The 123,661-nt window shown below is 46.2% G+C and overlaps 1 protein-coding gene across 1 annotated transcript; it reads right to left on the bottom strand.

Annotated features, from left to right (window-relative positions):
• Nucleotides 1–5,117: 5,117 nt before the first annotated feature.
• On the bottom strand, nt 5,118–114,994 carry stab2 (stabilin 2). Its single transcript, XM_033038046.1, has 68 exons — nt 114,625–114,994; nt 111,350–111,483; nt 110,586–110,701; nt 102,771–102,856; nt 100,302–100,371; nt 98,894–98,989; nt 98,026–98,151; nt 96,488–96,684; nt 93,731–93,864; nt 92,977–93,110; nt 91,679–91,761; nt 89,772–89,921; nt 87,811–87,954; nt 87,102–87,164; nt 85,900–86,016; nt 84,039–84,092; nt 80,609–80,689; nt 79,345–79,503; nt 76,679–76,741; nt 75,167–75,262; nt 71,241–71,327; nt 70,032–70,143; nt 69,765–69,945; nt 67,595–67,688; nt 66,031–66,189; nt 65,025–65,120; nt 63,865–63,960; nt 61,299–61,346; nt 60,011–60,147; nt 58,308–58,419; nt 56,477–56,554; nt 55,563–55,661; nt 55,342–55,449; nt 53,349–53,480; nt 51,782–51,910; nt 47,625–47,681; nt 47,434–47,529; nt 46,000–46,195; nt 44,924–45,019; nt 44,385–44,430; nt 44,214–44,287; nt 43,217–43,342; nt 42,074–42,147; nt 38,947–39,018; nt 38,723–38,842; nt 38,553–38,600; nt 37,571–37,654; nt 36,753–36,899; nt 33,614–33,742; nt 31,916–31,975; nt 29,429–29,605; nt 28,372–28,461; nt 27,150–27,296; nt 25,452–25,508; nt 25,192–25,318; nt 21,630–21,779; nt 19,956–20,060; nt 18,897–19,004; nt 18,113–18,306; nt 16,171–16,312; nt 14,671–14,804; nt 13,161–13,326; nt 10,996–11,102; nt 9,828–9,947; nt 8,425–8,691; nt 7,812–7,949; nt 7,021–7,131; nt 5,118–5,545 (listed from the first exon to the last, which is right to left on the bottom strand). The coding sequence occupies exons 1-68, from the start codon at nt 114,694–114,696 to the stop codon at nt 5,504–5,506; spliced, it is 7,650 nt and encodes a 2,549-aa protein (XP_032893937.1). The 5' UTR covers nt 114,697–114,994; the 3' UTR covers nt 5,118–5,503.
• Between the last annotated feature and the right edge of the window lie 8,667 nt (nt 114,995–123,661).

Below are 123,661 nucleotides of genomic sequence, written 5' to 3'. Positions count from 1 at the left end.
CTACCAGCCTTGTCTCTGGAGTTTGCACTTTCTCTCTGTAGTTAATAGTCCCTGGTGTGTAGGATAGTGCTAGTGTACGGGGATCGCTGGTCGGCGTGGGTCGATGGGCCCGTTACTATGCTCTATCTCTAAACAAAACTAAACTAGAGCATGGACCTTGTGGGCCAAAGGAACTGTTGTCACATTATGTCTAATAACCATTTGACTTAACATGCAATTCTGTGGAATTAATTGCCACAGACGGCTGTGGAGGGAATGGACAGGTGTCGTTTCAGGTCAGAGCACTTCTTCAGACTAACCAGAAATTGTCCCAACATCTGTCCCTTGCCTCCGCAGATGCTGCCTGACCCACTGAATTAGAACAGCACAAGAACAGGCCCATCGGCCCACAATGTCTGTGCCCAACATGATAACAAGATCCATTCTTACCTGCCTGCACATAATCCATATCCCTCCATTCCCTGCATATCCATGTGCCTATCCCAAAGTCTCTTAAATGCCACTGTTGTATCTGCCTCCACCACCACCCCCAGCAGCGCATTCCATGCACTCACCACCCTCTGTGTTTTAAAAAAAAGTTGCCCTGCACATCTCATTTAAGCTTTGCCCCTCTAACATTAAAACCGTGCCCCCTAGTATTTCATTAGACACAAAGTGTTAGAGTAACTCAACGGGTCAGGCGGCATCCCTGGAGAAAAAGGATGGGTGATGTTTCTGGGCCCTTCTTAATTTTTCCATCCTGAGAAAAAGGTTCTGAACTCCTGCCCTATCTCTGCCTCTCATAACTTTATACACTTCTATCGGGTCTCCCCTCAACCTCCGACATTGTAGAGAAAACAATCCAAGTCTGTCCAACCTCTGCCTGTTGCTAATACCCCCTAATCCAGGCATCATTCTGGTAAACTCCTTTGCACATCTTTCCTGTGATTGAGCGACCTGAACTGCACGCAATACTCCAAATGCGGCTGAACTAAAATTCTATAGAGCTGCATCATGACACTTCCTGATTCTCAATGTCCTGACCTATGAAAACAAGCATAACATACGCTGCCTTTAACACTCTATCTACTTATGGTGCCACTCTTAGTGAGTTCCTCCATTAGTTTGTCTTTTGCACAAGTTTGCAACACCCAGCGGTAGAGTTGCTGCCTTACATCGCCAGAGACCTGACCACGGGTGCTGTCTGTACGGACTTTGTACTTTCTTCCTGTAACCGCGTGGGTTTTCTCCGGGTGCTCTGGTTTTCTCCCACACTCCCAAGACGTGCAGGTTTGTAGGTTAATTATCTGGTAAAATTGTAAATTGTCCCTAGTGTGTAGGATAGTGCTACAGGGATGTACAGGGATTGCTGGTCAGCACCGACTCGTTGGGCCGAAGGGCCTGTTTCCACGCTGCAGCTCTAGAACCTAAAGTCTAAATCTGTAGATTCTTGAGCCAAGCATTTATTAGTGGTGGTTACTGAAGTGTCATTTCCAGAAGCTGTCATGTTTGGAAAGCCTGATTGGAAACACGCTCTTCACTGAAGATAGATTGAATAAAGAAGAGCCTAAATATTCCTGTCTGTAACCTTCTCGTGTATTAACTGGCATTTGTTTTCTGTCCATCATTTTCGCCACAGCTGTTCATGTGTTTAATATAGAAAGAGAATGACAACTATTCTTCCTGCACTTGCTGTGTGTACTTGGTTTTGTCCAACACACTGATAGCTAATACCGGTCGGTCCGCCACTGATTTAACGGCAACGTGGACCGGCACTTCCTTTAATCCAAGCAAATTTACCAGAGTGCACCTGAAATCCCCCCCGGAAGTCCCCCCCCCCCGAAAGTGACGCTGAAAATGTGGTGCCTATGCCGGGCGAGGACTGGTGCCTGGGCCGGCCGACCTCTGTGGGTCCTGGATAATCCAGCAAGGCTCTGGAACCAAGGGTGTTGGGGGGGGGGGGTGGAGAGGAAAGGATGGTGGACCTGTATTTTAGAGACTTAAAAGACTGTTGTATGAGCAGCACAGTGACGCAGATGGTAAGGCTGCTGTTTCAGAGCCAGAGACCAGGGTTCGATCCTGACCTCAGGTGCTGTCTATGTGTAGAGTTTGCACATCCTCCCTGTGACTGCATGGGTTTCATTCTGGTTTCCTTTCACATCCCAAAGAAGTTCAGGTTTGTTGGTTAATTGGCCTCTGTAAAAATTAGCCCAAGCATTGTGTGTGTGTGAGGGGGGGGGGGGGGGGGGGGGGGGGAGGGTGGGGGGGGGGAGGGTGGGTGGGTGGGTGGGAGTGGATCAGAAAATGACATATCATAGAACTAGTATGAATAGGTGCTCAATGGTCGGCGTGGATGCGGTGGGCTGAAGGGCCTGTTTCCATGCTGTATCTGTAAACTCTATTTCAGCATAAATTAAAAAGGCTAGACGAAGCGGCTAACTATTTCAGAGCAAAGGTTGGGACAGACAGTTTACCTCCTGAATTAGACGGGGATGGATGCGCAATCAGTTTGTCAACTCCAAACTGTTTTTCCCAGGGTGGAGATGTCAAAGGTTAGAGGGGATAGTTTTACAGTGAAAGTTTCAGTTTATTATTGCCACCCACATCCAAGGTACAGTGAAAAGCGTTTTGTTGCGTGTGTTACCCAGTCAGCAGAAAGACTATACATGATTACAATCTAGAGTAGAGATAAATGGTATAACATTTAGTTCGAGATATAGTCCAGTAATGTCCGATTAAAGATAGCCGGAGGGTCTCCAATTAGGTAGATTGTAGGTCAGCTGGTGATAGGATGGTTCAGTTGCCCATTAACAGCTGGGAAGAAACTGGGCAAAATTGTAAAGGTGATGTGTGGGGCAGGTTTTTACACAGAGTGGTGGGTGTGTGGAACTCGCTGCTAGGGGTGGTAGTGGTGGGGGCAGAAATGATAGTGGTATTTAAGAGGCTTTTTAGATAGATGTAGGGACTGCATCCCTACAAAAACCTTCCGAGTGTTTCCCAATCAGAAACCTTGGATGAACGTTGAGTCCAGACACAGGGCATTCACTTCCAACGATACAGTGGCCTACATGAAGATCAGATACGACCTTGGTAAGGCCATCAAAAAGGCCAAAAGGGACTTCTGCTCCAAACTGGAGGACGAGACAGATGTTCGGCAGCTGTGGCAGGGTCTGAATGCAATCACCTCCTACAAGGCAAAACCAGGAGGCAGCTCGAATGCCGGTGTAACATCACTCCCTGACGAGCTCAATGCGTTTTACGCACGCTTTGACAGGGAGAATACTGATGTGCCTTCCCGATCCCCCATTCGCTGTGATGGCATTTCAATCTCAGTCACAGAGGCCGATGTTAGGAAATCCTTCAGAGGGGTGAACCCCCGAAAAGCACCTGGACCTGATGGTATACCCGGCCGTGTTCTTAAAAACCTGTGCGGACCAACTGGCGGGAGTTTTTACGGACATTTCCAACCTCTCACTTCTGAGGTCTGAGGTCCCCACCTGCTTTAAAAGGGCATCAATTATACCGGTGCCCAAGAAGAGTAAGGTGACGTGCCTCAATGACTATCAACCAGTAGCACTAACGCCGGTGGTGATGAAGTGCTTTGAGAGGTTGATCATGGAGCAAATCAACTCCTACATCGACAAAAACCTGGACCCACTGCAGTTCGCGTACCGCCACAACAGATCAACGGTGGATGCGATCTCGCTGGCCCTCCACTCCGCACTGGACCACTTGGACAACAAAAACTCATATGTCAGGCTGTTATTCATTGATTACAGCTCGGCATTTAACACAATCATCCCCTCCAAACTGGTTACCAAACTCGCAGAACTGGGTCTCTGCGCATCCCTCTGCAACTGGATCCTCGACTTCCTCGTCCACAGACCACAGTCTGTTCGTATTGGTGGAAATGTGTCAGCCTCAATAACAATCAGCACGGGAGCACCTCAAGGCTGCGTGCTCAGCCCCCTGCTGTACTCACTCTATACCCATGACTGCGTAGCGAACCACAGTGCGAACTCCATCATCAAGTTCGCTGACGACACCACTATTGTGGGACGTATCACTGATGGGGATGAGTCAGAGTACAGAAGAGAGATCGAGCAACTGTCCATATGATGCCAGCGCAATAACCTGGCCCTCAACACCAGCAAAACCAAGGAACTGATTGTGGACTTTGGAAGGAGTAGGAGGGGGACCCACAGCCCCATTTATATCAACGGGTCGATGGTTGAAAGGGTCAAGAACTTCAAATTCCTGGGGGTGCACATCTCTGAAGATCTTTCCTGGTCCGAGAACACTAACGCAATTATCAAAAAAGCTCATCAGCGCCTCTACTTCCTGAGAAGATTACGGAGAGTCGGATTGTCAAGGAAGACTCTCTCTAACTTCTACAGGTGCACAGTCGAGAGCATGCTGACCGGTTGCATCGTGGCTTGGTTCGGAAATTTGAGCGCCCTGGAGAGGAAAAGACTACAAAAAGTAGTAAACACTGCCCAGTCCATCATCGGCTCCGACCTTCCTTCCATCGAGGGGATTTATCGCAGTCGCTGCCTCAAAAAGGCTGGCAGTATCATCAAAGACCCACACCATCCTGGCCACACACTCATCTCCCTGCTACCTTCAGGTAGAAGGTACAGGAGCCTGAAGACTGCAACAACCAGGTTCAGGAATAGCTACTTCCCCTCAGCCATCAGGCTATTAAACCTGGCTCGGACAAAACTCTGATTATTAGCAACCACTTTCTGTTATTTGCACTACCAGTTTATTTATTCATGTGTGTATATATTTATATCATGGTATATGGACACATTTATCTGTTTTGTAGTAAATGCCTACTATTTTCTGTGTGCTTAAGCAAAGCAAGAATTTCATTGTCCTATACAGGGACACATGACAATAAACTCACTTGAACTTGAACTTGAGATACATAGATATGGATCACATGCAGGCAGAGGAAATAAGTTGATGCAGGCATCATGTTTAGCACATACATTGGGTATTTTTAAGGCGGAGATTGACAGATTCCTGATTAGTAAGGATTTCAGGGGTTATGGGGAGAAGGCAGGAGAATGGGGTTGATTGAATGGTGAGATAGACTTGATGGGCCTAATGGCCTAATTCTGCTCCTTTCAAGGTGTAACCAAGGCTTTTTATTCCAAATCAAAAAGTAGCCCAATGCTGACAACATTTTTCTTTCACAGGCATCAGCTTTTAAACATCTTTTTAATATTTCACTTTGATCAGTTCTCTCAGCAAAATATTTATAATCTTACAACAATTGCTCAAAGCTACTTTGCTGATTTTATTTGAATCGGAACTTAAAGATACTTGAAACGTAGAATTAATTTTTGTCACTTCATTTTCCGCGATCAAAGATGTTCTCCAGCTCCTAATCCACGCTGGTCCAAAGTTTGCTGACGTGAGGCCATAATTGTTGTTATGGTAAGTTTCAGTGAAAATCAAATGATTTTCCTTCAGAGATTTTTGGTCGCGAGGTCCACGCCTAACAATGTTGATCTTGCTATTGTTCATGACCAATGTCTGTTGACAGTCTATGCTCATCCTGTGGAAAAATAAGAGACAATTCTTAGATGTCACAGCGTGGAAACAGGCCCTTCAGCACAACATGCCCACACCGACCAACAAGTCGAATGTACACTATCTGTACCTGCCAGCATTTGGCCCATAATCTCTCTAAACCTGTCCTATCCATGTACCTGTCTAATTGTTTTATAAATGTTGCGAAAGTACCTGCCTCAATTACCTCCCCTGGCAGCTCGTTCCATACACCCACCAGCGTTTGTTGGAAAAAGTTACCCCTCAAATTTCCATTAAATCTTTCCCCCCCTCACCTTAAACCGGGTTGTTGCTTTCCCTACTCTGTGCGTCTACCCAAATTATTCCGCTCATGGTTTTGTACACCTCTATAAGATCACCCCTCATTCTCCTGAGCTCCAAGGAATAAAGTCCTAGCCTGCTCAACCTCTCCCTATAGCTCAGGCCATGGCATCCTCATCATTCTTCACTGCACCCATTCCAGCTTGACAACATCTTTCCTATACCATGGTGCCCAAAACTGAACATAATACTCTAAATGCGGCCTCACTAACATCTCGTACAACTACAACGTGACCTCCCAACGTCAATTATCTGACTGATGAAGGCCAATGTGTCAAAAGCATTTTTGACCCCATCTACCTGTGATGCCACGTTTAACAAACTATGTACCTGTACTCCGAGATCCCTCAGCTCTACAACACTTCCCAGAACCCTACCATTCACTTGTGATCGGACAACTGTGCCTGGAGTTTGGCCTTTGAAGCTGGCCTTTCCCAATAACCTAGCCTGTGCTGTAACAGGTACCATATTGGTTCTGGATTAGATGGAGAGCTGAGGAAGTACTTCACACTTTCTTAAGACAGGCGCAGAATTAGGCTATTCGGCCCATCAAGTCTGCTCTGCCATTTGATCATGGCCGATCTATTTTTCTCTCAACCCCATTCGCCTGCCTTCCACCCATAACCTTTGGCGCCCTTACTAATCAGGAACCTGCCAATCTCCACCGTAAAAATGTCCAAGGACTTGTCCTCCACAGCCATCTGTGGTAATGAATTCCACAGATTCACCACCTCCGGGATAAATACATTTCTCCTCATCTCCATTCTAAAGGTAGGTCCTTTTAATCTGAGACTGTGCCCTCTGGACCTAGATGCTCCCACTAGTGGAAACATTCTCTCCACATCCACTCTATCCAGGCGATTTCTTATTCAGTAGGTTTCAATTAGATCCCTCCCTCATTCTTCTAAACTAGAGCGAGTACAGGCCAAGAGCCATTAAACACTCCTCATACGTTAACCCGATAATCCTAGGGATCATTCTCGTAAACCTCTGGACCCTCTCCAACACCAGCAAGTACTTCCTCAGGTGTATTGGGCCCAATAATCTGTTGAAAGTGTAGATGCATTAGAACTTATTTTAAGTGGCAACGGGAAAGATATACTTTCAGCTCCACACCGATCGCCTCCTGGTGTGACTTACAGGGAAGGGATCGTCACCATCAGCTGTAGATGTAAACTTGTTGTACATCGGGTTATTAAATCTGGTTGGAGCTTGATCGTCGAACGATGACACACCTTCTTCGTCTTCAGACTGTGGAAGTAAATTGACAATGGGTCACGAGGAGGTACCATGAAAAATGACAAAAGGCTTGGTCAAAGAGACAGACGCAAAGAGCTGGAGTGACTGAGCGGGTCAGGCAGCATCTCTGGAGAAAAAGGATGGGTGACATTCCGGGTTGAAACCCTTCTTCAGACTGAAATTAGGGGGGTGCGGGGAAGTGGAGGTAAGTAAAGGCCAGAACAAATCAGGGCTGGTGACATGGCCAGCGAAGGGTGCAGCCCATAACGGCCCATTGTTGGCTGGGGAAGTGATGATAATGAGAGGGATACAGTCCTTGTTCAGATCGTTGTGTTGTACGCGAAATATGAGGCAGCTTATTAGAAGTGCCTTAAAGGAGGAAGGGTTGGAGAGTTTAGCTTCGAGATACAACATGGAAACAGGCCCTTTGGCCCACCGGGTCCATGCCGACTAACGATCACCTGTACGCTAGTTCCATACTACACACTAGGGACAATTTACAGAAGTAGCCAGGATCGGGTCTCCTGACCTCTGGGTCTGTGGTGCTGTGAGGCAGCAACTCTACCGCTGCGCCACCCACGGGGCATTTGGCAGTTTGGGAGACAATGTAAATGGCTGGAACCAAGAGAAACTGCAGTTTGTGGTGTCTTGAAGGCATCTCCCACGTTGCCTTTGCACAGTCCACAAGTTACCTTGAAGTACTGGAAGCTGAAGGGTCCTCTTTTGTGACTGTAGTAGTAATAGGTAGCGACTGCCAAGCCTGTTATTGCCAGCACAAAGGCAAGGAACGCTCCGAGGCCGACTCCCGTGTGAACCACGGGGGTTTTAACCTGTTAACAGACAATAAGTGACTACACTTTCATCGAAAGCGAAGAGATTAGTTTAGAATCCTACTAAGAAGGCTGTTGTCTGCATTTCCATTTACTGAACAGACAAAGTAACAGGTGTCCTGAATAATATCACTTGCGAATCATTTACGTTTATTTTTTATACTCCTGGAGATACAATGTGGAAACAGACCCTTCGGCCCACCGAGTCCGCGCTGACCAACAATCAACCCTACACTAGCACTATCCTATGCATTAGGAACAGTTAGCAGAAGACAATTAACGTACAAACCTGCACGCCTTTGGAGTGTGGGAGAAAACCAAGGCCCCCAGGGAAAACCCACATGGTCACAAACTCCCTACAGACAGCACCCATAGTAAGGATCGAACCCAGGTATCTGGCGCTGTAAGGCAGTAGCTCTACCGCTGCGCCACTGTGCCGCCCGCTTAGTGTTGCCCATATTGTGCAGTTGCTTACCGGTTCAGGAGGGGCCTGTAAAGGCCTGTTGATGGCATGAATGATCCCATTTGAAGCTACCATGTCCCAGGCAACAATGGGTCGCTGGTTGACAAGCTTTCCAACCTGCTGACTGAACTCCGGGCTTGGCGGGGAAGTGTTTTTGGTTTCTGTTACCAATAGAGACTGCCCAATCTTGCTCTGGATAATGGTACCGTTTTGCAGTTTGTGGTATACATAGGTGTCGTGAATGGAGAAGTGGTGCTCAATATCTCGTCCAGATAGGGTCTGTGAATGAAAGCAGTCACTGTTAGAATCATACAGTGTGGAAACCGTCCCTTCAGCCCAACTTGCCCATGCCGACCAACACGAGCATTTGGCCCATATCCCTCTAAACCTGCATTTGGCCCATATTCCTCTAAACCTATCCTATCCATGTACCTGTCTAAATGTTTCTTAAATTTTGTATTAGTACCTGCTCAACTACCTCCTCTGGCAGCTCGTTCCAATAACCTAACACCCTTTGTATAAAAGGTTGCCCCTCAGCTTCCTATCAAATCATTCCCCTCTCGCCTTAAACACATGTCCTCTGTTTCTTGATTCCCCTACATTGGGTAAAAGACTGTGCATTAGCCCTATCTATTCCTCTCACAATCTTATACACCTCTATAAGATAACCTCTCATCCCCCTGCACTCCAAGGAATAAAGTACCAGCCTGCTCAACCTCTCCCTAGAGCTCAGGTCCTCGAGTCCTGGCAACACCCCCGTAAATCTTTTCGGCATCCTTTCCAGTTTAACAATATCTTTCTTATAACAGGGTGACCAAAACACTCTAAATGTGGCCTCACCAATGTCTTGTACAACTGTAACATCACCTAACTTCTAGACTTGGTTTCCTATCTGTCTCCCTGTGGTATGTTTTGATAGAGGCTACACCAGCTACACCAGTTATTTGAATGAATATCCATTTTGGGAGGATATAGTCAGGAGGTCCTAAGTGGTTGGGACAATAGTTCTACCCGAGTAATTATTGGAATATAGATTACTGGGTAGATGTGGAGAGTTTTAGTTTTAGAGATACAGCGTGGAAACAGGTCCTTCGGCCCACCGAGCCCTCGCCGACCACCAATCACCCCTCACCCTAGTTCAATCCTACACACTGGGGACAACTTACAGAAGCCAATTGCCCTACAAACCTGCGCGTCTTTGGAGTGTGGGAAGAAACCGGAGCACCCGGAGAAAACCCACTCGGTCACAGGGACAACGTTAAAACTCCATACAGACAAGCACCCGTAGTCAGGATTGAACCCGGTTCGCTGGGGCTGCACCACTGTGCCACTGTGCCATGGTATCGGTACTTTATCCTCTAATAGGCCTCATTTACGTCATTTTAGTTTGTTGTGAAAACACTTTGAATCCTTACTGTATTTTCATAGAATCCGGAGTTGACTGGAACAAACAGGGTGCCTTTGACAGTTAGATCAGTGAGAATGTTCACAAACCGTCTACCATTCGATGTGGTGTTTGCATAGTTGAGGATTTGCTGGAAATAATAACATACATATATATTTCAGCCACACTTGCAAACACCATCAAATCAGCTATCAACCGTCCCAATCCTCAAGAAACCATAACCAAATATTCACAAATAGCGCGCAATTCTAGCAGTTGTTATAGGTTCATTGGTCATAGAGGCAGAATTAGGCCATTCAGCCCATCAAGTCTACTCTACCATTCAATCATGACTGATCTATCGTTCCCTATCAACTCCCTTCTCCTGCCTTCTGGTTTTTCAGGAACTCTGTTTCACTTTCACTGCTTATAGTTAAGGCAATTGGTCATTGCCATAACTGGCCCCAAAGTTAATTAAATATTTGGATAATTTGCAATATTTTTTAATGACAGATTAAAGTTTGAGCTTACACATCGTAAAGAAGTTTATCATTTTACATTTAATATTAATGGGAATTAATATTCCATCAAGTCACATTTAGTTTGGTAAGCGCCATTAAATCATTCATCACATAAGGTACCCTAATATCATCATTTGTAGGAAACTTGGCCCATTCTGGACTTTATCTAGCACCAAACATTATATCCTTAATCCTGTGTATGTTCCTTTAGAAAGGAGATGAGGAGGGATTTCTTTAGTCCGAGGGTGGTGAATCCGTGGAATTCTTTGCCACAGACGGCTGTGGAGGCCAAGTCATTGGGTAAATTTAAAGCGGAGAATGACAGGTTCTTGATTAGTAAGGGCGTCAAAGGTTTTGGGGAGAAGGAAGGAGAATGCCCTCTGGTCCTGGACTCTCCCACTGGTGGAAACATCCTCTCCACATCCACTCTGTCCAGGCCTTTCATCTATACTGTAAATTTCATTGAGGTCTCCCCTCATCCTTCTGAATGAAAGGCAGATCAGCCATGATTGAATGGCGGAGTAGACTCAATGGCCCGTATGGCCTAATTCTGCTCCTATGACCTATGAACATTTAAATGTTTATGTGACATTTAGGGAGCAGGCTATGGAAATTCTGCACCTGACCCCAACGGCCTATTCCCGCACTCTATGTGGTAAATGCAACATGATTACTCACCGTCAGGAAGAAGGAGAATTTGTCGATGGTGGTTAGGACTTGCAACAGGTTCCCATTACACGAATATCCGTCTCCCACATAACCTTTCTGACACGCACACTCCACATCTGTGAGCAGAAGACGAGCAATCATTGAGTGAGTAACAGATTATTGTTGGCACGAGGTGGAGAGAGTCCAGGTTGCGTCAAGTGTCAGGTAATTGTTATAGGTTCATAAGTTCATAAATTATAGGAGCAGAATTAGGCCATTCAGCCCATCAAGTCTACTCTGCCACTCAATCATGGCTGATCTATCTTTCCCTCTCAATCCCATTCTCCTGCCTTCTCCCCATATCCCCTGACACAAGTACTAATATTCCGTTGTTATATATACCAACAACGGAACAATGAAATTCTTCCTTGCTGCAGCATAACATGCCTATAAATACAATTCATGTAGATAATGTACACTAAACCAAAATTCAAGAAATTAATAACCCCAATACCAGTGTAAAAAAGCCCGGTTCTTAGTTCCACCAAAGACAGTCCATAGTTCATAAGACATAGGAGCAGAATTAGAGGCATAGAGCGTGGAAACGGGCCGTTCAGAACGACTTGCCCATGCCGACCTACATGCCCCATCTACACTAGTCCCACCTTCCTGCGTTTGGTCCATATCCCTCTAAACCTGTCCTATCCATGTATAAATGGTTCTTAAACATTACCTACCTCAACTACCTCCTCCATAAACCCACCACCCTTTGTGTAAAAAAGTTGCCTCAGTTTCCTATTAAATCTTTCCCTCCTCACCTTAAACCTATATCCTCTAGTTCTTGATTTCCCTATTCTGGGTAAAAAACTCTGTGCATTTACCTGATCTATTCCTCTCATGATTTTGAACATCTCTATACTGTAACATCAACCCTCATCCTCCTGGGTTACAAGGAATAGTGTCCTAGCCTGCACAATCTCTCCCTATGGCTCAGGCCCTCGAGTTCCTGCAACATCCTCATAAATCTTCTCTGCACCCTTTCTTGCTCAACAACATGTTTCCTATGACAGGGTGACAACATCTGAACGCAATACTCACCAATGCACAAGTGTAACAAGACCTCCCAACCTCTGTACTCAATACTCTTGACTGATGAAGGCAATTAGGTCATTTGTCCCATCAAGTCTACTCTGCCATTCAATCATGGCTGATCTATTTTTACCTCTCAACCCCATTCTCCTGCTTTCAACATGTAACCTTTGACACCATTACTAATCAAATACATATCAATCTCTTAATACCTTCCACCGCAGACTGTGGCAATGAATTCCACAGATTCACCACCCTCTGGCTAAATAAATTCTTCTTCACCTCCGTTCTGAAGGTAGGTTCTTTTATTCTGAAGCTATGCCTTCTGGTCCTAGACTCCTACTATTGGAAACATCCTCTCCACATCCACTCCACCTATTGTAGTTTAGTTTAGTGTAGTGTAGGTTAGTTTAGTTGAATTTAAAGATATGGCATGGAAACATATCCTTTGTCCTACTGAGTCCATGCCAACCAGCGAACCTCATGCACTAACTATCTTACACATTAGGGACAATTTTTACCAAAGCCAATCAACCTACAAACCTGTACATCTTTGGTTTGTAGATGTTTGTAGAGGAAACCGGAGCATCTGGGGAAAAACCATGCGGTCAAGGGAAGAGCATACAAACTCTGTACAGACCACACCCATAGTCATACTCGAACCTGGGTCTCTGGTACTGTTATGCCCCTGTCCCACTTAGGAAACCTGAACGGAAACCTCTGGAGACTTTGTGCCCCTCCCAAGTTTTCCGTGCGGTTCCCGGAGGTTTTTGTTTCCTGCTGCTTCCACCACCTGCAACCTCCGGCAACCACCTGCAACCTCCGGGAACCGCACGGAAACCTTGGGTGGGGCCCAAAGTCTCCAGAGGTTTCCGTTCAGGTTTCCTAAGTGGGACAGGGGCATAGGCAGCAGCTCTACTGCTGTGCCTCCATGCCACCCCTGTAGTGTTCTGGAACCTGATAGTTGTTGGGAAGAAGCTATTCTTGATCCTGGTGGTCATGGTTGTCAGACTCCGAAACCTTCTCCTCGAATGGCAGGAGTGAAACGAGAGCGTGGCCCGGGTGGAGTGGGTTGTCTGCTGATGCTGGCTGCAGATCATCCTCACCTTTCATTCGGTAGCAGAATGCATCCCATGTCTCACTGGCATTGATTCGGGGGCCGTAGTCCACAATGCCCACGTGACCCTCACCGCATCTGGGATTGGAGTAACTGGTCGGGTAAGACGCCCTCTGTCCATTCAGCCATCCAGCTGCGCACATGTGGTAGCCCACCTGAAGTCAGAAAACCAGAGAGACCTTTCAACACAATTGCCATAACTTGATTTGGTTTAGTTGAGAGATACAACATGGAAACAGGCCCTTCGGCCCCACATGTCCGTGCCAAGAACAAAGGGGGAACCCGTTTGGGTGGGGCGGGGGGACACCTGCTGGCACATGCAGAGGCCGGGCTGGTTGCAGTCCCATTCCTTCTCTCCAGAGATGCTGCCTGTCCCACTGAGTTACTCCAGTATTTTATGTCTACCTGCAGATATGACGGTTCTGTTAACTTTTGTAACATTGTTGGCGCCAGAAACATAGCCACACTTGTCGACTACATAGGTGAGGTCTGCTGTATGATTTTACCGGTTTGTGTGCAAAACAAAGCATTTCACTGTTTCACATGTAACAATAAAGTATAATTGAATCATTGATCATTGATCACCCGTTCACACTAGTTCTATGTTATCCCACTTTCGCATCCACTCCCTACACACTAGGGGCAATTTACAGAGGGCCAATTAACCTACAAACCCGCACGTCTTTGGGTTGTGGGAGAAAACCCACGCGGTCACAGGGAGAACGTACACACTCTGCACAAGCAGCTAATGGAAGGGTCTCGGATCAGAGGGCACAGTCGCAGAATAAAAGGGCACAAGGAGATGAGGAGGAATTTCTTTAGTCAGACGATGGTGAATCTGTGGAATTCATTGCCACAGATGGGTGTGGAGGCCAAGTCATTGGGTATTTTTAAGACGGAGATTAACTGATTCTTGATTAGTAAGCGTGTGAGTGGTTGTGGGGAGAAGGCAGGAGAATGGAGAGGGAAAGATAAATCAGCTATGAATGAATGGCGGAGTAGACGATGGGTTGAATGGCCTAATTCTGCTCCTATCACATGAACTTGGTCATTGGAACTTCGACATGAGAGGAATAGATCGGGTAAATGCACAAAGTCGCTTGCCCAAAGTAGGGGAATCGAGAACCGAGGACATACTGTAGGTTTAAGCTGAAGGGGAAAAGATTTAATAGGAATCTGAGGGGTAATTTTTTCACCCAAAGGGTGGTGGGCGTATGGAACGAGCTGCCAGAGGCCGGGACTATTGCAACCTTTAAGAAGCAATTAGACAGGTACATGGATAGGACAGGTTTGGAAGAACATGGGCCAAATGCAGGCAGGTGGGATTAATGTAGATGGGACACGTTGGTCGGTGTGGGCAAGTTGGACCAAAGGGCCTGTTTCCACACTGTATGACTCTATAATAAGTCACAGTGAGAATCAAACCCGGGTCTCTGGCGCTGTAAGGCAGCAACACTACCGCTGAGCACTGTGCCGCCCCATGGGAAGAGGAAACAGACCTGTTGGGCGTAGGATAGCTGGTTGTACGTGGCCAATACTGCTTCCTCAGCTCTGCATAGTTCCTGCGCTTCGGTGTAGTTGAGCTTGTACTGCCCCTTGGTAGATCGTAGGTGGAACACTCCCAGTTTTTTATCTAGAGAAGAGGAAAATGTAGTTCACACAAAAACTGGGATACATTAAAACTCTCAAGGTCTGTTATTGTGACTCAAGGATTAACCTGCTATCTTACAAAATCAGAATAAATCATCTGATTGGTGCTTATCATTAATCATTGAACAGACCCCTATCTCCTGCATATCCATGTACCTATCTAAAAGCCTCTTAAATACCACAATTCTATCTGCCACCACCACCACCACCGGCAGCGAATTCCAGCCACCCACCACATAGAAAAAACTTGTCCCACACATCTCCTTTAAATGTTGCCTCTCTCGTCTTAAGCTCTGCCCTCTAATAATTTTCTTCCTTGGAGAAAGGTTCTGACTGTCTACCCTATCCACACCTCACATCATTTTATACACTTCTCTCAGGTCTCCCCTCAACTTCCAGCATTCCAGAGAAAACAATCCAAGTCTGTCCAACCACTCCTTGGGGCTAACAGCAGCTAATCCAGGCAGCATTCTGAGAAAGGTTTTCTGCACCCTCTCCAAACCTTCCATTCTGTCATGGGGCGATCAATACTGCACACAATACTCCAAATGCCTTCTAACCAAAGAAATAGAGTCACACAACGTGGACGCAGGCCCAACCCATTTGGTATATTTTGGAAACCAAGAACTTGCCTACGCAATGCCTTTTTCAACTGTAACATGACCTCCAAACATCTGTACTCAATACTTTGCATGTTGTTAAGTTGGAATGGGTGCAGTAATGGTGTTGCTGGGATTTGAGGGTCTGAGCTATAGGGAGAGGTTGAGCAGGCTGGGACTCTATTCCCTAGAGCGCAGGAGGATAAGGAGTGATCTTCTAGAGGTGTATAAAATCATGAGAGAAATAGATTGGGTGGATGCACACAGTCTTTTGCCTAGAGTGGGGGAATCGAGAACCAGAGGACATAGGATTAAGGTGAAGGGGGTAAGGTTTTATAGGAATGTGAAGAGTAACTTATTCACGCAAAGGGTGTGGGTGTATGGAATGAGCTGTGGGAGGAGATAGTTGAGAAAGGGACTACCGCAACGTTTAAGAAGCAATTAGACAAGTACATGGATAGGACAGGTATAGAGGGATATGGGCCAAACGCAGGCAAGTGGCAATAGTGTAGATTGGACATGTTGGGCGGTGTGGGCAAGTTGGGCCGAAGGGCCTGTTTCCACAATGTGTGACTCTATGAGTCTACTTTGATTGATGAAGGCCAATATGCCCAATGCCTTATGGAGCTGATTTCCTGAATCTTATACTCGATGCCCCGGCCAGTGAAGCCAAGTATACCATATGCCATCTTTACCACTCTATCTCCTTGTATTGCCACTTTCAAACTTTAAAACATAGATAACACTTACCTTCAAAATGTAGGTCAGTGCATTCAGCATTTGCATGACACTTTCCATCGTCTTGGACGCATCGATTAACAAGAACCTCTTTGATTGTGCAATTAGTTCCATCCCCAACGTAATTATTTTTGCATGCACACTTGCGTCTGTTCTGTTGCAAAAGGGATTCAAGTTAGCCAACAATTAATAATGATGCATTATTGGGGATTTTCTGGTCATTTTGATCAGAAACACTCACCCTACAAAGATTAAAACAGAGTAGCGATTAAAAAGGTGAGAGTGAATAGATCAGGCTTTTTGTTTGATTTGCTTTGGTTGGCACAGTGGCGTAGTGGTAGAGCTGCTGCCTCACAGTGGCAGGGTCCCCGGTTCAATCCTGATTATGGGTGCTGTCTGTATAGAGTTTGCATGTTCTCCCAGTGTGAGTTTCCTCTGAGTGCTCTGGTTTCCTCTTTCATTCCAAAGACGTACAGGTTTGTAGGTTAATTGGCTTCTGTAAATTGTCCATCATGTGTAGGATAGAACTAGTGTAATGGGTGATCGCTGGTCGGTGTGGCGTTGGTGGGCTGTCTCCACATTGTATCTCTAAACTAAACTAAACTAAAAGGGGCTAAGGGATAAAGGGGCTAAGGGGTTCAAAGAGAATTTCATAAAGGTTTTGGAGTGTTTTAAATAAGTAGAGAGGTTTCTACTTGTTGGGAAGAACATTAGTTTAAATATGTTAGTCTCTAATAGGGATGATTTTCTCTTATTAATTTGGTGGTGAATTGTAAGAGTATCTTTGAGGGAAATCCAATTAGGTAGGGAATGAGAAAGGGAAGCAAGTGCAGAGGTGGTTATACAGGTCCACCACTGATATTCCAGCATCCTTGATTCCAGAGTCCTTCTGGATTATCCGTTTTGACAGATCAACAGAGACCTGAAATGTCACCTGTCCATTTTCTCCAGATATGCTGCCGGACCCAGTGAGGCCCTTCAGCATTATGTGTCTATCTTTGGTGTAAACATGCATCTGCTGTTCCCTTTTTATTAATTTATACTATACACAAGTACAATCAATCCAAACACAAGTAGTGCAAAGATAACAATTATAAAGTGCAGAATGTAGTGTTATAATAAAGAAAGTATAAGTTACAGAGAAAGCGCAGATAAAAAATGCAAATTCCACAGTGAGGTTGGTCAGAAGATCGGGGTTACACTATTAGCTCATGAGAGGACAATTCTGTAGTCTAATAACAGCCGAAAAGAAGCTGTTCCTGAATCTGGTGGTATGTGCATTCAGGTTTCTGTATCTTCTGCGTGACAGGAGAGGGGGGGGGGGGGGAGAGGGAATGACATGGGTATGAATAATAAATTTTATATTTAATGGGCGCCTTTCATACAAAATCTCAAGGACACCTTACATAGTAAACATATAATCGGAATATAACAATAAGGACATCACAGAGACACAAATTAAAAACAGGATTCAATCCAAAAACAGAAAATCAAAAACACAGTGTGAAGAGGGAGCAGCGGCAACCAATTCGTGCCAGCGTCCACTCTCTCTTCACGGCAGCCATCTTGGACACAGACCTACAAGACTGAATGAGTTAAACTTGTCACAAGCTAACACCAAGGGTTTGTTTACTCTGTTTTGGGGCGGTACAGTGGTAGAGTTGCTACTTTGCAGCGCCAGAGACCCGGGTTCGAACCTGACTATGGGTGCAGTCTGTACAGAGTTTGTACGTTCTTCCTGTGACTGTGTGGGTTTTCTCCGGGAGCTCCGATTTCCTCCCATAGTCTAAAGATGTACAGGTTTGTAGCTTAATTGGTTTTGGTAAGCCTGTAAAATAGTCCCTAGTGTGTAAGATAGTGTTAGTATATGGGGAGATCGCTGATTGGCGCGGACTCGGTGGGCCGAAGGGCCTGTTCCCACACTACATCTCTCTAACGTCTAAAGTCTACTCACAGGCCCGACCACCATGCAGGTTGCGTGTTCGTGGCAGCCTCCGTTGTCGCCGTCCGCACAGACGTCTATCGGGTCGCACATATAGCCGTCCCCGGTAAAGTCCCTTTGGCATTTGCAGCTGACGTTTACTCCACTCTGAGAGCACTTGGCAAATTCCGAGCAGCCGCCGTTATCCTGTGCACACTGGTCAGCAACTGTGTGAGGGGAAGAAAATTAAACCAGGGGAAGAAAAATAAAGCAAGTCAAAAGTCGGAAGTTGAGCGGAAAGCCTGACAGAAATATATCGAGTTTAGGGCAGCACAGTGGTGCAGCGGTAGAGGTGCTGGCTTACAGCGCCAGAGACCTGGGTTCCATCATGATAATGTGCTGACGGTGTGGACTCTGTGGGCTGAAGGGCCTGTTCCCGTGCTGTACTGTTCTATGTTCTATGTAATGATTTTACCAAGCTAAACTAAACTAAGCTAAACTAAAAAGCAGGATGAATGGAGATATTTCAGTGTGAAGTGACGGTCTCCTTATTGCTTCAAAGATGTCTCTACCACAGCACGTTGTGCAAAAAAACATGTCCCGCACACCTCCTTTGAATTTGCCCCTCTTACTTTAAAGTTATGCTCTCTTATCTTTGACAATTTCCAATAAAAAGGTTCTGAGTGTCTACACTATTTATGCCTCTCATAATTGTATACATTTCATCAGGCCTTCATCCAATGCCCATGAGGAGCGTTTGCACCCCCACACTTTACAGAGGCTCATCAAGGCAGGTAGCACACCATGGATACCTCACCTGTACACGTCCATCCGTCACCTTCGTAGTAGAGTTTACATTCACAGGTGCTGTTCTCCTTGCAGACCGCATCAGCAGAGCAAGCGGGCGAACACTCTGGCTTCACATCTGTTGGCCAAAGGCACAGACGTTACGATACAACAGTTTAGGAAGGAACTGCAGATGCTGGTTTAAACCGAAGAAGGGTCTCGACCTGAAACGTCACCCATTACTTCTCTCCAGAGATGCTGCCTGTGCCGTTGAGTTACTCCAGCTTTTTGTGTCTATTTACGATACAACAGTTTGCAGCACAATAGCAACGCATGTCTTGGAATGGATGCTGAGAATGCGCCTTGGAAGCTCAGAAATCCACAGGACTTCCTTCCATTAATTTATTGAAGCAGACAGAAGATTGGGGAGCTGATAGAATCGTTGAGTGATTCGGCCCAACTTGCCCACACTGACCAACATGTCCCAACTACATTTGTCCCACCTGCCCACGTTTGGTCCATATCCCTCTAAACCTGTCCTGCCCATGTACCTGTCTAAATGTTTCTTAAACATTGCGATAGTACCTGCCTCAACCACCACCTCCTGCAGCTCATTCCTCCACACTTTGTGTGAAATACAATGTTGTAGCTGACAATCAGGACACGTTGGTCGGTGCGGGCAAGTTGGGCCGAATGGCCTGTTTCCATGTTTGTATGACTCTAAGTAGTAGAGACAAATACCTGCATTTGGTGGTGAATGCACAAAAGGACACAAAGTGCTGGAATAACTCGGCAGGTCAGGCAGCATCTCTGGAGAACATGGATAGGTGACGTTTTGGGTTGAGACAAAACTGAACACAATATTCTCCAAATGTGGAACAGTGAAATGCATTTCTTTATGCATGCAGTTGAGTGAAAATCTTACTGAACTGCATGACAAAAAAACAAACAATTTCACTGTGCCTACCTAGGTTCATGCACTTCGGTGGCAATCAGTCGGTCAATAAATGCCAGCATTAGCGGACGAATAAATCTTGAACGATCCTGCGAATTTACAGCAGGAATTGCAATTCACTTGCACCTTTCGTACCGAATTGTGTTTCGCAACGAGCACCTGTCCATCCTTCATTACAGAAGCAAGTTCCCTCGGCCCGAATACCTTCATCGCATCGTCCATTTTCTTTGCACTCGCATTCTGAAAGCAGAGCAAGATTCACGGCTTATTGTGCTCTGATCCGTGACACATCACAGTTAACATGCTGAAGCATTCAATGTTTCATCCGTGCGGGGGGCAGTGGCATATGATGAAAGAATGGTTCGATTGGGCTTATATTCGCTGGAATTTAGAAGGACGAGAGGGGATCTTATGGAAACATAGAACATTTTTAGGGGATTGGACAGGCTAGATGCAGGAAAAATGTGCCCGATGTTGGGGGAAGTCCAGAACCAGGGGTCACAGTGGAAGAATAAGGGGTAGGCCATTTAGGACTGAGATGAGGAAAAACATTTTCACCCAGAGAGTTGTGAATCTGTGGAATTATAAATAAAAATTAAATAAATTTATTTATTTATATAGCACATTTTTAGTCAACTTGTATTGACCCAAAAGTGCTTCACATAATTACATTCACACACACACAGGCAAAGGTGGGTGAAGTGTCTTGCCCAAGGACACACACAGGCAAAGGTGGGTGAAGTGTCTTGCCCAAGGACACAACGACAGTATGCACTCCAAGCGGGATTCGAACCAGCTACCTTCCGGTTGCCAGCCGAACACTTAGCCCATTGTGCCATCTGTCGTCCACAATTATCTGCCGCAGAAGGCTGTCGAGGCCAATTCACTGGATGTTTTCAAGAGATAATTAGATATCGCTCTTAGGGCTAACGGAATCAAGGGATATGGAGAAAAAGCAAGAACAGGATACTGATTCTGGATGATCAGCCATGACCATAGTGAATATAACCATAATGGCTCGAAGGGCCGAATGGCCTATTGCTGCACCTACTTTCTATGTTTCTGGCCGGGCGAGCCGTGGCCTGTAGGGGGAACCCCCGAGCCGGCCCCTGCTCGTCCCCCGAAGGCCAGAGAGACAGGAGAGGAGGGAGCCGGCAATGATGGACCCCGAGGAGCAAGGCTGGCAGGAGTGTGCATCGCGCTCTTCAAAGTCGGCTGCGGAAGGTGCCCCCTGGCAGGATGGGCGAATTTTAGACTTTAGTGTTACAGTGCGGAAACAGGCCCTTCGGCCCACCGAGTCCACGCCGACCAGCGATCATCCCGCACACTTGCACTAGGCTGCACATTAAGCCCAATTTGTTTTTTTACACACAATTTTACCAAAGTCAATTAACCTACAAATCTTTGGAGTGTGGGTGGGGGGGGGGGGGGGGGGGGGGAACCAGGGGAGGAGGTACAAACTCTGTACAGACAGCACCTGTACTCAGGATCAACCCTGGGTTTCTGGGGCTGTAAGGCAGCAACTCTACCGCTGCGCCACCATGTGTTCTTGGATGAACGTGACGGCTGGAGGCCCCTGCAGTAGCCTGGGGCTCGCCTGGATCAGGTCCCGAACACACCAGACCTAGAGCGCAGACCGGACTTTGGAAATGGCGCCAAAATCCGGCGCCTCTTGCACGCGGTCTCAGTGGACTATTTCTGTACACTTTGCTAATCAGGGATTGTGCTTGGCTACGGCAATATTGCACAGTTAAAAAAAAGATTTTCACAGTGCTTTTGCACAAAAAAGCACCACGTTGATGATCTTACTTGTACAATCCGCCCCCCAGTGCCCTGGCTGGCAGAGTTCACAGGCTGTGCCTTTGAACCCAGGGTTGCAGGTGCATTTTCCTGATCCTGCGTACTGATCGTCGCACATGCCGTGGTCATAACACGGGCTCTCTGGACCTCCTGGGCAAGCTGCAACACAACAACAAGACTTTAGTAGCAGCACCTCATGTTTCACTTGGGCAGCTTGCAACCCAGCGGTTATTGATTTCCCTTGCATTCCCTCTCTCTCCATCCCTCCCCCACCCTAGATATCCTGCAAGTCTCCCATTGTTTGTATCCCATTGTTATCAACTCTACCACAGCCAACAATAGAACATTGTGGGCTCCACCTTTCCTTGCTCATCAGTGCCGGCTCTGATTTGCTCAGTACCTTTGCATGCCTCTAGTTTCCCTCACCCTTGACTCTCAATCTGAAGAAGGGACTCGACCCGAAACGTCACCTATTCCTTGTTCTCCAGAGATGCTGCCCCACCCGCTGAGTTACTCCAGCATTTTGTGTCTATCTTCGGTGTAAACTGGCATCTGCAGTTCCTTCCTACACATTAAGTCTAGAAGCCTGCGTGGATGTGGGAAGAAACTAGAGCACCCGGGGGAAAAAAAGTGCGGTCACAGGGAGAACGTGCAAACTCCGTACCAACAGCACCCATAGTCAGCATCAAACCCACCCATGCATGTGGGGGTGATGGATAGAGAGTAAATCGGGACATGTGAGAGGGAACTAGATTGCCCTGTGAGGGAAGGGAACTCACTGAGCTACATGGATAAGGCAGAGGACTGGGAAAGAATAGACCATAGTCATAGAGTCATAGAGTAATGCAGTGTGGAAACAGGCCCTTCGGCCCCACTCGCCCACACTGGCCAACAATGTCCCATCTACCCTAGACCCACCTGCCTGTGCTTGGTCCATAACCCTCCAAACCTGTCCTATCCATGTACCTGTCCAACTGTTTCTTAAACGATGGGATAGTCCCAGCCTCAACTACCTCCTCTGGCAGCTTGTTCCATGCACCCACCACCCTCTGTGAAAAAGGTACCCCCTTGGATTTCTAACACTACGCCAGATGAACAGGCCCTGCCAGCTCCCATCAGTCACATCCCCCTTATTTATCTACTTCCCTGCAACTTTACTTTAGACTTTAGAGAAACAGCACGTAAACAGGCCCTTCGTCCCACCGTGTCCGTGCCGACCAGTGATCACCCCGTGCATTAGCTCTACCCCACACGTTAGACTCTAGAGATACAGCGCAGAAACAGACCCTTCCGAGTCCAACCCACCAAGTCCGTGCCCACCAGCGATCGTCCTGTACACTAACCTAAACATACTAGGGACAATTTTATACTGAAGCCAATGAACCTACAAACCTGCACGGCTTTGGGATTTGGGAGGAAACCGGTGCACCCGGAGAAAACCCATAATGTCACAGGGCGAACGTGCAAACTACTGTACATACAGATAGCACCTGTAGTTGGGATCAAACCTGAGTCTCGGGTGCTGCAAGGCAGCAACTCTACTGCTGCCACCATCTCATTCCCTGTCACAAGTACCCTTCAATCCTCCTTTGCTAATTCTGAAACTAAGGGGTAATTCATGGAACATATGAACATAGTACAGCACGGGAACGGGCCCTTCGGCCCCACAAAGGCCGTGCCAAACATAATGCCAAATTAAACTAATCTCTTCTGCCTGCATGTGATCCATAACCCACCATTCCCTGCATATCCACATTCCTATCTAAATGCCCCTTAAGTGCCACTATCGTTATCTGCCTCCACCATTACCCCTGGCAGTGCGTTCCAGGCCCTCACCACTCTGTGTGTGAAAACCTGCCCCGCACATCTCCTTTAAACTTTGCCTATCTCACCGTAAAGCTATGTCTTCTATTTCTTTGACATAACCTCCCTGAAAAAAAACAATCTACCCTATCTATGCCCCTCATTATTTTACATACTTCTTTCAAAGTCTCCCCTCAGCGTCCGACGTGCCAGAGAAAACAATCCAAGTTCATCCAACATCTCCTTGTAGCTAATAGCCTCTAACCGGCAGCATCCCGGTAAACCTTCTCTGCTCCCTCTCCAAAGCCTCCATGTCCTGAAGAGATTGCTCCTCAGACAGCTGGCACGGACTTAATGGGCTGAACGGCATGCTGTGGCTTAACTATTCTCTTATTTTACAAATTCTACAGAAAGGATCCACTTGGATCATTTGTAACTTGCATTTCCGAATAACTGATGTGTCGATTATGAAAGGACTTCTGCACTTTTCAGTTCTCCATCATTCTTCAGGTTAGTGCGGCACGGTGGCACAGCGCCAGAGACCCGGGTTAGATCCTGACGTTGGGTGCTGTCTATATGGAGTTTGACCTGCGTGGGTTTTCTCCTGGTGCTCCGTTTCCTTCCACACTCCAAAGCCGTGCAGGTTTGTTGGCTAATTAGCTTTGGTAAAAATGGTAAAATTGTGTGTGTAGGATAGTGTCAGTGTGCAGGGATGGCTGGTCTGCGCAGACTCGGTGGGCCGAAGGGCCTGTTTCTACACTAAACTAAACTAAACTAAATTATAACTCACTTTCACGTCACATTCCCTTGATTTAGATGTTAAAAGGATTTGATATGGAGTGTAAGTATTTCCTCTTGTGTGGGAGTTGGAGAATGAAGGGAGCATTGTCGTAAGATCGTAGCAGGAGGTTAAATAGGAAGCAACTTTTTTTCCCTCGCTAAGAAACATTGCCCAGGAAGCTGGGGGTGTAGACAAACAAGGGGAACGTTCAAGACCGCTGTGTTAGGGAATGACATCGAGGGAGAATGCGGGTGACTTCAGTGGAGGCGGAAGTCAAACGGACTGACAAAGCACATTTATAGTACTGAATGATCTTCTGTCTCTCTATACAATGATGTAGTTACAAACTCAACCCAGTTTGTGGCAGTGTGAGCTGAGATTCAACCGTCCTCATGAGGAATCATCGTGAACGTTTACTTTAGAGATACAGCGTGGAAACAGGCCCATCGGCCCACCGAGTCCGCGTCGACCAATGATCGCACCGTTCACGCTAGTTCTATCCAGGGTCAAACCTGCACGTCTTTGGAATGTGTTGGGAAACCAGAGCACCCGGAGAAAACCCACGTGGTCAGAGAGTCAACATACAAACTCTGCGCAGACAGCACCCATAGTCAGGATTGAACCCGGGTCTCTGGCGCTGTAAGGCAGCAGCTGTACAGCTGCACCAGTGTGCTGCCCTAAACTCGATATACTTCTATCAGGTATTCCCTCAGCTACCTCTTCCTCTAACAGTTGCTGATCAGTGTGCACAAGCTAATGGCGGCTGCCCAGAATCTGCTCTCTAAATGGAGTAAACGTCGGCTGCGAACGTCAGGATGGAACCCATGCCCCTGGCTCCGTGAGGCAACGGCGCCACCGCTGCACCCTCAGAGATGGCGAGGGATTTGAATGCAGGGGATATTTAATTAATAGCACTCTCTCACATCAATGGACGATCAGCACACTGACCAGACACAGCGCAAGGCAGGACACACGGCAGCAACCCACCTTTACAGTTCTTCCCGTAGTAATTACTGCAGCAAGTGGGCTTCAAGATCACCAAGGTGCATGGTTGCTGACAGCCATCAACGTCCTCGTGGAAAACGTTACGGAAAGAGCACTTCACCGTCTCTCCCTGGAGATGGCAAAACATGACAAGAGTCAAGAGGCAAGAGTCATCCTCCCGAAACGGACGCATTTAATTCAGTACAACGTCAGACGTTTGTTAGCCATTGGAGATGGCATCTGAACAGAAAGTGCCACCTTACCTTTGGTTTTGTGGTGGAAGGGCACGAGGGGGGTTTTATGCAGCTACCACAGGCCCCCTGTGTAAAACATAAAGCAATGTTCAGTACCGTTCTCATCTGGCAATGATAAAGATCTCAACATCTCTTGTTGGCACCTTCCAACATCATGCAGGTCACAAGATTTCAATGACACTTTCAATGATTCAGTTCAGTTCAATTCAATGATAGTCTGAGTATCACAGTAAGGTACAGTTAGAGGTTTAGGTTTATTATTGTCACATGTACTAAGACACAGTGAAAAACTTCAGTTTTGTTTAGAAATACAGTGTGGAAACAGACCCTTCGGCCCACCGAGTCTGCACCGACCAGTACACTCGTTCTATCTTATACACTCAGGGAAGTTTACAGAAGCCAATTAACCTACACATCTGTGGGATGTGGGAGGATAGAGGAGAAAACCCACACGCTCACGGGGAAAACGCGCAAACTCCGCACAAACAGTATCCGTAGTCTGGATCTAACCGCAGATCAGAGTCCCTGGCGCTGCAAGGCAGCACCTCTGCCCAGGCACGGAAATCGCTATCAAAATATGGATGGGACCGGGGGACACAATTTCTTGGAGGCCGTGCTCGCATGCGCACACTCACACACACACGCGCGAGGCTTCGGAGGCTCAATCCAGCGCTAAATGCAGCTCAACTCTGCCTGTCTCGCCGGGTTAACCTACAGCCCTGCCTGGACTGACGGGACACCAGCGCTGCTTCTCTGCGCTGGCCATATTTCCCGCAAGTCCAGGAAGGGCTGTAGGTTCACCTGGCGGGACAGGCAGAGTGAGCTGGGTTTTGCGCTGCTTCTCTGCGCTGACTGTGGGCCTGGGGGTACAGCTCCCGTCTGACTCCCGACATCTCTGGCCACCCGTGGGGGGGGGGGCACTCAGGGGAGAGCCGGGATCGATCCTGGCTGCGGATGAGGCGCAGGTCTGTGCCACGTCTCCCTCCTCCAATCACCGCGCTCTATCCTCAGTCCAATCCCCCCCCTCCCCCCCACTCCTCCAATGATAGCACTGAATCATAATGTCCCGCCCCATTTCCTGCTGACTGACGTCTCTCTCGTCCAATCGGCGCCCTCGATCATCAGTCCCACCCCCACTGTCTCGCGGATTGCGGAAATTTCACCGGGTTTTAAAATCTGGATTACAAAAAGTTGTGGGGGGGGGGGGGGGGGATGTCCCCCACCTCTCAAAACAGAGGGGGGACGTGTCCCCCTGGGCCCCCCTGGGTTTTCCGCCCCTGACTCTACCACTGCCCCAGTGTACCACTCTCCTTCATTGGGTGCGGCCAAAAACACATACATTGCCTGCTGCTATTCAGCAAAAGCCTGAACATTAGTTGATATCTGCTACATATAGACCTGCTGTCACACAACAATGCACTGAATAAAGGTAGACACAAAATGCTGGTGTAACTCAGCAGGACAGGCAACATCTCTGGAGAGAAGGAATGGGTGACATTTTGGTCTCAGTCGGAAGAAGGGTCTTGACCCGAAACATCACCCATTCCTTCTCTCCAGAGATGCTGCCCATCCCGCTGAGTTACTGCAGCATTTTGTGTCTACCTTCGATTTAAACCAGCATCTGCAGTTCTTTCCTACACAATGCACTGAATAAATGTCAGCTCTCTTTAAAAGGGGACATTTCAGAATAAGTTGGCTGATACGAACCATAATATCAACAAAGGAAAATTCGTCGCAGCGACCACCGATGTTGGGAGGAGTTAGCAAGCAGTTTATGCCGTAAGCAATACCGTCCGTGAATTCCATTTGTCTCTGTGAAATCTTACAGCGTCTCCTGTTCAGGTACAGTTCACCCTGGGAAGAGGAGACAGATCAATACCCCACAGATCATGTCAAACAAACAGCTTGATTTACCCCATCTCTAAAGAAATCTGAAGACGGGTCCCAAACCGAAATATTGCCTATCCATGTCCTTTAGAGAGACTATCTGACCCGCTGAGTTAATCTAGCACTTTGCATCGTCCCTTTTTGTAAACCAGTTTACTTTAGTTTGGTTTATCGTCACGTGTAGCGAGGTACAGTGAAAAGCTTTTGTTGCGTGTCAGTAAAGAACCATTGACCATTGATGGTATTGTTAAGCTGTATATAACGCCACACGATGTGCTGACATGGTTCTTGACTGAAAACGAAGCTTGATTAAATCACCCCAATACTCTGACTTGGGAGTTTAAGTTTGTAAGTCCAAGGAGCAGAATTAGGCCATTTGGCCCATCAAGTGAACTCCGCCATTCAATCATGGCTGATCAATCTTTCCCTCTCAATCCCATTCTCCTGCCTTCTCCCCATAACCCCAGACACCTGTAATTATCAAGAATATGACAATCTGTGCCTTAAAATTACCCAATGACTTGGCCTCCGCAGCCGACTGTGGATTCTACAGATTTACCACCCTCTGACTAATGAAATTCCTCCTCATTTTCCTAAAGGAACGTCCTTTTATTCTGAAGCTGTGCCCTCTGGTCCTAGACTCTCCCACTAATGGGAATATACCCTCCACATTCACTCTATCCAGACCTTTCACTGTTCGGTAAGTTTCAATGAGGTTCCCACTCATCCTTCTAAACTCCAGCGAGCACAGGCCCAGTGCCATCAAACGCGCATCATATGTTAACCTACTCATTCCTGGGATCATTCTTGTAAACCTCCTGTGGGCCCTCTCTAGAGTCAGCACATCTTTCATCAGATATGGAACCCAAAACTGCTCACAATATTCCAAATGCGGTCTAACCAGCACCTTATATAGCCTCAGCATTACATCCCTGTTTTTATATTTTAGTGCTCTCAAAATAAATGCTAGTTAATTGCATTCAGCTCTGAAAGAGTCTCCGCTCATTCTTAACAGATTGAGAAAGGGTTCCTTCAAACTTACCTTAGACTTTCGCTGCCCGCAGGTCACTTGGATGTCAGATCCCTGCAGTGTTTTCAGTGCGTTACTTTGAGGCAGGTAGGCTGCCAAAATCTGCAGATGCAACAGAGAACAATACATAAAAACTGGCCGCTGAAAAACTTGTTCAAGAGCTGCTCGTGAAGTTAATCTTTCAACAGCAGCACACCTTTAGGGCACCACGGTGGCGCACTGGTAGGGTTACTGCCACACAGCGCCAGAGACCTGGGTTCGATCCTGACTACGGGTGCTGTCTGTACGGAATGTTTCCGTTCTCCCTGTGACCACGTGGGTTGTTTCCAGGTGCTCTGGTTTCCACCCACATCACAAAGACGCGCGGGGTGGTAGGTTAATTGGCTTCTGTAAATTCTCCCTAGTGCATAGGATAGAACTAGTTGATGGCTTATGTGTAATCATGTATAGTCCATATGTATACAATTACAATCAACCTGTACACAGTGTATAGATACAGGATGAAGGGTACAATGTTTAGTTCAAATAAACTCCAGTATAGTCCAATTATGCAGGGAATGGAGTGATCTGGGTCTTGTTCAGATGGACAAGTGATGGTCTGGGCATCATGGCCAGCACAGATGTTGTGTGCTGAAGGGCCAGTTCTTGTTCTGCGTTCCATTGAATGTTATTTATAACCAGTGTCACGCTCTTCAGTTACGACTACCACATGAATCGTAAAAATAGGTTAAATTCACGAGTGAATCCCGAACTAAAGTAAATCAACGTTTAAACTGGGTTTTTTTTAATATACACACTTCACGTTTTTCTATTCTCTACCATCTATTTTTCCTCTTTTTCCCCTTTCTATTGTTTTCTTTTTCTTGTCTTACTTCCCTTCTCAAAACATAAAAGTAGAGGTTGTACATAGAATGGGTTACGGTATGACATAGTTGGCACCTAAAATTTGGTTCCACTGTACTGTTTTGTACTGTATTAACTTCTAATAAAATAAACAAAACATTAAAAAAAAAAAATTTAAATAAATAAAAAAAAAACAAAAAACTCTGTCCTGAGTTACAGAAGTTACCTTGGCATCCCTAATAATGTGAAATTTAAGGTATTCGATCAAGGCATTTCTGTTCTCCACATTGTACAGGAAATCCCGTCGACTTTTAGATAAGGACTTCATGACGCTGTCTCTCGGTAAGAACACAGTGACAGGTTTATGGGCTGGGTCGCTGATCATGTTCAGTAGGTTTGTCTCCTGGAAAGAAAAGAAGAAACAGGTTAAAACTCTACAGCAAAGCACAAAGTGCTGGAGTAACTCAGCGGGCCAGGCTGCATCCTTGGAGTGAGTGGATAGTTCATGTTATAGGAACAGAATTAGGCCATTCGGCCCATCAAGTCTACTCTGCCATTCAATCATGGCTGATCTATCTTTCCCTCTCAACCCCATTCTTCTGCCTTCTCCCCCATAACCCCTGACACTCGTACTAACCAAGAATCTGTCAATCTGCACCTTAAAAATACATGTGCAGGAATTTTTAAGTGGGGAGAAAGCTGGGGGGGAGTGGAAAGACAAAGCCCGGCAAGTACTCACTAGAATTTAGAAGATTGAGGGGGGATCTTATAGAAACTTACAAAATTCTAAAGGGGTTGGACAGGCTAGATGCAGGAAGATTGTTCCCGATGTTGGGGAAGTCCAGAACAAGGGGTCACAGTTTAAGGATAAGGGGGAAATCTTTTAGGACCGAGATGAGAAAAAAAAAATTCACACAGAGAGTGGTGAATCTCTGGAATTCTCTGCCACAGAAGGTAGTTGAGGCCAGTTCATTGGCTATATTTAAGAGGGAGTTAGATGTGGCCCTTGTGGCTAAAGGGATCAGGGGGTATGGAGAGAAGGCAGTATGGGATACCGAGTTGGATGATCAGCCATGATCATATTGAATGGCGGTGCAGGCTTGAAGGGCCGAATGGCCTACTCCTGCACCTATTTTCTAAGTGATCGGTGGATACAGATGAGAGGGAATTTAACTGGCAGATGGGTGGACAGAGGATAGAGATGAAAACTCTTCTAGCTTTGCAACACAGTACAGAATAATAATGAAGATAGACACAAAGTGCTGGAGTAACTCAGCAGGTCAGGCAGCATCTCTGGAGAAAAAGAATAGGTGATGTTTTGGGACAGAACTCTTCTTCAGACTGAAAATAGAGTTGGAGGGGTGGTGGGGGTGGGGGAGATAATAAACTGGAGGCGAGAAATGAGCAGAACAAATCAGGGCCGGCAACATATGACCAAGGAAGGGTGGAGCCCATGATGGTCCATTGTTGTCTGGGGAAGGTGTGGGTCACACGAGGGATACAAGGATGCGAACAGTGGAGCTGGTAGGTAGACGAGGGGTTATTTTCCTTCCCCCACTGCCCACTTCTACTCTCCGTGTAAGGAAGGGTTCCAACTCAAAATGTCACCCATCCATTTTCTTCAGAGATGCTGCCTGTGTTACTCCAGCGCTTTGTGTCTAACTTCAATGCCAGAGACCCGGGTTCAATCTTGTCTAAAGGGTGCTGTGTCTGTACGGAGTCTATACGTTGTCCCTCTGACCGCGTGGGTTTCTACAGGTGCTCCAGTTTCCTCTCACATTCCTAAGACATACATGTTGTAGGTTAATGAGGCTCCAATTGTAAATTTTAAATTGTCCCTCGGGTATAGGATAGTGCTAATGTACGGGGTGATTGGAGGTTGGTGCGGACTCGGTGGGCCATAGGGCCTGTTTCTACACTGTATCTCTAAAGTCTAAAGTGAAGACCACCATTCGCCCATACACTAGTTCTATCCTGCACGCTAGGGACAATTTACAGAAGCCAATTAACCCCAAAACTTGTACGTCTTTGGAATGTGAGAGGAAACTGGAGCACTCAGAGAAAACCCACGCAGGTCACAGGGAGAACGTGCAAACTCCATACAGACAGCCCCCTTAAGCCCCTGTCCCACTTAGGAAACCTGAACGGAAACCTCTGGAGACTTTGCACCCCACCCAAGGTTTACGTGCGGTTACCGGAGGTTGCAGGTGGTTGCCGGAGGTTGCAGGTAGTGGAAGCAGGTAGGGAGACTGACAGAAACCTCCAGGAACCTCCGGAAACTGCACAGAAACCTTGGGTGGGGCGCAAAGTCTCCAGAGGTTTCCGTTCAGGTTTCCTAAGTGGGACAGGGGCATTAGTCTGGATCTAACCGGGGTCTCTGAAGCTCTAAGGCAGCAAATCTACTGCTGCGCCACCATGCCGCCATAGAGCTTGCAGGAACAAAACTAAACTTATCGCTGTTAAAAGACTTTTGCTTTGTAAAATCCTGTTGGAAAAATAACTTACTGATTGCGAGTCTGGAATTCTCTGGATCCTAACCCTCTCTTCCTTATTGACACAATTGGTTTTGCAAAGAGATTTTCTATAATGCTAAGTGCTTGAAAACACAACGATTGTGTAATAACTCCTTGTCAAGGAGGTTATAGTGCAATCTTCCCAAATGGCTCTTCAGGGAATGTATTTTTTCTCATCTATAAGAATAACGCTGGCTTACCTGTAGAAGATTAACAAAGACAGAGTATCCATTCTCTGCTGCCAGCGTTGTCAAGTTTACCTGGAGGGAGGAAATAGATTGAAAATCTGTTAGGAAGAAGAAATCTTCCACTCGGTGTAAAACCTGCCTGGTTTCCAACATTGTGATTGTGGCATTAAAGGCTGTTATTATATTTGCTTTAGATAGATTTGCATTTAGATAGGTCTCTAAAGAAGGGTTCCGACCCAAAACATCACCCATCCTTTTCCTCCAGAGATGCTGCCCGACCCACAGTGCTTTGTGTTTATCTTTGGTATATAGCAGCATCTGCAGTTCCTTTCTACACATTACATTTGCTTTGTCATATTCCTGCCCTGTACAATTAGAGTCATAGAGAGTCTTAGAGTCATACAGCGTGGAAACAGGCACTTTGGCCCAACATGCCCATACCGACCAACATGTCCCAGCTACACTAGTCCTACCTGACTGTGCTTGGCCCGTATTCATCTAAATCTGTCCTATTCATGTAAAACCCGTCTTATCCCTGTTATTACTATTTGGTCAGCAAAAGGAAAGTTATATCATGGAAATTTAAACCACTACAACTGCATGCCAATTTAGAAATTGCTTGAGTATATGATCATAAACCATTATTTTCATTTTGTATTGGTCATTATTATAACAAGAATTTATAGAGAACATAGAACAGCACAGTGTAGGAATGAACTGCAGGTGCTGATTTAAATCGAAGATAGACACAAAAAGCTGGAGTGACTCAGCGGGACAGGCAGCATCTCTGGAGAGAAGGAAGAGCTGATGTTTCGGGTCGAGACCATTCACAGCACAGGAATAGGCCCTTCAGCCCATAATGTCTGTGCTGACCCTGATGCCAAACTAAACTAATCCCAACTGCTTGCAAGTGATCCATGTCCCTTCATTCCCAGTATGTCTTTGGACCCATCTAAATATCTCTTAAATGCCACTATTGTATCTGATTTCTGTTCTATTTCCAGAAATAAACTTTATTCAAAATTGAAACTACATACAAAACAAGAACTGTGCCAAAATGTATTCCGACATTCTCCACAGTGATTCTACACACATTCATTAGCGTTGTATTTGGTAGTGTTTATGGAAATATCATTATACCCAGCATCTTTAACACTGATGTGGCTCCCCGGGTGATATCCCTTCCCTTGTTTGAGGTGCCCCCCAATGTCCAGCAGCGGAAGGACACTAGGCTGTGATCCTCCCCCACCGAGCCTTGGCGTTGGCTGCACCGAGCTTCAGTGCGTCCCTCAGCACGTACTCCTGCAGTCTGGAACGGGCCAGTCGGCAACATTCCCTGACGGACATCTCACTCAGCTTTGGGCTGACCGAAGAGCTTCTTTCACAAAGTTGATGTCCGTCCAACAGCTATCGTGCCTGCTTTCACATTTTCCTTCAGGCCCCCACCACATTCTGTGTAAAAAATCCTGCCCTGCACATCTCCTTTAAACATTCTCCCTCACGACTTAAAGTTATGCACTTTAATATTTGATATTTCCACCCTAGGAAAATGTTTTTGACTGTCTACCCTATTTATACCTCTCATATTTCGATAAACTTCTAACAGGTGTCCCCTCATGCTCCAATGCTCCAGAGAAAACAATCCATATTTGTGAAACATAGTGAAAGTTTACGAGAATTGGTAATAATTGTGAGCATTTCCAGCCTTACCTGACTATTCTTGGGAGCATCAAACAGATTTTGTGGTATGAGTAACTTGTCTATATAGTGGACCACGCCGTTACCATTGATGACATCACTCGTAATGATCTTTGCTTCATTGTTTAGCATCAAGACGTTCTGACAGTTAAAAGAGAATAAATAACAATTAACATCATAGTAAACAAAGTTATCCTTATCTGTCATTAATACACACGAGGGAAACATCTCCACTTCTGCTTCATTTATGCTGACATAGACAAGAAGGATCCCGACATTGACAGAGTGACCACAGTGCTTGGTGGACAAAAATGCTGGAGAAACTCAGCGGGTGAGGCAGCATCTGTGGAGCGAAGGAAATAGGCAACGTTTCGGGTCGAGCCCCTTCTTCAGACTGATGTGAGGGTGGGGAGGGGCAGGAAGAAGAAAGGAAGAGGCGGAGACAGTGGGCTGAGGGAGCGCTGAGAAGGAGAGGAGAAAGCAGGGACTACCTGAAATTAGAGAAGTCAATGTTCATACCACTGGGGTGAAAAAGCGATATATGAGGTGCTGCTGCTCCAATTTACGGTGGTCCTCACTCTGGTCATGGAGGAGGCCCAGGGCAGAAAGGTCGGATTCGGAATGGGGGGGGGGGGGGGGGGGGGGGGGGGGGGGGGGGAGCTGAAGTACTGAGCCACCGGGAGATCAGGTAGGTTAACGCGAACCGAGCGGAGGTGTTGGGCGAAGCGATCGCCAAGCCTACGTAGAGCAGCTGACAACCAGAGCAGCGAATGCAATAGATGAGGTTGGAGGAGGTGCAGGTGAACCTCTGCCGCACCTGGAAAGACTGCTTGGGTCCTTGAATGGAGTCAAGGGGGGAGGTAAAGCGACAAGTGTAGCATTTCCTGCGGTTGCAAGGGAAAGTGCCAGGAGAGGGGGTGGTTTGGGTGGGAAGGGATGAGTTGACCAGGGAGTTACGGAGGGAGCGGTCCCTGTAGAAAGCAGACAGGGAAGGAGATGGGAAGATGTGGCCGGTGGTGGGATCCCTTTGGAGGTGGTGAAAATGTCGGAGGATTATTTGTTGTATGTGATGGCTGGTAGGGTGGAAGGTGGGATTCTGCCCTTGTTACGAGTGTGGGGATGAGGAGTGAGAGCAGAGTTACGGGGTGTAGAAGAGACCCTGGTGAGAGCCTCATCTATAGTAGAAGAGGGGAACCCCCGTTCCCTGAAGAATGAGGACATCTCCGATGCCCTGGTGTGGAACAACACATCCTGGGAGCAGATGCGGCGTAGACGGAGGAATTGGGAGTAGGGGATAGTCCTTACAGGAAGCAGGGTGGGAAGAAGTGTAGTCCAGACAGTGCTTGGTGTGTATCTTTTGTATAAATCAGCATCTGCAGTTCTTTGTTTCCATATAAATGCATGTTCAAGAATTATAGGAGCAGAACCAGGTGCAGCGGTAGAGTTGCTGCCTTACTGCACTTGCAGCGCTGGAGACCCGGGTTCGATCCCGACTACGGGTGCTGTCTGTATGGAGTTTGTACATTCTCCCCGTGACTGTGTGGGTTTTCTCCCAGATCTTCGGTTTCCCCCCCACACTTCAAAGACGTACAGGTTTGTAGTTTAATTGGCTTGGTAAATGTAAAAATTGTCCCTAGTGGGTATAGGATAGTGTTAATATGCGGGGATCGCTGGTTGGCGCGGACCCGGTGGGCCGAAGGGCTTGTTTCCGCGCTGTATCTCTAAAACGAAACCTAAAATCTGTGGCAATGAATTCCACAGATTCACCACCCTCTGACTGAAGAAATTCCTCCTCATCGCCTTTCTAAAGATATGTCCTTTTATTCTGAGGCTGTGGCCTTTGGTCCTAGACTCTCCCACTAGTGACAACATGGATTGAAAGCCCGTTATTTAATCACAGGTAGGTTACCATTTGAAATCAATGATACATAAAGAAGTTACAGAAGAACAAAACCCATACAAGGGAGCTGTAAAATCCAGTCATATAGCACTTCTGCCCAATTCAGCCAATCCCACTTCTGCCGTCCCATGTAAACGCTAGTTCCATTTGCCTGCATTTGGCCCTAATCCCTCTAAACCTTGCATATCCATGTACCTGTCCAAATGTGTTTTAAATGTTGTTATAGTACCTGCCTCAACTACCTTCTCTGGCATCTAGTTCCATATACCCACAGCCCTGTGTGTGAAAAGTTGCCCTTCAGGTTCCTATTAAATCTTTCTCCTCTCACTTTAAATTTATGCCCTCTAATTCTTGATTCCACTACCAAGGGTAAACCCCTATATGCATTCACCATATCTACTCCCCTCATGATTTCATACACCTCTATAAAATCACCCCTCGGCCTCCTGCGCTCTTAGGGCAACACAGTGGCACAGCGGTAGAGTTGCTGCCTCACAGCACCAGTGACCCCATATCGATCCTCACTACGGGTGTTGTCTGCACGGAGTTTGTATGATCTCCCTGTGACTGTGTGGGTTTTCTCCGGGTGCTCCAGTTTCCTCCCACACTCCAAAGACGTACAGGCTTTTAGGTGAATAAAAGGGCCTGTCCCACTTTCAAGACCTAATTCACGACCTTTTTTACTCGTGGACATTTTTCATCATGTTGAAAAAACGCCCCGACCCACTTGATGCCACGAGTACCTACGACTAGCATCACGACCTACCTACGACCTCCTACGACCTCGTGATGACCATGCTGTGAGTACGAGTCAAGGGCAAACTCGGCAGAGGTCGTGAATTAGGTCGTGAAAGTGGGGCAGATCCTTTTGACTTTAGAGAGTCAGCACAGGAGCAGGCCCTTCGTCCCACCGAATCTGCACCAACCATAGATCACCCCGTGCACCTGCACAATACTGCACACTAGAGACAATTTACAATTTTACCAAAAGCCAATTAACCTACAAGCCTTGGCTTCGGCAAAAATGTAAAGTGAGTAGGATAGTGCTAGTGTACAGGGCGATCACTGGTCGGGGTGGGTGGAAGGGACTGTTCCTGCACTATATTTCTAAAGTAAAGTCTAAAGTTAAAGGTGGTTTGATCCCGCCACCAGTTGGAGAGAGCATTGTCCACTGAGCAGCAGTTTCCCCCCCACAACATCGATGTCAAGCAACACACAGTTCACATGTAGTTTCACATCTTTGCTTCTCACGTTGACATTGGACAGCCGGATGGTTTCTCCTTGAAGGGACGTGAGAACCTTCATCTTGATGAGGCGATTGAGCAGCAGTTGGTTACACGCCACGATGTGGTGACGAACTATCTGGGACATTTGTCCCTTTGCTTTCCATTCGGATATCTAATGATTGAAGATAACAGTGAATTATACAGTCTTACAGTGTGGAAACAGGCCCTTCGGCCCAACTTGCCCACACCGACCAACATGTCCCGTCTACATTATTCGCACCTGCCTGTCTTTGGTCCATATCTCTGTAAACTTGTCCTATCCATGTACATGTCTGAATGTTTCTTAAACTTTGCGATAGTACCTGCCTCAACTACCTCATCTGGCAACTCGATCCATACACCCACCACCCTTTGTGTGAAAAAGTTACCCCTCAAATTCCTATTTGCTCCCCTCACCTTAAACCTATGTCCTTGGGTTTTCAATTTCCCTACTCTGGGCAAGAGACTCCCCAATCTATTCCTCTCATGATTTTGTACACTTCGATAAGATCACCCCTCATCCTACACCGCTCCAAAGAATAGAGTCCTAGCTTGCTCAACCTCCCCCTATTAGCTCAGGCCCTCGAGTTCTGGCAACATCTTCATAAATCTTCTCTGCACTCTTTCTGGCTTGAAGTCATCCTTTCTATCACATGGTGCTCAGAACTGAACACAATACTCTAAATGCAGCCTCACCAACATCTCATATAACTGCAGCATGACCTCCCAACTTCTATGGCTCGGTTGGGTTGAACGCTCATAGAAAGCGTCAAAGAGCTTATTTTGGGAAATGTTCAGACTTACCCGGGAATCGTTTTCAAAAGCTTCGTTTCTAGGAACGAACACAGTGAAGGGACCTGGGCTGCCGAGTTCAGTCACGCCGTTAGCCTGTGAGGACAGGAAAGTAAAGCGGAATTGCTTCATCTCAGTAGGCGTCATGGTTAAACTGAATATCAATGATGAACCTCCAAGGGCGGCACAGTGGTGCCTCGCAGCGCCAGAGACCCGGGTTCGATCCTGACCTCGGCTGCTGCTTGTGCGGAGTTTGCACATGGTCCCCCTGAGTTACCTCCAGGTGCACCTGTATCCACCCTCATCCCTAAGACATGCAAGTTTGCAGGTTAAGTGGCCCTAATGTACAGTAATTGGATGATAATGTGGTAGAAGTGTGAACGGGCGTTTAGCTCGGTTCAGTTTTGTTCAGAAACAGGCCTTTCAGCCCACCGGGTCTGTGCCGACCACTGGTCCCCGTAAACTAGCCCTATCCTACACACTAGGGACAATTTACAATGTTTGCCAAAGCCAAATTGACCGACAAATCTGCATGTCTTTGGATTGCAGGAGGAAACCGGAGCACCCAGAAAAAACCCACGCAGGTCACGGAGAGAACGTGCAAATTCCGTACAGACAGCATCTGTAGTCAGAATCGAACCCAGGTCTCTGGCGCTGTAACACAGCAACTCTACCGCTGCGCCACTGGGCTTTTATTTGAGTAAACTACAAATTGCTGGAGGAATTGAGCGGGTCGGGCAGCATCTGTGGAGGGAATGGACAGATGACTTTTGGGGTCGAGACCCTTCTTCTACGTTCCTCCAGCAGTTTATTTTTTAGCTCCAGGATAGAGCCAACATTGATACATCTTTGTCTCATCTCAGTAATTCTCGTTCCTCCAAAGCTTTCACATTCTGAACTGATTCTGTCTGCCAGTGAGCTTGTATTTACATCTAATGCCTCCGTATACATCACCATTAATTCCTCCTCTCTTCGGGGAAACGATTTATTTTACCTGGAGGAAGTAGAAAAAGCGGTACGAAGCGGCATTCCAAAACATCTCCTGAAAGACAAGGGCGAGAGGTCACCTTTGAGAGGCTGGATGGTGGGGGGAAGTGAAAGTGAAGACGTTGATGGAATAACTTTCCAAATGGAAGAAGCTGATGCCCAGGTCACGGGACGCACCTTGTATATGGTTCCTTTGCAGGTAATTCCATCGCCCACGTACGTTGGGTAGCAACTGCACGAACGTTCGTTGGGACCAGTGTGATTACATTTGGCAGATGCACTACAGCCACCATTGTCCTGAAATAAACGGGACCAAAGTGCTCACTCCTGGTTTCTACGTTTCTGGACAATTAATAAGCGGTTGACAATGAGACACAATAAAGACCAACACAGATACTCACCACTTTACACGGATTAATTGGTTTACAGGTCTTCCCATCACCTTCATAGTTAAGTAAGCAATTGCACACGGCCTGAAAACATCAAGTGGAATTCATCGTAAGCAAAAATCAGTCATGCAAGAGAACGGGATGGAGGTAATATGGGCCAAATGGGACTGATGTAGTCATGGTCGGCATGGATGGGTTGGGATGTTTCGGACTCTATGACTCCAGGTAAGTGATTACGGGGCATACATTAGGTTGACAAAAGCAGGAAAACTCTGTTAATAGGCCACCCTTGAGACTTTAGTGATGACAGTCCAGGGGGTTTTACTATTACTCCAGAAGATGTTTAACTCATTCAGGTGTCACACAATAGAAAAATAAAATTTCCCATGAACACAGTGAGTTTAAAGGAGGCATATGTAGCTAGACCTAAGTAAGTTTCAAGGAAGAGCGCAAAATGGGGACGTCTCAGTAGCACAACAGTAGAGTTGCTGCCTCACAGCGGCAGAGATCCAGATTCGATCCTGACTACGGGTGCTGTCTGTACGGAGTTTGTACGTTCTCCCTGTGACTGCATGGGTTTTCTCCGGGTGCTCCAGTTTCCTCCCACACTCCAAAGACGTACAGGTTTAAAGGTTAATTGGCTTCAGTAAAACAGTAAATTGTCCCCAGTGTGTAGGATGGTGCTGGTGTACCGGGTTAATCACCAGTCGGTGCGGACTCGGTGGGCCGAAGGGCCTGTTTCCGCGCTGTATCTCCAAACGCTAAAGTCTAAAACAGAACCAGGTGAGTTTGAAAGGAGCGTGGGAACTGGGGTCCCGGTGAATGTGATGGGATGTGGGAACCAGTGGCCCGGTGTGTCAGACAGAGGGTGGAAACTTCAACACCCTGGGATCAATTACACTCGGCACGATGAACATAAATTGGGTGTGAACATGTGTGGAATAATGAAGCTCAAACCGAGCTGCCAGGAAGAACTCGAAACACAAGGAACTGGTTTACAGTGAAAGACACAAAGTGCCGGAGTTACTCAGCGCATCAAGCAGCACCTCTGGAGAACATTGTTGGGCGAATTTTCACATCGGGTCCCTTCTTCAGTGGAAGTGGACTATGCAGCGCAGGGAGCAGGGAGGTACATGATGTTCTTAAAGTACATGAAGCAACACCACTATAATCTAAATGGTGGCCGACTAGGAAAAGGGGAGATGCAGCGAGACCTGGGTGTCATGGTACACCAGTCATTGAAAGTGGGCATGCAGGTGCAGCAGGCAGTGAAGAAAGCGAATGGTATGTTAGCTTTCATAGCAAAAGGATTTGAGTATAGGAGCAGGGAGGTTCTACTGCAGTTGTACAGGGTCTTGGTGAGACCACACCTGGAGTATTGCGTACAGTTTTGGTCTCCAAATCTGAGGAAGGACATTATTGCCATAGAGGGAGTGCAGAGAAGGTTTACCAGACTGATTCCTGGGATGTCAGGACTGTCTTATGAAGAAAGACTGGATAGACTTGGTTTATACTCTCTAGAATTTAGGAGATTGAGAGGGGATCTTATAGAAACTTATAAAATTCTTAAGGGTTTGGACAGGCTAGATGCAGGAAGATTGCTCCCGATGTTGGGGAAGTCCAGGACAAGGGGTCACAGCTTAAGGATAAGGGGGAAATCCTTTAAAACCGAGATGAGAAGAACTTTTTTCACACAGAGAGTGGTGAATCTCTGGAACTCCCTGCCACAGAGGGTAGTCGAGGCCAGTTCATTGGCTATATTTAAGAGGGAGTTAGATGTGGCCCTTGTGGCTAAGGGGATCAGAGGGTATGGAGAGAAGGCAGGTACGGGATACTGAGTTGGATGATCAGCCATGATCATATTGAATGGCGGTGCAGGCTCGAAGGGCTGAATGGCCTACTCCTGCACCTAATTTCTATGTTTCTATGTTTCTAAGTGGCAAAATCTGAAATTTAGTTTCGTTTAGAGACACAATGTGTGGAGACGGGCCCTTCAGACCATCGGACCACCGAATCCGTGCTGACCACGATCATCGTACACTAGATCTATCCTACACACTAAGGACAATTCACAGAAGCCAATGAACCTACAAACCTGCACGTCTTTGGAGTGTGGGAGGGAACCAGAGCACCCGGAGAAAACCCACGCAGTCACTGGGAGAACGTGCAAACTCCATACAGACAGCACCCCCCATAGTCAGAATCGAACCTGGGTCTCTGGCGCTGTAAGGAAGTGACTGTATCGCTGTGCCGCCCAAGAAGCAGGGTCTCAACCCTAAATGTCATCTACCCACGTTCTTCAGAAATGCTGCCTGGTGTGCTGAGTTACTCTAGCGCTTTGCATCTTTTTTGTTTGGTCAGGCAGCATCTGTGGAGGCAAAGGTGTGGGGGATGGGGGGGGGGGGTGGGGAGATAGCTAGTTTAAAGAGGTGAGGAAGGAATGAGGTAGGAGGTGGCAGGTGTTAGTTGGATCTAGACAAGGAAGGGTTGATGGGCAGGTGGAGGCAGGTGGGGGATGGATGGGTGGAGATAGCAACAGAGACTGGGAGGTGCTAGATAGATTAGTTTAGTTTAGTTTATTGTCCCGTGTGCTGAGGTACCGTGAAAAGCTTTCTGTTGTGTGCTATCCAGTCAGCGGAAAGACTATACATGATTACAATCGAGCTGCCCACAGTGTACAGATCCAGGATAAAGGGATAATGTTTAGTGCAGGATAAAGACCACTAAAGTCTGATTAAAGATAGTCCAAGGGTCTCCAATGAGGTAGACGGGAGATCAGGACGGCTGATAGGTTGGTTCAGTTGCCTGATAACAGCTGGGATGAAACAGTCCCTTAATCTGGAGTTACACATTTTCAAACTTCTGTGCCCCTTGTCTGATGGGGGAGGGGTGAAGAGGGAGCGACCGGGGATGAGACTGGTCCTAGATTATGCTGGTAGCCTTGCCGAGGCAGTGTGAAGTGTAGATGGAGTCAATGGAAGGGAGATTGGTTTGCTTGAAGGGCTGGACTGCCACAACATAAAGGCTGCAAGTTATGGAATTTGATGAGAAGGAAGGGCGAAGAGTTGAGTCAGGTAAGGGAGGAATGGTGGGCAGTTGGAAGCAGAATGGGGGACACACTGGACTTGTTGTAACTGACCTGGTTTGGCCCAGTTTGAGTGCACTCAGCATTGACGTGGCAGCCTCCATTGTTCTCCAAGCAGGGGTTAATTCCTTAAAGAACAGAAAGAATGAAACAAAACCTTCTATAACTTTGTAATCTCGAGTTAATTAGAGTCAGTCGCATTATGATTATGTTACTAAAATAGCAATCCTGGGATCTCAGGTTCATGGTCCAGAAACGCGTTAAAATCCTTCCATAACAGTAGGGGAATTTAAATGAAATAAATAAAAAGCTTAAACTAGTAACAGTGCCCACAAAGTACCAGCATGTCATCGAAACATAACCCATTTGGGTTCCATAAGACCACAAGACAAAGGGGCAGAATTAGGCCATTTGGCCCATCGACTATGCTCCGACATTAATAAAAATCTATCATTACACAAATGGGTCACTATAGAAATAATATAAAAGATTTCTTAAATAACATTGCACATTCAAAATAGTAACTGTCAAAATTACAATTGTTGATACTATTGTAAAATTAAACACAAGAGTGGGCCGGTGTTGTTGAAACTATTCAATGAATTGAAGGATTTTTGGATAATTGTGAGTATTGTGAGCAGTTTTGATGCCCCATATCTGAGGAAGGATGTGCTGGCGATGGAGAGGGTCCAGATGATGTTTATGAGAATGATCCAGGCATGATTGGGTTAACGTATGATGAACATTTGACGATACTGGGCCTGAGCTCGCTGGAGTTTAGCAGAATGATGGGGAGCCTCATTGAAACTTACGAATTATGGAAAGCCTTGGATAACGTTGATATGGAGAACATGTTTCCATTAGTGGGAGAGTCTAGGACCAGAGGGCACAGCCTCAGAATAAAAGGACGTACCTTTAGAAAGGAGACGAGGAGGAATTTGTTTAGCCAGAGGGTGGTGAACCTGTGGAATTGATTGCCACATACGGCTGTGGAGACCAAGTCAATGGATATTTTTAAAGTGGAGATTGACAAATTCTTGATTAGTACGGGTGTCAAGGGTGATGGGGATAAGGCAGGAGAATGGGGTTGGGAGGGAAAGATAGATCAGCCATGGTTGAATGGTGGAGTAGATTTGATGGGCCGAATGGCCTAATTCTGCTTCTATGACTTATGAATATATAATGTACTATTCTCACCGACACATACGAGTCCATCGCCCGTGTACCCGGGCTGGCAGAGACACTGTCTTTGACCTGGGAGAGTCTTTTTGCAGTTCGCGTTGGCTGAACACCCTCCATTGTTTGTTTTGCAGGCATCCACAGCTGTGATAATAAACAGGCACCCAAATAAGTCAGCGATATCATTGCATCCCACGGGTAACGTTATTTAAACTTTAGTCCAGATACGGCGTAGAAACAGCCCCTTCTGCCCATCGAGACTGCGCCGACCACCTGTACACTAGTTCTATCCTACAGCACTAGGGATAATTTACAGAAGCTAATTAACCTACAACCCTGTACGTCTTTGGAAAGTGGGAGAGAACTGGAGCACCTGTGGGAAACTTACGCGATCACAGGGAGAACGTGCAAACTCCATACAGACAGCACCTGAGGTTTGGATCAAACCAGGTCTTTGACGCTATAAGGAAGCAACTCTATTGCTGCGCCACTGTGTCACCCTTGTATGTTAGAGCTTTTACCCTTATAAGGAGATAAACCATAGCCAGCCTTGGTCAAGCAAAGTTTGATTGGTATGTGGTACTTTACTGATTGGAAAACTATTTAGTTTAGAGATACAGCATGGAAACAGGCTCTTCAGTCCACTGAGACCATGCTGAGCATCGATCACCCATTCACACCAGTTCTTTGTTATCCCACTTTCTCATCCACTCTCTACGCAGTGGGAACTATTTTACTGATGGCAAATTAACCTACAAACCTCCACGTCTTTGGGATGTGGGAGAAAACCCACACACGCGGTCACAGGGAGAACGTGCAAAGCTGCACACAGACAGCACCTGAGGTCAGGATTGAACCCGTGTCTCTGGCACCGTGAGGCAGCGGCTCTATCGGTGCCATTGCCCCAATGCATCTCTGCTATTAATTCAGGAATCAAATTCAACATTACACTTCATGGGTTAGTGGCAATGTCCAAAGTTGTCTGAACAGCGAAGAGCTCAACATTCAAGCTTACCTTCGCAGAAGGTGCCGTTGCCTTTGAAGCCAGCCGCACATTTACAGTAGGCGTAGCCCACTGTCTCGATGCAACTAGACAAGAAGATGAAAGTTCAGAGTGTGAGTAACAGATAACTACTGAAACAGAAATATCACTCGTTCAAAGCTTCTGAGCTACCGGAGTACGTACTTAGCACTTGAATGGCAAACCTCACCACACAGACTGTCAGTGGTTTCTGTAAACAAACAGAGCACATGTTACAAATGGTAGTCCCGACCCGAAACATCACCTATCCATGTTCTCCCAAGATGCTGCCTGACCCGCTGAGTTACCATTTTCAGAAGTTAACAGGGATGTAATGATGAGGCTTTATAAGGCACTGGTCAGACCGCATTTGAAGTATTGTGAGCAATTTTGGACTCTATATCTGAGGAAGAATGTGCAGGAACAGTTGTACTGGAGAGGATCCAGGGGAGGTTTACGTCAATGATTAGGTTAACATATGATGAGCGTTGGACGGCGCTGGGCCTGTGCTTGCTGGAGTTTAGATGGATGAGGGTGGACCTCATTGAAACTTACTGAATAGTGAAAGGCCCGGATGGAGTGGATGTGGAGAGGATGTTTCCACTAGTGGGAGAGTCTAGGACCAGAGGGCACAGCCCTCAGAACAAAAAGACGTACCATTAGACGATACGAGGAGGAAGTTGACATTCACAAGAAAAACGTACCTGCGTCACACGCGACGCCCCTCCATCCAGGTTCACATTCACAAGTGCCGTCCCCATTAAGTCCTTCACTGCATTTACCATGACCACATTTGCATTCTAGAAAGACATTCATGGCATAAGTTATTTTTGAAGCGTAAAAACAAGAAAACAATCAGAAAACATTCAATGGCGGTAAGCATCATTTCAATGAAGCTTCCTCCCCTGCTTATGGAGGTGTGCAAAATCGTGAAAGGCACAGATAAGGTGAATGGTCGACTAACATGCCCCATCTACACTAGTCCCACTTATGTACGTTTGGCCCATATCCCTCTAAATCTGTCCTAAACATGTACCTGTCCAAATTATTTTTTTTAATGTTGTGACAGTACGTGTTTTAACTACTTCCTCTGGCAGCCCGTTCCATATACCTACCACTCTTTGTGTAAAAAAGTTGCCCCTCCTATTAAATCTTTCCCCCCTCACCGTAAACCATTGTTTCTTGATTCCCCTACTCCTATGCAGCATGGTGGCGCAGCGGTAGAGTTGCTTCCTTACAGCGCCAGTGACCTGAGTTCGATCCTGATTACGGGTGCTGTATGTATGGAGTTTGTATGTTCTCCCAGTGACCTGAGTGGGGTTTTCCTGCGTGCTCCAGTTCCCTCCCACACTCCAAACGTACAGATTTGTAGCCTAATTGACTTGGTAAAATTGTAAATTATCCCTAGTGTGTGTAGGACAGTGTTAGTGCACAGGGATCGCTGGTCGGCGTGGACTTGGTGGGCCGAAGAGCCTTTTTTCATACCGTATCTCTAAACTAAACCGTATCTATTCCTCAGATGATTTTGTACACCTCTATATGATCTGTCTCAACCTCCTCCGCTCAAGGAATAAAGTCCTAGCCTGCTCAACCTCTCCATATGGCACAGGTCCTCGTGTCCCGACACCATCCTCGGAAATCTTCTCTGCACCCTTTGGATTACGGAGAATCCAGGCTGCTATGTTTGGATGGAATTACAGTCACATTGGCCCTGAGGAGTCATTGGGAGATACAATCCTAGCGTTGGGTTTGCTAAAGGAAGGCCAGTAAAGATGCAAACCTTGATCACAATGTGGTCCATACATGCCATCAACACAGGTCTCACAGGCTGTGCCTGTAAAACCTTCCTTGCATGCGCAGATACCAGTGCCGTTGATTCCATCCTGGCAAATCCCATTCCCGAAGCAGGAGTTTCCACTCTTTCCTGGGCATGCTTGGCATTGTTTCCCATAGAAGCCCGAACAGCAACTTCGAGTCTAGAAACAGTCAGAAAACAGCGGTATTTCATAAGTTCATAAGTTGTAGGAGCAGCATTAGGCCATTTGGCCCATCAAGTGTACTCCACCATAGCTGATATATCTTTCCCTCTCAACCCCATTCTCCTGCCTTCTCCCCATAACCACTGACACCCGTACTGATAAAGTATCTATCAATCTCCACCTTGGGTCTGAAGAAAGGTTTCGGCCCGAAACGTTGCCTATTTCCTTCGCTCCATAGATGCTGCTGCACCCGCTGAGTTTCTCCAGCACTTTTGTCCACCTTAAAAATATCCACTGACCTGGCCTGCACAGCAGCCTGTGGCAATTAATTCCACAGATTCACCATCCTTTGACTAAAGAAATTCCTCCTCATCTCCTTTCTAAATTCTGAGGCTCCGAGCCTCTGGTCCGAGACTCTCCCACTAGTGGAAACATCCTCACCACATCCACTCTATCCAGGCCTTTCATAATTCGTTAATGACAACAAAAATGCCAGGATCGGGCAGCTCAGTGGCGGAACGGTAGAGATGCTGCCTTACAATGCCAGAGACCCGGGTCGATCTTGACCAGGGATGCTATCTGTGTGTGGAGTTTGCACCGAAGATAGACACAAATAGGAACTCAGCGAGTCAGGCAGCATCTCTGGAGGAAAGGAATAGGTGACATTTTGGGTCAGAACCCTTCTTCAGACTTTAAGCTTGTACATTCTTCCTGTGACCGCGTGGGTTTTCTCCGGGTGCTCTGGTTTCCTACCCCACTCCAAACACATGTAAGGTTGTAGGTTAATTAGCTGCTGAAAATTGTTGCTAGTGTGTAGGAGAGAACTAGTGTACGGGGTGATCGCTAGTTGGTGCGGACTCAGTGGGCCGAAGGGCCTATTTCTCCACTGTATCTTAAAGTCAAAAGGAAGTAGTTGGGGAAGGTACTTTCACAACGTTAAAAAAACATTTAGACAGGTACATGGATAGGATAGGGATTATGGGGATTTATAGGGATATGGGCCAAGTGCAGGCGTGGGATTCGTGTAGAGGGGGCATGTTGGTCGGTGTGGGCAAGTTTGGCTGAAGGACCTGTTTCCACGCTGTATGACTATGACTCCAAAGAGAACAAACAACTTTGTGGATCAAAATTGTTGTTGTTAGCCTTGAATGTTGATGAAGGTGTACATTTACATGAAGGTGTACATGTACCATGACATATATTCTGCTTTTGTCTTTTATTTGAACTTTACTTACAATCACAGGTTGCACGCAGTTTGATATGCAGCCGAGGTACGCTATCCTTTGTCCATTCACATATATTGTAATGATGCAGTTCTTTCTTTTCCCCACCTGCAAAATGCATAAAAACAAAAATAAAACTGGACTCTGCAGCAAAGTTGTGGAATATTTTCCAACTTACTGCAGCAAGGGAAATCAAATCTCACCGCTGGACTTGATCCAGATGGACACTTCACTTTCTGCTGGCAGCTCAAACAATTGCCCTTTAAAAGAAAGGAGAAAGTTAGGTTTATGTTTATTATTGTCTTGTGTAGTGAGGTACAGTGGTAATCTTTGTTTTGCATGCTATTCTATCAAAACAGGTAATACGATAGCTGGATACAATGCGCTGGAGTAACTCAGCGGGTCAGGCAGCATCTCTGGAGGAAAAGAGTAGGTGACGTTTCAGGTTGGGACCCCTCTATTCCTCTTCAGACTGAAGGAAGGTAGGAGGTGAGGAAGGAGGGAGGGGGAGTTGCGAAAAGACCAGGGTCCGCAACGAATGAGCTCAGGGAGGCCTATTGTTGGCTAGGGAAGTTGTGATCCCAAGAACTGTGGAACTGGTTAAACGACAAGGGTGGGGGAAGGGGTTAAGGGGGAGGGGAGGGGAGTGTAAGTAGAAGTTACTTAACATTAGAGAAATTAAAGTTCATATCACTGGGTTGTAATACGCCTGAGCTGAATATGAAGTTCCTCCAATTAGTGTGTGGCTTCACTCTGGAAATGGAGGAGGCCCAGGACAGAAATGTCAGTAAGGGTATGGGTAAGGGGAGTTGAAATGGTTAGCAACCAGGAGATCCAATAGGCCTTGGCAGACCGAGCGAGATAAGTTTAGTACAGAGGTCAAAGGGGAAGAGGCAGAATGTAGTAACCTGACCTGCCGAGTTACTCCAGCACTTTGCATCTTTTTTCTGTAAACCAGCATCTGCGGTTCCTTGTTTCTACTCGTACAAATCATTCACTGAAGTTGCCCCAACCTTCAGATTTGTAAGTGAGGAGAGGGGGCTGATGGCAGTCAGGGTGGTGAGGCGGGGTAATTAAATAACGAGGGTATGCATGTTATAACACGTCTGAGGATCAAGGACACATTTCTCCCAATTCTGTGTTCCCTGCTCCCTCCTGCATTAACATAGAAACATAGAAACATAGAAATTAGGTGCAGGAGTAGGCCATTCGGCCCTTCGAGCCTGCACCGCCATTCAATATGATCATGGCTGATCATCCAACTCAGTATCCCGTACCTGCCTTCTCTCCATACCCTCTGATCCCCTTAGCCACAAGGGCCACATCTAACTCCCTCTTAAATATAGCCAATGAACTGGCCTCGACTACCCTCTGTGGCAGGGAGTTCCAGAGATTCACCACTCTCTGTGTGAAAAAAGTTCTTCTCATTTCGGTTTTAAAGGATTTCCCCCTTATCCTTAAGCTGTGACCCCTTGTCCTGGACTTCCCCAACATCGGGAGCAATCTTCCTGCATCTAGCCTGTCCAACCCCTTAAGAATTTTGTAAGTTTCTATAAGATCCCCTCTATCACCTAAATTCTAGAGAGTATAAACCAAGTCTATCCAGTCTTTCTTCATAAGACAGTCCTGACATCCCAGGAATCAGTCTGGTGAACCTTCTCTGCACTCCCTCTATGGCAATAATGTCCTTCCTCAGATTTGGAGACCAAAACTGTACGCAATACTCCAGGTGTGGTCTCACCAAGACCCTGTACAACTGCAGTAGAACCTCCCTGCTCCTATACTCAAATCCTTTTGCTATGAAAGCTAACATACCATTCGCTTTCTTCACTGCCTGCTGCACCTGCATGCCCACTTTCAATGACTGGTGTACCATGACACCCAGGTCTCGCTGCATCTCCCCTTTTCCTAGTCGGCCACCATTTAGATAATAGTCTGCTTTCATGTTTTTGCCACCAAAATGGATAACCTCACATTTATCCACATTATACTGCATCTGCCAAACATTTGCCCACTCACCCAGCCTATCCAAGTCACCTTGCAGTCTCCTAGCATCCTCCTCACAGCTAACACTGCCCCCCAGCTTAGTGTCATCCGCAAACTTGGAGATATTGCCTTCAATTCCCTCATCCAGATCATTAATATATATTGTAAATAGCTGGGGTCCCAGCACTGAGCCTTGCGGTACCCCACTAGTCACTGCCTGCCATTGTGAAAAGGACCCGTTTACTCCTACTCTTTGCTTCCTGTTTGCCAGCCAGTTCTCTATCCACATCAATACTGAACCCCCAATGCCGTGTGCTTTAAGTTTGTAAACTAATCTCTTATGTGGGACCTTGTCGAAAGCCTTCTGGAAGTCCAGATACACCATATCCACTGGTTCTCCCCTATCCACGCTACTAGTTACATCCTCGAAAAATTCTATAAGATTCGTCAGACATGATTTACCTTTTGTAAATCCATGCTGACTTTGTCCAATGATTTCACCACTTTCCAAATGTGCTGCTATCCCATCTTTAATAACTGACTCTAGCAGTTTCCCCACTACCGATGTTAGACTAACTGGTCTGTAATTCCCCGTTTTCTCTCTCCCTCCCTTCTTAAAAAGTGGGGTTACGTTTGCTACCCGCCAATCCTCAGGAACTACTCCAGAATCTAAAGAGTTTTGAAAGATTATTACTAATGCATCCACTATTTCTGGAGCTACTTCCTTAAGTACTCTGGGATGCAGCCTATCTGGCCCTGGGGATTTATCGGCCTTTAATCCATTTAATTTACCCAACACCACTTCCCGGCTAACCTGGATTTCACTCAATTCCTCCAACTCTTTTGACCCGCGGTCCCCTGCTATTTCCGGCAGATTATTTATGTCTTCCTTAGTGTAGACGGAACCAAAGTAGTTATTCAATTGGTCCGCCATATCCTTGTTCCCCATGATCAACTCACCCGTTTCTGACTGCAAGGGACCTACATTTGTTTTAACTAATCTCTTTCTTTTCACATATCTATAAAACTTTTGCAGTCAGTTTTTATGTTCCCTGCCAGTTTTCTTTCATAATCTATTTTTCCTTTCCTAATTAAGCCCTTTGTCCTCCTCTGCTGGTCTCTGAATTTCTCCCAGTCCTCCGGTATGCTGCTTTTTCTGGCTAATTTGTACGCATCATCCTTCGCTTTGATACTATCCCTGATTTCCCTTGTTATCCACGGATGCACTACCTTCCCTGATTTATTCTTTTGCCAAACTGGGATGAACAATTTTTGTAGTTCATCCATGCAGTCTTTAAATGTCTTCCATTGCATATCCACCGTCAACCCTTTTAGAATTAATTGCCAGTCAATCTTGGCCAATTCACGTCTCATACCCTCAAAGTTACCTTTCTTTAAGTTCAGAACCATTGTTTCTGAATTAACAATGTCACTCTCCATCCTAATGAAGAACTCAACCATATTATGGTCACTCTTGCCCAAGGGGGCACGTACAACAAGACTGCTAACTAACCCTTCCTCATTACTCAATACCCAGTCTAAAATAGCCTGCTCTCTCGTTGGTTCCTCTACATGTTGATTTAGATAACTATCCCGCATACATTCCAAAAAATCCTCTTCCTCAGCACCCCTGCCAATTTGATTCACCCAATCTATATGTAGATTGAAGTCACCCATTATAACGGTTTTGCCTTTGTCGCACGCATTTCTAATTTCCTGTTTGATACCATCTCCAACTTCACTACTACTGTTAGGTGGCCTGTACACAACACCCACCAGCGTTTTCTGCCCCTTAGTGTTTCGCAGCTCTACCCATACCGATTCCACATCCTGCAAACTAATGTCCTTCCTTTCCATTGCGTTAATCTCCTCTCTAATCAGCAACGCTACCCCACCTCCTTTTCCTTTCTCTCTATCCCTCCTGAATATTTAACATGAGAGGCGGGGTAGTTTATAGACCTTACCCTGCATAAGATCGTTGGGGCCAGCACAGTGGCGCTGCAGAGAGTTGCTGCCTTACAGCGCCAGAGACCCAGGTTTGATCCTGACCTCGAGATCTGTCTGTCCAGTGTTTGTACATTCTCCCTGTGACCAAGTGGGTTTCCACCAAGTGCTCCAGTTTCCTCCCACACTTCAAAGACGCACGGGTTTGGCGGTTAATTGGCTTCGGTAATAATTGTAAATTGTCCCTAGAGTGTAGGATAGTACTAGTGTACGGGGAGATCACTGGTCGGCATGAACTCGGAGGGCCGAAGGGCCTGTTTCTGTGATGTATCTCTGAAACCTTAAGTCTAAAGTCAATGTACTTTTGGGGCCCAAGTTCAACGACTTTGAGAATTACAAGTAGTTCCTTCAGTTCATTTTAAACTCTTACCACTAACAAAGAAGATTCGTTGGTGTCACATCGATTCTTCTGGATTTCCAGAACCTTGGTTAGACCATGGATCATTCCTTTGTCTGTTTCCACATCGGTTAGGTTAACTGGTGCATCATTCACATAAAGCTACAATGAGTGAGTCAGAGCGAGAGATTCAGCACAGAAACATGTCCTCTGTCAAGCAAGCAAGCACTGAGCATCCATTGTACACTAAACCTACATTTGTTCGGCACGGTGGCGCAGTGGTGGAGTTGCTGCCTTACAGCGCCAGAGACCCGGGGTCAGTCCCGACTATGGGTGCTGTCTGTACAGAGTTTGTATGTCCTCCCGTGACCTGCGTGGTTTTTCTCCGGGAGCCCTGGTTTCCTCCCACATTTCAGAGACGTGCTGGTTTGTAGGCTAATCGGCTTGATAAAATTATAAATTGTCCCCAGTGTGTGTAGGATAGTGTTAGTGTGCCTAGATCGCTGGTCGGCGCGGACTCGGTGGGCCGAAGGCCCTGTTTCTTGTATCACTAGACTGGAATAAGGACAGGTCTTTTGGCCAACGATGCCTGTGCCGAACATGATGCCAAGACCCACTCTTATCATCCTATATGTAATCAATATCCCTCCATTCCCTGCATATCCACATACATATCCAAAATGACACTATCGTATCTGCCTCATCCACCACCTCCGGCAATGTGTTATAGGCACTCACCACCCTCAGTTTAAAAAACTTGTCCCGTATATCTCCTTTTAACCTTTTCCTTCTTACCTTAAAGGTCTGCCCTCTCATATGTGATTTTTATCGAGCCCTTTGGGCCCTGCTCAGTCAGAGTAGAGTGAGTGCTACATTGTCAAAGGGACAACATGGAAGATAGCTACGATAGACCAGCTGATGGACACTTCCTCATGTTTAAGATTGCAAATCACCCACCTCCTCTCCTCTCCTCTCTTCTATTTGTCCAAAGCCTAATTTATGCTTTTATTATAAGTTCATAAGTCGTTGGAGCAGAATTAGGCCATTTGGTCCATTGAGTCCTACTCCGACATTCAATCATGGTTGATCCATCTTTCTCTCTCAACCCCAGACTCCTGCCTCCTCCCCGTAACCTTTAACATCTGTACTGATCTGTCATTCCCCGCTTTAAATCTATCCAATGTCTTGGGCTTCCACAGCCGTCTGTGGCAATGAATTCCACAGATTCACCACCCTCTGGCCAAAGAAATTCCTTCCTTTCCATAGATTCACCACCCTCTGACTAAAGAAATTCCTTCCTTTCTAAAGGTCCTTTTATTTTGAGGCTACGGCCTCTGGTCCTAAATTCTCCCACTAATGGAAACATGGATTGAAACATTCTCCCCTCATCCACTCTATCCAGGCCTTTATCTATTTGGTAAGTTTCAGTGAGGTGGCCCCTCATCCTTCTAAACTCTAGTGAGTACAGGCTCATCATACGTAGACATCAACTCAATCATCCCGGAGTTCATTCTCGCATCACCTCTATTCTTGACCTCTCCCCTCTGTTTAATGATCGCTGTAGAAGGATGGATTGTTGAACATACATGCATTTATTTACCTGGCCACGCCTTTGAAAGAAACCAACTTGAAACGAAAATCCGAGCATTGTCTCGCGATGCATCCCATTGTGCATATCACTCTCCATCAGCTTCTGACCCAGAATGACGTGGTTTTTAAGTACATCTTCATCCTGTGGGAAAGAGCATGACACATATTCTTTATATCCCTTACAAAATCGTGGGGTGGCAACACTGACATATGAACAGTGAGTTGGCGCTTTAGGCTTGTGTTTCAAACAAAAGTTCAATATATGAATGTGTGTGTGTGTGTGTCTAGAGATGATGCCTGCTGCACACACACACACGTGTATATATATATGTCTATACACACACAAACACATAAAAACAATCAAACAATGATAGTGAAAAAAGACTGAGAGAATGAGAGGCGATCTCTGAGAAGCCTACACAATTCTACCAGGGTTGGACAGATTCCATGCAGCTGAGATGCTACTGATGGCTGGAGAAACTAGAACCAAGATTGCTTCCCAACGGTTAAAGGATAACTGAGAGAGGGAATGGTTTCTTCCCACAGAAAGTGGAGAACGTGGAATTCTCTACAGTAGAAAGCAGTTTAATGCCAAATCATGAAATATATTGAAGAAACAGACTTAGATATTTTTCTTAGAGGTTGAGGGATAGTCATAGTCACATGCACAGTACAGGCCCTCTGGCCAAACTCGCCCATCCATGCCTCTTCTAAGATAGTCTCACTTGCACACATTTGGCCCAATTCCTTCTTAACCTCTCTTTACCATGTACTTGTTCAAGTGTTTGTTAAAAGTACCTGCCTCAACGACGTACTTTAGACTTTAAATACAGTGTGGAAACAGGCCTTTCAGCCCACTGAGTCCCTGCTGACCAACGATCACCCTATACACTTGCACTATCTTACACATTAGGCAGAATTTACACTTTTTTACAGAAGCCAATTAAACTACAAATCTATACACCTTTGGAGTGCAGGAGGAAAGTGGAGCACCCGGAGATAACTCACGCAGTCACAGGGAGAACGGCAACATGTTCCATCTACCCACCACCCTCTGTGTGAAAAAGTTGCTCGTCAGGTTTCGATTACATCTTGCCCCTCTCACTTAAAACCTGTGCCCTCTATTTCCTGATTCCACTACTTTGGGGAAAAGATTACGTGCATTCACCATATCTATTCCTCTCATAATTTTATACACCTCTGTAAGATCACCCCTCATCATCCTGTAGTTGAAGGAATAAAGTTCGAGCCTGCTCACCCGTTGCCTGTAGCTCAAGTCCTGGCAACATCCTCGATCAAGGGGAGCAAGCTGGATCAGGGTATTGAATTCAGATGATCGACCATAACCATGTTGAATATTGGAGTGGGTTCAAAGAATTAAATGATCCACTTCTGCTCCGATATCATGTAATTATTTTACAAATGAGACAAACTTCTTGGGGGGTTTTTTCACAATCTTTTCCTTTTCACTGTCTTGTAGAATTTATGTTCTTGTGTGTGTTCTGAGTCTATGTGTCTGTGATGCTACTGTAAACAAGATGTTTCGTTTGGATTAGTTTAGTTTAGAGATACAGCACGGAAACAGGCCCTTTGGGCCACTGAGTCCACACCAACCATCGACCAACCGTACACTAGTTCCCTGACATCCCACTTTCGCACCCTATATTTGAGGGGCAATATACGGAAGCCAATTAACTTACAAATCCGTATGCCTTTGGAATGTGGGAGGAAACCGGAGCACCCGGAGAAAACCCGGCGGTCACAGGGAGAATGTGCAAACCTCGTACGGACAGCACCCATGATTAGGATCAACCCCGGGTCTCTGGCACTGCAAGGCAGCAACTCTACCGCTGCACCACTGTGCCGTCCTAATGTCTGAATCTGTGTGCCTGTGATGCTTGTGTAAGCAACATTTTCATTGTACCTGCACTTCACCGCACTTGTGCAAATGATAACAAACTCGACTTGATTTGACATGGTGAGATTTGAACTCGCCAACGTACCAGAGCGTTAAAGGCTTTCTCCCGGAGGTACTTCTCAATGGCCTCATTGTTTGGGGCGTAGACAGTATAGGTGTTCGCACTCTCAATTTGTGCAGCCAGGCCCTGTTGCTGAAACACACAATGGGCATGCTTAAACAATTGAATATTTTGAACTTGTTGACTTCCAGACTTCATGGTGCAACACTTCACAACCAATTGCACTCTATGCCAGCAGAACTTACCACGATAAACTCTCTGAAGCGAGAATACCCAGGCATCTGATTTAGTTTTGCCAGCAGACCATATGATGCATCGCTGATCGTCTGGTCAGGTATTAGAACCTACAACACAAGAGCTGGTGTTACAATTGATCATCCCGCACTGGTCCAAAATTATCCAAAACTCTGCTTGTTGTAATATCTTCAATTTATTGGCTTTCCATTTTATGGATATGAGAACATCACAGAATGAGACAAAGGTGCCTAGGCATTGAGAGGTGGAGAAATGCTTAATGTAGTATAGTTCCGTTTAGAGATACAGATTGGAAACAGGCCCTTCGGCCCACCGAGTCTGCGCTAACCAGCGATCCCCGTACACTAGCACTATCCTACGCGCTAGGGACAATTTACAATTTTTTAACCTATGTTACCAATATTTTAATGTCACCTATCCATTTTTCCAGAGATGCTGCCTGACTGGCTGAGTTACTCCAGCATTTTGTGTCTATCTTACAAATAGCGAAGGTGAAACAAACATCACCATGTGAATATGTAGAACATCGAACACAGAACAGTACAGCACAGGAACAAGCCCTTCAGCCCACAATGTCCGTGCCGAGCATGATGCTGTTAAACTAATCACCTCTGCCTGCGTGTGATGCATATCCCTCCTTTCCCTGCATATCCACATGCCTATCCACAAGCCTCATTAACACCACTGTATGTTCTGCCGTTGTTAAAACCAACTACAGATTGTATTATGAAACGATGTGTACAGCTTGCAAATGTTTTAATCAAGAAATCACAGTTAATTCTTAAAACTTGCAAATTCCACGTTTTTCTGCTTTAAATGATTTCATTCACAAAGCATATATATTGGTATGAGCAAAATCTCATCTCAGAGAGGAAATATGATATGCTGATAATATTGATCATACCTTATCAATAATGTGCATTATCCCATTCGTTAAAGCTATGTTGGGATTGAGTAGATTTGCTCCTCCTATTATGGCGTTCTGGAAAAACAAGACAATTAATGGTATAACTAGAACATAATCTGTCATCGTGATTTCACAGTGCAGGTAAGTTAAGTGGTTTAAGTTAGGTTTAGGTTTATTATTGTCACGTGTACTGGGGTAGTTCCCTGAAATGGAATGTAGGAAGTGGTTGCCACGGTCTCCTGTTTAAGGCCAACCTCCCGTCCAATGACTTCATCCACACTTCGCGCTGCCTCGGCAAGGCCACCAGCATAATCAAGGACCAGTCTCACCCCGGTCACTCCCTCTTCTCCCCTCTCCCGTCAGGTAAGAGGTACAGAAGTGTGAAAACGCACACCTCCAGATTCAGGGACAGTTTCTTCCCAGCTGTTATCAGACAACTGAACCATCCTATCACTAACCAGAGACTGGTCCTGGCCTTCCAGCTACCTAATTGGAGACCCTCGGACTACCTCTAAATGGACTTGACTGGGCTTTATCTTGCACTATATGTTATTTTCTTTATCCAGTATATGTACACTGTGGACAGCTCGATTGTAAACATCTATGGACTTTCTGCTGACTGTATAGCACGCAACAAAAAACTTTTTATTGTACCTCGGTACACGTAACAATAAACTAAACTAAGCTAAACTAAGCTAAAGAGTGGCATACGAAGGAATGTTCGGAATGAAGTGGAACTTGGGGTTGAAGTCCGTAGTTCCATGAGAGTGGCAGCATGGCCAGATAGGGTAGTGAAGAAGGCATTTGACATGGGCAGTGCCAACTAAGGTAAAAGTCCCGACAGAGTTAGTGTTTAAGTTTAGGTTTATTATTGTCACGTGTATCGAGGTACAGTGGAAAGCTTTTCTTTGCATGCTATCCAATAAAATCCAGTTAATACATAAATACAATCGTCAAACTCAAGTATAATAGAGAGAGCAAAGGGGAAGATACAGAGTGCAGAATACAGTTCTCAGCATTGTAGTGCATCAGTTCCATAGACAAAGTGTCACATTGCGGTAAAGGTGAATCGGACGGTACCCTAGCTTATGGAAGGACTGTTCAGAAGCCTGATAACAGAGGGGAAGAAGTTGAGGTTTTTGAATGAGAAAGATGTTTTATATAAAAAAATTGAAAATAGTATGAATAAACACACCCAGCATAGCAGTGAGAAATGACATTTCAGTGGAACAAAGGATACAGGAAGCACCTTCCCCCATATTATGGCCATTCAGGTAATGGAAATTCACCATTACCAATTTGATAATAAAATTGAGATATAGGGTGGCACATTGGCACAGCAGTAGAGTTGCTGCCTCACAATGCCAGAGACCCGGGTTCAATACTGCCTATGGGTGCTGTCTATGTGGAGTTTGTACATTCTCCCTGTAACTGCATGGGTTTCCCTCCCACACTTCAAAGGCATACGAGTTTGTAGGTTAATTGGCTTCTGTAAACTGTCCTTAATATGTAGGGATTGCTGTTCAGCATGGAGTCAGTGGGCCGAAGGGCCTGTTTCCCTCGCCGTAGCCCTAAAATTCTAAAAGCTCTAAAAAATAAGAAATAAAATTTGCTCTCACTGAGTTTACGTGAAAAAGTAAATCCATGAACATAATATTTTTTCCAGCTTGCATTTCTTGACGCATATTCAAATGACGTGGCTTCATGTTACAGCAAATTACGATATGGACTAGTTTCCAGGAATGCAGTTCAACCACCCCCACCCCCACTCCCCTCTCCGTAACACCAAAGTCATCTGTAAACAACGCCATAGTTTCTCCACACTGACCTCACTGTTCTTGGCAAGGGATAAGAAGACGCTGGGCATGATCGTTGGCAGTGAATCGGATGAAAGGTTCAGAAGATCGGCAAGGCTGTAGACTCCCTTTACCACGTGATACCTACGGTGAAAGACGGTGAAATGCGAGTGAGCGCCATGCAACTCCACACAGGTCAATTAAACTTACACTCACTCCATCGCAGCACAACTTGAGAAGGAACAAAAACAGGAAAGAAATATAATAACAAGGAACTGCAGATGCTGGTTTATACCAAGAGCTGGACACAAAATGCTGGCGTAACTCAGCTGGCCAGGCAATTAGTTAGTTCATTTAGTTTATTATCATTTGTGGTCATGATAGGTATGGTGAATTTTTGTTGTTGTTGCGGGCTATCGAGTCAGTGGAAAAACTCGACATGATCACAATCTAGCTGTCCACCGTGTACAGGTGTACAGGATATTAGGGAATGACGTTTAGTGCAAGATAAAGTCAGATTAAAGATGGTCGTAGGGTCTTTAATCTCCACCCAACTATAGTTACCCAACCAGATGCAACTAAATTTAAAGTAGCTCTTTCTTCCCAATAACCATTTCTGGATTAAGCCCTCCCTTCACCACCTCCAGTTTAAAATTCCATTTGGAATATTTTGGAGGACCAAGAAACCAAGAACCAAGGGTCTCCAATGAGGTAGATGGGAAGGGAGGACCTACAGGATATCTGGAGAAAATGGATAGCTGACATTTCGGGTCGGGGCCCTTCTTCAGACTAATTGCAAGTGAGAGCAGGGAGAAAAAACAAAAAACCATTTCGTTTTTCCTGCTCCCCTCAGCAATCAGCCTGAAGAAGGATCCCGGCCCAAAACATCACCTATCTATTTTCTCCAGAGATGCTGCCTAACCCGCTGAGTTACTCCAGCATTTTGAGTCTATCTTTGGTATAAACCATCACCTGTGATTCCATTTTATTACTTTTTCACTCAAAGGTCGGTCCATATCTGGAAAGAGCTGCCAAATGAAGATATAGAAGTAAGAAGTATGACTTTCAGAAGACCATTGGATAGATGCCTGGACAGGAAAGGTTTCGAGGGATGTGGGCCAGATGCAGGCAAATGAGACAAACCAAAATGGCAAACTTGTTCATTTTATATATTTATAAGACATATAAATAATTTATAAGACATACGACCTATCGAGTCTACTCCGTCATTCAGTCATGGCTGATCTATCTTTCCCTCTTAATCTCATTCTTCTGCCTTCTCCCCGTAATATTTGACTCCTTTCCTAATCAAGAATCTCAATCTCTGCCTTAAAATGACTTGCCCCCCACAGCCAACTGTGACAATTAATTCAACAGATTCACCACTCTCTCTCTCTCAAAAGAAATTCTTCCTCATCTCCTTTCTAAAAGTATGTCCTTTTATTCTGAGGCTATCCCCTCTTGTCCTAGACTCTCCCACAAGTGGCAACATCCTCTCCATATTCAGGCCTTTCACTATTCGATACATTTCAACGAGGTTCCCCGCTCGTCTCCCTGTGGCAATACATTCCACAGGTTCTCCACCCACACATTACAAGGATTCAGCAAGGACATGCTGGGCCGAAGGGCCTGTTTCCATGACTTTATGGAGCAGACCACCATAACAGCTTCATCCCATGTCTTATGACTAAAAGACCTACTCTCACATTTCAAGCTAAAGTGAAAGCAAACTCACTTCACCAGGTGTGGAAGCCTTTCTGCTTGGAGCCAGAAAATGCGGTTCTCATTGCTCATGTCAGTGACAGCCTTCTGCGAGGGCACAAGTAAGGTGAAATTTGCTGTGTCTGAAAGAAGGCGTCTTTGAGAAGCATTCTGAGCAAAAGGAAAAAAGGACAAAGTTAATAGAGGAAGCGACAGATGTGGATACAGTTATGAATTTCAAAAGACAGCGGTGGAGTTGCTGCCTTACGGTGCCAGGGACCAGGGTTCGATCCAGGCTACCGGTCGGTGCTGTCTGCATGGAGTTTGCACCTTCTCCCTGTGACCATGTGGGTTTTCTCTATGTGCTCCGGTTTCCTTCAACAAGTACAGGTAAGACTGTACAGGTAAGACTGTAAATTGTCCCCAGTGTGTACGAGAGTGCTAGTGTACGGGAGCACTGGGCAGTGTGGACTCAATGAGCCGAAGGGCCTGTTTCCTCATTGTATCTCTAAAGTATAAAGTCTAAAGGTGCATGGAAAAGTTTAAAATATCCTTCCTTTTCCTTCTCCTGATCTGTGAGCATGCCCTTACTTGTTTTTTTTACGCAAAGGGTGGTGGGTGTGTGGAACGAGCTGCAGGAGGAGGTAGTTGAAGCAGGTACTATCGCAATGTTTAAGAATCATTTAAACAGGTAAATGGATAGAACAGGTTTAGAGGGATATGGGCCAAACGCAGTGAGGTGAGACTAGTGGAGATGGGGCATGTTGGTCGATTTGGGTAAGTTGGGCCGAAGAGCCCGTTTCCAAGCTGTATGACTATGACTCTAGCAGGTCTGCAAATTCAATCTCACCACAGCCCTATATAACGCAGTCAGATCCCTCCTAAGGCCACATCAGCCACAGTGCATGGATAAATTATACTTTAAAATATTTAAACATGTGAATCGTGAGTTAGAGATGTAACAGAGCAGCACTGAAAGACACATCTTTAGACTGACGGAGGAGGCCAGGTTATTGGGTATTTTTAAAGCATCTTGATTAGTTCTTGATTAGTAAGGGTGTCAAAGGTTAAGGGGGAGAGGGGGGGAAAATCGGCCGTGATCGAATAGTGGAGCAGACTTGATGGGAGGAAACCGGAGCACCCAGAGCAAACCCACGTGGGCACAGGGAGAACGTGTAAACTCCTCCAAGACAGCACCCATAGTCAGGATTGAACCTGGGTCTCTGGCGCTGTGAGGCAGAACCTCCACCAGATGCGCCACTGTGCAGCCGTTTTGTTTAGCAGTGAAGAGAAGCAGCTTTTGTTTAAATTGCTGGACTTACATTGACCCACTTGAGAAATTCTGCAGCTTCTGGGATGTAGTTTAGAGCCTGAAAGATGAAGAGAAGATCGTCTTACACTTGTGGTAATCACTCCTATTACTTAACGTCAAAGACACACAATTTGAAGTTTAGTATCTCACATGCTTCTGTGTTGTGTTCACCCCAATGCATAGTACACTCCTGCAGCTGAACTTTGTCCTTATCCATACTGACGGAGTAGGCATCCTGGGCTAGTCCCATTTGTCTCCATTTGACCCAGAGCCCTCTCAACCTTCCCTATCCAAAGGGGCAACTTTTTCACTCAGAACCTAGAGGGTTTATGGAATGAGCTGCCAGAAGAGGTAGTTGGGGCAGGTACAGTAACAGCATTTGGGTGTGTTGGTTCTTTATTGTCATGTGTACCTAGTTGCAGTGAAATTCCCTCTTTGCATGTAGTTCAGTAAAAAAAATCTTACTATACAGAGGCACAATCCTACTTGTGCACAAGAGTGCAATAGTAGATTACACTGAGACAGCACACAGGAATCACCACCTTTCCAGCGCCGTTTTGTGTGATTCATGTCCAATGTTATTAACAATATAGAGTCTTAACTTTGCCGTAAAGGCCCGTTGTCCTGGCGACGACCCTGGGTCGGAGTTACATCGAAACATAGAAAATAGGTGCAGAAGGAGGCCATTCGGCCCTTCGAGCCAGCACCACCAATACAATACAATACCGTTTATTTGTCATTTGAATCTCACGAGGTTCAAACGAAATTTGGTTTCTGCAGCCATACAAGAAAAGAACCAAGACACACACCAACACAATTTACACAAACATCCATCACAGTGAATCTCCTCCTCACTGTGATGGGAGGCAAAGTCTTGTCTCTCCCCTGCTCTCCATTCTTCTCCCGAAGTCAAAGTCAAAGCCCCCGGTGGGCGCTAGCAAGTCCGCGGCCATTTAAAGCCACGCCGGGCGATGTAAGGCCCCGCTCCAGGACACACTCAACCCCGCAATTCGAGCGGGAGAAGTCGCCGTTGACGGTGCCCCGCAAAGCAGTCTCCCAGCAGGGACCCGCGGGCTCCCGGTGTCACCATCCACCAGAATCGGGTCGCAGCCGCGCGCCACCGCAGCTCTCCACGCTCCGAACCGGCCAGCTCCACGATGGTAAGTCCACAGCTCTGCCGGCTCCGTGACTTGAGCCTCCAGGTCGTTCCGGTTGAGGCCGCTCCACGGTGCTAGGCCCCAACGACAACGGAGACCCGACAGAGAAAAGGTCGGGTCTCCGTGCAGGGAAGAGATTTAAAAGTTTCCCCCACCCCCCACACATTTAAAAGCCCACTACAAACTATATCCTCAACGGGACAAAAAAAAACAAAAAAACACAGACAGACTGCAGAGGCCGCTGCGACATCGGTCGCGCCGCCCACAAATCGGCCGCGCCGCCCATTCATATCCCTTGACTCCACTAGAGCTCTATCTAACTCTCTCTTAAATCCATCCAGTGACTTGGCCTCCACTGCCCTCTGTGGCAGGGAATTCCATAAATTCACAACTCACTGGGTGAAAAAGTTTTTTCTCACCTCAGTCTTAAATGACCCCTTTATTCTAAGGATAAAGTTCTCCCCATAACTAGAGTCCTCCAATCCAGGCCCAGTAACATCATGCGGTGACCAGAACTGCTCACAATACTCCAGGTGCAGTCTAACTAGTGTTTTGTAAAGTTACAACATAAAGTCCCAACTCGGACATGCTGTGCACTACATAGACTTTGGGGTGGGAGTTGCACAATGTAGATAAGGTGAAGCTAATAAGATTGGTAAGAGAGGGGATGCAAAACACTAGAGTCACCTAGCTTGCACTAAAGTGATACACAACGTACGTTGCCACTCCCAATGGCCGAGTCATAATTGAACACTCTGGCAGCTCATTCCAGATATGGAACTGCCCATGAGGTCCCTCTTAAATCTCTCCCCTCTCATTTTAATCCCCTGCCCTCTAGTATTAGAATCCTTTATCCTGGGGAAAAGCCTGTGAGCATTCACTTTATCCGTGCTCCTCATGATCTTGCACACCTCAATAAGGTCACCCCTTAGCCTCCTACACTCCAAACAAAAACCATCATCATCATCATCATCATCACTGTTGAAAACATCAAGGGGCACGGTGCCTTACAATGCTATGTACGACAGTTCTACTGAAGTGTGGATGGCCGTTGTTGGCTCGCTAGAAGCTCATCCGCCCTTTGACAGGTCATGTTTTTGGTCCTGCTGGGGGTCCACAGCCCCTTCCTCATCTTGCAAACCAGGTGGGGGAGACGGTTTAGTTGCCGACTATCCGACCATGGAGCAGGTAGCATGGGATTACATGGAACCCGTGGAGGGGAGAACTCCCCCCGACCTGAAGATATGTGCCAGCTTAAGCGACCTCTCCCCATATCTCGAGTATGCAAGTCCAGATAACATCCTGGTGAAACCAGGAGACAGCAGTGCACACTGATGTACGGCTAAACTCGCTAAATGTAATACCAGAATGAGACTTCAGTAAATAGTTTTGAACCAAAAGACTTTATAGATCGCTTACCACAATTGCATTTCCAAAGCATATCAGACCATCTCCTTCATAACCTTGCTGGCAGCTGCAGTCTCTGATTCCTGGAGACACGTACGAACAAGTTGCCTGACAAAATATTTGAAGCAGGTCATTGAATTAGCGGTAAAATTCTCTACAATTAAATGAAACGCAGGTACATTGGGTAGAGTGAAGAGAGACAAGCGGAGAGCAGAATACAGTTCTCAGCATTGTAGCGCAACAGTTTCAGAGACAAAATCCAACGTCCTTAATGAGGTAGAGGAGAATAGAGACCATACCCTAGATTACGGAAGGACAGCTCAGACGTCTGGTAACAGAGGGGCAGAAGCTGCTCCTGAGTCTGGTGGGGTTTGCTTCCAAGTATTTGTATCCTCTGCCCAATGGGAGTGGGGAGAAAAAGGAATGTCCGGGGTGAGGGATGGTTTAGTTTAGTTTAGATTGTCACGTGTACCGAGGTGCAGTGAAAAGCTTTTTGTTGCGCGCTATCCAGTCAGCGGTTGGACTATACACGATTACAATCGAAGCGTCCATAGTGTATGGATACTGGATAAAGGGTCTTATGTTTAATGCACGATAAAGTCCTGTAAAGTTAATGATTACATCCGTTGGCCAATAGACCAATTAGTATATTGAGTAATTCAATAGGAACCTGAGAGCCAACTTTTACACACAAAGGGTGGTGGGTGTGTGGAACGAGCTGCTGGAGGATGCAGTTGAGGCAGGTACTATTGCAATGTTTAAGAAACATTTAGACAGGTACATGGCGAGGACAGGTTTAGAGGGATAAATGCAGCCAGGTGGGACGAGTGTAGATGGGGCATGTTGGTTGGTGTGGGCAAGTTGGGCCGAAGGGCATGTTTCCATGCTGTATGACTGTATAACCATGAGCAATGTGTTCTGGTAATCACTTGTGTTGTATCAACGATCTTGGGATTACTAGTTACTGATTGATGTGCTACTTTATGAACCAGACTTCACATGGTTCAGGCTCAGATCTTCTTCTTGCGTATGGCATGCACAGCCTAAAGTTGCAGGTCAACTTGTCCTATTTGATCTATTTGTTTGTGCACGTCGGGTTGATTGCATTATTCGAAACAGGGTGGACCACGTGAAGGTTGCAATCTCCCACCCCCAGGTTCAGATGAACTCACCAGATAATGGCACCCTCCGTTCTCCTCCAGACACGGATTTACAGACTCGCACTCTAAGCCATTACCACGATGTCCCTTTTTACACTCGCAGTCGTTCTGTTGATAGAGAAATGCTTACTATAATTGTGCAACCCTGTTCACTAACGGCAGGTTCTGTTGTTAACAAAAAAAGGCTCAAAGTGGTGAAGTAACTCAACGGGTCATGCAGCATCTCTGGAGAACATGGATAGGTGATGTTTTGGCCGAGACCCTTCTTCAGATTGATTATGATTGGGGAGGGGGGGGGGAACGGAAAAAAGAAAGCTGAAGAGAGGAGGGGCAGGACAAAAAGAGACACAAAATGCTGGAGTAACTCAGCAGTCAGGCAGCATCTGTGGAGAGAGAATCAGTTAACATCAGAACTGTGGAAAAAACGAAACAATGAAGTTAGATAAAGATGTATCTTTTCCTTGTTCCGATGATAGAGTTAATGAAACATTAATTCTGTTTTTCACTCTCCACAGATGCTGCCTGACCTAATGAGTGTTTCCAGCACTTTCTGTTTTTATTTCAGATTTCCATCAGCTGCATTGTTTTGGTTTTACTGATTTAGGAGGACTGGTATTGAGGGATCGCTGTAAATTTACAAGGGCTGTTACTTTAACGTGGGGACACTTGATACCGAGGTACCGCTCACTCCCCTGACATCACAATGTGCTGGAGTAACTCAGCTGGTCAGGCAGCATCTCTGGAGTACATGGATAGGTGACATTTTGGGTGGGGAACCTTCTTCACGCGGGTCTCGACCCGCAATGTCAGCTGCCCACATTCTCCACAGATGCTGCCTGACCAGCTGCGTTATTCCAGCACTTTGTGTCCTTTTGTGTCTTAACTTCCTTGTCTCACTGACTCAGTGTCTTACTGACTCAGAGCAAATGTCCTGACAATAGAGAAACGACCGATAACAGAGGAACAAAACACAAACATGACGGTAAACTGAAGCTGGAAACTACCCCTTAGTGTTTACCTGGCCTGGTCCCAAGTAGATGCAGTTGGCGTTAGTGTGGCACCCTCCTTGGTCCACCAGTAGACAGTTATTGACTTCAGTGCAGTCCTCCCCATCTCCACTCCAACCAGGCAAGCATTCACACTTGAACCGTCCCTCTTCCAGCTTTATACATTCCGCCTGTGAGTGAATCATACAGGGGAAATTAACACTTTGATGACCATGCATTTCAAATAAGAGTGAAGCAGGGAAATAAAGCAAGTGGGGCATAAATACCAGGGTAACCAGCTGTTAGATAGACACAAAGTGCTGGGATAACTCAGTGGGTCAGGCAGCATCTCTGGAGAACATGGATCAATGACGTTTTGGGTCAGGACCCTTCTTCAGACTGATTGTAGTCGGGCAACTTCACCCATCCATTTTCTCCAGAGATGCCGCCTGACTCGTTGAGTTACTCCATTTTGTGTTGACCTATGGTGCAAACCAGCTTCTGCAGTTCCTTTTTATTACGTTATAACTAGTTGGTAGAATGGCTTGTAATTTTGTTAGAAATATCATGTCTTTCATCCAAGCATCGTCAAGGGTGATTTGATTGATTGGAAGACAGCATGGAAACAGGCCCTTCAGCCCACCATGTTAATCATTGATCAGCCTTTCACATTGGTTCCTTGTTATCCAACTTTCTCATCCACTTCCTGCATGCCAGGGAGAACTAAGTTTACAGAAAGCTAATTAACCTACAAACCTGCACGTCTTTAGGATATGGGGGGATCCCATGTGGTCACAGGGGGAGCGTGCAAACTCTGTGCAGACAGCACCCGAGGTCAGGATCGAACCCATATCTCTGGCGCAGTGAGGCAGCAACTCTACCAGCTGTGCCACAGTTTGCACCACTGCATCAGCCTTGGTGTGGCACATTTTGTGAAGCCAAATAAGGAGTAAGGCTTATACAGTACAGGCCTTCTGACTTGTCGCTTGTGGATGTAGATAAAACCTTGGGTTGTTCAAAGGCGATTCACTTGTCACAAGGTACTCCTCCTCTGACCTGCTTTTGAAGCCATGAAACTCATGTGGCTGTGTCCATATTTATAAGAGTAAACATAGAAACATAGAAAATAGGTGCAGGAGTAGGCCATTCGGCCCTTCGAGCCTGCACTGCCATTCAATATGATCATGGCTGATCATCCAACTCAGTATCCTGTACCTGCCTTCTCTCCATAACCCCCTGATCCCTTTAGCCACAAGGACCACATCTAACTCCCTCTTAAATATAGCCAATGAACTGGCCTCAACTACCTTCTGTGGCAGAGAATTCCACAGATTTACCACTCTCTGTGTAAAAAATGATTTTCTCATCTCGGTCCTAAAAGACTTCCCTCTTATCCTTAAACTGTGACCCATTGTTCTGGACTTCCCCAACATCGGGAATAATCTTCCTGCATCTAGCCTGTCCAACCCCTTAAGAATTTTGTAAGTTTCTATAAGATCCCCCTCAATCTTCTAAATTCTAACGAGTACAAGCCGAGTCTATCCACAAACTCCGAGTAATCTCACAAACTCAAGAGGTCAGTGATACGATACTCACATTGAGACTGCAGCCACCTCGGTCTGGATGAGCGCAGGCATTCATCTCTTCACAGTATGACCCGTCACCCTCGTAATTTGGCTTGCAAACACAACTGGAAGGGCAAAAACATCAATCACTTAAAGCAACGTTCCATCCAGGAGATCATATCCGAATAGAACACAAGGAGCAGTTACAAACTTGCAGTACACGTCCACCACCGATTTTCCAGCAACTAGTCGTCCAACACCTCCTTTAATCCGGACAAAATGGCAAGACTTTTAGAGTTTAGAGTTTTAAGTTGACAGATACAGCATGGAAACATGCCCTTTGGCCCACTGAGTCCATGCTGATCAGCAATCACCCCATACACTAACCTCCACACACTAGGGACAATTTACAATTTTACCAAAGCTAATTAACCTGCAAACCTGTACATCTTTGAAGTGTGGGAGGAAACCCGGAGAAAACCCATGCGCTCCCAGGGAGAACGTACAAACTATTCAAGAATAAGGAGTAAGCCATTTAGAACGGAGACGAGGAAACACTTTTTCTCACAGAGAGTGGTGAGTCTGTGGAATTCTCTGCCTCAGAGGGCGGTGGCGGCAGGTTCTCTGGATGCTTTCAAGAGAGAGCTAGGTAGGGCTCTTAAAAATAGCGGAGTCAGGGGATATGGGGAGAAGGCAGGAACGGGGTACTGATTGGGGATGATCAGCCATGATCACATTGGATGGCGGTGCTGGCTCGAAGGGCCAAATGGACTACTGCACCTATTGTCTATTGTCTAACTCCGTACAGACAGCACCCATAGTCAGGATCAAACCCAGGTCTCTGGCGCTGCCAGGCAGCAATTCCACCGCTGCACCACTGTGCTGCCCCAGAGAACAGTTGAAATCCCCCCCCACCCCACCCATCGCAGCTGAAGTCCCGCTGAAAATGTGGTGCCTAGGCCATATGAGGTGGCCGATCTCGACTTCATTGGGATCTCCACGGCTGATCGGCGGGTCAAATTTGCCCCCTGTGGCCGGCACTGGAAATCCGGCCCAGCCAGTGCCCATGGATCTGTTCCCATAGCCCTGTCCCGATGCCGACTTTGTGGGCCGGTGTCTTGGCCCCTCGGTGGCCTGTTCCTCTCGGAAGCCGTGACCTTTGTTGGTCCGGCAATATGGATAATCCAGAAAGGTTCTAGAACCAAGGGTGCCGGAAAAAATGGTAGTGGACTTGCAATAACAATTGTAATACAATTATTTTTTCTGCATTTACATTTCTCGGCACCAGTTATTGAGTCACAGAGCTATTATAGAGGCGTATAAAATCATGAGGGGAATAGATAGGGTGAACTCACAGATCCTTTCCCCACTTCCCAGGTTAGGGGAGTCAAGAATTAGATGGATTGGGTATAAGGTGAATAGAAAAAGATTTAGCAGAAATCAATAGGCAACTTTTTCCACAGAAGGTGGTGGATATATGGAACGATCTGCCCCAGGAACTAATTGAGGCAGGTACTTTAATAGAGTTTAAAAGATAATTGGACAGGCACATGGATAGGGAATGTTTGGAGGGATATGGCCCAAACGTGGGCAAGTGGGACTAAATGTAGAAGGGCATCTTGGTGGGTTTTAGACTAAAGACTTCAGAGATACAGCATGGAAACAGGGCCTTTGGGCCACCGAGTCCACCCCGACCAGCAATCACCCCGTACACTAACACTATCCTACACACCAGGAACAATTTACAATTTTACAAAAGCCAATTAACCTACAAACCTGTATGTCCTTGGAGTGTGGGAGGAAACCGGAGCACCCGGATAGAGCCCATGTGGTCACAGGGGGAACATGTAAACTCCACACAGACAGCACCTGTAGGCAGGATCGAGTCCGGGTCTCAGGCGCTGTAAGGCTAATTGGCTTGGGTAAACTTGTAAATTGTTCATTCTGCGTGTAGGATAATGGTAGTGTGCGGGGATGGCTGGTCGGCGCGGACTCGGTGGGACTAAGGGTCTATTTCTATGCTGTGTCTCTTAACTAAACTAAAAATAGTTAAGCAATGTTGGAGGCTAGAAAGAATACGGGCAAATGGAACTAATCTAGATGGGCACGGATGAGTCGGGCCGAAGGGCCTGTCTCAGAGCTGTATGACTGTGACACAGTTCTCGACGTCTGGTATTTTGCAGGTATCTTATCTACGGTACCTTAGATCACGGTTCCTGTACTCGCAGTTGGCATGGGCGTGACAGAACTGAATGTTGGAGCCACACGGTGTGGTCTGCCTTTCGCAGAACTTCCCAGCGTATCCCGCCTTGCAGGAGTTCAGCTTGCAGGCGCCGACACCGGTCATCTTGTTGTCGCACTGGCCATGAACGCAGGGACAGGCTGCAAAGCACCAACAGAGGGAAGGGCGTAAACGTGTGGCACGGGGCATCCGCGCGACGCAGCGCCATGTGCTGGAGACCACTTACTCTGGTCGCAGTCAGGTCCGTACTTGCGCGGGCCCGAGCAGAGGTGGCATCTTGAGCCGCAGAACTTGCTGCCGCAAACGCACGTGCCGTTCCCCTCCAATCCATCCACGCACTGCAAGCAAAACACCGCACACGGTCACATCACGGAGCGCACTGCAGCGTGGAGTGGTGGGTGCATTTATGGGGAGGCAGGAATGGTGTTCATGGGCCGGTAAAGCAGCAGCAAGTAAGAAGCTCCTTGCTCTGTTTCCAGTGCGTAGGTGGGCGGCACGGTGGCGCAGCAGTAGAGTCGCTGCCTCACAGCGCCAGGGACCCCGGTTCGATCCTGACTATGGGTCCTGTCTGTACGGAGTTTGTACGTTCTCCCCGTAACCACATGGGTTTTCACTGGATGCTCCAGTTTCTCCCACACTCCAAAGATGTGCAGGTTTGTAGGTTAATTGGCTTCTATAAAAATACTGTATAGAACCAGTATACGGGTGATCATTGGTCGGCGTGGACTTGGTGGGCTGAAGGGCCTGTTTCCACGCTGCATCTAAAACTAAATTGACAAATAAACTCTCTTGACTCTTGACAAAAGAGGAAGGAAGGAAGGAAGGAACAAGGGGATAAGCAGATTAGGGTGGTGGGTGGTGTGTTTGCATACAGCAAAAACCTTTGACTATCGATCTCTTTACTAATAGGTAGCACGACAATGATATGTTTGGCATTAGATTTGAAAATGAGGTTCGTCGGCGTGCAATCCAATATATGAGCATCTTTTGGTCATTTTGGGTCACTCTGCTTATTCAATCAGCTTCCTCCCTTCAGTCGGAAAAAGGGTTCCGATCTGAAACATCACCTATAAAATCCATACAGAGAGCAACCGTAGTCAGTGTCGAGCCCGGGTCTCCGGTGCTGTGAGGTAGTAATCCTATTGCTGTGCCACTGTGCCGCCCTAATGGTTAAGGCTTAGGTATGAAGGTAAGGTTTCTGCATGGAGCTACTGGAATCTCCATTAGACAGTTATGTGTTCTATGTAGACACAATGAACTGCAGATGCTGGATTACATTTACTTTAGTGGTTGTCTGATATTTGCCTAACATCATGTTGGCACAGCACCAAAAGTGCTAAGTAAGAAATAATTTGTTACTATGTGGATTGCATCCATCAGTGATGGTGATGGGACTCCAATTCCATTAAGGAAGCATCCTATTGCAAACCCTTACGTGTCCATGGCCAGAGCAGGTATTCTGGAAACCACCCGGACAGATCCTGCAGTCGGGGCCATAGAATCCACTGCAGCACCTTGGCATCTAGGAACCAAAGCAGAAGAGATCACATTCACAACTCATTCATTCATTGGATGTAGATATCACCAAACAGGATTTATTATCGATTCTTTACCATTTTAAACTCAGGAAGCAACTATTCGCCGATGTTTTTTCAAGACACAAGTGAACCAGGCCAGTTTGGGGCAACACAGGATGAGGAGGGAAAGATTTAATAGGAACCTGAGGGACAAATTATTTTTACACAAAAGGTAGAAAAGGTGCGGAATGCTGACCAAGATGGCTCGCAACCCAGGCGACTCTTTGTGTGCTAGTCACAGGATCTGCAATCACTCCAATCTTTTAATTCTCTACTCCTTGAGCGACATTCACACTCTAAATGGCTCGATTGTAATCATGCATAGTCTTTCCACTGACTGGATAGCATGCAACAAAAAGCTTTTCACTGTACCTCAATACACGTGACAATATACTAAACTAAACTAAGGAAGATTGACGTGGATACTGTCAAGACTTGAGAGGTTGAGCAGGCTGGGACTTTACTCCTTGGAGCGCAGGAGGATGAGGGGTGATCTTATAGAGGTGTACAAGATCATGAGAGGAATAGATTAGATAAATGCACAGAGTAGGGTGCATACAAGTAGTCTTTTGCCCAGAGTGGGATAATCAAAAACCAGAGGACATAGGTTTAACGTGAGTGGGGAAAGATTTAATAGGAACCTGAGGGGCAACTTTTTCACACAAAGGGTGATGGGTGTATGGAACAACCTGCAATAGGAGGTAGTTGAGGCAGGTATTATCACAATGTTTAAAAAACATTTGGACAGGTACATGGATGGGATAGGTTTTGAGGGATATGGGCCAAACGGCAGGCAGGTGGGACTAGTGTATATGGGGCACATTGGCTGGTGTGAGCAAGTTGGACCGAAGGGCCTGTTTCCACGCCGCATGGCTCTATGACACATTTCCTTCTCTGAAGCATATCAATGCTTGAAAGCACATACCGTCAGAGTCAATAACAGCTTCTTCCTCACTGATATCAGTCTATTGAATGGACCTCTCATAAGCTAAATATCTATTCCCAATCTTCCAATCTACCTAAAATAAAAATGACACAAAGTGCTGGAGCAACTCAGTAGATCAGACAGCACCCCTGCCTGACCCGCTGAGTTATTCCAGCACTTTATATCATTTTCTTTTGTAAACCAGCATGTCCAGTTCCTTGTTATTAGGTTTCTTCCAATCTACCTCATTGCATCCCTTGCACTTTTATCTGTAGGTTCTACGTAGATGCAACACTACATTCTGGACTGTGTTTTCTCTTTTGCACTGGCTGACTTAATCATGTACGGTATTAACTGCTTTTTTTTTTTTTTTTTTTTTTTTAAAACCAAAAATATTTATTCAAATATTAAAATTGTATTTACAATACAATAAAACAAAACACCACCATAATACAAGATGAACAAATATGTAAGCAACTGCTAAACAACTATATTACAATCCTTGTCAAGGATACATTCAACCCCCCTCGGTGCCCAGCGGTCGCGGACCTCCCTCAGGGTGCCCGTAGACAGGGCGTATTCCCTTTCCATCCGCACCCGGGCACGGACGTAACCCCGGAAAAGGGGCAGGCAGCCGGCTCGGGTAGAGCCCTCCACTGTCTGGCGCCTTGACTCACGGATGGCCAGCTTGGCCAGGCCCAGGAGCAACCCAACCAGGACATCTTCAGCCCTACCCTCTCCCCTACGCACAGGGTGTCCAAAGATGAGGATGGTGGGTGAGAAATGCAGCCAGAAGGCAAGGAGCAGCCCCTTTAGGTATTGAAACAGTGGCTGCAGCCTCACGCACTCCATGTACACGTGGTACACAGACTCTTCCAGCCCGCAAAAGTGGCAGGCGGCTGGCGAGTCTGTGAACCGCGAGAGAAACAGGTTGCAGGGTACACCTCGATGCAGTACCCTCCACCCCAGGTCCCCAATGTAGAGGGGGGGGGGGTATTAACTGCTTGGGACAGCATGCAAGACAAAGCTGGTCACTGCATCTCAGTGCACATGGCAATAATAAACCAATGCCAACAGCAATTAATGAATGAGAACAATCCAACCGTTTCTTTGCCAATGTTACCTTCAGCAGCTTTTCCTTGCAGGCTTATTTAATTACTCAAATTAATTCTCAGCTTGCATGTCTCTCGATCAATTGACTCCATCTCCACTTCACGCTGCCTCGGCAAGGTCCCCAACATAACCATGGACCAGTCTCACCTTCGTCACTCCCTCTTCTATCCACATCAATGATTTAGATGAAGGGATTCAAAGTAACATTAGCAAATTTGCAGATGACACAAAGCTGGGTGGCAGTGTGAATTGTGAGGAGGATGCTATGAGAATGCAGGGTGACTTGGACAGGTTGGGTGAGTGGGCAGATGCATGGCCGGTGCAGTTTAATGTGGATAAATGTGAGGTTATCCACTTTGGTAGCAAAAACAGGAAGGCAGATTACTATCTAAATGGTGTCAAGTTGGGAAAAGGGGAATTACAATGGAATCTGGGGGTCCTTGTTCATTAGTCAATGAAAGTAAGCATGCAGGTACAGCAGGCAGTGAAGAAAGCGAATGGCATGTTGGCCTTTATAACAAGTGGAGTTGAGTATAGGAGCAAAAAGATCCCTTTGCAGTTGTATAGGGCCCTAGTGAGACCACACTAGGCAGCTTTGGTCCCCTAATTTGAGGAAGGACATTCTTGCTATTTTGGGAGTGCAGCGTATGTTTACAAGGTTAATTCCCGGGATGGTGGGACTGTCATTTGTTGATAGAATGAGTGGCTGGGCTTGTATACTCTGGAGTTTAGAAGGGTGAGAGGGGATCTTATTGAAACATATAAGATTATTAAGAGTTTGGACATGCTAGAGGCAGGAAACATGTTCCCGATGTTGGGGGAGTCCAGAACCAGGGGCCACAGTTTAAGAATAAGGGGTAAGCCCTTTAGAACGGAGACGAGGAAACACTTTTTCTCACAGAGGGTTGTGAGCCTGTGGAATTCTCTGCCTCAGAGGGCGGTGGAGGCCAGTCTCTGGATACTTTCAAGCGAGAGTTAGATAGGGCTCTTAAAGATAGCGGAGTCGGGGGATATGGGGAGAAGGCAGGAACGGGGTACTGATTGGGGATGATCAGCCATGATCACATTGAATGGCGATGCTGGCTCGAAGGGCCTAATGGCCTACTCCTGAACCTATTGTCTATTGTCTATTGTCCCCTCTCCCATCAGATAAGAGGTACAAAAGTGTGAAAACGCACATCTCCAGATGCAGGAACAGTTTCTTCCTAGCTGTTAAGATGCAACTGAACCGTCCTCTCACCAACTAGAGAGCGGGCCTGACCTCCCATCTACCTCATTGGAGACCTTTGATCATTAATCGGACTTTATTTTGCACTAAACATTATACCCCTTATTGTCTTTTCACTGACTCTCTGCTCCTACAGCAACATGACTGTGAATGGTTGGATTGTAATCATGTATTGTCTTTCCGCTGACTGGTTAGCACGCAGCAAAAAGCTTTTCACTGTACTGCAGTACATGTGACGATAATAAACTGAGCTGAACTGAACTAAACTGAACTAAACTAACGAAACGAGAATAAACAAAGATCTCTCCTCTCAAGACCATCACTGCTAGTTCAACATTTCTTGTGCCCACTGTACTAGTAGCTGCTTTAAGAATTGGGCAATTCTACCTCCAAGTAATTAATCTTGTGATGAACTAGTTATCCATATATTGGGACTAATACTCAAAGGTAAATCAAATCCTGCCACTGGACTTTGAAGCTAGAGCTAGAAGCAAAAACTCTGGGGTTTGTTTACTCACCGTGACCACTTCATAGCAGTTTTTGCTACAACCTTGAGTTGGTAGTTCCAGTCCCATTACATAGGTCCTGTACAGGCATCCTTGTGCAAAAGTAATCTGGAGAAAAGAGCGGTCATAAAAAATCCTTTATTTGTCCTCGCATTGCACAGGAAGGCAACAAACAAAGATTCGACACGAAACGTCACCTGTCCTTTTTCTCCAGAGATGCTGCCTGACCCGTTGAGTTACTCCAGCACGGTTGTGTCTATCTTTGACCCTAATTCACCTCATTTGATACATGAAGGATGTACTTAAAGCAAGGTTCTAAAAAAGCCCTAAGCACAGTGGCGCAGCGGGAAAGCTGTTGCCTCACATCGCCAGAGACCTAGGTTCGATCCTGACTGTGGGCGCTGTCTGTACGGAGTTTGTACGTTCGCCCTGTGACCGCATGGGTTTTCTCCGGGTGCTCAGATTCACTGCTCTCTGGCTAAATAAATTCCTCCTCATCTCCTTTCTAAAGGTATGTTGCTTTATTCTGAAGTTGTGATCTCTGGTTCTAGTCTCACCCCATTATTGGAAAATCCTTTCCACATCCACTCTATAACTAGGCCTTTCATCATATTATAGCCTTGCAACAACGGTTAACATGAAATATCCATTCTCATGAGTTAGAATTGACATGTGTCAGGAATGGGGGGGAGGGGGAGGGTGAGAGGGAGAGAGAGGGAGGGAGACGGAGAGAGAAAGAGAGAGAGGGGGAGAGAGGGAGGGTAATAGAGAGGGAGAGGGTAATAGAGAGTGAGGGAGAGAGAGAGAGAGAGAGAGAGAGGGAGAGGGGGGAGGGAACACGCGGTGTCCACGGGGACTCTGGAAGCCTTCCGTGGGCGCTGGTCACCGCGTGGGGTTGAGAGTATTGTAAACAATGAATGCACTGTTGTATTATAATTATACTTGATATAGTGTCATTTTTGTTTATGATTTGATGTGTTATATCGTATGTTTGTGTCGAATAAAGTTTTTGAAAAGAAAAAAAAAAGGTGGGGGGAGGGGAAGGAGGGGAGAGAGGGAGATAAAGACTGTAAGGAGTTTTGTTAGGATTTCAACAGATACAAACAGAGCTTCCTATAGCAGAACAGGGGCCTATATGCCTTTAATTTCCTAATTAGATGGCAATGTGTTGCAAGATTTAAACACACTCTCCATTTTGAACAAACAGGAGTTTAGGTTGATGAACAGAATGAGCTCATCCCAGTGAGGACTTTACTAAATATGTAAGGAGGAACTGCAGATGCTGATTTAAACCGAAGACAGACACAAAAGGCTGGAGGAACTCAGCGGGTCAGGCAACATCCCTGGAGAAAAGGAATGGGTGGTGTTTCGGGTCGAGACCCTCCTTCATACTGATAAAGGGTCTCGACCCGAAATGTCACCTATTCCTTTTCCCCAGGGATGTTGCCCGACCCGCTGAGTTACTCGAGGATTTTACTAATTGAGAGTAAATACAAAATATAAATGATAAAAGTGCTCATTTACCATTGGGGTAGATCCGGGTTGACAGGTACTGCTGTGAAGCTGAGAACAACGTACGCATGAGCCCTGAATGGATGAAAAAGTAATAACTTTTAAGTTGTAAACAAATTAATTATCCGTATGCTTTTATCAAACATTATTGTTGGCATCCTTTGTAAGTTGTTCAATAAAGGTAGAACCATCTACAAATCACAGGTAGACCTGCCACTTAGGCAAGAGGTTCTGGGCACTTATCACTTCATGGCAAGTTCATCACCATATAGAAAAAATGAATTGCATTTCACCAAAGTCCTGAAGTATTTCAAAGCCAACAAAATATTCTTGAAGTATAGTCCATGTTGAAATGAAGAAACCATTGCAGTCACTTTATACACATCAAGCCCCAAGAAAACGTGTGGAGATGTCGACGCAAAGAACTGCAAATGCTGGTTTATAAGAAAAGCACAAAGTGCTGGAGTAACTCGGCGGGTCAGGCAGCAACTCTGCAGAATATGAATAGGCGACTCTTGAAGGTTCCTGACCCGAAACGTCACCTATCCATGTTCTCCAGGGATGCTGCTCGACCCGATGAGTTACTCCAGCACTTTGTGTCTTAAGATGTGAGGGGATGGTTTTAGTTATTTTAAAGGATAAATACTGGATAGTTCCCAGACCCATTTTCTAACACGGCCCAATGGGAGTTCATACATCCACGTTACTTCACGCTGCCTTAGGGAAATAGCCAAGACAATGAAGAGGACTCATATCCTGGTCATTCCCTCTTCTCCCCTTTCCTGTCAGGTTAAAGATATAAAAGGTTAAAAGCTTAATCCCTGCTTTAATTAAACTATGAAATGCACCTTTCATAAAATAAGGGTATCTTCCCAATCTCCCAATTTACCTTGTTGTGGCTCCTGCAGATTTTAAATCTGCACTTTCTCTGTTACTACAACACTATATTATGCATACTCGGTATATTTCTCTTTGCGTCTTTGCACCTTGTATGGCTTAATTATACCCATGGACAGCATGATTTGTTTGGGTAGGAGGTAAAACTAAGTTTTTCACTGTGTGTCAATGCACTGGACATTGATAAACCAATACCAATTCCAAAGACAAGAAGGGGTCCTGGAGAAAACCATCAGGCTGATGATCAACAGCACAATACGTTCCATATTCGTGGCCCACTCTGCTACCAGGTGGCCCAAGTTGGAATAAACCAAGGATCTATTCAACATCATAGCATCATAAGACATAGAAGCAGAATTAGGCCATTTGACCCATCGAGTCTGCTCCGCATTTGATCATGGCTGATCTATCTTTCCCTCTCAACCCGATTCTCCTACCTTCTCCCAATAACCTTTGACACCCACACTAATCAAGAACCTATCAATCCCTGCTTTAAAAATACCCAATGATTTGGCCTCCATCACCGTCAGTGGCAATGAATTCCACAGATACATCACTGTCTGGCTAAAGATATTCCTCCTCATCTCCTTTCTCAAGCCAGGTCCTTTTATTCTGAGACTGTGCCCTCTGGTCCCAAACTCTCCCACCACTGCAAACATCCTCTCCACATCCATTTTACACACACCTTCATCTTCATCAAGCAGCATACAAACTGGCAAAGCATCAACTCATTGGCCCTCATGACTGTGATACATAAGATCATGTGATAGGAGCACAATTAGGCCATTCGGCCCATCGAGTCTACTCCGCCGTTCAATCATGGTTGATCTATCTCTTCCTCCTAACCCCATTCTCCTGCCTTCTCCCCATAACCCCTGGCACCCGTACTAATCAAGAATCTATCTATCTCTGCCATAAATATATTCATTGACTTGGCCTCCACTGCCTCCTTCTTTGGCAAAGAATTTCCACCTCTGACTAAAGAAATTCCTTCTCATCTCCTTCCTAAAAGAACGTCCTTTAAGGGCCTGGCCCACTCCATATTTTGGCACAATTTACAAAAGATAAAGAAGAAGCCCAAAGTCTAAAGTCCAGTCCACATACTGGATGTACTGGAGTGCCCCAGGTAAGCCCTACGCTGCTGCAGGGCCTCCTCAGTTGCCCTCAACTGGCTCGGCCCGCCAACCGAGGTCCCTCTCCTCGCCTCTGTGTCTCAGGGGCACCTCCTGCAGTCGAACCTTGAAGGCGCTGGAGCCAATACCCCTCTCACTCTCCTACCGGCCCTCTCCTCGCGTCCGTCATCATCTGGCACCCTCCTCTTCCATACTCTTGCCTTCAGGGCCGTGCTCGGCGGCTTCCAAGCTCCCCTCCCTGCAGGTAATAGCCCGTCGGGTCGGGACTCCTTTCTTAATAGTTTAGTTTAGTTTAGAGATACAGCACGGAAACAGGCCCTTTGGCCCACTGAGTCAGTGCCAAACACACCTATCCTACACACACTCGGGACAATGTACAATTTCACTGAAGCCAACTAACCTACAAACCTGTACGTCTTTGGAGTGTGGGAGGAAACCGGAGCGCCCGGAGGAAACCCACGCGGTCACAGGGAGAACATACAAACTCCATACAGACTGCACCCATGGTCAGGATTGAACCCCAGGTCTCTGGCGCTGTGAAGCAGCAACTCTGCTTCCAGCTGCCCTACCGTGCCGCCCTTCAGAACCTTCCAGAACGTCCTCCAGACAGTAAGTAATCGGCCGTCATTTCTGCCAACGTTACATTACCGGGGTAATTCTGTGCGTCGTTTCATCGCATCGTTGGGGAATGATGGGCATGATGGATGGAGGAATCAGAATTCCAGTTAAAATGACGATCCTGCCATTCTTGCCATAGATGTCTCCTTCTTCAACAGCCGCACTCTGGTCACCCAGCAAAATCCGCCCCTGTAGAGAGACAATGGATGGCAAGTGTCCAAGGGATGCCAAATACATTGTTACACTATGGAACTCAGATCACGCATTATGGTCCACAGACATCGTGTTATCCCAGCTACAGCCACAAGTACATTTTTATCTCTTTGTTCGTGGGGTGTGGGGAAGAGGTTATTGTATATGTGTTCAAGATCTTGAGAGAAATAGATCGGGTAAATGCACTTGCCTAGGGTAGGGGAATGGAGAGCTAGAGAACATAGGGTGTGGGGGGGGGGTAGATTATTTGGAACCTGAGGGAACTATTTCACGCAAAAGGTGGTGGGTGTATGGTACGAGCTGCCTGAGGAGGTAATTGAGGCAGGTACCATCGCAGCATTCAAGATACATTTAGACAGGTTGAGAGAGATATGGGGCAAATGCAGGCAGGTGAGACTAGTGTAAAAGGTGTGGGCAAGTTGGGCCAAAGGCTTGTTTCCATGACTAAGATGACTACATCCTTAATTGACTCTTTAGCAGGGGAGCCAACCAGGCCGTTTTGGAGCTGGGTTGCTGTATTTGGTTTGATTCGGGAGGAGGTTTGCAGATTTATTTTCCAAGAGGACTTTTCAGAGACAGATACAGCAAGGATTTGGCTCATTGAGTCCATGCCGACCATCAACCACCAATTGACACTAGTGTGATTTAGTTTAGCGATACGGTGCGGAAACAGGCCCTTCGACCCACCGAGTCCGCGCCGACCAGCGATCACCCGGTACACTAGCACTACCCTACACGCTAGGGACAATTTACAATTTTTACCGAAGGCAATTAACCTACCAGAGTGCCCGGAAAACCAGAGCACCTGGGAAAACCCATGCGGTCATGGGGGGAACATGCAAACTCCATACAGACAGCAACCGTAGTCAGAATCAAACCCGGGCCTCTGGTGCTGTAACGCTGCAACTCCACCACTGCGCTACTGTGCAGTGTTAGAATAAAGCTGGTGCCAAAATGGTTAGATATAAAGAAGTGCCTTATATATTTCTTCAAAACCATACAAGGGGAGAAGAAGGTTATAAGATAATACGGACATTTTAATATATGGTCAGAGTTGCTACTGAGTAAAAGATCTACTTACATTTCTGCTCACATTCAGTCCCACAAGTTGATTTGCTAAGGTCAGAATTTTATACGAAACGAGAAGACTTGAAACTCCCAGCTGATTTACGAGAAGAAAAAGCAGTGTGAGGACTTATCCGCAAAGGCTTCCAATATTTTAATGTACTGACATTAATTTAGACTTTAGAGATACAACGGGGAAACAGGCCCTTTGACTCCCTGAGTCTTCGCCTACCAGCGATCCCCGTGCAATAACACTATCCTTCACACAAGGAACAATTTACAATTTTACCGAAACCAATTAACCTACAAATCTGTACATCTTTGGAATGTGGGAACGGAGCACCTGGAGAAAACCCATGTGGTCACAGGGAGAACGTACAAACTCCATACAGACAGCACCCATGGTTAGGATCGAACCCAGGCCTCTGGCGCTGTAAGGCAGCAACTCTACCCCTGCGTCACTATGCCGCCCTTAAACTGCATTTGGTGTGTCTTGTCTCTTGTTCTCTTGCCTGGGCGACTGGTTTGCTGAACTGCTCTGCTCGATCTCAATCCCACAAGCATTTTGTTAGTCTCCAATTTAAGTCTTCCTCTCAACTGGATTCTCCCAATGGGACTCAATCATTTTACACAATAGGCAATGGTCTATGTTTCAAGAACAATAATAATAATAATAATAATAATGCATTTTATTTGCTGGCGCCTTTCTGGACACCCAAGGACACCTTACAGGACATAAAATCACAATACATTTATCAATATTAAAATCAAGTTGATTAAAAACAAAAAACAAAAAAAACAAAAAATACACAAAACATTTTAAGTCATTAAAATCAGGGTGAACATGGTGGAAGTTATGTCGGGTATGCTAATCTAAACAGGTGTGTTTTGAGTTGTGATTTGAATTGATCGATAGTGTCCAGGTGACGGATGGGAGGTGGGAGAGTGTTCCAGAGACGTGGGGCAGAGCAGCTGAAGGCTCTGGCACCCATGGTGCTGAGTCTAAATGTGGGGACAGTTAAAATTGCAGCTGAGGAGGAATGAAGTGACCAGGAAGGAGTGTATGGTAGCAGCAGGTCAGAGAGGTATTGGGGAGCAAGGTGGTGTAGGGCTTTGAAGGTCAGCAGTAAAATCTTGTAGTTAATCCGGTGGTGCACAGGGAGCCAGTGGAGCTGAGTGAGGATGGGTGTGATGTGGTCCGATGATCTGGTGCGGGTGATGATCCGGGCTGCAGAGTTCTGAATGCATTGGATGCGATGAAGAAGTTTATTGGAGGTGCAAGTGAGGAGGGCGTTGCAGTAATCGATGCGGGATGTGACCAGAGCGTGGATGAGGACTTTTGTATTGTCTTTGGAGAGGGAGGGGCGGAGTCTGGAGATGTTGCGGAGATGAAAGTATGCAGAGCGTGTGATGTTGCTGATGTGGGGGCCAAAGGAAAGTGTACTGTCCAGAATGACGCCGAGACTTTTGACATGGGAGGAGGTGGGTATGGGTGAGCCATCAACTGAAATGGTGAACGGGTGGGTTTTGGAAAGTGTGGACTTTGAGCCAATTAGCATGATTTCTGTTTTATTTCCATTGAGTTTTAGAAGGTTGAGTGACATCCAGTTGCTGATAGCTTGAAGACAGGTGGTGAGGGCAGTTGGGGGAAGGGAGGTGTTTGGTTTTGTGGAGAGGTAAAGTTGTGTATCATCGGCGTAGCAGTGAAAATTGATTCCAAAATGACGGAGAATATTGCTAAGATGTTGAATATAGATGATAAAAAGCAGTGGCCCCAGCACCGATCCCTGAGGAACACCATGGGTGACTGTGGCAGTTGTGGATGTGACTTTATTTCCCTGGATGAACTGTTTTCTGTCGTGTAGATAGGACCTGAACCAAAGTAGTGCATTGTTGTTGATGCCAGTGGCAGATAGATGTTCCAGAAGAATTGGGTGGGAGATGGTGTCAAAGGCTGCTGTGAGGTCGAGGAGGATCAGGATGGATAAGTGGCCGTTGTCAGCTGCGAGAAGGAGATCATTTGTAATTTTTACCAAGTGCTGTGATTGTGGCGAAAACCAGACTGAAATGGTTCATAGAGGTTATTGTTTTGAAGGTGGACTTGAAGTTGTGTCGCTACTGTCCTTTCCAGAAGTTTAGTGATGAATGGGAGGTTGGAGATGGGGCGGTAGTTATTTCGATTGTTTGGATCAGAACCTGTTTTTTTTAGAATCGGGGTGACAGAAGCTGTTTTGAGAGATGTAGGGACAGTAGCAGTTGATAGGGAGGAGTTAATTATGGACGTTATGATGGGTGAGATAGAGGGCAGACAGGATTTAACCAGGACAGTAGGGATGGGATCAAGCAAGCAGGAGGAGTTCTTGGACTTGGTGATGTGTTTAGTTATTTCTTCGACTGTTGGAAGCTGGAAAGTAGATAGGGTGGAGAGTGGGGAGTCCAGTGTGGAAGTCCAGGGTGGGCTATTGGACAATGATCGACAACAATAACATTAAGGCAGGAGACCAATGAAATTGGATGCAAATGTGGTTTTATAAGCTAACTGAAGTTAATATTCTCTTTTTAAACCTCTATTACAAACTGGTGTGATAGGTTAAAGTTATGTCCAATATTGTCTTCCTTTTCAGAGCCAACCCTTAATCTTGCAGTCCGAACAATGATTTCAGCAAGTTCACTCTTTATATGTTTCCACTTCATAAGTTCATCAGTCATAGGAGCAGAAGTAAGCCATTCGGCCCATCAAGTCTACTCTACCATTCAATCATGGCTGATCTATCTTTTCCTCTCCATCCTATTCTCCTGCCTTCTCCCCGTAACCCTTGACAGCCTTACCAATCAGGTATCTGTCAATATCCGTCTTAACAATACTCAATGACTTGGCCTCCATTGTCATCTGTGGCAATTAATTCAACAGATTCACCATTCTCTTTATAAAGAAATTCCTCTTCATCTCATTTCTGAAGATACATCCTTTTATTCTGAGGCTGTGCCCTCTTGTTCTAGACTCTCCTACTACTGGAAACATCCTCTCCACATCCAACCTACTCAGGTCTTTCACTATCAAGTTTCAATGAGGTTCCACCCCCTCATCCTTCTAAACTCCAGCGAGTACAGGCCCAGTGCCGTGTAACACTCATCTTTCGTTAACCCTTTCATCCCCGGGATCATTCTTGTCAACCTCCTCTGGACCCTCTCCAATGCCAGCACATCCTTCCTCAGATAAGGGGGCCAAAAACTGCTCACAATACTCCAACTTGAGGGGCAATGAAAATTAAAATCTAATATCTAAGGTACTTGCAGAAAAATACTGGAACAAATCACAGATTATAAACTCTGTTCTTCTTTCCACGGATACTGCCTGACCTGCCGAGCATTTTATTTTATTTCAGATTTGCAGAATCTGCAGCATTTTTCTGTTATGTTTATTGACCAGGTCAAGAAGAACTAACCTCATTGTTGGGAATGATGTGATGTCTCATCAGTTCTTTAAGCTTCTGCTTGCCCTGAACAAGAATGGAATGACAATCAATAATCTAGGAAACTGCAACATTTCACAGAGCAGAAATATAGGTTTAGGTTTATTGGCCAAGTATTCACATACAAGGAATTTGCCTTGGTGCTCCGCCCTCAAGTGACAATAGGGCATACAGTGACAGTTAGGAATGACACATAATACATTAAACATTACCAATAAAACATTATCGATTAAACATGTGAATTAAATAAAATACCAGAGCAAAAGGAGGCTACAGATTGTTGGTTATTATGTCGAGCTACTGTACGTACATAAAGAAGGAACAATTTGCAAACTCTTTATCCTTGGACAAATAGCAATGCATAATAATGTAGCACCTGTAGTTTATTTTATTTTATTTTAGTTGAGAAATACAGTGTGGAAACGAGTCCTTTGGTCCACTGAGTCCACGCTGACCAATGGTAATCCCGTACGCTAGTTCTATCCTACACCCTAGGAACAATTTACAGAGGCCCATTAACCTATGAACATGCACGTCTTTGGAATGTGGAAGGAAACTGGAGTACCCGGAGAAAACCCACACGGTCACAGGGAGAACGTGCAAACTCCGCACAGCCAGCAGCACAATCAGGGTGGGACCCGGGTGTCTGGCACCGTGAGGCAGCAGCTCTACCGCTGCATCACTGTGCCGTCCACTTTAGTACATTGTACTAAAAACTGAAAATGGTGGTAACACTCATATCCAATGAAGGATCTCACAAATAGACTTGTTACGTTAACTCTGTTTCTCTTTCCGCAGATGCTGCCTGACCTGTTGAGTATTTCCAATATTTTCTGTTTTCATTTTTTAGGGTGGCACATTGGCTCAGCTGGTAGAGCTGCTGCCTCACAGCGCCAGAGACCCGGGTTTGATCCTAACGTCAGGTGTATTGAGTTTACACGTTCTCCCTGCGGCTGGATGAATTTTCTCCAGGTGCTCCGGTTTCCTTCCACATCCAAGAGACGTGCGGGTTTGTCAGTTGATCGGCCTCTGTACATTGCCCCTAGTGTGTAGGGAGCAGTGGGATAACATGGAACTGGTGTGAACGGGAGATCAATGGATGGCATGGACTTGGCGGGCCGAAGGGCCTGTTTTCATGCCAAATCTATCAATCAATCAATATCCTTCTCCAAATCAATCAGCTCACCGGAGACACAGAGACTGCAGGAGCAGAAATCTGGAGCAGAAGACAAAGTGCTGGATGCACTCAGTGGGGCAGCAAGCATTTGTTGTGTTTAGTTTAGTTTAGTTTAGTTTAGTTTAGTTTAGTTTAGTTCATCATCACGTGTACTGAGGTACAGTGAAAAGCTTTTGTTGCGAGCTGACCAGTCACCGGAAAGACAATACATGATTACAATCGAGCCATCCACAGTGTACAGATACAGTACCTACAAACTTGATGAGTACCTCAGCCTTGATTGAATAGCGGAGTAGACTTGATGGGCTGAATGGCCTAATTCTGCTATAACTTATGAACTATGAACTTATGAGAATACATTTCCTTGTGGAGGGAAATGGACAGACTTTTCAGAAATGTTTCAGGTCAAAACCTTTCATCTAGGGGGCCCAGCCCAGCTGAATGATGTTGTCCCGAAATGTCATCTGTTCCTTCCCCTGCACAGATGCTGCCCGACCAGCTGAGTTCCACCAACATTTTCTATTCAGGTTGAAATCAGTTAATTTTCTGATTCTGAGAAAACTGCAGTCATATTAAAATACTTCGCTGAATTCCACCTTACCTACAATGTTGACACTGGGATAAGTGCATAGTTATAAGAAACTACCATTCAGTTACCTCAGCTGAAAGCAGGTAAGCCATTGTGCTCTTATCCACATTATCCCAAGCCTTGTTGTTTGGGATAAAGACTGTAAGCAGTCTAGGGCCATGTAGAATCTGGTCAAGGTTACTTTTCTGGTTGAAAAAAGAGAATACTAATTAAACAAAGGAAAAAATATTCAACATAATAACTGAGTCGGAAGGTATCATAATAATTCAGAGTCTGAAGAAGGGTTTCGGCCCGAAATGTTGCCTATTTCCTTCGCTCCATAGATGCTGCCTCACCCGCTGAGTTTCTTCAGCATTTTTGTCTACCCTCTACATAATAACTACTAATAACTTATTAGCCTGATCAAGCAAGATAAGGAGTTCCCCCCCCCCCTTCCCCTCCTCCCATGTGCCCCACCTGAACTCCCCTCACCCTTTCCCCATCTACATTCCTTCCTCCAGCTTCACAATTCACAACCTCAATCCTTCTGTCTCACGCCTTTGTCCAACCATCTGCCCATCATCACCCCCCCCCCCCCGCCCGCCTGTGTTCACCTATCACCTGCCACGCTTTGTCCTGCCCCTCCTCTCTTTTTCCTTTCTCCTGCCCCCACCCCATACTACCAACAATCAGTCTGAAGAAGGGTTCTGACCCAAAAGGTCACGCATCCATGTTCTCCAGAGATGCTGTCTGACCCACTAAGCAACTTCAGCATTCCGTGTCTATCTTTTAAGGTAGAGAGTCATGTTATTGATCTCCCACCTTTCATTTAGCCCTTTATAAATTGGCCAACGGTCTTCCCACATTCAGGTTGAAAAGTTTTAAGAAAGCCAACAGATATATATATATATATAAGGTACACAAAATTGCTGGGGAAACTCAGCGGGTGCAGCAGCATCTATGGAGCGAAGGAAATAGGCGACGTTTCGGGCTGAAACCCTTCTTCAGACTGATGGGGGGTGGGGGAAAGAAAGGTTGCTGGAGGGGGGTGGAGTGGCGCGGGTCACCGGACCCGATGGTCGGAGTCCAGGAATATATATATATATATTGGGTGTACACAAAAATGCTGGAGAAACTCAGCGGGTGCAGCAGCATCTATGGAGCGAAGGAAATAGGTAACGTTTCAGGCCGAAACCCTTCTTCAGACAATATATGTATTGTTTGAATCAGCTTGTCATGCTTATCTCCAGCTGAAATTCTTGAATTTGGAAATAGAATGTGTGATTCCTACCTGTAGCAGTTCCATGAACCTCTTGCAATTTGCATTTTCTGAAATTATTGTGTAGAGTGTTTTCTGAGGAAACAAGAAGAAAAAAAACACAACAATCTTACTGACCTCAGAGAATCAACTGTGCAAATACTGGGTTGCAGAGCCGTGGCAGTGGGCGGCACGGTGGTGCAGCGGTAGAGTCGTGCCTCACAGCACCAGAGACCCAGGTTCGACCCTGACTACGGGCGCTATCTGAACAGTTTGCACATTCCGCTGTGACTGAGTGGGTTTTCTCTGGGTGCTCCGTTTCCTTCCACACGCCTATCCCTAGCGTATAGGATAGAACTGGTGTACGGGTGATCACTAGTCGGCGCGGGCTCGGTGGGCCGAAGGGCCGGTTTCCATGCTGTATCTCTAAACTAAACTAAACTAAACTAAACACATGGCTATCCCACATGGAATGGAGACATATGGATCACCTTGAGGCAGAGGAGGTTAGTTTAACTTGGCTGACACGGACATTGTGGGCCAGAGGGTCCATGCACCGGTACCAGGTTAATATGAGCATTGGGAAGATTACAAGGGGCATCTTCAAGGTTTAACCGGAGGACAATGTGCCTACTGTTGTACCCCTGTCACCGTTCCCGGCTCTGATGAAAGGTCATCAACATGAAACAAGGGCTGTTTCTGGCACAGCACCTGAACCCGTAACCCCAACACGCCACTTTACCTTCTCGTTACTCATGACTGTTGGTTGGGCCCCATCCATCACCTTATCAATCACGTGTATCAGACCATTGGAGGCGACGATGTTCCCAGCCAGGATCCGGGCCTTGTTGTTGACTCCGTTAATGCGAAGCCTCAGCTGGTTATCCTGTTGAAGGGAAGCACAAAGGACAACTTCAGATAAACCTGAGATACATAGAGAATGAGAGTGCTGGGGAGCTGCCTATTACTGCCATGTTCATACGTTCCACATTAATAATCCTTTCTATGCATGTTCTGTCACATCCTGATATATGGGGTGAAGGAGGGGCCAAGAGGGAATAAGGAGGACTTTTATCATGGAATTGGAAGAATCTCTTCAGCCAGACGGTGGCGAATCTATTGAAATTGAGGAATCTGTGAAACCCACGTGGTCACGGGGAGAACGTGCAAACTCCACGCAGACAGCACCCGAGCTCAGGATTGAACCCGGGTCTTTGGCGCTGTGAGGCAGCAGTTCTACCACTGCCTTACTGCACCAACATTAGCAGGTGAGGCTGTGTGACTAAGAGAACATTTCAAATTAGACCATGTCATAAAAGCAGAAATAGGCCATCGGCCCATCAAGTGGACTCTGCCATTCAATGACAGCCAATCTATCTTTCCCTCTCAACCGCATTCTCCTGCCTTCAGCATTTTATTCTCCATGCTTTTCTGTAAAACGTATTGTTTCCCCGTGGAAGTGCATTCACAAAATAATCTCAGTTGGCAGACAAAGTCCAATCTTGTCCAACTTGCGAGGAAATAAAAGTGTCTCCCTTTCCAATAATGCTCATTCTACTTCCCATTATTGTTGAATAAGAGGAAAACAGAAGGGCGTGCGGCACGGTGATGCAGCGGTAGAGTGACTGCCTCACAGCTCCAGAGACCCCTGTTCAGTCCTGACTACAGGTGCTGTCTGTACGGAGTTTGCACGTTCTCCCTGCGACTCTGTGGGTTTTCCCCAGGTGCTCCGGTTTCCTCCGCCATTCCAAATAGGTGCAGGTTAGTAGCTTAATTGGCTTCTGTGAATTGTCCCCAGTGTGTAGGATAGATCTAGTGTACAAAAAGGAACTGCAGATGCTGGAATATCGAAGGTACACAAAATTGCTGGGGAAACTCAACGGGTGCAGCAGCATCTATGGAGCGAAGGAAATAGGCAACGTTTCGGGCCGAAGAAGGGTTTCGGCCAGAAACGTCGCCTATTTCCTTCGCTCCATAGATGCTGCTGCACCCGCTGAGTTTCCCCAGCAATTTTGTGTACCATAGATCTAGTGTACCTGGATTGCTGGTCGGTGCGGACTCGATGGGGCTGAAGAGCCTGTTCACAGTTCATATAGGGGCAGAATTAGGATATTTGGCCAATCAAGTCTACTCCGCCATTCAACCATGGCTGATTTATCTTTCCTCTCAACCCCATCCACCTGCCTTCTCCCCATAAACACCCCATACTAATCAAGAATCTGTCGATCTCCGCCTTAAATATATCCATTGACTTGTCCTCCACAGCCATCTGTGGCAATGAATTCACCGCCCTCTAGCTAAAGAAATTCCTCCTCATCTCCTTTCTAAAGGTACCTCTATTTATTCTGAGGCTGTGACCTCTTGAACTTGACTCTTCTACGAGTGGAAACATCCTTTCCACATCCACTCTATCCAGGCCTTTCACTATTCGGTAAGTCTCAATGAGGTCCCCTCCTCATCCTTTCAAACTCCAGCGAGTACAGGCCCAGTGCCGTCAAACACTCATCATATGTTAACCCACTCATTTCACATTGTAACTCTACACTAAACTGAACAAGAATGTCCTCCTTTTCATGAAGTCTTACTCCGCTTCCCATTGTCGTTGTTGAATCAGAGCAAGACACAAAGTGTCCGAGCAACTTGGAGGGTAAGGCAGCAAAGTCGTGGTCTCTGTTCTGTGTTTCAGTCACACCACAAACTCACATTTTCTCTGCGTATGGTCGCTCCTGATCTTCCAGTCAAAGTGAAAAATTCATCGATGTCATTTAGGTCTTCAATGCTCAATTGTCCAGCAATGATGTGGAGCTTTGCAAGGTACCGCGTTCTGTCCTTATCCGACAAGAGGCTTTTCATCTGTGTACAAAATGCAAGATACCCGCTCTAAGCAAAGTTTACATAGAAACATAGAAAGTAGGTGCGAGAGTAGACCACCAGGTCCGTCGAGCCCGCACCGCCATTCGCTCATGGCTGAACACTAAACAGACACACTTACCCACAAACAGTAGACACAAGACACAAAACACAAGACACTACCCTCCCCTTTATACCGCTATCACCCCTCTCCACCCCAAGAACCTCGTGATCTCCTGGGGGAGGCAAAAAACCGGATAAAAACCCAGGTCCAATTCGGGAAAAAAATCCGGGAAATTCCTCTCCGACCCCAATCCAGGCGATCGACACTTGTCCAGGAGATCACTCAGGTCTTACTATACTAACCATACCTAGGTCCATATCCCTGCCCTCTCCCCGTAGCCCCTTATCCCCTTGGCAGCTAAAAAACCATCTATTTTAGTCTTAAATATATTTAAAAGTATATATTTAAAGTTTCTGCTTCCACTGCTCCCTGGGGCAGTGAATTCCATAAATTAACCACCCTCTGGGTGAAGAAGTTCTTCCTCATCTCAGTTTTAAAAGAGCCCCCCCTTATTCTGCAACTATGTCCCCTAGTGCTAGTTTCCCCTAGTGCTAGTTTACTTTCCACATTTTCTTCAGATGTCTAACCAATTGCATGCTGTGTAAATGGATTTCGCAGTTCTATGGCACTATTCTTGACTTTTCTTCGAAGGCTTATGAAGTTCGGCATGTCCCCCACAATCCTCATCAACTTCTACAGATGCGCCGTAGTAGAAAGTAGAATTTTATTAGGATGCAACACAGCATGCTTTGGGAACAGCTCCATCCAAGACTGCATGAAACCGGAGAGTTCTGGACGCTGCCCAGACCATCGCGCAAACCAACCTCCCTTCCATTGACTCCATCTACACTTCACGCTGCCTCGGCAAGACCACCAGGATAATCAAGGACCAGTCTCACCCCGGTCACTCCCTCTTCTCCACTCTCCCATAAGGGAAGAGGTACAAAAGTGTGAAACCGCAGCCCCCCAGATTCAAGGATAGTTTCTTCCCAATTATTATCAGATTACTGAACCATCCTCATATCTGCTAGCGTGCAGTCCTGACCTCCCATCGACCCCATTGGAGACCTTTAAACTATCTCTAATCGGACTTGCACTTTAATTGCTCTTTATCCTGAACTAAATGTTATTCCCCTTATCCTATATCTGTGCACAATGGATGGCTTGATTGTAATCATGTATAGTCTTTTCACTGACTGGATAAGATGCAACAAAGTGCTTTTCACTGTACCTCAGTGCACGTGACAATAAACTAAACAATACAACACAACATTTAACGCAAGATAAAGTGCAGTGAAGTCCGATTAAAGATAGGCTGAGGGTCTCCAATCAGGTCGATGGGAGGTCAGGACCGCTCTTTAGTTGGTGATAGGATGGTTCAGTTGCTTGATAACAGCCGGGAAGAAACTGTCCCTGAATCTGGAGGTGTGCGTTTTCACACTTCTGCACCTCTGGCCTGATGGGAGAGGGGAGAAGAGGGGGTGACCGTGGTGTGACTGGTCCTTGATTATGCTGGTGGTCTTGCCGAGGCAGTGCTAAGTGTGGATGGAGTTAATGGAAGGGAGATTGGTTTGCGTGATGGTCTGGGCTGAGTCCACAATTCTCTCCTGTGTCCATGCACGCGTTACCTCCTCCAATCCACCCAAGCTACAATCGAGGGGCCAATTTTCCGAGAGGTAAAGCCCCGGATACTTACATCCACATCTTTAAAGGCCTTGTTAGTTGGCAGAAATAATGTGAAAGGTCCTATAGTGGTCAGTGGTCTGGAGTAACCAGTTTCTAGGAGACAAAATGTAGGAAACTTTAGACATTCATTGTAGAGTCATTTGAAAATTTTACATTTACATTTTATGGTAGTAATAAAGTCTAATGTGCTTAAAAATTGACACCAAAAACGGCATCATCCCACTTCCCCCTATTAAGGATACTTGGGAGCAGGTCCAAAAAGAACTGGTTAATGATGAGAGAATTTCGTACAACTCATTTTCCCTCCACCATTTTGGCAGTCATAGGAGTGATGGTACTGGAGTTATTGACCGACGATCACAATGACTTAGACATCGGCCTAGCGCTGTACAGCGCGAACGAGGCCCTTCTGCCCACCATGCCACCAAGTTGGCATGCCTGGCATGTCCCATTTGGCCCAGAGCCTCCTGAACTTCCCATCGGTGAGTTGACAGTACTTTGACATGTGACAACAGGAATGGGTCGTGATGGGATCCACAGACCTAACCTCACAGGCCTCCACTCTATGCTATGTCCATCACACAGCCCATCTTAAACTAATCTTATTGGTATCTTATTTTCCAAAAGAATGGATAGGAACTGCTTAGAAGGATATGGGTCAAATACGGGCAAATGGGTTTCACTTAGATGGGCATCTTGGTCAGCACGGACAAATTGGGCCGAAGGGCTGGTTTCCATGCTGTGTGACTCTATTACCCTAATCAGAAGCATCATGTTTAATTTGTATTTAGTTCTGAGATACACCGATCAGTGATCATCCGTACACTAGTTTTATGCTACACACCAGGGACAATTTACAGAAGCCAATTAGCCAACAAACCTGCAATTCTTTGGAATGTGGGAGGAAAACAGAGCCCCTGGAGAAAGCCCACGCAGTCATAGGGTAATTGTACAAACTCCGTACAGACAGCGCCCAAAGTCAGGATTGAACTCGGGTCTCTGGCGCTGTTCGGCAGGAACTCTACCGATGTGCCACTGTGCTGCCAAAGGTGGTCATTTAGTTTAGTTTAGAGATACAGCGTGGAAACAGGCCCTTTGGCCCACCGAGTCCGCACCGACCATCGATCACCCCGTTCTCTAGTTCCATGTTATCCCACTTTTGCATCAACTCGACCGCTGCCCCACTGTGCCACCCTAATGCAAGCGACCAAACAAATGACCCAGAACAAATCTCGAGGCGGAAAGTTTGTAAGTGAAGATAGTTTTGAAATCTCAAATCGCAGAGCATTAAGAGGAAAAATAAATTACCAAAAAGCAACATGGCCGTTGTTACTTGGCCCTCCCACCGACCACCGGGTTGAGTGTCCAGGTCTTTGATTCGATCCATCATGTTTCCATAGCAAACCTTGCCATCCCCTATATAGCCTTTATTGCAGGTACACCTGGTGAAGACATTCAAGATTCAAGAGAGTTTATTGTCATGTGTCCCAGATAGGACAATGAAATTCTTGCTTTGCTTCAGCACAACAGGATATGGTAGGCATGAATACAGAACAGATCAGTGTGTCCACATACCATTATATAAATATATACACACATCACACACTGTTCAAAGGTTTAGTGGTAATTTACAGCAAAGAAAGAGGCCATTCTTTGGTGTCCACTGAACTCCTGATCTCCCAAACTACTTCATTGCAGCCCCTTGCTCTTTTTCTTTTAACCTACGCTTTCTCTAGAGCGCTAAAATATATTCTGTACACATCGGGACTCTTCTTCAGACACAGGTGAACTCTGCCTCTGACAACAGGATGCACTAGTACAATGGATTTCCATTGGACCTGGACTCCTCCACTAGTGGAAACATCTTCGCCACCTCCTTCCATCGTTCGGTGGGTTTAATTGAGAACCCCCCCCCCCCCCCCATTCTTCTAGATTTTTGGCCCTAAGCCATCAAAAGCTCCTCATATCTTTCTTCCCCAGTTAAACTAATCATCCCCGATCAGAGATCTTTAGTCTACATCTGTCGATTGCCACGTGCCGAGACTTTTACGTGAATTCTTACTCAATCTCTCCTGGATTGACGGTGGCGCAGTTGGCATATTTATGACACGTGTTGTGGGTTTTGCAAACATCAGTCATACTGCATCCTTTTCCTGGTTCCAGGCTGTTGTAGCCTTCCAGACACTGACAATGAGCCTGGAAGAGAAAGAAAGACTCTGTTCAGATTAGGAGAGTTTAGAGATACAGCGAGGAAGCAGGCCTTTGGCCACCGAGTCCGCACCAACCATCGATCACCTGTACACTCATTCTGTGTCATCCCACTTCCGCATCCTGCACTCTAGCAATTTACAGCAGCCAATGAACCTCAATACTATGTCTTTCAGATGGAGGAAGCCGGACCACCCAGAGAAAATCCACACGGTCACAGGGAGAAGCTGCAAACTACGCACACTCGACGCCATTACTCACGATCAAAGTCGGGTCTCTAGCGCTGTGACGGAGCAACTCTACTGCTGCCCCACCGGCTGAAATACACCAGCCAGCCTGTCATACGGAATGTTTCTCTGTCTTTGCACTGAAACAACATGTGGCTGGTGTGACGTGTCCATGACTAACTATATGCACTGGCGTAGAAACAAGCATCTGCGGATGCTGCTTTACCAAGGAAGGACACATAATGCTGGAGTAACACAACGGGTCCGGCGGCATCACTGGAGAACATCAACTGGTGACAATTCGGGTCGTGATCCTTCTTCAGACTCGAAACTGTCTGGAAAATGGTTCTGACCCGAAATGTTACCTATCCATGTTCTCCAGGAATGCTGCCTGACCTACTGAGTTATACCAGCACTTTGTGTCTTTTTTTTTGGTAAACCAGCATCTGTAGTTCCTTGTGTCAGCACAGACACAAAACCTTGGGCCCAGCTCTGTGCTGAATATTATTGCCAAATTAAACTAATCTCTTCTGCCTGCATGTTGATCATATTCCTCAATTGCCTGTATATTCATATGACTTTAGATTTTAAAGATACAGCGCGGAAACAGGCCCTTCGAGTTAGACACAAAATGCTGGAGTAACTCAGCGGGTCAGGCAGCATCTCTCGAGAAAGGGAGTAGGTGATGACGTTTCAGGTGGACTCCTTTTTCTGAAGAATGGTCTCAACCTGAAACATCACCTACTCCTTTTCTCCAGAGATGCCTCTTGACCCGCTGAGATACTCCAGCATTTTGTGTCTATCTTCAGTGTACACCAACATCTGCAGTTCCTTCGTACACCCTTCGAATTACTCCAGCAGTTATGGGCCTGTCCCACTTACGCGACTTTTTCGGCGACTGCCGGCACCCATCATAGGTCATTACAGGTCGCCGAAAATTTTCAACATGTTGAAAACCCAGCGGCGACCAGAACAAGGTACGACTCTTTGGGCAACTACTCCCGACCACACAGGCTTCACTCCGCGGCATGGTCGCCAGGGCGTCGCCTGTATGGTCGTGAGTAGTCTGCTCAGTCGTCCAAAGAGTCGTAGCGTCTTTCTGGTCGCCGCTGAATTTTCGCAGACCTGCAATGACCTATGATGGGCACCGGTAGTCGCTGAAAAAGTCACGTAAGTGGCACAGGCTCATTAGTGTTTTGCTGGGCAACATTTATTACATGTCCCTAATGGCCCTTTAGGGAAGATTTCCAGCAAACATTTAAGTTATTGTGCAAACAACCTTAGCAAACTTAGGAAGTTCAGCATGTCCCCAACCAATCTCACCAACTTCTACAGATGCGCGTTAGAAAGCATTTTATCGGGATGCACCACAGCACGGTTGTGGAACAGCTCGCAATAAATTGCAGAGAAATATGGATGCAGCCCCGAGCATCACACAAACCAACCTCTCCTCCATTGACTGCATCTAGACTTCACGCTGCCTCGGCAAGGCCACCAGCGTTATCAAGGACAAGTCTCACAGTCTCACTGCAGCTGTCGGTTTTTTCACTTCATGTTTAAATTATTTTTATTACGTTAAAGTGTGTAGTTGGGGGTCTAATCTTTTTATGTGTGAGGGGTGGGGGGGGGAAGGGGGAAACTGCATTTTCAAGTCCCTACCTGGTCGGAGAGGCTGCTTTCCTCCGAGCAGCACCTTCGACCCGTCCTCGCGGCCTACCAGCGTTTCCTGAGGGGACCTGGCCAGAACCTCGGCTTCGGTGGCGGCACAGCGCTGGAGCGCTATTGCGGAGTGGGCGATGCCTTGCCTGGGTCGCCGCGCTGGAACTCCGGTATGCTGAGACCACCGATAAAAACATCGCGGAGCCGCGGGTCTGTGGAGCGGCCAGCTGCGGGCGGCTGCGCTGACTCTAACATCGCGGAGCCTGGGATCTCTCGCCAAGATCGCCAGTGGTGGAGCTCCATCCAGCGCGGCCTGTTGTCTTGGAAGCCGCGGTCACCCGGCGAGAACGGCCTGGAATATCGGGCCGCCGTAGCGGCGACTGTGGAGGCCTCAATAGGCCCGACTATGGGAGGATATGGGGATGGGGACTGGACTTTGTGCCCTCCACCACAGTGGGAACCATTGTGGGGGGATGTTTTTTATGTTTTAATGTTAAACTTCTTCTTTAATGCTATGTTGTATTTTTATTAGTGTGCTGCAAGGACATCTGAATTGCCCCTGAATAAGGGGATTAATAAAGTATTTATTATTATTATTTTCACTAAATGAATAGCACGCGACAAAAAGCCTTTCACTGTAACTCGGTATACGTGAAAATAAAAAAGCAAACTAAAATAAAACCAAGGGGTTAAGATGCTTGTGGCAATTGATGAAGGGAACAGACCTTTCCTGGGCCATCGTATTGGCAAACAGTTGAGTTTGTGGGGCAGTTCCCAAAATTGGTCTGGCATGGATTGATGGGTTGGCAGATCTGCCCGTCACCATGGTAACCTACTTCACAATGGCAGGTGAAAGTGTTGGCGGCGAGGAAGGTGCACACAGAATTCAAACCACAGGCATTGTTGAGACACGGATTAATAGCTGGAAAAAGAAAGACACAGTCCATTGTTACTTATGTTTTACTGCTTTAGATCGTGTCATGTTTTTAATTGCTGTACATTGGGAGAAACACTGGCAAGTAATCAAACAGCATTGTCGGCGTTCAAGTCAAGTCAAGTCTGAAGAAGGGCCCTGACCCGAAACGTCACCCACCCTTTTCCCACATAAATGCTGCCTGATCCGCTGAGTTACTCCAGCTCTTTGTGTCTATCTTCAAATCAAGTCAGGATTAGTATCATATACACAAGTACCATGCGATACAGCTACAATGGAAATCTTGCCTGCGGCAGCATCTATCTGACATATCTGACTCAGACAACACACAAAAACACAATTCATATATTGACTCTCCAAGGCAATAACAAGCAAAAGCTAGTGTGAAAAAAACAAGAAAAGTGCAAGTATTGAGTATTGAAAGTGGGAGGTCATGGAGCAGTTATAGACAACGTTGGTGAGGCCATATTTAGTGTATTATGTTCAGATCTGGCCACCATGTTGGAAAGGGTGCAGAGAAGATTTGCAAGGATGGTGCCAGGACTCGATGGCCTGAGCTAAAGGGAGAGGTTGAGCAGGCGTTGGACTATTCCCTGGAACGGGGTGATCTTAGAGAGGTGTATAAAGTCATGAGAGGAATAGATCGGGAGGACGCACAGAGTCTCTTACCCAGAGTGGGGGAAATGAGAACCAGAGGACATAGGTTTAAGGTGAAGGGGGAAAGATTTAATAGGAATCTGAGGGGTAACCTTTTCATGCAAAGGGCTGTGGGTGTACGGAACGAGCTGCAGGAGGAGGTAGTTGAGGCAGGAACTATTGCAACGTTTGAGAAGCAATCAGACAGGTACATGGACATTACAGGTTTCGAGGGATATGGGCAAAACGCAGGCAAGTGGGACAAGTATAAATGGGACACGTTGGTCGGTGTGGGCCTGTGTCCACGCTGTATGGCTTTATGGCTCTATAACACAATTCAACAACAAATCCATGCTAGTGAAAGAGGTGTCCTGTAGCGTTCCGTTGCTGAGGTAGGATTAGGGTTATGCAGGTCAGTTCAAGAATCTCATTGTTGTAGCTGTCTCTGAAGCTGGCGGCCTGGTACTTCAGGCTTCTGTACTTCCTGCCCAACGGTGGCAGTACGAAGGGAGACGGAGAATGGGGATGGTGGGGATCTTTAATGAGTTTGTGAGATTGATCTTTCATTCATTCATTGCTTCTTGTTCTGATACAACGAACAAAAGTAAAAAAACCCCATCTGCAGTTATAAAAAGGGGGGAGTTTGTTAATCGAAGAGGGAAACTATCTCCTTATTCCACAGACAGTACTTACGTTCACACTTTGAGTTCCTCTGGTCATGGTAACCAGGCAGGCATTTGCACGCCAACTTTCCAGTTTCCGCATCCTCTGAGCATCTGGTGTTGGGAGGGCACTGTAATGCTCGACAAGCAGGTATGGCTTAAAAAGATGAAGAGGTACTCGTTAAAACCATGGCAGCATCGCTATGAAGACTTGTGAGAATTCTCGTCTCATTTCCGTGGACTTGCACGCTCCCCCATTTAAATTGCTGCACCACTGTGACTGCCCCCCTCCCTCAATATCCCGACCTCTCCCACATAACTCAGGTAAATGGGACTAGCTTAGATGGGGCATCTTGGCCGGCATGGACAAGTTGGGCCAAAGGGCCTGTTACCATGCCTTATGACTCTACGATACTATAAGGATATTACTAAGCTAGGTACATTTTAACAGTTTAGACTTTAGACTTCAGAGATACTGCGAGGAAACAGGCCCTTCGGCTCACCGAATCCGCGCCGACCAGCGATCACTAGCACTATCCTGCACACTAGGGACAGTTTTACAACTTCCCAAAGCCAATAGGTCTACAAAAACCTGTACATCTTTAGTGCGTGGGAGGTGCCGGAGAAAACCCGCGAGGTCACAGGGAGAACGTGCAAACTCCGTACAGACAGCAGCCTTTGTCAGGATTGATCCTGGGTCTTGTAAGGCAGTAACTCTACTGCTGCACCACCGTGCGGCCCCAACTTTTGAACTTTGACATTTAAAAAAAAAAATGCAAGAAGTTGGTAAGTGAATTTAGATTAAAGGAGGAACTGGATCATCAGTTGCTGGAAAGTTGTTGGTGGATCTATATTGGTGTACAAGGCTTTGTTTATGGTACATGTTGTAACAAACATACGTTGATCACACTTAGCTCCCATGTAGCCCGTGAAACACGTGCATGTCCCGTCACCGTTGATTCCACCGTTGCAGTCCCCATGAACGCATTCACACTCTGAAAAACAAAAGAAGGGAACTGCTCTGTTGAACTTACACAGGAAGCAGTCAAGAGAGGGTCAAGAGTCTAGAGCCACGAGTGTTTTATCGTCATGTGTCCCGCAACGAGACAATGAGATTCTTACTTGCAGCAGCACAACACATATGCAAACATAGTGCCCAGTAGCTACTATAATAAACAACAAAAAGTTCAATAAATTAAAGAAAAACTAAGCCCAAAGTCCCTAGTACAATCGGAACGCTAAATCCTTCAGTTTTAGGTAACTAACCAACAACTCCTCCCTCCACCCTCCTTCTCTCCCGTTCCCGTCCCTGTCCCACATCTGATTGCACACCCATTCCCTTTCCCCATCCCCTTCCATCCACATCCCTTCCTCTGGTTCCACATTGTACCTCTCCTCTCCTTGTCTCACAGCCTCTTGTCTCCTTTTCATTTCAGGCCTTTGTCCAATCATCTGCTAATCATAACCTCCCTCACCTGTATCCACCTACCACTTGGGTCTGAAGAAAGGTTTCGACCCAAAACATCACCTACTCCTTTTCTCCAAAGATGCTCCAACTTGAATCATCATCTGTCCATTTCCCTCCGTAGATGGGCGACGTTTTGGGTTCCCCTGCTCTGGGTAAAAGGCGCTGTGCATTTATCTTATCTATTCCTCTCAAGGTTTTGTACACCTCTATAAAATCGCCCCTCATCCCCCAGCGCTCTGAAGAATAAAGTTGTAGCCTGTTCCAACTCTCCCTGTAGCTCAGACCCTCAAGACCCCTTTAAAACCTCCTTGTTCCACAGTGAAGATGTGGATCACAGAAATGACCGAGACACAACATCTAGAAAAAATAAGGCTTGTCTTGACTGACAAACCAATTTTCCAAAATATGGTCTCCTTTCATTGAATTTCTTCAACAACATAATGGTTGAACACAAACTCAAAACCGAAGCGAGGGTCGGGTGAGCGGGCGTAGGGAAGGGTAGTGATATATATCTCCGTTTCTTTCACTTCTTCGTTAGTTCTGGGGTTTTTCTCTTTTCTTTTTCGTCTCTTTTTCGAAATTCTTTCTTTTCTTTTTCTTTTCTTTTTTCTTTCCCTTTTTTCCTATTTTTTCCGATTTAGTTGTTAGTTTATAAAATGTTAAAATTGAAGCTGTACGAAAATTGTATAATTGTTATGTCGATTACTTTCTCCTTGTACAATTGCATCTAATAAAATAAAAAAAATTTAAAACCTCCTTGTTTGTGAAACCCACAGTTTGATGACAATGTCATTACTAAGCCAGGCTTAATTTGCTGCTCGACACATGATAAAACTTACCCGAGACGCAGTCTGCTCCAAATATGTTGTCATTGGCACATTTCTCACAGGCTGCTCCTCCAAAGCCAACCTGCAACATTTAACATGAAAAAGTGCTCAAATAGTGAGGAACGAACATGGGTTTAGTAATTTACACGAGGAATGGCAGCGTGTTGAATAGCTAACAAAAGTGACCCAGCCGAGATGCTCTGAAACAAATTATCCCTCTGGGTTCCCTCAGCAAGGCCACCAGCATAATCCTGGACCAGTCTCACCCCGATCACTCCCTCTTCTCCCCTCTCCCATCAGGCAAGAGGTGCAGAAGTGTGAAAACGCACACCTCCAGATTCAGGGACAGTTTCTTCCCAGCTGTTATCAGGCAACTGAACCATCCTCTCACCAATGAGAGAGCGATCCTGACCTCCCATCTACCTCATTGGAGACCCTCGGACTATCTTTAATCGGACTTTACTGGTCTTTATCTTTCACTAAACCTTATTCCCTTTATCCTATATCTGTACACTGTGGACAGTTCGACTGTAATCATGTATAGTGTTTCCGATAACTTGATAGCATGTAACACAAAAAATGCTTTTCATTGCACCTCGGTACACTGACAATATACTAAACTCAACTGAACTAAACATTCAAGGGTCACCAGAAGAAGAAAGTGTGTAGTCGTCAAAAATTGAGAGAGTATGTTCTGTACATTCCTTGTAAAACAATGATTGGTGCGGAGTTCACTCATTCAGATGTGTCAAAACAGGAAGCCAGGCTGGCTTTTAAATGGGCACTTAAACTCTTTGACCTCTCCGACCTGCTGAGTAACTTCCAACCTCCATCAACCCTATCCCCTTCCCCCTCACTCAGTGTTGGAAGTAAACTGGATAACAAGGAATGCCAGCACCGCAGTTGGCATTTCAGTGATTGTCTGAATCTGATTGTCAATTAAGATATTTGTTAACATCCAGTACTCAGCATTGCTACAGCCCCTTTTATCAAGTCAATTGGACCATGCTGAATCTTTAGTTTAATTCAGTTTAGTTAGGTTTATTGTCATGTGTACTGCGGCACAGTGAAAAACCTTTTTGTTGCGTGCTATCCAGTCAGCGGAAAGACTGTTTGTGACTACAACCAAGCCATCCATAGTGTACAGATACAGGATAAAGGGAATAACATGCAGTGTAAGATAAAGTCCAGTAAAATCTGATTAAAGGTAGTCCGGGGGTCTCCAAGAGGTAGATGGTACGTCAGGATCGATTTTATTTGGTGATATAATGATTCAGTTGGCTGATAAGAGCTGGGAAGAAACAGCGCGGAAACCGGCCCTTCAGCCAACCGAGTCCCCACTGACCAGCAATCCCTGTATACTAGCACTATGCAACACACTAGGGACAATTTTACAATTTTACTGAAGCCGATTAACCTACAAACCTGTGCGTTTAGTTTAGTTTAGTTTAGAGAGGCAATGCAGAAACAGGTCCTTCCGCCCACCGAGTGCGCGCCGACCAGCGGTCCCCGTACGCTAACACTATCCTACACACACGAGGGGCAATTTTACAATTTTACCAAAGCCAATTAACCTACAAACCATAATGTTTTTGGGAAGTGGGGGGAAGCCGAAACACCCAGAGAAAGCCCATGCGGTCACGGGGAGAACATTCAAACATGTAGTCAGGACTAAACCAGGGTCTCTGGTGCTGTAAGGCAGCAACTCTACTGTTGCGCCACTGTGTGGCCCAAATCACTGTCACCATTTTGTTCCTTGAGTTTATCCAAATTACCATGCATGTACCTCCACTCTCCACCTCTGCCAGTCCATGTCAGAGTCTGTGCAAGCCTTCTCACCACCATTGTGGGTCCTTGGCCATTGGTGCCAGCTCAGATGTTTTCAGTACCCTTTCACACCTCTAGTTTTCCGCACTCTTCGTCCCCCTCCCATCCTTGTCACCCTACCAGTTTCTCTGTCTTCCTGCTTAGTTTCACTGTTTGTATCTACTCGTTATCACCTTTTCCGCAGCCAACAATGGACCATTGTGGGCTCCACCTTTCCTTGATCATCGCTGCTGGCTTTGATTTGTTCTTTGCATACCTTTCATTCAGTTGTCCTTTGTACCTTTTCATACCTCTAGTTTCCCTCCCCAATGACTGTCATTCTGAAGAAGGGTCTAAACCCAAAACGCCACCTATTCCTTTTCTCCAGAGGTGCTGCCTGACTGGCCGAGTTCTCCAGCACTTAGTGTCTATTTTCCAATCTCCAAGCTCCGTTGCTATCACGGCCAGGGGAGAAGCAAGTTCCTCTACACCATCCAACGGTCCCAGAGATGTGGAATTCATGTGATCCCAAGATTAGGTGTGAGAATCAAGGTGCACAATCTGCCTGGCAGTCACACTCAGCTCACTGATATGGCACTGAGTAGCTCAGTGATGTTCATGAAAGCCTTTCCCTTGGGCAACGTTAGCTATTAGACGTTTAAAGCGTTAACCCACCGTGCAATTACAATTGCCGTTCCCTCCCATGTCGTCGGAACAAACTCCTCTGTTGCTGCAAGTGGCCGCTGCACCTCCTGGACATTCTATAATTATAACAGAGAAATATCAGTACGTATTGATATTGGTTTGTTATTGCCCGGTGTACCAAGGTACAGTGAACAACTTAGTTTGTATGTCATTGAGTCAAATCATACGATACACGAGTACAAACCGGAATGTAAAAACACGGAAGCAATGCTGAGGTTTTACAAGGCGCTGGTCAGACCGCAGTTGGAGTATCGTGAGCAGTTTTGGGCTCCATATCCGAGGAAGGATGTGCTGGCGCTGGAGAGGGTCCAGGGGAGGTTTACAAGAACGATCCCAGGAACGATTGGGTTAACATATGATGAGCGTTTGACAGCAATGGGCCTGTACTGGCTGGAGCTTAGAATGATGAGTGGGAACCTCATTGAAACTTACCGAATAGTGAAAGGCATGGATAGAGTGGATGTGGAGAGGATGTTTCCACAAGTGGGAGAGTTTATGACCAGAGGGCATAGCCTCAGAATAAAAGTACGTACCTTTAGAAAGGAGATGAAGAGGAATTTCTTTAATCAGAGGGGGTTGAGGGGGAACGCTAGATCAGTCATGATTGATTGGCGGATAGGCAGAATGGCCTAAATCTGCCCAAGACTTATAACCATATAACCATATAACAATTACTTGATGGGCAGAATGGCCTAAATCTGCTCCTGTAACTTATGAAATTATGAATCAAGCCCTATATGAAGAAGGGTCCCAATCCGAAATGGTATCTATTCATAAGAGATGTTACTCCAACATTATGTGTCTTTTTATTTTCACAAGTACACCAGGTAGTGCAAAGAGAAACAAACCAGAATGCAGAATGTAGTATTACAGCGTTAGATTGTTTGCAGCTACAGTTAAAGTGCAGGTAATAAAAAAAAGCACAAGGTCCAGAAATAGGTAGGTTGGGAGATCAAGACTACACTCTAAATTATGGGAGCAGCATTCAATTGTCCAATAACAGCGGAGAAAGTGGTGTTCCCGACTCTGGTGGTACGTACACACAGTTACATGAAACACACAGGCCCCAACAGCCCATGCTAACATTTCAGCCCCCTAGGCATCTTCTCGCCCTATCTTTCTATATGTTTATCCTCACGTTTTTTTTCCAGATCCCTTCAGATGAATCTATGCCCATTTGCTTCAGCCACACTATGTGTGAGTCCGTTCCATGTTTTCATGCTAGCTGGCTACTGAAGTGTTACCTGCATTCCCCATCCTGCTTATCAGGAACCACCTTAGATTTATGGCTCCTATGTCAAGTAACTTGAGGTGTTCCTGGTGGCTGCTAATTGCAAACATAATGAACATTTGATGTTGGAATTAAAATCTACGTCAAGCAATAATTCACTGACGAACGTTAATTGTTACGATCACAATGCCGCTGAGCAGGTACCTGCTGTAATTTTTGATTAATTTCCTCAAGTTTCAATGGCTGTTGCAAATGTTGAACATTCTTTCAATCTGACCCGAGTGTTTGTGTAATGATTATAAACATTGAAGATAACGGCGGCACAGTGGGGCAGCGGTAGAATTGCTGCCTTACAGCGCCAGAGATCTGGGTTCAATCCTGACTACAAGTGCTACCTGTACAGAGTTGTACTTTCTCCCTGTGACCGCATGGGTTTCTTCCCACTTTCCAAAGACGCACAAGTTTGTAGGTTAATTGACTTCTATAAATTGTCCCTATTGTGTAGGATAGAACTAGTTGTCTGTATGGAGTTTGTACGTTCTCTCTGTGCCGGGTGGGTTTTCTCCGGGTGCTCCGGTTTCCTCCCACACTCCAAAGATGTGCAGGTTTGCAGGTTAATTGGCTTTGGTAAAATTGTAATTTGTCTTCAGTGTAATAATAATAATAATGGATGGGATTTATATAGCGCCTTTCTAATACTCAAGGCGCTTTACATCGCATTATTCATTCACTCCTCAGTCACACTCGGTGGTGGTAAGCTACTTCTGTAGCCACAGCTGCCCTGGGGCAGACTGACGGTAGCGTGGCTGCCAATCTGCGCCTACGGCCCCTCCGACCACCACCAATCACTCACACACATTCACACACAGGCAAAGGTGGGTGAAGTGTCTTGCCCAAGGACACAACGACAGTACGCACTCCAAGCGGGATTCGAACCGGCTACCTTCCGGTTGCCAGCCGAACACTTAGCGCATTGTGCCATCTGTCGTCCCGTGTGTCCGATAGTGCTAGTTTGCATGTGGTGATTGTTGGTTGGAGCGGACTCAGTGGGCTAAAGGGCCTGTTTCCACACTGTATCTCCAAAGTCTAAAGTAAAGCCTAGTGTGCAGGTGATCGTTGGTCAGCGTGGATTCAGTGGGCCGAAGAGCTTGTTTCCACGCTGAATTTCTAAACTAAACTAAATCTGGCTCTTTATCAAAAAATTAAAAACCATTGCAAACCGTTATTATCCATTTAAAACCGAAACTCCATACACTACAGCAAGAAACCGATTGGAAACCCCCTGACCAGCGAGCAGAGCCCGGTCTTTTGTGACTTAAATGAAACCAGAAAAAGCTAGAAATCCTCGGCTGTTCAGGCAGCATCCGTGGAGAGCAGAACTCACTACTTTCAGGAGTGAAGTTAGGCAGTGTTGATATTGAGCATATAAGTTGGTGGTCATGTCGCAGTTGTGTAAGACATTGGTGAGGCTGCAGGCAGGTGGGACTAGTGTTGATGGGGCATGTTAGTCAGCAAGGGCAAGTTGGGCCGAAGGGCCTGTTTCCAAACTGTCTGACGCAATAGACAAAGTAAATGTTTCTAAAATGAACTCTCTTCACCAAAATGTTAGGTCAATTGTTAATTTATAATCTGAATTATTTTGTTGTTGTTAAGCAGAGCTCTAAAGGGATCTGTGGTGAAAGGGGAGTATTTATTGAATGGTAACACGGGATAGATGGGCTGAATAGTCGTCTCCTGTTCCTATGCTCATACATTGCATGCAAAAGGGATTTGTCTATAGTTCTCAATGTACCCATTGCTTCTCATTTTGTTGTCACTTTCAGCACATTTTTTTCCCAGAGGAATGTTCATTATCCTTGACTGGCCACTTCAGAGGAGTCATTAGCAGTGATTTACCATTTCCCCACAAATACATTATTGATTGTGTGATTCCTGTCCGTGTGCTGTGTCACAGATAAGGAATGTGTTAGGGTTTGAAGAACACTTTCCCTACACTTTTGTCACAATCAGCAGGTCTTTGGCCTGGTCTGACTTGCTGTCTACAATATTGCTAACAACCCACACCCCCTTCTCCCCCCCTACACCACCCACCAACCTACCCCCTATCCACCCCCGTCCCCCCCTCTTCCCTGTACTCCTCTTGGATTTGCTCCCACTTCCCCCTCCCTCCGTCTCCTTCCACCTGGTTTACACAAAAGGGCACAAAGTGCTGGAGTAACTCAGCAGATCAAGCAGCATCAAGCGTTCCCAACTTCTCCCCTGAAAGACCTGGCGTTATCTTCTATTCCTAGTCCTAGTCACACAACCAACAGTCATCTTTTCAACCAAATCTACTCTACAATGTCAAAGAGGCTCATATCAATGGTAAGAGAGTCATAGAGTCATATGGCATGGAAACAGGCCCTTCGACCCAACTTGCCCACAACGACCGACATGTCCCATCTTCATTAGTCCCACCTACCTGCGTTTGGCCCGTGTCCCTCTAAACCTATTCTATCCATGTACCTGCCTAAATGTTTCTTAAGAGTTGCAATAATACTTGCCTCAACTACCTCCTCCAGCAGCTCGTTCCATACACCGAACCCCCTATGTGTAAAAAAGTTACCCCACATGTTCATATTAACACTTTCCCCCTCACCTTAAACCTATGTCCTCTGTTTCTCTACTTCCCTACTCTGGGCAAGAGACTCTGTGCTTTTGCCCTATCTATTCCTCTCATGATTTTATACACCTCTGTAAGATCATCCCTCATCCTCCTGCGCCCCAAGGAATAGAGTCCGAGCAGGCTCATACTTTCCCTGTAGCTCAGGTCCACGAGTCCTGGCAACATCCTCACAAATCTTCGCTGCACCCTTTCCAGCTTGACATCATCATTCAATGTTTAGTTTAGTTTAGTTAGAGATAAAGCTCGGAAACAGGCCCTTCGGCCCACCGAGACCGTGCCAACCAGCAATCCCCGCACACTAACACTATCCTACACACACTAGGGACAATTTACAATTAAACCAAGCCAACTAACCTTTGGAGTGTGAGAGGAAACCGGAGCACCCGGAGAAAATCCACGAAGAGAACGTGCAAACTCAGTACAGAAAGCACCCGTAGTCAGGATTGAACCCGGATCCCTGGTGCTGTAAATCAGCAACTCTACCGCTGCGCCACGGTGGCACCCTTAAATGTTGCATGGTACTTTGAATGATACTTCGGTGTTACTATATGTCACATGTACTTTAGTATAGTAAATTTCCTCTTTTGCATATAGTTTAGTCAAAAATCTTCCTTTACAGAGACACAATCATACTCAAGTACAAGAGTACAAGAATAGCAGATTACATTGAGACAGTAAACGAGTCGCTACTAATGAAATATGCTAATTAATTTTAAATTTAATTTACTTTAGATATACAGCTTGGACTTAGCTTGGATGGGACATCTTGGTCAGCATGGACAGGTCAGGCCGAACGGCCTGTTTCAGTGCTCCTTGACTCTCCATAACCCGACAAATGCAATACATATCCCTATTTCTTTATGTGGAAACAAAGAACTGCAGATGCTGGCTTATACCAAAGATAGGCACAAAGTGCTGGAGTAACTCAGCGGGTCAGGCAGCATCTCTGGAGAAAAAGGATGGGTGACTTTTCAGGTCTGAAAAAGTGTCCCGATCCGAAACATCCCCCATCCTGAGATGCTGCCTGACCCGCAGAGTTACTTCAGCACTTTGTGCTTATCTCCATTGTGCTGTGCTGCTACCAATCAAGTAGAAAGCCCAGCGCAGGGACATTTTACTAAAAGGTCAACTGTTGATGAATTAACCTAATAGGAGCAGTTGTAAGCTTTCTTATCATTCAGGAAACATGGGGTGGCGTGACATGAATGACTTTTGCCGTCAAAATTCTGGACGTTCAGTGTAAGTCAGGCTTTGCAGTGGAGAGGAAGGAAGCCTTGCTCCCATTACTGCAATGCTTAGATGGAACGCTTGCTTTCTTGACTGGGCAACATAGTTGACGAATCCACAAACCTGTAACAGTCTGAAGTGTCTCTCATCAGGTTAACATATCAAGGAGCTTTTTCGGGTCTTGCTGTGGGAGGCACAGTGGGCACAGCTTTAGAGATACAGCGTCGGAACAGGCCCTTCAGCCCTCCGAGTCCGCAGCGACCAGCAATCACCCATACACTAGCTTTATCCAACACACTAGAAGCCAATTGAATGTCTTTGGAGGAAACCGGAGCACCTGGAAAAAACCCAGGCAGTCACAGGAAGACCGTAAAAAAAACACCCGTAGTCAGGATCGAACCCGGGTTTAGTTTAGTTTAATTAGAAACAGGCCCTTCGGTCCACCGAGTCCGCACCGCCCGGCGATCCCCGCATATTAACACTATCCTGGGGATAATTTTTAAATTTACCAAACCAATTTACCCACATAACCGTTCTTCTTTGGAGTGTGGGAGGAAAACGTGGGAGGGTCACGGGTAGAACGTACAAACTCCGTGCAGACAGCACCCGTAGTCGGGGACGAGCCCGGGTCCCCTGCGCTACAACCATTGGAAGGCAGCAACTCTACCACTGCGCCACCGTGCCGTCCAGCTTCCAGGTTCAATCCTGACCGTGGGTGTCCAGTTTCCACATTCTCCCTGTGACTGCGTGAATTTCGTCCGAGTGCTCCGGTTTCCTCCCACATCCCAAAGACATGGAGGTTGGTAGGTTAATTGGTAGGTTAATGGGTGGTTGATATTCAGCATGGACCTTGTGGACTGAAGGTGTCTGTCGCTGTGTTGTATTTCTCTTGGGCTTCATTAAGACGGGTCGGTAGCAAGTTTTCAACTGTGCCTTCAAAACCCATAACTTGTAACTTTTAAGAGGATAAGAGTGACATCATGAAAGACCATGATCTTGAAGTCCCCATCTTGCCTGCTCTTGGGTCACAGGGTAAAATTTTGAGAGTTCCTTACTTCCTTGGTTTCTTAGTTCCTTGCGCAGACAACAACGATATGGGACCTCAGTGAGACCATGGAGAGCTGTGTACAATTAGGCTCTTACGGAGTCATACAGCGTAGAAACAGGCCCTTCAACCCAACCTGTCTATGCCAACCAAGATACCCCATCTATGCTGGTCCCAATCGCCTGTGTTGGCCCATATCCCTCTGAACCTTTCCTATCCATGAACCTGTCCAGATGTCTTTTAAATGTTGTTACAACCTGCCCCATCTACCTCATCTGGCAGCTCGTTCCATACACCCACCATCCTTTGTGTGCAAATGTTACCCCTCAGGCTCGTATTAAACCTTTCCCCCCTCACCTTAAGCCTATGTCGTCTGGTTCTAGATTCCCCTAAAATAGACACGGAATGCTGAACTAACTCAACGGGACAGGCAGCATCTCTGGCTGTCAGCTTCATGATTTTGTTGATGCTTGCATGTTGACTCAACACTTTCCCGTTGCCATCAAGAGGTTGGCAGCTGTTCAACCAGTGGAACAACTTTAATGAGCTAATATTCCTCGTTGACAATGGCCGACATTGTGACAGAGACTTCCTCAGGTCAGTGAAGCCACACAATTTCCTATTCCCCTTCAACTCTTTCTCAAGGCTAGTAAACTGGTCCATAAAAGCAGGATGTTTAAAACTCGAAGGTTTCACCTACTGTAGATTTAATGGGCCCTCTTATCAATAAGGAAACAACAAGTAGGCTTACTGGATAACAAGGCTAAAGCCACACAGGCAGAATTCTTCATGTTTTTCGCTGCTGAATCTCAGTCTAGCAACTAATTTTAGTTATTGATAAAATTACAGTAAAACCTTCATTATTCTGCATCCTTGGAATAGATTATTCGCACTATTGGAAGTTACTCAAGTTTGGTTAGTTTAGTTTATTGCAACGTTTACCAAGATACAGTAAAAATCTTTTTCATTGGATATCATTACCAAGTAGTGAAAGGCTTGGATAGAGTCATTGCCATAGAGGGCTGTGAAGGCCAAGTCATTGGGTATTTTATAAAACAGAGATTGACAGTTTCTTGATTAGTAGGGGTGCCAAAGGTTATGGGGAGAAGGCAGGAGAATGGGGTTGAGAGGGAAATCCATGATCGAATGGTGGAGTAGACCAGTGGTTCCCAATCTTTTTTAGCTCATGGCCCCCTTGGGATCTTTAATTTTTCCATGGCCCCCCTGACATTATTAGCGGAAAAAAAGTGGGCCCCTTCATTGAACCTGTGGCCCCCTAAATCCCAAAATTTTTCTGTGGCCCCCCTGAAATTTGCCATGGCCCCAGATTGGGAATCACTGGAGTAGACGATGGGCCGAATGGCCTAATTCTGCTCCTATGACTTATAAAGAACTCAATAAAGTTCTTTAAGAAATGACTCTAAAAGAGATCAGTGTTAAGAACACAAGCACAGAAGGATATGGAGAGAGGATAGACACAAAATGCAGGAATAACTCAGTGGGATAGGCAGGATCTCTGGAGAGAAGGAGACCCTTCTTCAGACTTTAATTGTTCTGTTTCGGGATACATGACATTAAAACTCTCTGGACTTTGGACTAGTGACTATGACTTCTTACCCATGCAGTCTGCTCCCCAGTAGCCAGAGCAGCAATGATGCTCGATGATATCCTTCATACAGACATGACGACAGCCAGGCACTGATAAGAAGAACGTTTGGAGTGGGATCCGGTATCTAGCACAGAGCAAAAGAAAAATGAAACTCACTAACTCAGTGTAAAGATCCTTTGTGGCATCCTTTTACCCACACTTTGAGGTTTTATAACACACTATTCAGACCGCATTTGGAGTAGCGTGTGCAGTTTTGGGCCCCATATCTGAGGGAGGATGTGCTGGCATTGGAGAGAGTCCAGAGGAGGTTTACAAGAATGAACCCCAGGAATCATTGGGTTAACGTATGATGAACATTTGACAGCACTCGATGGAATCTGGAAGGATAAGGGGATGACCTCATTGAAATTTACCGAATAGTGAAAGGCATGGATAAAGTGGATGTGGAGAGTATGTTTCCACCAGTGGGAGAGTCTCGGACCAGAGGCCACAGCCTCAGAATAAAAGGACGTACATTGAGAAAGGAAATGAAGAGGAATTTCTTTAGTCGGAGGGAGGTGAATCTGCGGAATTCAAGGCCAAGTCAATGGATATTTTTAAGGTGGAGATTGATAAATTCTTCATTATATGAGTGTCACGGGTTATGGTGAGAAAGCAGGAGACTGGGACTGAGAGGGAAAGATGGATCAGCCATGATTGAATGGCGGAGCAGACCTGCTCCTATCACTTATGATCTTTCCACGGCTCTTACTTTTTGATCTGGTTTCATTACCTGCAGTCCCTTGATCCGATCCCTTTGGTGGCCTGCGTCGTATTTTGCGGACACCGTATCTTGGCGTTTAGGATACAGGAGCGGCAGTGGGTAGTACTGCTGACTAGAACTTTCTTGTCACAACGGTTTGATTTCTGTTGAAGTGAAACAGTAGCGTGAGGAGTGAGGCTTCTAATTGAAGTGACAATTTTATCCCACTTGGAATAACAACCATTTATAAACACTGCAATGCCCCATTATCATCAGCCCAGAGCAGGGGATTTGAGAACCAGAGGACATGGGTTTAAGGTGAGGATGGGAAGATTTAATGGGAACTTGAGGGGTTTTTTAATGGAATGAACTGCTGGAGGAGGTAGTTGAGACAGGTACTATCGCAACGTTTAAGAAACATTTCGATGTTCATGGATAGGATAGGTTTACAAGGATATGGGCCAAACACAGGCAGGTGGGACTAGTGTAGATGGGACATGTTGGTCAGTGTGGGCAAGTTGGGCCGAAGGGCCTGTTTCCATGCTGTGTGACTCTACGAGTCTATGACTGGCTCTATCATCGTTGCATGGAATCTCACTCACTCACACACACAACCAAGTGAACATCAACCCAAGGATAAATAGTGCTGGAGTAACTCAACGGGTCAGGCAGCATCTCTGGAGCACATGAATAGGTGATGTTACAGGTCGGCACCTTTCTTCAAGCTGATCGTGGTGGGGTGGGGAGAAAGTTGGAAGAGAGGTGGGGGCAGGACAAAGCCAGGCAAGATCAGTCTGAAGAAGAGTCCCGACCCAAAATGTCTCCCATCCATGTTCTCCAGAGATGCTGCTTGACCCGCTGAGTTACTCCAACACTTTAATTTATGGTAGTTTATTGTCACATGTACTGAGGTATAGTAAAATGTTTTTGTTGCGTAAATAACCAGTCATTGGAAAGACTATACATGATTGGAATCAAGTCATCCAAAGTATACAGATACGACACACATGCAGTAGATTATACAGATCTATACAGATAGATGGCTTACATATTAATGCCCTCAATTTACATAGAAACATAGAAAATAGGTGCAGGAGGAGGCCATTTAGCCCTACGAGCCTGCACCACCATTCATTGTGATCGTGGCTGATCATCCACAATCAGTAACTCGTGCCTGCCTTCTCCCCATATCCCTTGATTCCACTAGCCCCTTGAGCTCTATCTTAAAGCCCTGTACGAGTTCATTCAAAGAGCTCTCCCGAGTTTGCCCTGATTTGAACTCGGGGATTTACGGTAATGGCCGCTCGTCGGTACTCGGGGCTCCCTTCGACATTTTTCAACATGTTAAAAAATCTTCACGAGTCTTCCCGAGCTTACCGTGTTTCCCGAGTACCTGCCGTTAGCGTTACGAGCCGCTAAGAGACGTCCCCGAGCTCCGACGTACCCGCTACGTTCATTCTACGTACTTACCACGAGTTTGATTTTTATTTAAACTCGGGAGAGCTTTTGAATGAACTTGTACAGTGGGACAGGGCTATACCTCTCTTTTAAATTCATCCGGTGAATTGGCCTCTACTGCCTTCTGTGGCAGAGAATTCCACAAATTCACAACTCTCTGGGTGAAAACGTTTTTTCTCATCTCAGTTTTAAATGGCCTCCCCTTTATTATTAGACTGTGGCTGCCCCATCATTGGGAACATTTTTCCTGCATCTAGCTTTGTCCAGTCCTTTTAAAATTTTATGCGTTTCTATAAGATATCCTCTCATCCTTCTAAACTCCAGTGAATACAAGCCCACTCTTTCCAGTCATTCCTCATATGACAGTTCCGCCATTCCGGGGATTAAACTCGTGAACATGTTGTGTTCTTTTGTGTAAACCAGCATCTGCAGTTCCTAACAGTTTGAACATGCACCAGTGTGCTTTAAAACAAACTTTAACACCCATGAATGAGAACTGGACTTGATCCAAACTAAAGACAGTGCACAAAAGCACAAATGCAATAACCCCAGCTGTGTTCAGAGATAACAGTTCATCTTTCCTTGCTTTAAACAGATAAGGTAGAACTTAGACATCATCCTTGGAAAGTGTGTGTGAAGCAACAACACGATGGAACTATTAATATACATCTGCTTCTGACCCATCCAGCCTGTCGTACCCACGTTGGGTCCAGTGAAACGGTTTAGTTTAGTTTAGTTTAATTTAGAGATACAGTGCGGAAACAGGCCCTTCAGCCCACCGGGTCCATGCCGACCAGCGATCCCTGCACACTAACACTATCCTACACACACTAGGGACAATTTACATTTATAGCAAGCCAATTAACCTACAAACCTGTACGTCTTTTGAGTGTGGGAGTAAACCAAAGATCTCGGAGAACCCACACAGGTCACAGGTCCATACAGACAGCACCCGTAGTCAGGATTGAACCCGGGTCTCTGGTACTGCAAGCGCTGTAAGGCAGCAACTCTACCGCTGCGCCACCGTGCCTACCGTTGTCTAGGTAGAGCCATTTTGTCCCATTCTCTTGCGATTTTTTTACCAAGCGACTATTCACCCAGTTTCCCACTTGAGCTTTTAACAGCGTTTTCTGTAACTGCTCTTGCAACAACTCATATATAGCAAAACAAGTCTCCATGTCTCTTCCTCTCCCCAGTTATCCAGCTGAATGTGTCTTCTCAAGGCTGTAGAACATCAACATACGTGCCAGCACGGTGGCGCAGCTAGTAGAGTTGCTGCCTCACAGTGCCAGAGACCCGGGTTCGATCCGGACTACAAATGCTGTCTGTAGGGAGTTTGCACGTTCCCCCTGTGACCGCGTGGGTTTTCCCTGGGTGCTCTACCGCTGCGCCTCTGTGCCGCCCCATTAAAGATACCAATGAGCACCTGCTCAAACTAGTTCTATGCTATCCCACTTTCACATCCACTCCCTACACACTAGAGACAATTTGCACAGGCCAATTAACCTACAAACCTGCAGGTTTTCGGGTCGTGGGAGGAAACTGGAGCACCCGGAGAAAACCCACGCGGCCACGGGGAGAAAGTGCAAACTCCACACAGAGAGCGCCTGAGGTCTGGAGCGAACCCGGGTCTCTGGTACTGTGAAGCAGCGGCTCTCCCAGCTGCGCCACTGGGTACAGAGTGGTGCAAACTAAAATTAAACTGATGGTTTTTGGCAGCTGACAGAGCCAATAAACTGTGTTAAGACAAAATCTCTGGAGAGAAGGAATAGGTGACGTTTCGGGTCGAGACCCTTATTCGGACAGAAATAAACTGTGGGTCTGTCCTCACAAAAACTAAAACGTACCTGGAGCAGGGTGTCAGCCAGGCAAGCCGCCAGTAACATCATCTGCAGACTTATGATATGTTGGCGTTTCATCTCGCTGCGTAGTATTCCCAGAATCTTACAATCTGCAGTCTATCTCAGCTCTCCCTTTTAAAAGTGGGACGACATTCCTCAGTGAGCTTCCTCTGCAGTGTCCAGAGTAGTTTCTCACTTCCCATCTCCTTGACATTTTAGAGTCCGTTCTCCCATCCTCCGCCCCCTCCATTTCCTGGATTGTCCCTCCATCACGAGCAAAACTTGCTATCTCAAGTCACAGGACGTTCGATGGCTGTCAACAGGTTGGGGGAAAATGCAAGGCAGGCATCTCGCCTTCCTCGGCAGCTTTTTTTCCCCGGCGTGGCTCAAACGTAAACGCTGTTTTGTAACAGTGGCCTGAAAATGGATGGATTTCCTATTGCGGGCACTTCAGTAAACTGGTGACCTCAGGGAAATGCGAGGCAGATCAGTCAGAGTATTGAGTATAGAATGTGCAGGAAGGAACTGCAGATGCTGGTTTACACCGAAGATAGACGCAAAATGGTGGAGTAACTCAGTGGGACAGGCAGCATTGCTGGAGAAAAATAACAGGTGACGTTTCGGGTTGAGACCCTACGTCAGACTGAAGAGGGGATACCACACAGTTCACCACAGTTATTGACTAAAATTATTTATTACTATCGAAGTGATTTGGTTTAGTTTACAACGTGGAAGCAGGCCCTTCGGCTCACCGAGACCTCGCCGACCAACGATCACCCATACAATCCCCTGCACACTAATTCTAAGTTATCCCATCCTACACACTAGGGGCAATTCACAGACGCCAATTCACCTACAAACCTCTACTTTCAGCCTGAAGAAGGCTTTTAACCTGAAACGCCACCTATTCCTTTTCTTCAGTGTTGCTGCCTGACCTGCTGAGTTACTCCAGCATTTTATGGCTATTGAGTATAGAAGTTGAGTATAGAGGTATAGAGGTTGGGAGGTCATGTTGCGCTTATATAAATCGTTGGTGAGGCCGCATTTAGAGTATTGTGTTCAGTTTTGGGCACCATGTTATTGGAAAGCTGTTGTCAAGCTAGAAACGGTGCAGAGAAGATTTACAAGGATGTTGCCAGAGGTCGAGGGCCTAACTTATAGGGAAAGGTTGAGCATGGTAGGACTCTTACTCCTTGGAGCGCAGGAGGGTGAGGGGTATACAAAATCATGAGAGGAATAGATTGGGTAGACGTACAGAGTCTCTTACCCAGAGTAGGGGAATCAAGTAACCAGTGAACATACTGTAGGTTTAAGGTGAGGGAGAAAAGATTTAATAGGAACATGTGGGGTATCGTTATCACATAAAGGGTGGTGGGTGTATTGAACGAGCTGCTGTGACATTTATTTGTCACATTCACCAATTAAGGTACTGAGTTACCATGCAGCCATAGTTGAAGTAGTTGAGGCAGGTAATATCGCAACATTTAATAAATTTAGACAGGTACATGTATAGGACAGGTTTAGAGGGATATGAGCCAAATGCATGCAGGTGGGACTAGTGTAGATGGGATACGTTGGTCGGTGTGGGCAAATTGGGCCGAAGGGCCTGTTTCCACACTGTATGACTCTAGGAGATACAGGTTAAGGGGAGGAAGGATATCACTTTGCTGCTGCAGTACTCTTAGAGCCATAGAGTCATACAGCATGGAAACAGGCCCTTCAGCCCTATTTGCCCACACCAGCCAACATGTCCCATCTACACTAGTCCCACCTGCCTGCATTTGGCCCATATCCTTCTAAACCTGTCCTCTCCATGAACCCATCTAATATTTTGTAATACGCTCTTTCTTCTTAGCCAGAAGGTCACAAGATCAGGACTCAATCCATAAACTAGAGCAGAAACATCTATGCTGGCCGCAGTTGGTCACAGAAGGAGTGTTGCTCTGTTGAAAATCTTGTCTTTCAAATGGGACATCAAACCAAGGTTCCTTTTCAGAGTTTAGATTAGATCAGTGGTTCTTAACCTGGGGGTCGTTTGGTGCTTTGCCGGGGGTCATGAAGGGGACGCAAATAACATATCAATTTGTTGAGCTCATGATTAGGAACCTAACAAAGGTACATACCACATACAATATTTTGTTCGCATAGGCGCTTACTGGTGCCAAAAAGGTTAAGAACCACTGGTTTAGAGAAACAGTATGGAAACAGCCTTCAGCCCACAGTCTATGTTACGGAGCACACGGTTTCCTTCCCGGCGGCAGGAGTGAAATGAGAGCGTGGCCAGCGTGGTGTGGGTTCCTGATGCTTGCTGTCTTTCTGAGACAGCGCCTCCTATAGATTGGCATCATGCTTAGCATGGCTATTGTGGGCCAAAGGGCATGTTCTTGTGCTGTACTGTTCTATGTTCTAAAAGTAACATTATAATATAAAATTGCAGCAGCCAAGCTTTGAAGAAATGTTTGGAGTGAGGATTGAACCCACATTCTTCTGATTCAGAAGGGGATGCACATCTTTTTTCTTTTCACTGTCTTGTAGAATTTATGTTTGAATGATGTATTATTTATGTGTGTTTTATGAATCTATGAGCCTGTGATGCTGCTACAAGCAGGATTTTCATTGTACCAGTACCTCACCGCACCCGTGTATATAACAATAGACATGACTTGGCTTGAGAGTGAAGCCACAAGAAAGTGCAGATGCCAGAATCTTGGGCAAAATACAGATTGCTGGAGGAACGAACTTGACTCCCGTAGTCGGCAACGTTTTGGCCCTCATCTCCTGCATCGGGGGGATGTCAGCTCCCCTGTGTCGGGCGATCGAACCCTGCGTCGGGGCTGGTCGAGCCTCAGCGTCGTTGGAGCTCCCGACTCGGCCTCTCCCGAGACTGCGAGCTCTCGATGTAAAGTCCGCAGGCCGCGGTTGGAGCGATTCCAGGCAAGGGATCGACTCCGATGTTAAGTCCACGCCCCGCGGTGGGGCTCAAAATCAGTCCGAGGAGGCCTCCAGCACCATCAATGTTAGGCCGCAGAGCGACCGGAGATACGACCCGGAAAACCATGATCTAGACCATGAAATCAGCCATGATCATATTGAATGGCGGTGCAGGCTCGAAGGGCCGAATGGCCTACTCCTGCACCTATTTTCTATGTATCTATGTATCTAAAACAATCGCATCTCCGGCAAGGTAAGAAACTGAAAAAAAGGTTTCCCCTCCCCCCTCCCCCCTCCCCCCTCCCCCCTCCCCCCTCCCCCTCACCCCACATAAAACAAACCGGAGACCATTTACACAGACTTTTAAAACGCACTAAAAAAAGACTAAAAAACAGGCAGACTGTTGGCGGGGCTGCCAATCGTGTGGCGCCCCCTGGTGGTATACAGCTTCCCACGATTAATGCTATTGGCACAACTCATATTCCCCTTAGCCAACAGCTCCTGGGACAAGTTTAGAGTTTAGAGATACAGCATGGAAACAGGCCCTTCGGCCCACCAAGTTCATGCCGACCATCAATTCACATTAGTTCTGTGTTATCCCACTTTCTAATCCACTCCCTACACACCAGGGTAATCTTTACAGAAGCCAATAAACCTACAAAACTGCACGTCTTTGGGATGTGGGTGGAAACTGGAGCACCCAGAGGAAACCAATGCAGTCACAGGGAGAACGTACAAATTCCACACAGAAAGTGCCTGAGTTTAGGGTTGAACCTGGATCTCTGGTGCAGCCTTCTACCCTCTCCTGACCTTTTTATTTTCCCTACCGCTCTCCTTCATTGTTAGCTTTATTGGTCACTATAAATTACCATATAATTTAAATTAATGGGATAAAATAAAAGATTTAAAGGAGAGTTGATGGGGACTTGTGTGGGGGGTGGGGGGGGGGGGGGGGGGGGGAATAAACTGCAAGGGAAAGAAGGAGAGAGGGGATAGGAGCCATACTGACCTGATGGGCTGAATGGTCACCTTCTGTGTCATTATCGGTTGTATTGAGCTGAATGGCTGGTTACAGTTCATGCCTTCTGCTTAATGCCAGGTTTAAAACGAGGCCCCATTAATTTCAATGCCAACCTGGAATAGGCAAAATGGATTAAAATATATATATATTTATATAAATTAATAGGTATATTCATTTTTTAAATTTTCTATTAATGCTTTAATTAATTTGAACATAGTATGTTAAAATGTCGACTGTACAGGACAGAATAGGCCACAAAATGCTGGAGTAACTCAGCGGGTTGGGCTGCTTCTCTGGAGAACATGGCTAGATGACGATTCGGGTCGGTACCCAGTTTCAGACTGATTGTAGTGGGGTCAGGGGGTGGGGGAGGGTCTGGGAGACATTGTCCTCCTCTTTCCCAGCTTTCTTCCATCCCACCCACAATCAGTCTGAAGAAGGGTCCCGACCTGAAACGTCACCTATCCATGTCCTCCAGGGATGCTGCCTTACCCGCTGAGTCACTCCAGCAACTTTGTGTTTTTCTGTGTAAACCAAACTCAAGTTTCTTGTTGATAAACACAAAAATCAGGAGTAACTCAGCGGGTCAGACAGCATCTCTGGAGAAAAGGAATAGGTGACGTTTCGGGTCGAGAACCTTCTTAAGACTCTTGTTTCTACATCTGTACTCTTCTACGTTCTAACCTTTGCAATCGGGTCTGAAACTGGGTCTGGAAGGGAGGTAAAGTGGAGTGGTGTTGATGGACTTCACAGTTAATGGGAATGGACAAGAGGAAATTGTCGACCCTCGGATTCAATAATTAGTTACGCCGAAGAACCAAGAGATGGTGCCAGAGACCAAAGGCAGACAGAGGAATGATCAAACTAAATGCAGACTCCGACAAGATGTAGAAGCAAGACAACTGCAGGTACTGATTTAGACCATAGCCTGTGTCCCTCTACATCTTTCATATCCATGTACCTCTCCAAGTGTCTTTTAATTGTTGTTATAGTACCTGCCTCAACTACCTCCTCTGGCAAGTAGAAACAAAGAACTGCTGGTTTATATCCGAGACACAAAGTGCTGGAGTAACTCAGGCGGTCAGGAGAAAAAGGAATGTTGATGTTTCGGGGCGGAAATGTCACCCATTCCTTCTCTCCAGAGATGCTGCCTGTCCCGCTGAGTTACTCCAGCATTTTGTGTCTATCTTTTTCTCCAGAGATCCTGCCTGACCCGCCGAGGTACTCCAGCACTTTGTTTAAGAAGGAACTGCAGATGCTGGAAAATCGAAGGTACACAAAAAAGCTGGAGAAACTCAGTGGTGCAGCAGCGTCTATGGAGCGAAGGAAATAGGCAACGTTTCGGGCCGAAACCCTTCTTCAGACTGATGGGGGATGGGGGGGGCGGGGAGAAGAAAGGAAAAAGGAGGAGGAGCCCGAAGGCTGGGGGATGGGAGGAGACAGCAAGAGGGCTGAGGAAGGGGAGGAGACAGCAAGGACTAACAAAATTGGGAGAATTCAATGTTCAAAACACATTTAAGCTACAAAACTGCAAGTCTTTGGAATGTGGGAGGGAAACCAGTGAATCCGGTGAAAACCTACACAGTCACAGGGAGATGGTTACAAACTCAACACACAGACAGCACCCGAGGTCAGGATCGAACCGGGGTCTCTGGCGCTGTGAGGCAGCAGGTATACTGGCAGCTGCACCACTGCAATGTCCTGCAGTTCTGAATCTTACCACCAGGTGGTAACCATAAGCTTAATATCGCTCACAGAATTGGTGAAATTATTATTTGCTACAAATAACACATTTATTGGGATTTCAACTTTATTTACTTGCTTTGGGGTGACTGACAGAGGTCATGAGGGGGATATAGAGAGTAGATGAGGAGTGGAATTAAGAACCAGGGAACAGAAGTTTATGGTAAGAGGTGAAAGATTTAAAAGGATCTGGAGAGGTAACATTTTCACACAGTGGGTGGTGGGTATACAGAACGAGCTACCAGAGGAGGTAGTTGAGGCAGTAACCATAACAACAATAAAAGACATTTAGACAAGTACACGGGTAGGAAAGGTTTAGAGGGATTAGGGCCAAACGCGGGTAGGTGGGATTAGTGTAGATGGGGCATCTTGGTTAGCATGGGTACGTTGGACCGAAGGGCCTGTTTCTGTGCTGTATGACTGTAAGTGCTAGAGAAACTCAGTGGGTCAGGCAGCAACTGGGGAGGGACTGGACAGACGATGTTTTGGGTCGGGGCCCTTCTTTTTCTCTATACTCAATCAAAGTGTGCTCAAATGGTAGTTCATTAAATAAAGAACCCAACCACCGAGATTTCATTGCTTTCATTCTTCAAGTAGCAACGCAATAAATCAGGAGTGGGGACGTTTGTGCAAGCAAGCACTTGCTATGTCCAGCAGTCCTCTCATACATCTTCCCAGCGGGACTTTGTGCTTACTCTCTGAGGTTATGTCATAAATGTTACAGAAGGAAGAAGGCTTATCAATCAACCTTCCTAATTAATTAATTTTCTGGCCCTGGACCTGGCCTCGAGCTGTTTACTATTGAGTCCAAACCATTAATTAGAACTGAAGTGTAGGTGTACACTTCACGCTGCCTCTGCAAGGCCACCAGCATAACCAAGAAACAGTCATTCCCCCTTCTCCCCTCTCCCATCAGACAAGAGGTACAGAAGTGTGAAAACGCACACCTCCAGATTCAGGGATAGTTTCTTCAGTCGTAGTCTTGTTTAATTTAGTTGTTAGTTTTTAGTTTAGAGCTGCAGCGTGGAAACAGGCCCTGCCGGCCCACTTAGACCAAACCCAACCAGCGATCCCGAGGGACAATTTACAATTTTTACTGAAGCCAAATTAACCTACAAACCTGTACGTCTTTGAAGAGTGGGAGGAAACCGGAGCACCCGGAGAAAACCCACGTGGTCACAGGGAGAACGTGTGAACTCCATACAAACAATAGTTATGATCGAACTCGGGTCTCTGGCGCTGTAAGGCAGCAACTCTACTGCTGTGCCACTGTCCCTTCTGTCCATTCCCTCCACAGACGCTGCCCAACCCACTGAGTTTCTCCAGCACTTATAGAAAGGTGCTATAGAAATGTAGTTGATTCTTTGTCTCTGAAGTAAAGATTTTAAGTAGTGCTGACTACAACGGACTGGAACATCATTGAGGTTCAATGGACAGGAAAGGTCATAAGTTGTAGGGGCAGAATTAGGCCATTCGGCCCATCAAGTCCGTGCAGCCATTCAATCATGGCTGATCTATCTCTCCCTCTCAACCCCATTCTTCTGCCTTCTCCCCATAGCCCCTGACAACCTTACTAATCAAGAATCTATCAATCTCTGCCTTAAATATGCCCATCGACGTGGCCTCCACAGCTGTTGTGGCAATGAATTCCACCGATTCACCACCCTCTGACGAAAGAAATTCCTCCTCATCCCCTTCCTAAAAGTACGTCCTTTTATTCTGAGGCTCCGTCCTCTGGTCCTGGACTCTCCCACTAGTGGAAACATCCTCTCCACATCCACTCTATCCAGGCCTTTCACTATTGTGCAGTTATTCAGAACACAGACAAAATATTCACTATTCAGTTTGGAAAGTTCCAGCACACTCAGCCAGATCAGGTACATAGACAACAGGCCTAACCCAATGATGCCACATCCAACATGTGTACAGTGATGACATTGCTTAGAAGCCCCTACGTATAAAACGATTGGCTCGTTGTGTGTCATGTGCGCTGATGTGACCCAACTTGGTTGCTATAGAAACAAGTATTCCGAGTAGCTGCACCGATGTACCGAATAATTGCCGGGACTCGAGGGCCTGAGCTACAGGGAGAGTTGTGCAGGCTAGGAACTCTATTCCTTGGAGCGCAGGAGGATGAGGGGTGATCTTATAGAGGTGTATAAGATCATGAGAGGAATAGAGCGGGTAAACGCACAGAGTTTCTTGCCCAGAGTAAAGGAATAGAGAACCAGAGGGCAAAGGTTCAAGGTGAAGGGAGAAAGATATAACAGGAACCTGAGGGGTAATTCAACTTTTGGTTAGTTTTCGTTTAGAGATCCAACGTGGAAACAAGCCCTTCGGCCCACCGAGTCCACGCTAACCAGTGATCACCCATACACTAGTTCTATCCTACGCCCTAGGGACAATTTACAGAATTTCCGGAGGAAACTCATGAGGTCCACTGAGAGAACGTGCAAACTCCGTGCAGACAGTGCGAATAGTCAGGATCAAACCCATGTCACTGGTGCTGTGAGGCAGCTATTGTACCGTTGCTCCACTGTGCCAACCTGTGCCGACTTGTAGACTCATGACTCACCAGTACCCAACTCTGAGTTGATGCAACAGGAGGCAGACAAAAAAAGCTGGAGTAACTCAACGGGTCAGGACACATGTCTGGAGAGAAGGAAAAGGTGACACTCCGAGTTGAGACCCTTCTTCAGATGTCACCTATTCCTTTTCTCCGGAGATGCTGCTTGACCCGCTGAGTTACTCCAGCTCTTTTTGTGTCTACCTTTGATTTAAACCAGCATCTGCAGTTCCTTCCTGCACATTTTGTCTGAGCTGATGCAAATCTATTTCAGCACGTTATTAGATACACTAAATAACAAGTGAATTATTTGCATCTGTAACTGAACGCTAACGATGTTGAACTCGCGCTGGGTATGAACTAAAGCCTGACTTACAACAGGTAGAGAAGGCGAGGCACTAGTTTGTGTTCACATTTTGTATCCCACTCTAACTGCAATGGGTCGAGGGGCTAGATTGTTTTCAATTGCTCATCCAGTCTAGACGGAGAAGAAGGCAGAAGTAATTAGGTCATAATGCGTTCATCGCTGTTCTTTCCACAGACTGTGGGCTGCTGTGTTAAAAATAGTTTGAGATTACGCCCCTGCTAAGTGTCAGCTGTGGTCCAGTTTGTCACACTTCATGTCCCTGCATCAAGGATGTGGGTTCAAGCCCCACACCAGTGAAGATCTAGGCTGATGCTCCTGTGTGAGGCAGTGCTTTAGGTGGGGTCTTTTGGTTGTGAAGTGGCAATGAGTTCCGACCCATTCTCCAGATTTTAGAGATACAGCGTGGAAACAGGCC

Source organism: Amblyraja radiata, chromosome 19 (assembly GCF_010909765.2).
Source record: "Amblyraja radiata isolate CabotCenter1 chromosome 19, sAmbRad1.1.pri, whole genome shotgun sequence".
NCBI classification, from domain to species: Eukaryota; Metazoa; Chordata; class Chondrichthyes; order Rajiformes; family Rajidae; genus Amblyraja; species Amblyraja radiata.
The sequence above is the reverse complement of the archived record's forward strand: the minus strand, read 5'-3'. Positions and strand labels throughout refer to the sequence as shown.

Excerpts from the sequence above, each read along its gene's own strand:
- stab2 (XM_033038046.1), bottom strand. The coding sequence starts at position 114,696 with ATGAAACGCCAACATATCATAAGTCTGCAGATGATGTTACTGGCGGCT. Across the intron at positions 93,865-96,487 it reads AATACGATGGCCCAGGAAAG|GCTCATTGTCAGTGTCTGGA; the intron begins GTCTGTTCCCTT and ends TTTCTCTTCCAG. Across the intron at positions 66,190-67,594 it reads GAGGTGGCTGCAGTCTCAAT|GCGGAATGTATAAAGCTGGA; the intron begins GTGAGTATCGTA and ends ATTCACTCACAG.